Here is a 144,179-nt window from a genome sequence, read left to right as displayed (position 1 = left end):
GAGCATAGTAATGGAAAAAAACAAGTTCGCAGTGGCACAAGTATAAAAAAAAAGTCTTCCGAAAATAATTCACCCTCTATGTGCTTTAATGCCATTCCATTAAATTTTTATACGATGATGACTGATGTACCCATATTTTGACTATTTTATCTTTGTGTCTGTTTAGTGAACGCATCAGTGTAAATATAACGGAATTTGATGAGACTGTCATCAAAGTGAGAGGGTTAGCGCTATAAACCAAGGTTTAATCCACCATTTTCTACATTTGAAAATGCCTGTACCAAGTCAGGAATATGACAGTTCTTGTCCATTCGTTTTTGATGCGTATTGTTAAATGATTTTGCCGTGTGATTATGGACTTTCTGAATTGATTTTCCTCTAAGTTCCGTATTTTTGTGATTTTACTTTTTACATACTCATCGTTACATTAGAACATTTCGTTTTCTTTGACTGTTAATTTTCTTAAATGTTGGCTAGTAAGTGCATGTGACAAGGGATGCATTCATACATTTTCTCAAATATATAAACGGGTCGGTTGAGTTTGTGATGTAGCTCTTACCGTCCTTCTCCACCAGCCAGATAAATACCATTATATGATAAAAATAGGAAATATGTTTTTTTATTAAGGGAATCGATGCTACCGACTTCAGCTACCTTTTCTTTACAAAGAGTTTAAATCTTAACTTTAACTATAATTACATAATCAGTCTGTTTTTATCGTATCCTAAATCAAAACATTAAACCCATTGAACCTTAAGTACTTATCTTTAACACGAAAAAGCATAAAAGACAGGACTTAGATTAAGAACAAGTACCCACTATTTTGTTTTTGACATGCTACAGTGCCAAATCACCTTTATTCACAGCCTTTCTGGTCATGTTATTACTGGAGATCTAAATATATTTCAATATGGAGAACCTCAATTGAAACCATACCTTCAAAATGATTATGGATTCTATTGAAGACCTCACCAGAGCATTGCACTGGACATTTTGTCAGAATAAATTAAAGCAATCCGGTCTATGAATCAAAAAGGTAACGAGAAACAGAAGCTATGAAATGATTATAGTCTGTTCACGATGAGTAGTTTGGAGATCACACATTCAAAATAAAGCGTTTGACAATAATAAGATTTTAGTTTAACATAAACCTCATGGCTTCAATGAACATTTGATTCAACAGCGAATCTTAGAACTTACTTTGTTTGTATTGGATACATAAACTTTACTAAATATCTTACAAACAACTGTACATTTTTGGTTAATCTGCATATTCTACAAAGCAATTAGCAATTGGATTGACAAAAATTCTTTCTGCAGTGACAATTGGTCCTCACAAATACTGTGAAACAGTTAACCTGTGTAGTGGTAATAACCATATACGGATAAACTTCTGGATAATCGCGATCTTTATCTGCATTAAATCCATTTGATTTTTCAACCCTTCATATTACCATTCCAAATATAAAATTGAAAATGCTTTTCATTATTAAAATGGTAGCATACGCTATCTTTTCATAGCTTTAGGATACCATACTGCATATTTTGTTAATAGTGAACCAAAAGGTAAAACAAGCTACATCGAGTAACAAATGATCAGTAATTTTGAGTTCCTTATTAACAACATGTTTGACGAATTAAGAAGTAGACTGTTTAGAAAATCGTCACTCATATAGTACTTTTGACAACTGATTTGACATATAATTATATTAACAACGATGCATAAACAAAACAAACAGGCATATTATGGAAAATGTCAATAATAGGGGTACCGTAGTCAACATTATGTTATCATCTTAATCACTATTAAAACAGTGCTGTAAAATATGAAAACATCACGATTTAAATTCAAGGCGTCCAAACTGCTTTTTATATAGGTGTTTAGAAACAGTGATATAGTCAAATAAAAGTATTTCCGTATCAGCTGTCACATGAAAATGCGTCATAAAATGTTTTGTTCTTCTTAATGCATGCACTAGATACACTGTTAGTATATTGTGATAAATTGCAATGTCAATCACAATATCAATAAACAAATCAACACTTCATGGAAGGAACGGAAAAAATAACTATGACTGTATATCTTTTTATTAGTTACATGACATTTAATGGACTGAAAAATCTTTTAATTTTTCCTAGACATTCTATTTAAAATTATCAAGGATACTGTCAGAATTTTGATAATAATGAATTATTTTCAACACTTCTCTCCCTCTTCCTAATGGCACCTCTTGGGTATCTCTGGAGTTTGTTAGTGGCTTATTTTCATTATTTTCAAGGCGTATATGTCTGAAAACGCTATTTGGAATATTTTTTATGTAAATCCATTTGACGGCAAACTTTCCCTTGAATCCAGAGTATTCCCAGCCACTGATGTATGTGTTTAAATCAACAGGACTCATCATTTGAGCCATTCCACAAAATTGATAACTGCCATTTACACTGAAAAACATATACACGGGACCTTTACCATCTCTCTCCTTGAATGCAGCGTCTACTCTACGGTTCCCTTGTATTGTGCTACACCAGAAACCAAGTTTGATCGAATCATGAAGACTCTCTTCTATCCGGGTCTTCATAACAAAAAATCTTGCACCATAGGGTGAGAGGTCAAACTCGGCTGGATTGTATCGTGGGACTAGCCGATCTGATTGAGTAGCTCTAGCACTTCGTTGTGGACCTTTCTGAAGATGTGAGTCTCTGTCTGTTAAACTGCAGTCAGTCTTAGAAGTTGGTAGGAATTCATAGTCCCTGCTCGAATTTGATTGTATCGGATCAAAAAGCGTATTTCCCTATTAAAACATAATGTATTCAAAATTACATATTATCGCCTGAACTGACATACAATATAAAATATACTGATTAGTTTAGTATATTGTCAATTTTAAAATCAAGAATAAAAGAAAGAACATATAATGATTTTTAGCTGTATAAGACATGAGAGAAGGAGTTTTTGTAGATAGTATCGGTTAATCAAATGGTTAACCCTTGTTTTAATATTCAATGTTGACATGCTTTTCCTTGTACTACCAGAACACGCCTGTGTCATGCGTAACCCAACTGTAGCTAAGAGGTTCATTTGAAGTTCACATCAATTCGGATTAGATGAGGTAAAAATATTCACTCGCTCAGATTGAAATACTTATAAAACCAAACAAGCACAAAGTTGAAGAGCATTGTGGTCCCAAAATTCCAAAACGTTGAGCCATAAACGGCTAAGGTAATCTATTCCTGGCATCAGAAAATCCTTAGTTTTTCAAAAACATTAAAGTTTACCAACAGGAAATTTACTAAAATTAAAACATAATTGATATTCATGACTACTGGGCTGGTGGTACCCTCGGGGACGAAACGTTCATCAGCAGTGGTATCGACCCAGTGGTGTAAAAAGTTACCAAAGGTAGCAGGATTATGATTTAATACACGTGCGTTTCGTCTTCATAAGACTTCTTCAGTGACGCTCAGATCGAAATAGTTATAAAGTGAGTTTATTTAAATATATCTGTTGACTATTTTATATGCATAATATACTTAAACTTTAAAATTTATATTGTTTACGTAATTTCAATGATGGAAAAACGAAATAAGTTCATATTTTTTACCTATTTCAGAAATAGTATATTTTATGACAATTTTCTCATCTGAGTTGTTCTTTATGTGTATGCTCGCGTATTGTGCATTGCTTTGTTTGTTATATTTCAATTATTTCATGATGGCCCCAGGGAAGATAAGTTTTATCACTATCTTTGTAATTTATGCTATTCGAAAGGAGAATTATATAATTAGTTGTATCATTTTATATGACTCGTCTTAAATTTATTCCAACAAGATAGATCTTCATATGTACAAACCTCTTTTTCTGGGATGTCCTTAAACTTTAAATCTGCAATATAAATATATAAAATATAACTGCAGTATCAGATATGTCTATGGTATTTCTTTAAAATAAGAGTAAGCAAATCCCGTTAAAAGCACATATGAAAATTGAAAATGGTTTATATAATGATTGGTTTATTTTAGTAAACATTTACACTGAAATGCAACAAATTCGTTCATATTCAAAACATGAACAAATTAACAGTTAATAAAAAAGTTAATTATACAAGACATGGAAGATAGTTGATGCCATCAGTATGTCACATGTTAAAAAATGCACCGTAGTTAGCCTTTCAGCTTTTTTCCCCCTGTAAACCATTCATTTAATGTACAACTCTTTGAAATTATCCGTACGTCGCTATTGTAAGGTTGAATCAATTACAAATGTGTAAATATTCTGAATAAACTATATCGACATGACCTTAATCGTTATGATATGGAAAGTTAAAATATTTTTTGGATTTGGAATATAGTTTTTAAACAATCTTTTATAGGTATACAAAAAATTGTAACAAACGTATCATTGACTGTCTAGATTAATGTCCTTTGACAAGGTGCGAAACATTTCAAAGTAATAAATCTGCGGTTACCGCTTTGAATATTTTAATCACAATAAGATAACAGGCTTAGTTTTTGAATAAATTAATTGAAATCATCATATATTTGTATTGTAAGTCCATATTACCTCTATTTTGTGTTTGATCATCTGTTGTTGGTACACTTGTCATTTTACATATCTCTTGAATTTCATTCAATGAAATAGACATATTTTCAAGGCCATCTTTAAATAAAACAAATGCCTGTTGAAAAACTTTTTCGCATTGTTTTAGTCGATCCTTGTCTAGATTAGTAACATGTTCAGGACAGGCTTCATTGTAGAGATAATTTGCTTTGTTCTCTATTTCGTTCACAAGGACATCACTGACAATACCTATATTGTCTCTTAGTGTTGTAATTGTTGTCATAAGTATGCGGTGTTTAAGTCGCACGGAATATGAGTCTGCTGACGTGCTGCCAACAGCGCTAGAAGCTGCTGAAACAGTATTCGAATTGTCATCAATAGCTCGCACAACGTTTGAATACATATTATCATATTCTACTTCGTTCTTATTTTAACACATATAGATTGTCATTATCTACATGAACTTTCATATTGTACATTTTAAACAAAGATATCGAATGAGATAACTGTTAAAATATTAAAATTACTTCAATTTATCTAAAATATATTTACATAAACTTAGTAGTATTACAAACATGCATTATCAGCTCTATTTCACGTGTACCTTAAAACAACAAACGACAAATAAGTGTATTAATTGTATCTATAAATATTTTTCCGTTTAACCCAATGAATATAATTACTAAAAACTTGTTCAACCAACTAGTCATCCAAGTAGTGAAGTGATACCATTACTTATTATTGGACAGGTAAAAGTGAAATAAATTGATTTTTTTTAAACGGAATAAAAACAAACATTGTTTTAAACACCAAACATACATCATTGAATTATCCCTTCCGACTTAATTGGTCAACGGTTTATTAACCTTATTCGTATTTCTAATGTCGAGTTGCAACATGTTAGCCATTTTAATTTTCTCTAAGTTCGAAAACATAATATTGATTTTGTCCGTGTTGACTTTTAAAAAGAAATTTCAGGTAGTTTTTTTTACAGTTTACCATGGAACAAATATTATATATGTCTTCACTTATCAAAGAAGCATTGGTTACAATTTTTAAAAAATACGATTCTTTTTTATTTAAGTATTACTTATAACATTTCAAGTAAGTCTTCAGTGCTTTTAATTGGCTGACAGCAGATACGAAGAACGTCTTTATTGAACTTCATGTTTGTGTAAAATACAACAGCTATCCGTGATATGCTTAAGAAGTGTGCCAAAACCGCGGGAAACTCAACTTCTACTGTGAACGTATTTTCTTGGATTGAGAAAAAGCAATATGTTTGTGTAATAAAATTGAGAATGGAAATGGGGAATGTGCCAAAGAGACAACAACCCGACCATAGAACAGACAACAGCAGAAGGTCACCAACAGGTCTTCAATGCAACGAGAAATTCCCGCACCCGGAGGTGTCCTTCAGCTGGCCCCTAAACAAATATATACTAGTTCAGTGATAATGAACGCCATACTAAACTCCAAATTGTACACAAGAAACTAAAAGTTAAAATAGTACAAGACTAACAAAGGCCAGAGGCTCCTGACTTGGGACAGGCGCAAAAATGCGGCGGGGTTAAACATGTTTGTGAGATCTCAACCCTCCCCCTATACCTCTAACCAATGTAGAAAAGTAAACGCATACCAATACGAACATTAAAATTCAGTTCAAGAGAAGTCCGAGTCTGATGTCAGAAGATGTAACCAAAGAAAATAAACAAAATGACAATAATACATAAATAACAACAGACTACTAGCAGTTAACTGACATGCCAGCTCCAGACTTCAATTAAACTGACTGAAAGATTATGATTTCATCATATGAACATCAGGCACAATCCTTCCCGTTAGGGGTTTAGTATCATACCATCATAACATATATGAGAAGAACATAACCCGTGTCATGCCAACAACTGTTTTTAGAATAAATGTGTTTAGTTCCGATGCAAAGACCTTATCAGTGACTCAATATTAACGCCAAAATATGCAATCTTTAATCACTTGACAACATGTTTTCATTTAGATAACAGTTGCACTATTTCATTAGACATTTTAATTCGGATATAAAGTAATCCACGAAAACCACGAAAATAAATACCAACCGAATAAGACTAGGTACAGCACATTTAAAAAAAAAAGTGAGTTGAACCTGGTGGTATCAGTCAGAGCACTGCTATCAAATGCCGTATTTTTTCATCTTAAAATCTTTTATGATCATTTATTGACTATAGTAATCCGACAATCGTCGCTTTTTCCACGTCAAGTTATGAATGCCTACAACATGATTATCTATAAACTGGTACAGAACTTTGTTCAAGAAAGAGAACACGTGTCGCCTTATATGCAATAATTTTGTTAAAATTATTTTCGATCCTTAAACAATGAGTAAATCGTCTTGTAAACTATAGTTGTGTCAGTATCGTTGTAGAAAACAAGTGTGTCAGCTGACCTCATACCTAAGCATTATTAGGGGAATGGAATATCAAAAAGTAGTATCCTCTATGTCTATGCCTCTAGTCTCATGTCATTTTTAGTTGTAGTTCATTTCTACGTTTTGGAGTTCAGTATTATACATCAACTTAATACCTGTTTGGCTTTGTCATTATTTTTATCTTATCGTCTCGGATGGGCCTTATGTAGACGAAACACGCGTCTGGTGTGTCAAATTATAAGCCTGATACCATTAACAATTAGATAAACGTCACAGGCAATATGTGTATTATTATGGTTTGTATACTTATCTGATATTATATAACCAGTTGGTCATAGAAAGGTCAAATATCAATCTTTTTTAAAGTGTTAAAAATGTATTATATACACAACAGTTACAACTAAAGACTGAGAAACACGAACACTATCAAACACTGGAGTAATATCATGTTCTTCGAAAGGGTAAGCAGATAACGCCCCACATATAGCACCCGTCGTGTTGATTTTTGGTCCGTATTTCTATTTGATGCATTAGGACTAATATGTCGAAATATTTCGTTCAAAAACTAACAAGCTAACCGATAGTAAACATAGTCATGTTAAGATATAGAATATGCATACGAAATGTCAATTTATGAAGGCGTAATAACTGTTAACAGTATCCAATCAGTTTTACTATAAGATAACATTTAAAATAAACTGATTTTGAACGACGTACATTCGTGACATTGTACTATACAATTATAACCATTGAAAGAGGTCGAAACAGGGATATGTGACATGAAAGAAGTATGTTGATTGGGGACGAAGTCCGAGGTCGATATACTTCTTTGAGTCGATGTATCCTATAATTAAGGTCTTTCCTTTTTCAAAAGGGAAATACCTTACTGTATTTCTTCTGTTTATTAGGTCTTTCCACTTTTCCGTGGAAAGACCTATTGGTTTTCTTCTGATTATTAGGTCTTTCCACTTTTCCGTGGAAAGACCTATTGGTTTTCTTCTGATTATTAGGTCTTTCCACTTTTCCGTGGAAAGACCTATTGGATTTCTTCTGATTATTAAGTCTTTCCACTTTTCCGTGGAAAGACCTATTGGATTTCTTCTGATTATTAGGTCTTTCCACCTTTCGTGTGGAAAGACCTATTGATTTTGTTCTGATTATTTATTTTTTCTTCCGCCTAATTTTTTTCTTGCGGTGTAAAAATGTTTCAAAAGATGTCGCTTAGTTTTTTTGTATATGAGATCATACAGTCTATACGCTTTTGAAACTCACCCTGTTTAACCGAACACTTTTCTTTGTAAGAGTTATCTCCCCAAACACTGTTTTTCTTGTTATCAGATCTCCTCCGCAACCGTAAAAGAAAGCGACAAATTTATTTTTCCAAATTGCTCGTTATATCCTTAGGATGTTACGTTTTATTTTGACCGAAGCTTTACGAAGACCTCATATGAGAGTAATTTCCCCTTTTGTATTGAAATAAGTGAAATAAATTTGTAACTGGAAAACCATAAGTGATAGAGGCCTAGGGTCTTTTGATTTGAGGCCCTTGCTCAAAAAGTATGAAAACGAGGTCAAGGTCAAAGGTCAAGGTCATGTTCAAATTTTTGATTTTGGCTTGTTATCTCTTATTTTCAGAAATCATACAAGATATCGACAAAATATTTTCACACAATAGTTAGTTGCGACTTGTCGTAACATGTAAATTTTACTTAAAAGGGTACGTAACATTTAATGCGAGATTTGCCCCCTTTTATATCTAATATTAGTTGTATGGTAATATAACTCATTAACAATATAAAGTAGAGGCCTAGAGTCTTTTGATTTGAGGTCCTTGGTTGATGACCTTGAAATTGAGCTCAAGGTCATATGTAAATTTAACGTTCTAAATTTTGACCTTTGCTTTTTCCTCTTATATATACATGATAAAGCCATGGGACTTTTGGCAAAAGGTTGCAAGCAATGTGACCTTGAAAAAGTCAACCGGAAGTGACCTTTTGTAAACCGGAAGTAGCCATTTTTTGTACTAATTCAATGTAAAAGTATATAGAACCATCTATTTTTGGAATCAGTGTCAAGTAAACTATCCAAACATACCGGAAATAACATCTTTTAAACCGGAAGTAAAACGTGATCTCCCTTATGTATATCTTTTTGGATATAAACCATATATTTTTGGAATCAGCGTCCAATAAGGTGTCATTTGACACTAAAATTGACATTTAAAACCAAATTTTAATATTTTCATATAAAAAAGATCCTTACTGGTGGAAAGACCATCAATGGTTCTCTGAACAATTGGATTTTAATTATTTTTTTTTTCTTCCGCCTAATTTTTTTCCTTCACTGTTTTTTTGTTTCGCAAGATGTCGCTTAGATATTTGGAATATGATATCGAACAGTTTATACGCTTTTGAAACCAACTCTGCTTAACCAAATACTTTCCCCTATAAGAGTTATCTCCCCTAACACTGTTTTTCTTGTTATCTCTAAGGCTTCGCAACCGTATAAGAAACCGACAAATTTATTTTTCCAAATTGCTCGTTATATCCTCAGGACGTTCTGTTTTATTTTGACCGAAGCCGTATCGAGATTCCATATGAGAGTTATTTCCCCTTTTGTATTTGAAATTTTGAAATGTATCTTAAACTGGAAAACCATAAGTGATAGAGACCTAGGGTCTTTTGATTTGAGATCCTTAGTCCAAAAAATTGAAAATAAGGTCAAGGTCAAAGGTCAAGGTCATATTCTAAATTTTGATTTTGGCTTATTTTCACTCATTTTCATTAACCTTATAAGATATCGACAAATTATTTTTACCAAATTGTTAGTTTTAACATCAGCGTACAATAAGTTGTCATTTGACGCTGAAATTGACATTTATAACCAAATTTTAATATTTTCATATAAAAAAATCATTACTGGTGGAAAGACCATCAATAGTTCTCTGAACAATTGGTTTTTAATTATTATTATTACTCTTCCGCCAAACTTTGACGAAGTTAGCAGCCTTAACCGTAAAACGTGTCGCTTTCATGTTCACACTTTGTATCGGTGTCATTAATACCTATCCAGAACTCACCCTGTTAGTCGAAATATTTTGTCGGTTAGGAGTAATCCCTCCGAAACCTAAAAACCTTGTAATCGTTCAAACACCGTAACCGTAATAGGTAGAAAAAAAACGAAGGGTGAAATTTGTTCAGGACCAGACCCTGGTTCTTCGTTACATTTGGATCGAAAAGATTCAACGACTCATTGGTAGGGTTATGCACCTATTAAAATTAACCGGTGTCGGTTGGCCACCAAAACTCAGAAACCGTAAGTCGTAGACACCTAGGATCTTCACCATTCATCATCAATTCATGTGACTTTGAAAAATACGACCTTTGACCTAACACCTTGTTATCAGAACATCTCAGCAACCTTTATACTTTCAGAAGTGTTGTATAGTGGAAAATATTTGGGTCATTAATGCGCAACTTTGTTACATTTTGACCGAAGAGATTTGATCTTTCTGTAAGGGGCATAACTCTTGTTTTAGGTTTCTGAAAAGGCAAAATCAGCATTTACTATATGACCAAAGGTCCTAGACTCATGGGGTCTTCAGCAATGACATTGGGGACTAATGACCTTGACAAAGGTCAAAAGGTCAAAGATTAAGGTCCTGTCCCATATAGCGAATTATGTGTTTTTGACCTATTTAAAGGATTTTCAGTGTGTTTTAAAGCTTTTTAAGGTTGACCTTGACCTTTGACCTTACAACTTTTCAGTCGATACATCAAAAACGATTGTACTTACAGAAATAGTAAATAGTGAAAAAAGTTGAGGTGGATGAGGCGCAACTTGTTTACATTTGACCGAAGCGATTGTTCAAGAACAATTGACATTTTAATTGTTATTTCATTTATTTTCTATGGTGTACATCTTATGTATTTTAAGTATTTTTTTCAAACAACTAATCATAGATATACTCTTTCAAAAAACTTGAACAAAACCATGACATTTATTAGATGAGGCCATAAAGTAAATCGCCTTTAGATAACCGTGAAATATCACTTTTTTTCGCCATTTATATTTACCTTAAAATATAGTTTAACATGTGATTATCCGTAAACAAATCATATGACTATTGATGACATTGTAATGATTTTCAAATGTCGTTGTCACTTAACATCGAGATTCAGAATTGGTGTAGTGTGTCATTCGTATTCGTGTTGATTTTGACAACTTGATTTCCACTTAAAATGTCCCGTACCAAGTCAGGTATATGGCCGTTCCATTATGCAATGCACTTGTTGAAGTGTTGTTGTTGTACTATTTATCATGTTTGTTTAGTTCACGCATCATTGTAAATATAACGTAATGTATTGAGACTGTCGTACAAAATGAGATGTTTAGCGCTTTAAAACCAGGTTTAATCCACCATTTTTCTACATTTGAAAATGCCTGTACCAAGTCAGGAATATGACAGTTGTTGTCCATTCGTTTTTGATATGTTTTGTCATTTGATTAAGGACTTTCAGATTTGATTTTCCTCTGAGTTCAGTATTTTTGTGATTTTACTTTCTACTGTTGCCTTTATTTCCCTTTGTTTTAGTTTGTTACCAAATTTTTTTTCTGTCCATCGATGTCTGACTTTGGAACTGCGGTATACTACAGTTTCCCTTATTTAACATATATTGGTATTCAGTTCAATTCCTGGAATAAACTAAAAGATGATTTCATTTGGATATTGATGTTTATTATTAAGTAAGAAGGAAAATGTTATAACATTTGAGTCTGTTCATAGTTTTGTTTTTGATATCATGTTATCCATACATCAGATTACTTTCAGAAAAGAATATTTACACTATTCTTTATATTTCAACGTTTATTGGTGTATGTGGTATATTTCGACCAATCTGTTTTGCTGCTTCATCTATTATGGTATGAACAATTTCTGATTCCTTATGTGTAAAATCAGGGCATTCCAATAAACCTGTAAAAATCATTAAAATCACGAATAATAAAAGCAGTTTGTTGTTTATTTTCAGAGTGCATTACCAATAAAAACATGTACAAATGTAGTTGTCCATTGTTGAATAGATCATTGTCATTTTGTTTATTTTCTTTTGATACATCTTCTGACATCAGACTCGGACTCTCTTAAACTGAATTTTAATGTTCGTATTGTTGTGTGTTTACTTTTCTACATTGGCTAGAGGTATCGGTGGATGGTTGATATCTCATAAACATGTTTAACCCCGCCGCATTTTTGCGCCTGTCCCAAATCAGGAGCCGCTGGCCTTTGTAAGTATTGTATTATATTTAACTTTAGTTTCTTGTGTATAATTTGGAGTTTAGTATGACGTCCATTATCACTAAACTAGATATGGGAAGATGTGGTATGAGTGCCAATGAGACAATTGTCCATCCAAATAACAATTTATGAGAGAAAACCATTATAGGTCAATGTACGGCCTTCGACATATAGCATTGGCTCACACCGAACAACAAGCCCAAAATTACGAGTGTAAAATATTCAAACGGGAAAATCAACGGTATAATCTATATATAAAAACGACAAACGAGAAACACGAACAAATTACATCAACAAACGACAACTAATGTAAATCAGATTCCTGACTTTGGACAGGTGCAAACATTTGTGCAAACGTTTTAATGGTACCAAACCTTCTCCTTTTTTTCTGAAACAATAGTAAAACATCACAACAGAGAAAAACACACGATAAAATATCAATTGGAAGGCTTAACTCATCAAAAAACGTAAATTAACACACTATGAACAAATAAATTTAATCTGCAATACCTGAATGCATATCCTAGTACATAGTTGATAAAATTATTAGGGACAAACATTCATGGCCAAACGCAAACAAACAAGTCCAAACAAAGCCATGGCAAGACACCACCACGAAATATTTAAAAACCCTTGGAATATCATCCCTTTTGAAAAATAACGGTTTCATAATATATAAGGTAAATGAAAAATAACTTTGTCGTTAGCATATATATTTGTTTAGGGGCCAGCTGAAGGACGCCTCCGGTTGCGGAAATTTCTTGCTTCATTGACGACCTATTGGTGACCTACTGCTGTTGTCTGTTCTATGGTCGAATAGTTGTCTCTTTGACACATTCCCCGTTTCCATTCTCAATTTTATTATCACATTGATTTCCCCCATGAGTTTCTACTAGGCATTTTTATCGTGTTACTTAATAGTTATCAAAGTTGCCAGGTTTATAACTTAATACGACAGACCCGTTTCTCGTCTAAATGAGACTCATCAGTGACGCTCAGATATATATAGTTTGAAAGCTAAAGACGTACAAAGTTGAAGAGCATTGAGGACCCTAAATTCCACAAAAATATGCCAAATACGGCTTAGATAGTCTATGCCTGGGATAAAAAGTCCTTAGTATTTCGAAAAATTCATAATTTTGTAGACAGGAAATTTATAGAAATGACCATAGTATTGATATTCAAGTGCTGACTACTGGGCTGATAATACCCTCGGGGAACATTTACGTGTTGTATTTGATATCTTGTTTTTAACCTTTTTGTGTTGCATTTGTGTTTGTTATTTCTATCACTGCTGATGACAGCTGTTATCCATTTGTTTGACGTGTTCAAATTTTCATTCGGTAATTTTGTAATTTCAATTCTTCATACAGAAAAGAGAAAATGAATTTGATAGATATAGTGTGCACCTACCATTTTTGATACAGCGACGAACCTCGTCGGCTTCATATCGTAATCCACTCGCATTTATCCAAATGAATGGACAAAATCCATGGGGTAATTCGTTTCTAAATATCCCAGAAGGTAGAGTAACTTCTTCTGGACAGTAGAAAGGGCTTGCAACCTATAACATAGGGAGATTTATTTTTAGCATTATGTTATCTTTTAGAATTATATATTTTGTAATTTGCGACCAAAATATGAAAATTCTAATTTTTAAATCATGTTAATCTTGTGCTAAAATTCTCTTAAATATTATATATTCAAAATAATAGGAAACAAAATTTTAGACGAATCATAAGAATATTATTCAAACTAATAAAAATTTAAATTTTTCATAAAGTTTTGTCTTGAATCAAATACTAGAATGCTGTAATTCAATATACAAAAGAAGATATGGTATGACTGAAAATGAGACAACTCTCCACAAGTGACAAAATTACACAGATATTAATAACTATAGACCACCGTACGGCCTTCAACAATGAGAAAAACCCATACCACATATAGTAAGTTATACAAGGCCCCGAAATGACAAATGTAAAACTATTCTAAACCAGAACAATAACAAATAGGTACAAATCTGAGAGTACTCGCAGTTACTGACAGCTAATCCAAAGTCATTTACAACTAATTAAAAAACATGCATCTAAGACTAAATTATCAATCAGTACACATCCAACATCCAATGGGATTAGAGCAGAGACGTCATAAACAGTCAGAGAAAATATTATATTGTGCAATACCTAGATACAGGTATCGACAGATTGTAGATTGATGATTATATAACAATAATGTTTAGTTTGCTTTTAATTTTCTAATTTACATGTATGTTTGTGTAAATACAACTTTTTTATATTGTTAAATAACTTATCTGCTATTGAACTTAAAACGACTAAAACTATCTGTCCAATACAAATGTGTGCTCTCGGCAAATACAGAATAATTCGGTGATTTTATATTTCGTATTGATCGAGTTCTCACATGTCAAATACATGGCTTTGGGACATCACTAGTTTTTTAAGATGGAAAGCCAAGACAAATAGTTATCATAGGTACCAGGATTATAATTTAGTACGCCAGACGCGTGTTTCGTCTACACAAGACTCATCAGTGACGCTCATATCAAAATATTTATAAAACCAAACAAGTAAGAAGTTGAAGAGCATTGAGGATTCAAAATTCAAAAAATGTTGTGCCAAATGCGGCTAAGGTAATCTATGCTTAGGATAAGAAAATCCTAAGTTTTTCGAAAAAAATAAAGTTTTCTAAAACAGGAAATTTATAAAAATGACCACATTATTGATATTCATGTCAACACCGAAATGTTGATTACTGGACTGGTGATACCCTCGGGGACGAAACGTCCACCAGCAGTGGCATCGACCCAATGGTGTAAATAGTTATCAAAGATACCCAGACGCGCGTTTCGTGTGCACAAGACTCATCATTGTAAACGTGTAGAATTTTTTGTTAAATGAAGTCATTTAAATTAAAGGTTTTTGTCTTAATTGGAACCAAAATACAGATAAAACAGTATATTACATTTAACCTTGTTAGCTATAAAACCCGATTTAATCCCCTATCTACATAAGAAAATACCTGTACCAAGCAAGAATAAGACAGTTATTGTCCATTCGTTTGTAGTGGGTTATCATTTGATTTGGCCATTAAAAAGTAAAATCACAAAAATACTAAACTCAGAGGAAAATCAAATCACATGGCCAAATCAAATGACAAAACACATTTAAAACGAATGGACAACAACGTTCATATTCCTGACTTGGTACAGGCATTTTCAAATGTAGAAAACGGTGGATTAAACCTGGTTTTATAGCGCTTAACCTCTCACTTTTTACGACAGTTTCATCAAATTCCGTTATATTTACAATGATGCGTGAACTAAACAAACATAATAAATAATAGAATCAAGATATTGGTACAGCAGTCATCATCGTGTTACAATTTCACCCGGGTGGTTACTGACTATCTTTTTAGGTATAGCTGTGCCAACATCACTTGCCAAATCATACCCTATTCTAACCAGAAAACATTGAAAACCATACCCTGTTCTAAACTGAAATATTGAAAAACATACCTTGTTGCATAAGCACTCAGAAAATGTATTCCCTGTTCTAGACCGTATAAAAAAGATACTGTTCTAGACCCGGGTTCTAGTCCGTATCTTAAACAGTTAAATAAGCGATCCTGTTCTGAAAAATAGTTTGTTTTAAAAAAAAAAACCTGTTCGCACCAGCAGGGCATGAACAAGCGACCCTGTTCTAACCAGCAGGACATGAAAAAGGGACCCTGTTCTAACCAGCAGGACATGACAGAGACCCTGTGTTGCGGCACACTCATACCACTAAAAATATAGGATGTAACCCCCCGGGCAATTTTAAAAGAAAGAATTTAACAGAACACAAAAGCATCTATCAAATTGAACATTTTTCTATCATCAAATTAATTCATGTTTACAAAAAATACCTCAATACTTCCTTTAGTTCCGTTTACAATGGCTGTATTCCTTTCATGACAACATTTAGAACTACACATGAGGCATGCCTTCTGGCCTTTGCTGAAGGTCAAGATAATACATTCATCCACGTCATAACCTTAAACACATATAATTTGGGTAAATATTTGGAAGGATGAGCCACAGGGTTTTGATTGGCTCACAGTGGTCTGCCTGATGTTAATCATCAAATGACCCCAAAACAGTATATTTGATTGACAACAACATGAGAGTTATAATAAATTTACAGACATTTTTTCTGAATTGTTTACTGTGAACGACTTTAATTCGAGGGGTAACAATTTTTGTGGTTTTCGTGGATGACTTTATCCACGAATTTAAGTGTCCAACGAAATAAAACAACTAATGTCCAAATCAAGACATGGAAAGATCCCCATGATGGTTTGACTACTGGATATGATCGAGAGAATATATTGGATTACCTCGAATCTGAGATAACTTTAATAGCAGTCACAGAACTACAATTGCATGCAGGATTATACCCATGTAATCTTTAATATCATAAACTGTACCCCTTTTGATCTTTTAATTTTCATAAAAATATTCTTTTTCAATGAAAGTCAGATTTCCGGTATTGTTATGCTAGTATAATAAAGTGTTCATTTTATATCCACAATAGTTCTCGTACATATGGGAAATAATAATTTCATGCTTGGCTTGATTTTGATAAGAATTTTTTGACAAAAAATTCAGGATACGTTTTTAGCATTTGTTTATAATACTGATTTCTTTAGTTGACATGTTTATGGCCTTATTAACACCTTTGACGGTCCTTAATCTGTTGATCACTTTTTCTTGGGTTAATTAGTGTTGTCACTACGATTTACACGGGTCAATTCCTTCTACTATTTGTAACCTTCGTTTCTAAAGGCTTTAATTTTTTAATAATTATTTTGTTTAGAAAACTAAAATTCACGAATTCAAAAACCCACGAACATGTAAATATTGCTCAAACCACGAAAAGTGATACCCACGAATTAAAGTACTTTTACAGTATCTACTCAATCTCAAAACGATTGGAGGGTTGTGTAACAGAAAAACATATGTAACGTCTGCTCTATGAAACAGCTTAGTGTAGATAATTTTAAAGCACAAAACACTTTAAATTCAAATCTACATCACACAGAACAAATACAAACGAAATCAGATTGAAAATCCCATCTTAATTACACTTAAGAAAATATTGAAAACAACACGTTGTTAATTTCTGGCGTCCGAAGCGCTTTTCTGGATTTACCTTCATCAGGAACGCTCAAAGCCAAACATTTGAAATCCGAAGATGTATAAGTACCGAAACCGTTGAAGAGCTGTATGTCAAAAATACCTAAAATAAATAGCCAAATTCATCTAAAGCCAACTTTGCCTGAGGGAGTTGAAACCTTAGTTTCTTAATAATTCATAAATTTATAAACGGACAAATTTTTGTAAAGTTTGTTAAATCATGTCAATACCGAAATACTGACTACTGAGCTGATGATACCCTCGGGGACTGATAGTCCACCAGCAGAGGTATCGACCCAGTGATGTAAAATATTGAAAACAACACGTTGTTAAGAAGACTCTATAAGAAAATGTCTTTTATTAAACAGTATTATATTAGATAACAATAACAATATAGACTGTATATTTAAGATATTAAGATAAATATATGATATATATTTGTTATTATGATAAACTTACTCAATTTATTACCACACATCAACAAATAGATATTTTTCTTTTGTGTAAAGTTATTGGCAAGAAGACGAAATCAATTTTAAGTTTATTTTTGATAGAATATTGTTTTTTAATTAGTATTAACTGAAACAGTAGATATCGTTTGTACACTACTTTTAATTGCTAGTAAATTTGAATGTAAATTCATCGCCAACTGACTTTTCATTGGACAGGAAGTGTTGGTTATTTTCTAATTATTGATCTCGTCTACAACTTTTTCAATACAGACTTGTTCTGAATACTGTATTACATACATCAAATGTGAATACAGGGCCAATATTTCCAATATGGACTCACTGGCAATGATGTGAATATAGGGTCATTATATCCAATACGGACTGGCAATGAATCCTGAATTACATGGACACTATAACTTGTATAAGTGTACATATAATTCAGGATTCATTGCCAGTCCGTATTAGATATATTGGACCGGGCCGATAGGCAATAGAGATCACTTGATTTATATGACCAGGAAGACGTCACCAGTATGACACATGCCGTCTTGGTATTTTAAGGGCGGTTTTTATTGTATTATTTAATCAAATAGAATTTTATGGGACTATCATATGAGTGATTGATATTGCTAGCTATGAAACCAGCTTTAAAATACCATTTCCCACATAAGAAAATATCTGTACCAAGTCAGGAATATTCGTTTGTATCTGGGCTTTTTGGTTACGGATTTTCCGTTTTCAATTTTCCTTAGAGTTGGGTATCTTACTTTTTCCTCTGCCACCCTATAAAGACCATTTGCAATTCTTGAAATATCAGCGTTTGGTGAAGACATTAGTTTTTTAAATAATAAAAAACCATCGTAGTCTGCAGCGCAATTAGTTGAGGAACTACTTTAAATTTTTTCGTAGTTTAGATTTAAAGAAGCATTCTATTTTCCATTAAATCACTTAAAGATTACATTTCACAATTTTGTAAAACTGCTGTATTTTTGGGCCAAAAAGGGTTCTAACTGGACCTACTCCCTGGTTTTTATTCTTAATAAAATTGTAATCCTCATTTTGATGAATAAGCAATATATTGATTGTGGTGTACAATGTGGCATCCTTGTGAATGAAAATATTTCTTATTTCATATGTATGTTCTTAACATAGTGATATACAACATGCCATTTCATGAATTTTTTCCTATAAAAGTAAATGGTATGATTGCCAATTAAAGAAATATCAACAAGAGACCAAATTACATTCAAAGCATCTGTTCATTACCTTTTTGCCTTATGAATTCGCAAAACCCATTTGTGTAGTAAGGCTCCAACATAAAAACATTTGAAACCATTTTAAAGATAGAACCAACAACATATTTAAAATAGTGTAACAATAATTTGACTTACTACTTTAATGTCACTACCCGTTGTGCACTTATATAAGCACGCACTGTAATCTATTTGTGTCAAGTTAACACTCGTTGTTTTTAACGTATATAACAGTGTAAACAATGTGTGGATCGTGAAATACCACAGTTATAACGGTATCTGTCAAATATTGCGTATATTTACAAACTTTTAACACAGCACTCTTGATAATACTAGAACAAGCTTTTTTTTAAATAAAAACATTAATGATATCAATTGTATTGCACCAGATGAACATTTCGACGGTTATTGTCTCTTTGCTAATGAAAATTCAAATGTTAAAATTAAAAGATCAAACAAATCAAACGAATGGATAATAGCTGTCATATTTCTTACTGGGTAAGGGCAAATCATCACGAGTTGGTTGACTGGTATGGGATATCAGTTATATAGATGATATCGGATGTGTTTCTTGTGTCGTAACTGCAGTCCCGTTCCCTTTTCACGAGTGTGACCTTCCGAGTTAGGCATTTAACATTTTATTTGTGACATGTTCACCTATTGTGTCTGTTTTGTTCACGCATCAATATCAATATTATTAAATTTGATTCGACTGTCGTACCAGTAAGAGGTTTAGCGCTATAAAGCCAGGTTCAATCTAACATTTTCTACATTTGAAAATGCCTGTACCAAGTCAGGAATATAATAGTTGTTGTCCATTCGTTTGATGTGTTTTGTCATTTGATCATGTTGATTTTGCCATGTGATTAGGGACTTTCCGATTGAATTTTCCTCGGAGTTCAGTATTTTTATGATTTTACTTTTTTCTTATGTAGAAAATTGAATGATGAGATAATATAACTTAAAGACATAAAAAAAATAAAGACAAACCCGCACAATTAAGGTATCAGATAGTTATCAAATGTACCAGGATTAGATAATTTAGTACGCCAGACGCGCGTTTCGTCTACATAAGACTCATCAGTGACGCTCATATAGAAATATTCATAAAGCCAAACAAGTAAAAAGTTGAAGAGCTTTGGGGATCCAAAATTCCAAAAAGTTGTGCCAAATACAGCTAAGGTAATCTATGCCTGGAATAAGAAAATCCTTAGTTATTCGTGAAATTTAAAGTTTTGTAAACAGGAAATTTATAAAAATGACCACATTATTGATATTCATGTCAACACCGAAATATTGACTACTGGGCTGGTGATACCCTCGGGGACGAAACGTCCACCAGCAGTGGCATCGACCCAGTGGTGTAAATAGTTAAATGTACCAGGCTTATATAATTTACAGAACTATGAATAAGGGGGATTAATCTATCTACATTTTTTTCAAATTGTTTAACAGTAAAGTTGCAGTTATAGACTTACCACCGATTCGTACTAGCATGGGCAATATGACGTCCTGTTGCTCAGTCTTTTGTTTTTATGTTGTATTTTTTGTCATTACGTCTTCATTCGTAGCTTTTTTGTCCAATGCTCTTTGTTTTCTTTCGAAAATCTTTAATCTATAACAGTATCTGTATTTTAAGAAGTACTTAATTGATACTTATAATCATGGGAACTCATATCGTCGAAATCAGACGCGCTGTACAAAATTGATGTTGATAGAAAAAATGTTTTTTTTTTAAAGCACAGGTTTTTGAATCTCGGAATGATAACAGTGAGTCTCAGATAGTCTGAGCATATCGTTTCGAGGCAAATGACCTCTATAAATATACGCTAGTGATGTAAATGTAGTCAAGTGTTCTTCAACAATCAATCAAAATTCCCATTGGTACAAACTGTGATCCTTTTCTTGCCTTCATGTATTGTTTATATTGAACGAAATAAAGGATACGGTTAAGTCTGCCTCCTATTTTGATCTTTATGGACAACATGAAAAATGAGGGTCAATTGAAAACAAAACTTTACGACAAAAAAAAACCAAAACTTTGAATTTTTGAAAAACTAAGGATTTTCTTATCCCAGGCATAGATTACCTTAACCGTATTTGGCACAACTTTTTGGAATTTTGGATCCTCAATGCTCTTTAACTTTGTACTTGTTTGGCTTTATAATTTTTTTGAATTGAGCGTCACTGATGAGTCTTATGTAGACGAAACGCGCGTCTGGCGTACTAAATTATAATCCTGGTACCTTTGATGACTATTTACACCACTGGGTCGATGGCACTGCTAGTGGACGTTTCGTCCTCGAGGGTATCACCAGCCCAGTAGTCAACACTTCGGTGTTGACATGAATATCAATAATGTGGTAATTTTTATAAATTTACTGTAAACAAAACTTTGATTTTTTTTAAAAACTAAGGATTTTCTTATCCCAAGCATAGATTACCTTAGCCGTATTTGGCACAACTTTTTGGAATTTTGGATCCTCAATGCTCTTCAACTTTGTATTTGATTGGCTTTATAAATATTTTGATTTGAGCGTCATTGGTGAGTCTTATGTAGACGAAACGCGCGTCTGGCATACTAAATTATAATCCTAGTACCTTTGATAACTATCAAATGATAAAAATGCATTACTTCTTCTTGATTTTGTTAGTCACAATGATTTAAATTTTTCTATAATTATGTAAAAAAAACAATATTGTGTCTAGTCTTCAATATCATATGGGAGTTAATCTGACGATTTCGTATGATTCCTATCCATTAAAACCATTACTCGCATATATCTCATAATCACTTCAATGAAAATATCTTTTTCACTAATGTGCTAAAAATAACAATTGGTTTAATCCCAAATGAATCGTTTGTTGTTTTAAGCTAGTAAAATATTCTTATTATTAAAAGACCTGTGTGGAAAGAATTTACATTGAATTATCATAAAAGATTAAAAAACAAATGGCAATTATCACATTTATAGTAATAAAGTTCACTACCTCGGAGTCCGTAGAATTCGATGGAAGATGTAAAATCATCTATAAAAGGACGGCTGTTCTCATAAACTATTGTTACATCGGATATTTTTTGAAGAACACTAAGGTAAGGAATAAGTTGTTTACTATCAGAGCATTGCACCATTTTTTTTCTTCTGAAAATCGGCTGTTTCATGAAGAAAAAAATCAACAATTTATAATTTTGCTGCGTCCGACGCTCATTTCTAAATTTATCTGCAATAGGATCGATCAAATTAAATAAAACGTGCTAAAAAAAATAACCTGCAACTTTATCTTATGATTGTGCCCATTTTCATCAACCGATCACGTGTTTTATGTATGCTCCACGTGCAGATGCACTAATTGAAAAAGTTAAATGTAACTTCATGCATATTCCCAAATAGATACTTTGAATAGGTGCAATTGTCAATAAGATTATTTCTGATCATTGATAGTAATTTTGTAGTGACTTTCTTATTTTAAAAGGGGTTACTATAGTTTTCAAAGTTTAATAAAATAAACGGTACCAATTTTACTGCACCAGATGGGTATAAAGAAAGGCAACAGTAGTATTCCGCAGTTCGAAATTCATAAATCGATTGAAAAAAACAATCCGGGTTACAAACCAAAACTGAGGGAAACACATCAAATATAAGAGGAGAACCACGACACAACAGAAACACTAAAATGCAACACATACATGAAAACGAACTGTATGACAATTATCGTTAACGATAATTTCGACAATTAATGTTGCTTATTTCAACAATTAATGATGCGCAATTATTTGACAATTAATGATGCGCAATTATTTGACAATTAATGATGCGCATTTCGACAATTGATAGTGCATATTACGTCTTTCTTTATTGATATTCGAGATAAAAAAAGTTTGAAAATCAAAACCAGTCCTAATAAAACAATGTTATAAGAAAAGATGTCATAAACGACAACAAAAGATCGAAAAGGAAATTATGGTTTCAAAAATAATATCTATGATATCATCATAATGCTTCCGTAAAACTGTTGAGAACATTTTTTTTTACTAATAACCCATTTTTAATTTCTTAGTGTAAAATTTCCAGTGGACCAGCGCTTTAAGGTAAAAAAAAGTTTTGTATAAAAATCATATTCCTAATTTATACATGAATCTCAAAGAAAATGTGTACTTATTTTGGCCCGGATGAGAATTTCGACATTTAAAATATTCAGAGTTATACTGAAGACCACTATAGGTGTAATTCTACCAATGATTTTCCCCTATTAGTCTTTTGTTAAATTTGCACTTTTCAAAAACTTGTGCAGAATTTATCTTTGTTTCAAATAAAGAAATACTTGGCATGAGTAAAGTTTTATCCTGTCCAGTACTATATATAGAAAAATTTAACATAACATTTCATGGAATATTAGAAAAAAAACATCACTGGAAGTTAACCAATCAAATTTCCCCCTTATTCAACCTGTGTCTAAGATTTAGTAACCATGTAAGCTCAAGTTTCCAAAATATTCTATAAAAATCCCATGCAGATAAAAAATAATGGTGCTCTGAAATACCCAAAACATATGTTTATGACACAAAAATCTTTTACTGCAACAAAATGTAGGATTATGGTAATTACCTACAAATGTCAAATTCATGGGAATATTTTTTTTTACCTATTTTCGTATACAACCGGATGTGACGTACCATGATTTAGTTCTATTACATCTATAATATGCTGAACTACAATGGGCACATTGAAAAACTGATAAAAGTCGAGAAGGACCAAAAGCATTGCCAAACCGGGACAAACAATACAAGCTATAAAATGAGATGCGCGTACATCCCTTAATTTCATTTCTCCTATGATCTAAAGCCTATAATACCTTTATTTATCACCCATTTTAAACCTAAAATGAAAATGAAGGGTTTGCAGCGCATATCATAAAACAGTCTTATGGCAACCCTTCTTAAAAAGGAAGTGAAAATTAATAAATTAGTTTGGGAAACAAATGGGACAACAACTAAAAAGATGATACTAAAAATTGTGTATTAATATAAAAAATACTATCCAAAAAAGGGAAAGTTCATAAAGATGAAAATTATAAACCAAACACAAATATCACAATTTAACAAAATGATCCTTAAGTTTACGAAAATTATTTTGATTTTTTTTCTTTTTGGTCCTCAATGCTCTTTAACTTCGTACTCTATTTGGCCTTTTAATTAAACATTTTTTTATTCGAGCGTCACTGATGACTCTTTTGTAGACGAAACACACGTCTGGCGTAAATATAAATTTTTAATCCTGGTATCTATGATGAGTTTATTTACTCTTATGACATATTTTTTTGTGGTATCTTTTTCAGGTCTGCAATGAATTCTTTGAGTTATTCCACTCATCTACTTTTGCTGTCAGTATCTTTATTTTCATACCTCGTTATAGTCTCCTCGACGTTATCTCCAGAAACTTCTGAACTTGTAAATGAAAAGGCTGAAGATGAGGCATGCAAATGTGAGAATGGAGATGTTGGATTGAAGTACCTTTGTGAAACTTTCACGACTGATATTCAAGGATGTATGATGTATGCTACCAACAATGTACGTGCTGCATACAAACTTAATGATGGTTCGTTTAAGCGTGTGAGAAAACAATTGTCGTTCAATGGAGCGATATCATCCATAGTCAGCATGTTGAATGGAGAAAGATCACGAAATAATGGCGATTCTCTCAGATCAAGAATAAAGATGATGGGTTGAAAATTCAAACAAAAACAAATAATACATTTTGCTCATTGACATTTTTATCAATTGTTTCAATATATTTCTTTACATTAAAGATCATAATCTAATAAAAAGCTATTATATAAAAACATGAAGATGTGGTATGATTGCCAGTGAGACAACTGTGTGTTGGCGGTTTTTTTGTTGTTGCACTTCAGTGTTTTAGAGAAAACAAACCAGGCTTACAAATTGAACCCCAGGGAAACACATCAACTATAATAGGAAAACAAAACGAAATTACAGAACACAGAAGTGCAACAAAACACAAAAAAAAACAATGCATCATTCATAGAAACGAGCAATAAGATAACAACTGCCATATTCCCGACTTGGTACAGGACATTTTAAGACAAGAGTGTACATGCTGAAATGTCTCGCCTTCTTTACTAATCATTGCTATTGTGTTTATAGTCCTAAATGTAAAGCTTTATTACAACTGTCAAAGAAATTTAACATAAAGCAAGAAAACTAAAATTTGACCAATGGACCATGAAAATAAGGTCAAGGTTAGAAGAACCATGCCAGGCAAGCATGTACAAGCTAACAATTCTTCCATACAACAAAGATAGTTGACCTATTACTTATAGTTTAGGAAAAACAGACCAAAACACAAAAACTTAACACTGAGCAATGAACCATGAAAATGAGGTCAAGGTCAAATTCAATCTGAGCGAGTAACACATGGATCAAAAAATATTTCCATACACCAAATATAGTTGACCTATTGCATATAGTATTAGAAAAAAAGACAAAAACTTAAAAACTTAACTTTGACCACTGAACCATGGAAATGAGGTCAAGGTCAGATGACACCTGCCAGCTAGACATGTACACCTTACAATCATTCCATACACCAAATATAGTAGACATATTGCATACAGTATAAGAAAAACAGACCAAATCACAAAAACTTAACTATAACACTGAACCATGAAAATTAGGTCAAGGTCAGGTGACACCTGCCAATTGGACATGTACACCTTACAGTCCTTCCATACACTGAATATACTAGACCTATTGCTTATAGTATCTGAGATATGAATTTGACCAACAAAACTTAACCTTGTTCATGGATCCATGAAATGAGGTTGAAGTCAAGTGAAAACAGTCTGACAGGCATGAGGACCTTGCAAGGTACACACATACCAAATATAGTTATCCTATTACTTATAAGAGAGAATTTAACATTACAAAAAACCTTAACTTTTTTTCAAGTAGTCACTGAACCATGAAAATGAGGTCAAGGACATTGGACATGTGACTGACGGAAACTTCGTAACATGAGGCATCCATATACAAAGTATGAAGCATCCAGGTCTTCCACTTTCTAAAATAAAAATCTTTTAAGAAGTTAGCTAACGCCGCTGTAGCCACCGCCACCAGATCACTATCCCTATGTCCAGCTTTCTGCGACAAAAGTCTCAGGCTCGACAAAAAAATGGTGGGTTGAACCTGGCTTTGTGGCTAGCCAAACATTGCACTTTATGGCAATATTAAATATACCACTAATACAGCACAAACTCATATTAAATATCGTTTGCAAAAAAACTATATGTGATGATTATAAATCCAATTGAAAAGCATCATACACGACTCATTTCCAGTGTTCTACAAAGGCATGACAACAAAAGACAATAATTTTTTATTTATTTATTAATTTTCTTTTAGTTTTTCTTTGATTTTCTCATTATAAATGAACAAAACAGAACATCACAGGAACAGATAAGAAAAGTTACAAAATTACATTAACGGGAAAATGTTTTGTAAGAAAAGTATTTTTTAACAATTCTATCAAATACTAGAGTGTCTACAACAACTGTTATCCTTCAATTTTCATTTAAATATCATTTTAGAGTACACGGTCTATTACTACAGAAAATTTCTTTTTTTTAATGGGTTGTTATTTTTGTTTTATAATTATTCTGCATTTCATTTTGTCCAGGGACTAACTTGCACATCAAAAGATAAATTTCCAGTTCTCATCAATATTGATGATTTGTTCAAACTCTCAGTGCAGGTGAAATTTTCAAATATTTTATGTGATTTCAAAAATTTTGAATAATACCAGCATATAAATTCCGACTTAAACAGTATCAAATCATGATACTTAAATTACTTTATACTAATACTATGAATATGATTATCAAATCTAATAACAGATCTTAAAATATCCAAATATTGAAAATCAAGTGACCTCAAGTAGTTCGAAAAATTTGGAGATGAAGGTTACAAATTTCATCAGATATGATTTGAAGAATGTTCACCTGAATGCACTTAAATGTTTGAACTATATTAGGTAAAGATGAAACTTGGGGATATACCAAAAAAATATCAAGTCAGTGAAAAGTAAAATCACAAAATAGGGTTAATTTAAATTTCATGCAACCTTTTTAAATTTGGTGTATTGTTTCAAAAATACCCATTTCCAAGGCATTTTCAAAAAAGGGAAAGTCCATAAAACTAACATAATTAAACAATATCAATCAATTGAGCAAGTTACAATAACTGTAATATTCCTAACTTGGTACAGACATTATCTGAAGAAAGGGTTCAGCATTTAGAAAGAAGTAGATATTACAATTGTTGTCTCTTTTACACATTCCCTGTTTCCATTCTCAATTTTATCTCTTATTAGATGTAAATGTAGATCTGTTCTAAGGAAAAACTTATATACAAAATAATGTCAAAGTAGAAATTTTCATGGAGGATTTTATCTTGTTTATTTCGTGGAAAGAATATATCCACGAAATTAAAATCCCAATGAAAATTTAGCTTTTATATAATATCACTTCTATTTAATGGAAACCACGAAATTAAATCCACATGAAATCTTAAGTAGAGACAACCAAGAAATTTTAACCCAACGAAAAATAATGTTTCTACAGTAGTTATTATCTGTTCCAACCACAGCACAAGACATCAATAATACAGTATATAATGTTAACATATTAGAAAAAACAAGCAATCGGAATAATCATAAAGCACTTTCACCATTTGAATTTAAATCAAAACATGTAATATACATGTTATTTAGTGTGGATTAATTTTTATTTAAGGGGTACCAATTTTCGTTTGTAAACATGAGCCATGAATTTAAATGTTCAAAGAAGTATACATTTTTAGATATGCTTGAATGCTGACTTCAGCAATTCCATGAATGAAATGTCCATGAAAAAAAAATATCCCTCAATCCATTAAAAATTGGTACCCATGAAAACAAATGAATCCACAATACATATTTTAAGTTAATCTTTTTTTAATTTACAACACATAGTCAACTCTTAGAAATTGACAGTAATAAACAAAAATAAACACAATAAATGAAAATGCCTGGTAAATGTTATGATTTATTTTATGATTTTATGTAAAATAAATAAATTTGAAACATGTTTAATCTTACTCCGTTTAAATCAAATTCTTCTGAGATTCTTACACAATTTGGATAAATTCATTTTTTTTAAATTCACTTCTAAATATTGTCTCGAAGTATTGATTTCATTTTAAAATTTTCCTTATTTACTGTCATATAGTACTTTACCAATTCAAAATATATTTTAAAGAGATTCGCCTCATATAGCTATATATAAACAGATATATACACAGAAATATCAACGCAATTATTTCAAAACCATGGACTCAGTACTGAGAACACAATACATGTATTTACAAACAAAATATCAACATAATTCATTAATATTGTGATCTCTGGTGGTCATATTAGTGAATTGATAGAAACTTTCAGCAGGAAAAAATCAGATTATTTACCGCAAAATATTACCTATTTAAGTGAAAAAGAAAACTATATTAGCTGATTTCAGAGAAGGACATTTTTAAGAATGGCCATTAAAATTGTAATTTGAAATTTTTAGAATAAGTCAATCTAGAATTCATGGCAAATGACCTCCTTTCAACCTTATATTTGACAGTTTGTATATGTTGCATTTCAAATGCCAAAGCTTGTCAAGAAGTTTTTATGCTTTTCTAATCCCTTTATATATTTTGATAAAATGTACTTAAGGAAAGTATCAGGTATTTCGTCTTCAATTAGCAAATTGAACATCTGGCAAAAATATCAGAAATTAAAGTATCCTCATTCATGTAGTATGCATAAATAGTTATAGCACAGTTAAAATGTCAAGATCATATCATTTTTTACCTATATATTTACTTATAAACAAAATAGTAACATATATTGATGTCATAGATATTTCATTATTATGCATTCATTTGCAACAACAAAATTAGTAATTAATCTCATAATCAATTCAACATTACAGCTGATTTCATTGAGTGTGAAGCCAAAGCTAATATCTTTGGTTAGCTTGCTTGCTAGCTAGCTAAACCTTGAAGTCATTATTAGGTAAGGTATACTACCCTCCTTTCAAAGCCTAGTCCAACAGACAAAAGATAAATGTTTACCTGTCGGACTAACAAGCAAGCTAACCAAAGATATTACCTTTGGCTACACACTCAATGAAATCGGCTGTAATACAGGTATATTTCAGTTGTATGAGATAATAAATTGGTTTTGTCATGGTTAACAAAACACCATCAGCTTCCCTTATAATGAAACATGCTGAATTTTATATTTTTGTTTAATAGTGTCTTCTTTCAAACTGTGAATTTAGTCTGCATTTAAAAATACCACTGTATGTCCTTTATTCGACTAAAAAATGTGTGTAGTCATGAAATTCCCCATATAACATGATATCGTGATATGATTGAGATGGATTTTACTGAATTTTCCCTTAAATGACTTCACAGGACAACTGTCAATTATAATAATGGTAATTTTAAACTCACTTTACCTCCTAATTATAATGAAAATGAACATGATGAATGACAAATATATGCAATTTTATCTTTCATAAAAAAAGAATGACCACTCAATGGTATTTTTAAACATGTTATAAATGCATTGTTTGAATCCACAAACAAAACATAAAAACATTAATATTACAAAAGACAATCCATCAATGAATTCATACACATCATTAACTTTTCCTATTTTTTCATTCATAAAAATCAACACGACAGTGAATATATCTAGTACAATATTACATTTCAAGAGATCTGTGAAAAATAATACTTCTGAACACAAACTGATACAAAAAAACCTGAACCCAATGAGCAACAAGCTGAGAAAATACAAATGATTTCAATACCGGCACAGTAAAGCATTTAATGTCATATTATCTAGTAATGTTGTTCTTGTGGCTATGCTTAATATTAAACAGATTCAATAATGTTTTAAACAGATATAATAACACTATATCTTATGATGATTAAATGATGAAAAGAGATATGCATGTTACCCAAGGTCATAAACTCCAATGTTACAGGTCAATGATAGCCATGTTGAGGCTACCTAGTTATGTTGATCATTAAATTAAAATTGCAATGGTATTTCTAACCTTGTAAAAAAGAAATATGAAATTTACTAGAACACTGGCGTCCCAAATTAGCTTCCAATGGTATTTGTAAGTGATGTATAAAAACTGACATGATTTGGTTTTTAAAGAGGACATACAATTCAGGATTGTGCACATACACTATATTAATGCATATACAAGCTTTATCCAGATCAACTGCATCATTTATGCATGTAAACTTACATTTTCTAGTAAAATGGTGTTTACAAATGATATTTTTTAGATGAATTCTGTGCCAGACCCTCGTGGGTAGTCATGGTTATTTAACACGTTCTAGTAGGGATGAATGCCCCTAGTTATTTTTTTTAATAGTAAACAATGATCAACTATCTAGTATCTCACCCTAAATATTTTAGATTTGTAATGTATGTATGATGGAGAAAAAAAATTGCAACAACTGTACTGCAATAAATAAGCTAAGCAATATTTTGATCTCAGCCATGAATATGGTGAATGCTGATATCTGCAAATCTTAAGATTGAGAAACTCATACCCAGCATTGAATATGTATGTAAACAAACAGTATATGTTAGCGATAAATGTTCAATTTAAATACATTGGCATCAGCTATGACAATCAATAGTCCCTTTTCTAAGCTTACAACCAAGCATTGTAATATATGCGGGTAAATAATTTTCTGTAGCGATGAAATTCCCAATATGTTTTCTGAGGCGATGAAATTTCCAATATGTTTTCTGAGGCGATGAAATTTCCAATATGTTTTCTGAGGCGATGAAATTCCCAATATGTTTTCTGAGGCGATGAAATTCCCAATATGTTTTCTGAGGCGATGAAATTTCCAATATGTTTTCTGAGGCGATGAAATTTCCAATATGTTTTCTGAGGCGATGAAATTCCCAATATGTTTTTTGAGGCGATGAAATTTCCAATATGTTTTTTGAGGCGATGAAATTCCCAATATGTTTTCTGTGGCCATGAAGGTTGACAAACTGATTATCTCAGCGATCGATGAATAGAAAGCCCTTGGACGACAAAATAATGATATATAATAATCATGTAGTTGACAAATCTTGCATGCTTTCTGTTAGTGTCTCTTCTGATGAGTCCATAAATTTACGTATCATAAACGCCTGCTGCATCTCAGGGGGGAGTTTACATGTTCCCTCCCAATGGGCCTCGTGATATGAATGAGACTGCAAAACAAAAAGATAACAATTAATTAGGCAAAACAAAAAGATAACAATTAATTATGCAAAAAAAAAAGATAACAATTAGTTCTGCAAAACAAAAAGATAACAATTAATTAGGCAAAATAAAAAGATAACAATTAATTAGGCAAAACAAAAAGATTACAATTAATTAGGCAAAACAAAAAGATAACATGTAATTAATTTGTTGTCACTAGCTGGTAGCTGACCTCAGCAGTTATAATTTATAGTGTGGTTCATTTTTACTATTTTTGGTCTTATGTAAGGCAATGCAAAAAGAGATTGTTGGTTTCACTAAACTGCTGGGTCATTTTGTAGGTAGCCTGGGATGCCATATAGGTTTTGTTCATTGTTGAAGTCTTTCAGCAACCTATACTTTATATCTACATCATTTGGTCTCTGGTGGAGAGTTGTCACATTGGCAATCATACAACATCTTCATTGTTATTTTGATTTTGAGCAGATTCAGATAACTGTTTATTTTTATAGACTTGTGTTGTTGCTTTGATGTCTCAATATTGATGTTCATTCAGCATTTCCTTTTACTATGTTTAATGTCATTCCAAAAAAGTGTACATTTGTGTAAAATTGTTCAAATATGTCTTAACTATGAATTCACCACTATTCTGTTGGTAAAAGTTTACTAATTTTTCAAGCAGTATTTTTCAAATCCTCCTTTATTCATGAAATTCAGTTTTGGTAATGTTTTGATCTGATGAATGTATAGTTTTGAATGTTAAAATAAGAAATATCTTTTATAATATTTCTAACTCTTATAACATAAATCATGAATTGATTGTTTTGACAGTATCTATATAAAATAAATAAGTTAGTTTTCTTGTTTGAGTTGTTTTACAATTGTCATTTTTGGGCCTTTTACAGCCAACTATGCGATATAAGCTTTTCTCATCTTTGAATGCCATAAATTGACCTATCCTCTTGTGGAGAGTTGTATAATTGGCAATCATACCACTTCTATTACATGTAAATGTTTGTCAACTTACTAATTTAACATTTCTGGTCCATGTTTCATTGCACTGTCCATTACATACAGGACAAGGTCTAGTCATAGGGAAGCCTTCACATTCTCTACACGCTGCAGAACATTTACTGTCATACCAACACTCCCCACATCTAAAAATATAAAATAGGAAAGCCTTCACATTCTCTACACGCTGCAGAACATTTACTGTCATACCAACACTCCCCACATCTAAAAATATAAAATAGGAAAGCCTTCACATTCTCTACACGCTGCAGAACATTTACTGTCATACCAACACTCCCCACATCTAAAAATATAAAATAGGGAAGCCTTCACATTCTCTACACGCTGCAGAACATTTACTGTCATACCAACACTCGCCACATCTAACAATAAAAGGTCAAAGGTTGTAATTCAATTATAATTCCTAACATTCATTTTACATTCACATTCACAGACACATAATGTATAGAGTATTTTATAACATCTAAAAAATACTGTGGATTAACTCTTTTTTTGTTTAAATTTTCATGGATTTATAGGATAGGGGCAAACCACAAATTGAAATATTCAACAAGTTAGAAACTTCATGCATACTTGAATGAAAACTTTGGCAAAACACACAAAATTAAGCATCCATGTAAATTGGTTTCCCACAAAAATAAATGGCAGTAGTCATAGTTTTAACATTTTTGATCAATGGCAAAATTGAAAACATTTTTCTCAAATTTTTTTAGACGTTGATAGTCTCCTGGTATCCTGCTTCTTTTGCGAGATAAAGCTTGTGTCAAATTACTGTTTACACCACAGTTCAATTTGGGTCCTCATCACGGTCTGTGTTTAAATCATTCATAACAAATTCAAAAATTGGGACGAAAAAAAGATGGGCAAAATTAATTGCAGAATAAAAACAATAACTGTGTATACGTAGTGTCTTGAAATATCAGCTGTATTTGTACTTGGCTTGAAACAGGAGTAATAGCTCGCTGATGCTGGCATTGAACCTGTTTCTTAGCCTCGTACATTGTATCTATATCAACAAACAACTTACAAATGACAAGTATCTATCTTTCTCTGGTATGAGTCAATTTTCATCATTTGTTCGACTTCCTGTTTGCTATAGTTTGTTCCTTCTGTAGTATTCTGTACTGTATAGTATACTGAAGCACTTTTGTCATTTAATACATCATCTGAAAATTAAAAAGAAAAATTACTAATTTACAAAAAAATAAGCGAGTACAAAATCATTAAGTATTCAATTAAATATACATTTATTTATGAATCAATGCATTGTAAGGCCAACTAAAATTAATTAGTAGATTTTCATCCAAATTTTTGAAAAAAATGGGGCGGGTGGGAGGATTTTATTTTTTAAATTTTATTTCATATGAAACCATTTTGTGACGAGTTCTAAATATATTCAAGTGTAATAATAAGCTTATATCATGTATACACAGGTATGAGGAATCTTACATTATTTTTCAAATCCCAAAATAAATGTCTCTAATTGCGGCTTTAGAAACTACTCTTTTGAGAGAAACTAAACAACAAAAACATGTAGAAATACTCTCTTCAGTTGGACTTTCTACACCAAATGTATTTGGGTTCCTAAACTAGAGTTTTTAGTCCCCATAAAATGAAGCAAATGCAACACAATTATTATGAGTACAGAATAAAATGAAAACGCAAACAGTGTTGAAAGTAATAGGGTTGGTACTTATGCATTTATGCAAGATGAAAATATTATTATCATGTAAAACTTAATAAAAAAAAAAGAAGTGTTTAATGACCGTTTTGGGGGTATTGGGACATTTTCTGTTAATCAACAAGAAAAGACTATCATGGGTAAAATCTAAGCGGTACCACGATATCCCGAGAAATACAAGAAAAACGTGATATCCCAAAAACAAACTGATATATCCTGAGAAAAAGATTTTTTATGGTGTTTTGCTAAGATTGAAAGATGACATCTTATTTTATATTTCAAATTTGAGATAATTCCTTTGAAAAATAAAAAAAGTTATTAGAATTTTTATTTGGTCCTGTCATTGTCGATGTTGGTTGTTATTCTCAGCGTTGGTCAAGTCACATTTTCTAAATTTAAAAAAAAAAAAATGTTCATCTCAAATCGATATATAAAATAAAATAATCTTATTATTTTTCAAAGTTAGATAAATCCTTTAAGAAATGAAAAAGTTATTAGCATTTTTCATTTGGTTCTGTCATTCGTTCCAGTCAATAGTGTAACAAAATACAAGATATAAAAATCGATTTTCTTAAGATTGCGTATACTTTTATTAGTTATGAACGCCTTACACCTTATTATTGTATGCTATTACACTAATTTAAGCAGTATAACACCTATAACACCATTAAAAATCTTTTTCTCGGGATATATCAGTTTGTTTTGAGGATATTATGTTTTATTGTATTTCTCGGGAAATTGTGGTACCCAAATCTAAGGGCTTGTGTAAATAAAAAGCGTATGTTAGTCGACTTTTTAAACTTAATATACAAGTTCGTGTTTGTGTTTCAAAACATTTAATTCAGTCATGTTTTCTGTATCAATGGGTTCCACAAGTTTTTCGCGATGGATATTTTTCACATTTAAACTTCCTGACACAAAGTCATTGCATAAAAATCCAGTTTTCAAACCACAGAAATTTGTGACGTACCGCGATTTGTGGTCTAGGACACAGCGTTTTTTCTCGTAACACGAATATTTCACGTCATTATCGTTATCAGTTTTTACTCTCGGAAGAGTCAGATGTTGTCATCATAGTGCAGCAGAATATGTCAACGCTCATTTTGGTTAGATTAACTAGAGGTACAAAACCGAAATTTGAAACAGGAAGTCATAAATTAAACGAAATTTTAACGGTTATCTGTAAAGGAAACGAACAAAATCCGTAAATCGTAAATTTTATAAAATAAAAAAAATTGGGGCGGGACGATTTCAGAGGGGGGGGCGGGGATGAAAATCTATCAATTAATTTCAATTGGCCTAACAAGAAATTAAATTTTAATGCAACTTTTAAAGCTGGCTTTATTTTTATCCTTCCCCTGCATCATCACATGTCATATCCTCCTAATCTAAAACAAAATTAAAAAGGTAATTTTGCAATTTAGCTATTATACAATGGATACCAATATAACAAGTATGAACCTAAGAAGGACAACTCTTACAAAATTTTAAAGAGTTGGGTCATGAGTCATGTGTGTGCCATGATGCACCTGTCACTTTTTCAAGAAATAAAGTTTCATAACTCAGAAAAGTAAAATCTAAAAAATTTAAAATGGAAAGGGGGGATACATCAATAGATATAATTAATTCACCAAAATTTCATGAAAACTGCTCCAAGCATTTTCAAGGTATTGTCAGAAAACTGGGAAATCACCCTTTTTTAATGCATAAAACCTGGCCCATGCACGGAAATAAAAAATCTAAAATTTAAATAATTTTCATTGAGAATGTATTCTATAAGTGTTAAAATACTAAACATTTCTCAATCCACTGAACAGAACATTTCGACTTTGTCATGTTTATTAAGTCTGAAATGATATTTGGTAAAAAAATATGTATGTGGCACATATACCACATCTTCTTATTTTCATATCTATATATAATCAGACTTACACAAGTTTAACTATATATATGTACAAATGTACATCATAAATGATAGGGTACATAAAAAGTGTAAATAGCAGAAGTGTACTTTATGTATGTCAAAATAAAATGTTTTTTCTCATCATTGTAATCAGTCAGGGGACTTACTGAAGTAAGTGATTTTTAAATCACTTAGTTGAGTAGCAAATTCGAAGTTTTGTCACAAATTGTGATTTTGTAGTTTTATCAAAATTTTAAACACATAGGTTTAAATAATATCTTTTCATTGGTAAAATTGAAAAAAAATGAATTTTTTGCTTCTTTTAAGTATCAAGGTTTATGCCTTTGATGCTATCATTTAACTGCAAATTCTATTTTAGTTGAAAAAATGCTATAATAATGGCTTTACATAATGAACTGATACTTTCTTAACAGATTTTTCCCAGCAGTGGGAGTATTTTTCCTGTAAAGTTCAATGTTTCATCTTTCAGATTATGTAATAAAATTCTACTGTTCGCGATAAAAATTCCACTGTTCGGGGGTGTTGAAATTAGTGGGGGTTATTAAAAGAATGATACTTAAAGAAGTGATTTTTGGGAAGGAAATTGAGGTCTGATACTTAAACAAGTGATTTTTATGTCATTATCCTAGATTCAGTACAAGGTCAACACAGATGTTGGTTCTGATAAGTTTAGAAACATAATTAGTCCCTGGATCATTAGTATTCTATATTTAAAGCTACAGTAAAATTAAATCACTTCTTCTAGTGATTATTTTGTAGTTACTTAAATAAGTGATTATTAAAGAAAGACAACTCTTACTTTCAACCTTTATGGAAATAATGTTACTTGAATCAATGATTTAGAAAATCACTCATTTAAGTTAGTCCCCTGACTGGTAACCATAAATGATCATAAATGTATAACTAATTCTTATAATTTTGAATTTATTATCAAACTAACCCTCTGCAGTATCAGGAACATTCTCCATGGGAACATCCTCAGGACTGTCTCCATCTGTAAAACCTTCATCGTCTGTATTGGCACCCTCCATCATTTAACCTAAAAATAACAAATAATTTGAAGTTTCATTGTACATTGAAACATGAAAAAGGACAGACCTGTACCAACATGACTTACATAGGGGGTAATATATCTTATACTATTTTTTTCTAGAAATTAAAAATTTTACAAATATCTGAGTTTTAATCACAACTATCATGACTATACAGTGGTACACAGGGGTGTGGAAATATTTGTTGTGAGCACTTGTCCCTGGGCAAGTAAAACTAAAAATTTTACTTGTCCGGAATCAAATTTACTTGCCCTGATGATCCCAATAAATATTGAAGTATTTCTTGTTAGCTAATATATGATTCTTACTTAGCATCACAAACGAATGAAATCCATCTGTTTATATGTGTAAAAAATTAGGAAAGTAGGAAATGGGTTAACATCAGTGGGACAGAAACCTAACAGCAAACCAACCAATGAAATGACATGTAAAGGACAATTTTGCAGCAGTTTTGGAATAAAAATTGTAGCCAGTAGGTACATAATATACTAAATTTGAGGACAGTGATTCTCGCTTCCGTTTCCTTTTTTTTTAAATACTCTGTGTCCTCCGTTTGCATTTAAGGTAAACTTTCTACTCGACTCACGATTTTTTTTGTCTTGTTTGCCCAGCTTTTTATTAAGTATTTGCCAATCTGAATCTCGATACAAAATTTAAAGAAATGACACAACCGGTACTGAAATGATGGATAAAACTTAGTCGACAATCCAGGGTCAATAGACAAAGCCAATGCAATGTTACGCGACTTTTGTTCGCATACTTATTATTTTATTTATTTTGGTAATCGATCTATTTCCAGTATCATGTTTATCGTCATGAACATTGATGTTTTTAGTTGCTGAAGATTGGTTTCTTTTACATAAATTAAACATCTTTATACGTTTTGAAGTTAATTTTATGTTTTTGTTGGATTTGAACTTTGTCTTATACAAATGTTGTATATTTTTTTACTTGTCCACGGGCAACCAAGACAAAAATAATTACTTGTCCGTTTGTTCAAATGTTCGAGTCGGGCGAGTCGGGCATAGCATTTCCACACCCCTGGTACATGTCATGCATGTAGTAAATAGTGATTGAAAAATAAGGCAATGGACATGATGGAAAACATGGACATGATGGAAAAAGTAATTAACAATTGTAAAATCATTTTAAGATTGATTAATAGATTGAAGCTGTAGTATTCAGGTAAATAAGTAATTAGAGGAATGTAGTACAAATGTAACCTGTTGTATCACATGTTTTCCTTTTTGACTGTCAAGAACTTTGAACTGACAACATTTGGCACAAGATTAAAACATTTGAAACATTTTACAAATGACAGAAAAGAAACCATACGCATGTGTTACTTTGTTTCAATTAAAACTCTGTCCCTTCCTTACTAAAACATGGGTCATTCTAATTCATTTGTAAATAGTGGAATGGTTGTTTCATTAAAATCACCTTCATGACATTAGAGCAGAGATTTTAATTGCACATATAAATATGTTTTACATGAGCACCATATTGAATGACTTATTTGTGTAATGGGTCTTAGATCCTTTGAATTTCAACAATGTAGACAATGGTAGATGTAGATGAAATGGACGCAACAAAACGGACCATATAAATGATATCGGGCAATTTTGTACATGAATATCTGAATGTAAGTTCCTTGCATGTCACGTTTAATATCCAGCCAGTCATCCCCTATTACTCAAATAAACTACAAGACACTTGTATGTACCATAAGTAGATGCTCACAGTACTAATACATGTACATAGATGGTACCAGCTGGATAATTTCCAAACCTCCAGATCTTTAACCTTCTTGCTGCAGGAGTGACAAATGTGTCCACACTGACATGACTGACTATGCCAGAGGGACACATATGTCAATGTTATAATTTATGCAAGCTTCTCCTCATTACTGTACAGTTTTCAAATAAAAGACCAAATATTAAACAGTGTTATATTTTTCTTCAGTAGGTCCCAAATGTAACGGTCATTATGGCGTGATGTCATATATCAAATGTATATTGAGTGACGTCATTGTTGGACATCTGATGTCATAGACGTTGAGCTGTCGTATTTTCTGGCACACAAGGTATGAGGTCCGTTCGCGCCCAATACACTTTCGCACCCTACACGTTCGCACCTTGCACACAAGGTCTGTTGGCACCCAATTAAAAATCAAATTCCAGGTGAATAATCATGATAATTAGAAAATCATGATTGTTGTTTTTACTGATTGCTTTGATGTAAATACTGCATGTATTTAGCTTGGTATGAGTAAAACATTGAAGAATTTAAATGAAAAACACAAAAGATAATTGTTTTTAACAGCTTTGCCCCTTTGATCTGAAATAATGAAACAAAAATTATAGCAATACACTTACCAAAACATGTTTAAGATTTATTCAACAGAGAAAAAAAACGTTGTCTCACTCTATATTTAGACAATGACAACAAATATACTTACATGTATAGGAATACACTTGATTACAAAGTTATCAAACACAAAACCAATAAAAATTGAGGGCGAAAGTGTAGGGTGCGAACGTGTAGCGTACGAAAGTAAACGGGGGTAAACGTGAATGGGTGTGAACATGAATGGGCGCGAACAGACCAGGATTCAGCACACGAAAATGCAATCTTGAAAAACAACTTGCAGCAAGAGGGTTAAATAAACACTCTAACTGATGGAGCTTAAAATTTGGGATTTCATCATATCATCTGCTTGAGATTCTGTGACCTATTGCAAGTATCCCTAAAAAGGCTGACGCATCAACTAGGCCACTTCCCATAAGGTTTACTGTCTTGCATTGCTTGTGTCAAATGATTGGGACACCTGGTATTAGATTCTGATTTAAATTGATGAAATGTGACTGTCAAACGTATGTTTGGACTTTTTCAAAACTATTGTTTACCTGGAGATTTAATTTAATCAAGTTCAATTGTAACAAAGGATGCTACGAGAAGAAAATGCAGCTGAAAAATCTCCAAAATTTGATTAGCATTAGCAACCCGTTCACTTCCGGCAATCTTGCAATTTCTGTTTGTCGTAAATCTGAATGCTACCCTAAAAATTCGTTTAATTTTCAGAATTAAGAAGATATCAGTTCCTTTGAGCTTATATATTTTTAATTATTTGTGCGATATCATAATAATTTGCCAAATATAATATGTTTGCATGGTCGTAAAATATTTACAGAAAGCGTTTCCGGCGCCATTTCCAAAATCTGAAAAATTAAAAAAAAAAAAATGTGAATGAGCAAATATAACAGGGGCATCATTGAAACTGTTACGGTTTCACTTAATTTGTTTACAAAAAATACCAAAGATTTCATTTAACGCGTCAAAGGGCATAATTTTCATACAAATTTTCTGAAGTCTAGGCAAAATTTATTTCATTTCATTTTCACAATATTTTTTGGTATCAGGTTCGTTCGCGCCCAATACACTTTCGCACCCTACACGTTCGCACCTCGCACGTTCGCACCCGAGGTCCATTCGCACCCAGTTTTAAGTAAAATTCCAGTTGAATAATTAGAAAATCAAGATTGTTGTTTTTAATTGATTTGATGTAATTACTGCATGTATACACCTTATCGCTATTCCCGGCTGACCCGTCCGCTTGAACTTTTGACGTCAACAACAATCACTTTTCCATTGTGGCGTCAGACATTTTGTTTTATGACGTCAAAATTTTACGGGAACCTGTGTGATTTCCAGCAATGGCGGACAAATAGCGATAAGGTGTATTTAGCTTGGTATGAGTAAAACATTGAAGATTTTAAATGAAAAACACAAAAGATTTTGACAGCTTGGCCCCTTTGATCTGAAACAATGAAACAAAAAATCATAGCAATGCTCTAACCAAAACATGATTAAAAATTTATTCAACACAAAAAAATACGTTGTCATAGTCTCACTTTATTTTAAAACAATGAAATAAAAGTTAGCAATACACTTTAATAACCAAAACAAGATTAAGATTTATTCAACACAAAAAACATGTTGTCTCACTTTAATTTAGGACAATAACAACAAATATACTTATAGGAATACACTTGCCAAAACTTGATTACAAAGTTATTAAACACAAAAACCAATAAAAATTGGGCGCGAACGTGTAGGGTGCGAAAGTGAAAGGGGACGAACGTGATAGGGTACGAACGTGAATGGGCGCGAACGGACCCGGATTCATATTTTTTTCTCTGACCTAAACGGCTAAAGTATTTTTCTATACAATCCCATTTATTTATTGTTTTTATGCTTTTAGTCTGTTATATTTTATGATCTTCAAGTGATTTGCTGATTCCCCCGTTTCAATGCACATAGAGGCGCTTGCCACATGAACTTTGACTCTGGAGGCTCACAAATCAAATAGATTTGCTTTCATTATATTGCATGTTTTTTCATTTTTATTTGGTAGTATTTGCATGATGCTGCATGATTTGTTATGTGATAGTCGGTTAAAGAGCTCACCAGAGCTCATGTTTTATCTGTTATTTAATATGTATATATATGCCGACTCTAAATAAAATTTACTTACTTACTTACTTACATCTCTTTAGATTACCATTCAAGTATCTGGATAAGAATCTTAAGCCAGTAATCTGGTACAGGGTAAAATGAGCATGCAGGAAGGCCTGACAATAAAAATTTGACAGTGGCTATAATTGCATGTTCAGTATGGGACCCTCACACAGTTGAACAAACCTCCAAAATCAAGATGGTACAAAGGCGAGCTGCCAGATATGTCTGTAACAGATACCATAACATCAGTAGCCTGACAGATATGATAAACACCCTAAACTGGCCAACTCTACAGGAAAGAAGAACACGCACAATTTAATAATGTTCTACAAAATAGTACATCAAATCGTAGCTATATTCTCATACCATCAGACAGTAGAACCTGCAAAAACCATGATTATACTTTTAGACACATTTCAACCAAAAAAGATACATATAAATATTCATTTTTTTCCATATACCATTTTTTACGGACTGCTGCAAAATACTAGCCTTTCTTCATTTACAAGCGCTATTCTGCCGGCTAGGACAAAACAGCTATTTATATTAAGTTTTGCTATTTTGTCGGTCTTAATTAAAAATCTAGAATAGACAAAATTTTGAAGCCTACACTTTCATGACTTTAAAAGAAATCTCAGTCTATTAAAAAACAAAAAGATATGTCTTCTTTTCCTGATCACTTACAATTTTCAAATGGACATTTCATAGGGTGGCAACAATGATTTTTTATTAATACAAATGTTGGTTTATTTTCTGGAATAAAATGATTACAACAACATGAACAAAACATTTCATGTTGTTTTCTTTCTTTTAAAGTGTATTTGATAGCCCTATTAACCTGTATTGTTTTTAGCTTAAAATTGAGTGGCCAGTTATTTAAAAAAAAAGTATAAGTTAGATTTTAGAAGTTTGAAAGCGATAAAATATTTACTGGTACACAACAGCCCGGGTGGATTTTGCTTTTTCCACCAGCCCACCGTGAACTGCCCACCCGTGTCCACTCCACTATAATCTCTGTTTTGTAAAAATATTGATTACAAATGCTTATCTTCTTTTTTCAATTGATTATACTTGCAAGTCTTTTGATTAAACAAAAGAAATTGCATGCCCACTCCTATGGGTGGGCAGAGTGGACAAGGTATAAATCTGCTTTCTGCTGTTCTCTTTGTAGTCTGCAATGATTAATATTCCTTCTGCATTCAAATTGATCATGGAAACACAATGTGTATATTCTATATATATATCGTGCTATCAAAATGTATCAAGTTTCGTAACGATGCAGTGCCCTCATGGGAAAGATCTTTGACTATTATTCAGATGTTTTATATACATTTTGTACATAAATTTTTGAGGAAAAAATAATTATGACTAATTTTTTAAAATCTTAGTTCTATTTATAGGATGGCAGCAGAAGATAAGACATTTAAGGGCATCATTATAGAGGCATTGAATTTTCACAACAGAAAAAGTCGAGGTAAGATTAAAGCTCAATTAATTCAGTGTTCTCCCTAAATATTTCATTTAGCATCCTGGTAAACAGGTGAAATTGAAACATCATCTTGTTTCTAAAAATTATAGCATCACATCCATGAACATAATCTATAAGAAAACCACTTTAGATAGCATCACATTTAGGATTATAGCATCACATTACTATGAATCATGATGCTAAAAGGCCCTGGGGAGAACACTGTACATAGTCAGTGACTGTATATTACATATGAATAAACGGTCAATGCAATTTGACTGCACAAATGGCACAGCTGCACTATATAATGATATATATCTATATTGCTGTAAAATAAGAAGATGTGGTATAATTGCCAATGGGACAACTCTCCACAAGAGACCCAATGACACAAAATTAACAACTGTAGGTCACTGTACACTCTTCAACATAAGCAAACCTATACAAGCAGTCAGGGGTACTACTTGTACAAGTAATCTTAATTATAATTTTTGAATTATCTCCCCTTAATTTTCTAAAAAAATCACTTGTATAAGTGATTTTTTTTTTACAATCCCACAACAATTCACAAGTTTTGAGATGTAAAAACATGCCTTTAACGATTATTTCCCAGGTTAGCTCGTCATTTTTTATTAGAGTTCAATGTTTCATCTCATTAATTCAACAAAGGAACTGATTGTGCAAAGTATTTTCACAAGGCTTTCAAAAAATGCTCCTTGGTGGCTTGTAAATGAGCAGTGTTGTAAAGAAAACAGACAAATGGGATTTTCATTGTCCATGAAATAACACTTAAATGATAAGTAAAGACATCTGCAAGGGGCAGACAATTTAAAATTCTATCAGAGCAAAGAAATCCTAAGAATTCAAGAAAAGCAGATAGGATGACTTTTTTACTTATATACATGTATAATTAAAAAAATCTGAATGTCTAATATAAGGTTAAAGGACATAACTAAGCCAATTCTTTTTTTTTACCTATACAAGTAAATAAAATTCACTTGTATAAGTATCATACAAATTTACTAATAAAGGTATATTAATATTACCGTACTTCTTAAGTAAATGAAAATTACTTGTACAAGTAGTACCCCTGACTGACAATGCTAGTACATTTCAGTTTAACATATACTAGTCTTTTTTTTAAATGTATCAATTGAATTCGTTATAGCCAAACCCTTGTCTCAAACATATATGCCAAGAAATGTATCATTTGATACATGTAAATTAAATGAATAGTTTGGTTTGTTTTAACATGTTTAAGGCCAAATAAAATAATATTTTGCAGGGCCTTTTAGCACCATGGAAATGTAATGATATAATTTTAAATTTGATACTATAAGGCCAATTAAAATTATTTGCTAGATTTTCATCCCCGCCCGCCCCTCTGAAATCGTCCCGCCCCGATTTTTTTTATTTAACAAAAATACGATTTCCGGATTTTGTTCATGTCCGTTACCGGGAACCATCGATAATTTCGTTTCATTCAAAACTTCCTGTTTCAAAATTCGTTTTTGTATTTCTTCGAGTAATCTAACGAAAATGATTAAGTCGACACATTCTGCTCCTCTATGAGGACAATATCATTTATCGAGAGTAGAGATTGATAACGAGAAGGACATGAAATATTCCAGTTACGAGTAAAACGCCTTGTCATTGAACGCAAACTGCGGTAGTCAGAAGTGAATCGAAAACTGTGTTTTCTTCTTTATTTATTATTTACACAATGACTTTGTGTCAGGAAATTTGGACTGTGAATGATACCCAGAGCGCAAGAATCGTAGAACAAATTGGTACAAAACACATGACATGATTAAAGAAATTGACACAAGCACGAACTTGTTTGATTTATGACCTTATATTGAGAAAAAAGTCGACAAACACGCCACTGATTTTAATTATAACAAGCCCTTATATTTACCCATGGCTGTTGCTTTTGTTGACAAACAGCAAACACCCACTGTAACTGTCCTAATACCCTCAATTTAGTCATTAAACAACTACTACTTTTTGAAGGTCATGTTTTGCATCATATTAATTACTTTCAACACTGAGTTTACATTTTATTCTGCACTCATAATACTTGTGTTGCATACAATTGTACCAATACATTTTATTGGTTTTATGGGGACTACAAATCATTGCTTAGAAAGCAAAATAAATTTGGTGTAGGTATAGTCCAACTAAAGAGAGCATTTCTCTTCTTTTTGATGTATACTATAAATAGGTTTCTAAAGCGGCAATTACATGTATAACAGTGGTTGTCAATCAGGGATTTTTATTTTAAAGTTTAAAAAATAGTGTAGGATTCCTTATACAGCCTGTATAAACATTAGACAAGCTGGTTTTGCACTAGCATATACCCCGCGGTATGAAGAACTCGTGACAAGGGTTTCATATGAAATAAAATTTTAAAAATAAAATCCTCCCACCCGCCCCTTTTTTTTTCAAAAATTTACCAACTAAAATTAATTGGTAGATTTTCATCCAAAATCAATTAAAAATTTACTCTTGTTTTCTAATCATACAGTAACAGTGGAAAAATCAATAAAAAAAAAAAAAAAAAATCGGGAAAATTTTGTTCTTATGAACATGACGAACTCAAAATCGTTCAATTTTTTATCGACGGTTACCGGTAATGGAACTGAACAAAATCCGGAAATTCTAATTTTCTATAAATAAATAAAAACAGGGCGGGACGATTTCAGAGGGGCGGGCGGGGATGAAAATCTATCAATTAATTTTAATTGGCCTACAGTATTTTCATTGTAACTTGGTAACTAATATAAAAATAAGGAGACGTGGTATGATTGCCAGTCAGACAACTATCCACCGAAGTTCAAATGAAGTGGAAGAAAGCAATTATAGGCAACCATACAGCCTTCAACCATGAGAAAAATCCATACAGTGTGGTTGGCTATAGAAAATGCATTACAATTTGCTTTATCCAAAGATTTAAAAATGCTCCTTCTGTTTTAAAAACCTTTCATTGTCCTCGTGTTTTGTCAGATCAATATTTTCAATATACCGCTACATGCACCTTTTATTGATTAATAAAACACCTTATCATGATTTACAATAAACGTGTACCTAATCATGATTTACAATAAACATGTAAGTAAATTAATCATGATTTACAATATAAATGTATCTGATCAAGATTACAATATCGGAAGAGCTAATCGTGATTTGCAATATATATACATGTACTTAATCATGATTACAACATGTGTGTACCTTTTCATGATATATGAAATACCTGACAATAGATATATGTGTCAATACTTTCTCATCACAGATTACATAGAACAGATAGCCGAGTGGAAAGAAAGATTTACCACGTTACAATAGATATATGTGTCAATACTTTCTCATTACAGATTATATAGAACAGATAGCCGACTGGAAAGAAAGATTTACTACTTTACAATAGATATATGTGTCAATACTTTCTCATTACAGATTATATAGAACAGATAGCTGAGTGGAAAGAAAGATTTACTACTTTACAATAGATATATGTGTCAATACTTTCTCATTACAGATTATATAGAACAGATAGCTGAGTGGAAAGAAAGATTTACTACTTTACAATAGATATATGTGTCAATACTTTCTCATTACAGATTATATAGAACAGATAGCCGACTGGAAAGAAAGATTTACTACGTTACAATAGATATATGTGTCAATACTTTCTCATTACAGATTATATAGAACAGATAGCTGAGTGGAAAGAAAGATTTACTACTTTACAATAGATATATGTGTCAATACTTTCTCATTACAGATTATATAGAACAGATAGCCGACTGGAAAGAAAGATTTACTACGTTACAATAGATATATGTGTCAATACTTTCTCATTACAGATTATATAGAACAGATAGCTGAGTGGAAAGAAAGATTTACTACGTTACAAAAGCAGAAGCAAAGGCTAGTACCAAGAAGTCATTAATTATTTTCTATAAGCATGATAAACATCTTTAAGTGAATTACCTCAGAAGTGCATTAAAATCTTCTCCATTGTTTTTTTTAGGGGGAACAAAGACATTTTTCAACTTTTATCAGGAACTTTAAGTTTTTATTGGTGTTCAATCATAGCTTTCTTTGCACTTATTCAAGACATTTAACATAGGTTTTTTATGTCTATATTTTATATTATAGATAGGATATGCACGATGCATGTGATGCACACACAGACAAATGGCAAATAGCTCCCAAATGGAGCTTTAGTTAAAATTGACTGAAGCATCCTGACTCCTGAGGATTAAACAAGCCAATTAGAAAAATAAAAATTTCTTTTACAGTTGTGAAGGAAATGTGCACACCAGCAGTGTATGAGGAGATAATTTTTACAAAGAATATTGTTAAGTTAAAAACAGTGAGGATCAAAATTAAACATCTATATCAAATCTCTACTAAAGCAATGCTTCGAAACAAAAATTACACACAAGAACTAAATTTATCGGGGGAAAAACAATCAGAACAAATACAATAGGTCTTTCCACAGAACCAGAAAAGTGCATCTGGAAAGACTTATGAATATTGATTAAATATCATTCTAACATGACGTCCTTCAAACGCTTTGAGTACACACCTGTGGTAAAATATTAATATATTGCCAGGGCTTTTCCGATTGTACTCCAATGTCATATGCTTTTTTATGAAAGAGGTACCCGACGTCATAGAAAGATGACGTAAGAATATAAGCAATTTACGGGAAAATACACACTTGTGAAACCAAAAATCATCACAACAAAGAAACGTTATCAAACGATGCTAAAATCTGGTACAAGCCAATTATTTTTATACATATAATATTTAAGTAATTTATCATTTAAATTCATCCAAAACAAACTAAATACGTTATTTAAAATAGATTAAGCATGTCACTACTTCAGTTTACTCCGTTCTTTTACGTCAATTTAAGTGTGCGTTTATTTATGGGAACAGCAAATATTGTCATCCACCTAGAGTGCTTCAATCCACTATCGCTCAGGGTAAAATATTTGTCATAAAGGGACAACCCGTGGGGCCAAAATAAAAAGATTGTATGTTTGCCCAAACGCGACCGACCCAAAATAAACCCGCCGACTCAAATTCTTTTTTGACGTTTTTTTTTTCGGATTTTTTTGGGGTCCGCTCCGTCATCGTACAAAACTTAATGTTTGTCGTCTTTGCGTTTGAAAGTAACTGTGAATAAGATTAAAAGAAAGCGTATAAGAGACGCAGTTAATCGATATTCGATGTTCTAGCTCTGTTTTTATCTTCTGATTTAAAGAACGTAAAGAAGTAAAACGTGAAGTGGCACAGTTTTTTTTACGCTGTAGTTGTCTGTACTACCAAACCCTTACCTATATGCTCAATGTTAATTTCATCGTGTTATCGAATATCTGATTAGAATATTCAGGTAGATTTGTTCAAAACCATGTGCAATCGAATATTTTCAATGTTATTCTGACAGGAAATGGATCCGGAAGTTGCGAATTTACAATCTTGCAAGAAGATTTTGTTTTTACTGAATAAAAAGGAATTATTTCTTGATAAATTGTTGTCTTTAACTATAATCTTCCTTTATCATGTAAATTAGATGCCCTTTTATTCAAATAGTTCAAATTTACAAGTCTCATTAGACAAGATCAGTACGTTGCTGTTTGGGAGAATTTGATAAAACTATAATTGCTCACAGAATCAGAAATATAATCTTAACTGAATGTAACTCCTTCTGAATAATTTATTGCAATATAAATATAAATCCTTTTTGACAAGAGAAATCTGACTTTTGTCAGAAATATTTTTTTCACATGTGCAAAAGTAAAAACATGTTATTGACGCCATATTGGATTTTTATACAAATTTGTGAGGAAGCCTCTAGAACCATGACCTAAAAATAAATAGTCTTCAGAAAACGTTAACTTTTTGTAATTATATTTTATCAACAATGATTATTTTCAAAAATTAAACTTGATTATTTAAAGAAATAAAATTATAACAAATACGTTTTTAGTTTGGAGATTCTACAGAACATGCTTTGATCTATTTATAGCCAAATTAGTTTACCTGTGTGATAATGTAAAATATTTTTTTTTTCAAAACATAAAAAAGACACTAAGGATGATAGATAAATAAATAAATATTTTAGGACATTTAATCTATTTTAATAGAAATAGGATTTAAAAACTGCAAACAAATTTAATCATTATATATTAAATCAGCTGATATTTTTTTTTACACAAACATCGTGTTGATGGAACTGTTGAAATCACTTCATAAATCCACCAGCCCTTTCACACAGTTAGCAATTGTCAGGATTATAAACATCTCAGGATACAAATCATATTTAGACTAATTTTTTTATAGAGGTTTTAAATTCATGGCCTTTGGTTGTCTCTACAAAGGTTTGACGGGAAAATAAAGATATACTGTTATTTCTTTTGATATTTTCATGCAAATTCCGATAAAAAAAAAAAAAAAAAAAGAATTTGCCTACCTACCTACCCACACCCAGTCATCATGGGTCGGGTTTGGGCAAACTGAAATATTTTTAATTGTGGCCTGGTAAAATCACGATATATTCAAGCCCCCATGAATTATTTCTTAAATAAACAGAAATTTCCCTTTTGTAATGTAGGCATATGATTTTTAATTTAAGTTTCTTGTGTATAATTTGGAGTTAAGTATGATGTCCATTATCACTGAACTAGTATACATACTGTAGATACATTAATTTTCGTGGGGTTAAAATTTTGAGTTTTTTTTTCCTCTATATAAGATTTCATGGGCTGTTTTCTGCTCTATGGTCCGTTTGTTGTCTCTTTGACACATTCCCCATTTCCATTCTCGATTTTATAGCATTAAATATTTATTGATATTAAAAATTCGAACTTTTTATTTTCTAGGTATCAGGAGGAATACAGAAATATTAAAAGAGAAGTTGAGACGTATACACAAGAGAATAATAAATTAAAAGGAGAAGTAGATAGTTTAAGGCAGGTTTTAAACAGGTGATTGTTTTACTTAGAAGTAGATAGTTTAAGGCAGGTTATAAACAGGTGATTGTTTTACTTAGCGCACAACATTGTTTCCTGGGTCACACAAAGAGATTCAGTTAATTTTACTAGATTCCGAACACAAAGCAATTGAGTTAGTTTATATAAGTGCTAAATTTTTTATTATTATTTTCTTCTTCATGGACTGACATACATTTATCTTTATAGTGACACATAGCTGAGCAAGCAAGATCAATTAGATAATCAAGCAAATGAATGAGAGAAAAAAATAAATAATAGTATTATATAACAGAATAAAGTTTCAGTGCTCAAACATGATTAAAGTACACCAGGGATCTCCATGGCCTGTTTAACGATGGCGCCCCTCCATCGTTCAAATGTCTTGCGCCATCGTCAAATAACTCGTGCCATCATTAAATTGTCTTGCGCCATCGTTAAATTGTCTTGCGCCATCGTTAAATTGTCTTCCGCCATCGTTCAAAACTTCATCGTTTTTTGTAGCCCGACGCCATTTTTTTATCAATTATAATCAAATGCATGTAATGGCATAACCCTTAGGCTTTTTATGTTATAATCCAATACAGTTCTAACGCCTGAGGGAGATCTGGATTAAGATCGCTAATCACTTGTACCTGAGCTTGTACAGGTAGATCAACAAACCAGACAGGAGAATACTATCTGAGGATAGACGACCCATTTGTCGAATTAATCAACTAAGTTTCAGCAAATGATTATGATAATTTAGATTAAATAAATAAATTAATAATCCAGTTACAAAGAAAACAGTTTAACAAGTCGAACATGTGCTTTATTTTGACTTACGCATGGCTCATCAGATATTTGGAAATTTTCACATGTATTGCTTATCAACATCCTGTTTACCAAATATTTAGTGGGGTTGTTATTTGAAAGCAATAGCTCAAATTTAACTTGTGTATTTTAGAGACCAGAGGAATGACAGATGTACAGCGTGCAGTAGTTTTCAGCACACCATACAGACACTTAAAGATGTGTATGAGAATACACTAACACAGAAAGATAACCATATAACTTATTTAGGTAAAATCTGATATTGAAATGACATCTGACTATTAAAAAACATAAAAATTACTTGTTTTTAAAAGTGATTACCCACAAGGCCTCTGTTCAACCCCATATGTATTATTTAAGGCAACTTTCTTATGCTTATATAACATTAAAAATAATTAGTAGTAAGACATGTCAAAGGAATTTGAATAAAACATGTATGTAAATGGAGCTCCACTTATATTTTTGATCATTATAAGGTTATTACATAAATGTAGGCAAATATTTTGTACCCACTGAAGCTTGTGTCTCTGATTAAAGAATCTTTGCTCCTCTCGTTATTGAATTTTTGCCAGACATTTGGACTTCTTTGGTTTTATCCATGTAGTGCCATTAAAAAATTTATCGGCAAGCTGCTACTTTTCTTTTCATTATTTTATAACATACAGTATAAAAAGCCATTTCTGAAAATCTTAGAAAATTTTTAGTGGAAGAAGACGTCAAGTCTTCTGAAGACTTAAGGGGCTGACCATTGGCATTGAGTCTCCGTATGCCGCATTCATTTCGTGTATTACAATTTCATAACAACTTAAGATTCCTGAAACCGATTTTTACACATGATTAGGCATCTGAATCATTTAATTTGTAAATTATGATTGTAAAACAATCACTATCGTAAATATGACCCTTTTATTTATGTAAATTATTAGATTTCATCTCATCCACATGAACGTTATTTGTTTATTTGTAACAGGATGTTTTAACTGTAGATATTTGTATTACACATGCGTGAATTTGGTATCGGGACAACTCGCCCTGTTTACAAGTTCGCCCTTGAAGTTACGAATTTGCAATCCTGCAGACAAGAAGATTTTGTTTTTATATAAATAAAAAGGATATATAAAGTGTTGTCTTTATTCATGGTTTTCCTTTGTCATGTGAATTAGATGCCCTTCTTATGATGTTTTGACCATTCAGTACTTAATAGATGCATAGTTCTTGGGGAAAAGTTTCATAAAAAAATATGAATATAAATGACTTTTTTTGTGCTCATTTTTTACAGTGGGTTGTGATGATCTTCCAGTTAGGTTACCCTCATTTGGAGTGTTGTTCCCAACCTGTTAAAGGTCCATCTTTGTGCATAATTCAAAATTGGAAATTTTAACAAGCATCTAATATTCTTAATCTGGAAAATAAACCCTGGACTGCTAGCTTCATGTATATTTTTTCTACCGATTTAATATATAACTAGAATCATGCAAACAAACTTAAGGAAAAGGCATGTAAGTTCATCATACAAATATGACACTTTTTCTAGACAATCCAGATCTTGCAAAATACGTCGCTAAAAATTGTAACCTTTAAAATTGTTGTTGTGCAGTAAAAACCCATATGGGAACTTTCAAAAGTTGGCGGGTATGTAACAAGTCTTACTATTTTTATGCTCCATTTATGGGCAATATGTTTTCTAGTCTGTCCGTCCGTCCTGCTTCTGGTTATAAAGTTTATGGTCGAGGTAGTTTTTGATGAAGTTGAAATCCAATCAACTTGAAACTTAGTACGCATGTGTTCCTCTTGATATGAACTTCTTAATTTTACTGCGAAATTAAAGATTTTACCTAATTTTCATAGTCAACTGAACATAGAAAATGATTGTACGGATGGGAAATCCATGTACTTATGACCTTTTCTTGTTTGAAGAAAAAAATACATTTTAACGATAATGGAACAAAGCAGCCTGGGTAAGTGGGGCTGCTTTTATGGTAATTCAAGTTACCTTTTATTCACCTTCTTCCACCTCAGAGCTATCAGCTCTTTGATTATTATTTTTTTAATGGTTTTTGAAAGAAAAAAGGGGCCATTGTTAAATGTCCATTATTGACACAAAACACACACAGAGCATAAACAAAGTCTGTTGTTTACATGGCAAAACTTTTACAAGTACCACAAATGTCACCAATTTTAAAGCTCTACAAGTGAAAGCATGGGAATGGTTTGTTTTGTTATCACTTTGATAACTTTGCCTTCATTCATTAACAGAAATTGTGATTTATAGCTTGAAAGCTAATTTAAATTTATATGATTATTTCTTTCAGAAAATAGAATAAAAGAACTAGAAAGAAGAAAACAAAGTAATACAAATGGACAGTTGTAAGTTATTTGAAAATGGAAGAAAACAAAACTACAAATGTTTGTAATCAAAATATATCCGACAAAAAGTTAAAGCACGGTATGAAATGTACACTATTTAATTTGATAAGCATATTGATTGATTCTCTTTATAATTTCCTCCATTATACTGAAGATTTACATTTTATAACACAAATATACTAATTACAAGAAATCAACAACATACAATTACGAACTACAATTAAAGCACACATAAGCAAACAAAAAAAACCATTTTACTTATATATATATATATGTGTATATCTATATGCTACATTTGTTTGAATCAGATATTTAAGTGACTAAAATTAAACCTATGCACAGATAATTGGCCTTCAAATTTTCTGTACAGATGAAATATATGATCTGCCAAGCAACACATCATGTTTCTCCAGTTATCAGAGTTCACAGTCTTTGACCAAAGGTATGCTACCCTCCTTTCAAAGTAGTCTAGTCCTACAGACAGATATATTGATTATCTGTGGAACTCGTCTACTCTTAAAGTAGGATAGTTTACCAAACCTAAGAATAATTTCACAGTTCAGCTAGCAAGCTAGCTTTCCAAAGATATTACCTACACACTCAATGCAATCAGCTGTAATCTAATCATCAACATTTAAGGTGGTACCAAACTACTTGACTAAAATTAGTTTGGCTCATTTAACATGTTTAATATTGATAAAATTTTGACAAAATATGTACTTTCTCCCTTTCACAAACATAAAAATTTCAAAAAAATTAGAACATCACACACTTTTTCTAAAAAAAATCATTGGATATATAGCAGTTTGAGAACCACTAATCTGATCATTGAGAAGCTTAATACTTACTTAATGATAGAATGTGATTTAAAAAAAAGTTCAGCTTATTTTTACTGAGTTATCTCTCTATAGTGTTATGTACCACCTTGACATGTTTAAGTCCCTGTTGTTTTGCTTTTCTAAAACTGCTAGAATCCATCAGACTTTTATAAATAAATATTGCATGATGAAAGTTAAATACAAAAATCTTGAACTTTCACCATGGTTTTTATACAGTCAATGTGAATTATCCCCCTTTTACCATTGACCTAATATTTTATTTTTTTAAATGCCCTAGAGTCCTAATATTTTTAATTTTTCACAGTTTTATATTAAATGCCTAAAATATATTGGGTTGATATTGTTATAATGATTAAATTTGATTAAAATAAGTGGTGTGATAACAAAAACAGGATAAATGTGTTTACAGTTGTCCCAATAGGGAATTTATCAGCTTTGTTTCATCTGATATTTATCTTATTGACCTGATAAATTTCGATTTTAGGACAATTACACACTGTGTTACTAATAATATCACTTTGTCAACATTTTCAAACTTCTTTTCCTCATAGAAATGGAAATTTGAACATTGCATTATCAAGCCCAGATTCTACAAGTAAATATACACCACACAAGACTAAACAACAGCCTGGTTCTGACGATGGACATGCAGCTGCAGAATCCAATAGGAAGTCACATGACAAAGTAGAGGAGGATCCAAGTCCTGATAGGATAGATAAAAGTTTGAAACTGAGGTTGCCGAGGAACAAAAAGAGAAGCAGATATTCAGAGGTATTTTACATGTATATAAGTGGAATGACCCATTAAATTAATTTTTCTAACATACTTTTCACATGGTTGAAGTTTGTAGAAATGTATAAAGAAAAATAAATCACTATAGATTGTCTGTTCAGGTGTTATTCCCTTAATAAACATTGAAACCATTAAAATGTATGTGGGAGGGTATGACGGGACTTTCAAAATATCTCTACAATCAAGAACCATTTTTTAGATAATTTTGCATAATGGTAAAAGAGGGACGAAAAATACCAAAGGGACAGTCAAACTCATAAATCGAAAATAAACTGACGACGCCATGGCTAAAAATGAATAAGACAAACAGACAAACAATAGTACACATGACACAACATAAAAAACTAAAGAATAAGCAACACGGACCCCACCAAAAACTAGGGGTGATCTCAGGTGCTCTGGGAGGGTAAACAGATCCTGCTCCATATGTGGCACCTGTCATGTTGCTCATGTTATATCAATCCAGGAAATAGTCTTAATTCGTTAGGTCACATCCAGTAAAGGAAAGAGGATTGTAGTTACGACGTAAGGAGCATATCCGATATCATCTGTCAAATGTATTCCATAAAGGTCAACCAACTCATGATGGCGTCTGTAAAAATTTATTTATCTTGCAAAGCATGTGCTGTTGCAATTTTAGCAAATCATAAAAATCTTGCAATGATTTCTGAATTTACAGTTTGTATTGATCATTATAGGATCCTTCACCAGAACAGAAAAGACCAAGAATGGAAGAAACAATGATTGAAATGCATTCAGATGGTATCGATAATGAAAGAATTACGGGTAAATCATCAAGGAAAGACAACTTGGAAAAGAGGCCCCATATTATTGTCCCAGAAACCTGTTTATTTGATGCTGATTTATTTGAAGAGGAAGAAGATGCAATATGTGGCAAAAATGCTGATGACGACAAAAATACTACACGAACTAAGAAAAATAAATGGACAATTGCTATGGATACTAGTTCTTCATCAGAAAATGAAGACAATGGTACGAAAATTCTAGATCAAGGTCAAAAGGAAAAGCAGGTCAATAGGTCATGGCTACATAGTATGTTAAGCAGTCCAGATTTGGACCAGACAAAATTGAATAAAAGCGAACAGTCTGATGGATTTGAAGGAAGGAAAATTAATTTGAAGAAAAATAAAAGTGATCCTTCTCATATGTTAAAGCAAGTCAATCCTGGAAGAGAACAAACTAAAGCTAAAACATTATCTCAGCATGATAGCCCACTCAAAGTGGTGCCACTGAAAAATTGTAAAATTGTAAAGAAAACATCAAACCTCAATTGTACAAATTTAACAGATGATATAAGTGGAGAAACTGTTCATATTCATTCCAGTCCTGAGTTTTCATCACCATCATTGGTCAGTAATGGTCGAATGGCCAGAAATATTTCAGCAAGATCTTCACAACAACCAATAGACATTCCATCTGACAACGAATCTCCTTTGACTTCTGAAAATGAACAAAGGTATCCTGAAGTGGATGTTCTGTTCGAAGATTCAGAATCATCACAATCAGACAAAATATTGAATTCATCGAAAGACAGAAGTGTTGATAAATTATCGAGGAAGGTCAGAGGGAAAAAGTCAAGGTCACAGGAAAAGTCACCTGACATTAACAGTTCTTGGAAAATGAGGGAAAGGAAATCAAAAGTACAAGAAAAATCACCATTAAAAGATACTTCTAACATGGATGAGGAGTTCAAAAATAAGTTACGACAAAGTACATTGAGTCAAGCTTTCATGAACAGCACGAAACAGGATACAGATTTACAGCAGGCTATAGAACAGTCTTTACAAGAATCTACAGGAAAACTATGTGATAAAGGTCAACCAAACAATGAATTGATAGAGTCAAAAGAAAACAGTCCTCCATTTAAAAAACCAGCAGTTCCAAAACCTAAATTTAAAAGAAGTAAGGTGAGAAAAACAGCAGACCTTGATGAAACTATTGCACCTGTTGGTGATGAAAAACATTTATCTGACATAGACATGGAAGAAACAATGGCTCCATCTAGGATAAATGATAAACCAAAGGGAGGTAATCCTGATCCATTTAGAATAAATGGCAGTTTGGATCCTGCGATTGAGCTTTCACAACTTTGTGCTGAATCACAGGACCTTGGAGATGAACTTGAAATGACCTTACAAAACAGACACAACAATGGAAAAACAGAAAATAGGGTGAAGGAAAATACAGACTGCATTGACGCTTTACAAGATTTCAGATTAGAAGATCTCCATGGTAATGATGATTTCCCTAAAACATCAACTTGTATAGAATTTGGTGAAGATTCTCAAGCTATTCCATGCAGTTCTACAAGTGTTAAGTTTGGAGGTGGACGATTAAAGGGACAAAAGAAAAAACTGAAAACTGGAGGTAAACTCTTGTTTTACTTTATCTGGGGACATTAATATATTATCTTTATCTAAGTAAAGTTTATATGATCTTTGGTGTGTTGCAAAAAATTGGATTTCTAAATAGTGAAAATGCCGCTAATATCAATAGTTGTTGGGTGATACTAATTAACTACATACATTTTTTGCAACACATACAATGTAGCAAGATTTTGTTGTCGCATTATTTTTTAAATCCTTAAATGCTTAAATGCTTGATAAGCATGATGAGACAACTAAGTTTTATTGCAAAAAAAAGGTTGTTGTTCATCATGTTCATATATTTTTTATAGATAGTAAAAAAAGAAATGACAGTGCATGTCGTAATATGTCGGATTATTATTTGCATGATATCTATAAGTAATGATCTTATCCTCTCATTTATTTAAGTTAGCCAGTTTGAATATGTTGAGTAACTCGTGGACTTGGAGAATTCAATATTGGCAAAATTTGTGAATTTGAGCGATTTTGTTTTTTAAGAAAGGGAGATAACCCATCAACTTTACAATTTTATACTTCTGTTTTTAAATAACTATCATGACTAAGTGGGAAGACTTATTTGTGTATTTGATCTAAATTACTAAAAAACAATGTTTTACTGTACTTTTTTATTTGTCACAGATACAGAAGATCTGGAAACAGAAGAACCACAGATAAACAAACAGATGGAAGATAGTTTTGATGTGTATGTATTGTTTTCTGGAACATTTATTTGATATTTTTAAAAGTTTAACTGATGAATTAGATTAAGATATTTTTTTTTTCAAGATATAAGGTTTTTATCACCATGATCACCAATTATTTGTATAAACCAGGAAAAAATATCCTTCAAGTAACATGAGTAACGATATCCCAATCACCCATTAAAGTTGCAGACGGAGGGGTTTTACAAATATGTGAAAAAGGTGTTCATTTGTCTGTTTAGATATTGAATGAATTTTGGATCAAAGCTGATTAGTAAACTACAAGGAATAGAATCGTGTTCATGTTATATAAGGGTGATATTTATCTGTGTGCAAATCTTGAACAGCAGGAATTTCATACAAAATGAAAATAAGGATATGTGGTATGAATGCCAATAAAACAAATTGTCATCAGATTTCAAATGATGTGGAAATAAGGATTTCTGGTCACTATAATGACTTCAACAATGAGAAAACCCATACTTTATAGTCAGCTATAAAAAGGCACAGCATGAAAAGTGTGGTTAATTCAACCTACCGTTTTCAAATACATGGGTTCATTTGTGGAGAGTTTTCTCATTTGCAATCATACCACATCTTCATTTTATATCAGAGAAAGTTGGGGTTCTCATTTGATCTTTTCAAAAATATTTTGTTTACAAGTGGAATGTTTCTATAAGTTGAATGATTTCTTTTTTTCTTATTGCGAAATCTGTTTTGAAAAAAATATTTATAATGTTTTGTCATTATCACAGTCGGCCAAAGACAACTACAGAGCCTGACTATGCCTATGTAGATGTTGTCCGTGGTAAAGATGACAGGAGGAAACTGAAAGCTTTTTGGTGTCAAGAATGTGCTGATGTATGTTATCTTTTGTGTATTATAGATTTTCAGGCAATATTGATATGTAATTCTTAAAAATCAGTATCATTATGATAACGCTCTTTTTATATTTAAAGAAGTTTGATAAAAGGTGGTTCTGTAAAAGGACAGTATCAAAAAATTAATTTGTAAATAAAAATGCAAATTAGTCTGTGAACTGTAAAAGCATAAAAATATAGTATATACCAATACACATAATTAACAGCGCCTGGTGATGTTTGATAGCCTGACCGGTTTCGGTCCATAAAGGACCTTCATCAGAGGCAGAATGGTGGATTTATGTTTGCACCCTATTTATATAGATATGGTAACCGGCGGTTGAGTTAACCGGCGGTTGCGTTAACCGGCGGTTGCGTTGACCGGCGGTTGAGTTAACCGGTGGTTGAGTTAACCGGCGGTTGAGTTAACCGGCGGTTGAGTTTACCGGCGGTTGAGTTAACCGGTGAAAAATCCCAGTGGGATTTTCCATGGTTACAATTATCTATATTTAGCTAATGTTCATGTTACAGTAAACTTTTGACATGTTACGGTAAACATTTTTACACTATATGGTAAACATGTGACCTGATGATATAACCATATTTGGGCTTTAGCATTGGATAAAGGGTGTTTTAATAATTTAAGAAGTACATAGTAATCATTTAGTCTTGATCTTTGGCTTATGATCCACCTAAATATCAAGTCTTGGAATAGTATTTCATGGTAGTTATGTGATCTTAATATTTGGCTTATGATACACCTAAATATCAAGTCTTGAAATAGTACTTCCTAGTAGTCATGCAGTCTTGACCTCAGGCTTATGATACACCTGTATATCAAGTCTTGAAATAGTAATTCATGGTAGTCATGCAGTCTTGATCTTTGGCTTATGATACACCTAAATATCAAGTCTAATAACAGTATTTTATGGTAGTCATGCAGTCTTGACGTTTTAGCTTGTGATACACCAAAACATCAAGTCAAAACTATTACCCCCCCCCCCCTAAACCAAACAAAATTTGGTTTAGGGGGGGGGGGGGTTCTTATTGAGAATGCTTCATTTAAGCCTTTAGTACTCCTTTCAAGATCAAAGGTAGATGAATATTAATCCTCAGTGTTAAAAAGTTTTCAACACCTTAAGTTTGTAATGTAGGTATTACATATATACATCAATTTCAGGTAATCGCTAGGCTTACGCTTAGAGCTCCTATGCCAGTGAAAAATCAATAGGCAATATAGGAAAGGTGTACTGACATAAGTAGTCTCTAAACACATTAGCTCCATGGAGCTTTCGTTAGTAGAAGCCATATTAACTATGTGTATCAGTGAGAAAAATGTAAAAGCATAAAAATATAGTATATACCAATACACATAATTAACAGCGCCTGGTGATGTTTGATAGCCTGACCGGTTTCGGTCCATAAAGGACCTTCATCAGAGGCAGAATGGTGGATTTATGTTTGCACCCTATTTATATAGATATGGTAACCGGCGGTTGAGTTAACCGGCGGTTGCGTTAACCGGCGGTTGAGTTGACCGGCGGTTGAGTTAACCGGTGGTTGAGTTAACCGGCGGTTGAGTTAACCGGCGGTTGAGTTTACCGGCGGTTGAGTTAACCGGTGAAAAATCCCAGTGGGATTTTCCATGGTTACAATTATCTATATTTAGCTAATGTTCATGTTACAGTAAACTTTTGACATGTTACGGTAAACATTTTTACACTATATGGTAAACATGTGACCTGATGATATAACCATATTTGGGCTTTAGCATTGGATAAAGGGTGTTTTAATAATTTAAGAAGTACATTTTTTTGTACATAGTAATCATTTAGTCTTGATCTTTGGCTTATGATCCACCTAAATATCAAGTCTTGGAATAGTATTTCATGGTAGTTATGTGATCTTAATATTTGGCTTATGATACACCTAAATATCAAGTCTTGAAATAGTACTTCCTAGTAGTCATGCAGTCTTGACCTCAGGCTTATGATACACCTGTATATCAAGTCTTGAAATAGTAATTCATGGTAGTCATGCAGTCTTGATCTTTGGCTTATGATACACCTAAATATCAAGGATTTTTCACCGGTTAACTCAACCGCCGGTAAACTCAACCGCCGGTTAACTCAACCGCCGGTTAACTCAACCACCGGTTAACTCAACCGCCGGTCAACTCAACCGCCGGTTAACGCAACCGCCGGTTAACTCAACCGCCGGTTACCATATCTATATAAATAGGGTGCAAACATAAATCCACCATTCTGCCTCTGATGAAGGTCCTTTATGGACCGAAACCGGTCAGGCTATCAAACATCACCAGGCGCTGTTAATTATGTGTATTGGTATATACTATATTTTTATGCTTTTACATTTTTCTCACTGATACACATAGTTAATATGGCTTCTACTAACGAAAGCTCCATGGAGCTAATGTGTTTAGAGACTACTTATGTCAGTACACCTTTCCTATATTGCCTAGTCTGTGAACTGTATAATATATGATAATTCTATGATTTATTTATTTACATCAATGAGACAGCAACACAGTGACATCAACCTTGTAATTTATAATGTAATGAGCCAAAAAGAAGTTATTATTTATACTCATAATAATTAGAACAATCTCTATGTAAAATTTGTGGTATTTCGGCAAAAAAACCCATCAAAATCTTTGTGCCAGTTGAGTTGTACTGGCTCAGAAGGAGCCTCTAGATTTTAATCATGTTCATGTAGAAATAACATACGTAATTATACTTTTGTTTTTAGTTCTATAAAGACACTGGTGAATCTGATGAAGCCATACAAAAGAGGATGCAGGACTGTTCCAGACATAGAGCTAAACATGCCCCTCCTAGTACCCCTGAACATTTCTGGTCTGTTGGGTTCATGGACACACCAGAATGTGAAGAGAGAGGTAAATTCAATTCACGATTTCAGAGTCCAATGCAGTCTGAAAGTGTACAACAATAATTCAATGAGCCAATTACCCATCAAATGTTTTACAATAGAATTTGTTAAGAACAAATGATGTTCCTACACATTTAGCATTGTGGAAAAGAAAGGATAGGATACATATAGTTTTCTTGTTCCTGATTTAAAATCTGATCACAATTTATTCAAAACAAAACCAAAGTAATACTGTAAAAGTACTGTATCACTGTTCTTGATATAAAAAATCACATCATTCCTGGAGTATTTATTATCTTTTTTTTTTTCTCCTTTCAGGGTATATCAACAGAGAGGAATCACCAGAAGAGAAAAAAGAACCAACATTTAACAGAAGAAGTAAATACAGAAAATTGTTCAAATCTAAAAATGAGGAAGACAAATACAGCTGATAAGTCACATGATAATCACATGACATGGATACTTTGTCATAAACCTGACATCAACTGTACTTAGAAATTTTTATGTACATTACATGTGGGCATATGTATATTTAATGGAGATATTGAATATTCAGGGATTTTGTTCTTATTTATATTTTAACCAATGTTTTAGTTAATGCTATTCCATTAAAATGTATGTGGGAGGGTGGGACAAATGTACATGTAGAAAGGGACTTTCAAAATTACTCTACAATCAAGAACCATTTTTAGGTAATTTTGCATAATGGTTATAGATGCATTGCTTACAAAAACCCATGACTCACATTCAATAATTTAACTCCTTCCTGCCCTCCCACATACATTTTAATAGAAGTGCCCTTAATTTCTAACAGAGATCTCAATTAATTTTTTATATTTATTTTTTTCTTGATATTTATAGCACTGATGGGCATGGTTGTAGAAATTATAATTAAAAGATATTTGTTTAATTTTAAATGTTTAAAAAGTGTACTGGTATAAACTAGAGAAAAAGCTTGGGAAATGGGAATATCTCACCAAGTGTCTCGTCATGAAAATGTATTCTTGTGAAAGTATATTCCAGACATTGTAAAAAAACACAGATCATAATTGTATTTGTTTGTCTGTTATAAAATTTAGTGTCGTTTAAGAAATTTGATACCAGAATTTAAGATTGATAAATCTAAAGAACACCAAAAGGCTAATAATTATTTATATGGCCTTATTAAACATGAATTTGAATGAGATAAAATTCAAGTATTTTGATTAAAATGAACTTGGAATATGAATAAACTTATAACTAAAGGGCATTTATGTTATATATCAATCCTTTACATTCCTTATGTTCAATCTGTACAATTTATTTCTTTGCTGAAAGGATTTTTGTTTCTCTTTTGTTTCTTTTGTATTAATTATATTGTTATGATTATATATATATATACATGTATTTGTTTTAATATGATTTTTTTATATAAAATTTATTGGTTGTCAAATATTTGTTTTGCATATAATATATGTATTAATAATTGCTGTTATTTTGGTCCACATACCTCCCCTAATATCAAGATATCTTTGCTACCCATGCCATTATGCTATGTGGAGTATGTTCTGATAAAAATAGATATTTGGTTGATTGTTAATGGGACAAATATCCACCAGATATCAAGTGACAAATATGTAAGCAATAAGCATAAAAGATAAGGCCTTCAAGAATGAGAAAACCGCATAAAGTAAGTTGAACAATAAAAGGCCCTATTGGTCCGAGACCACAATTATTTCGTAGTGCATTTCTTTTAGAAAATAAATGAAAATTAAAATAATCTCACCTGCGCTTTCTGAATGAAACTTTTACAGTGTGCTGTACTACTTTTGGGACAAATTACATCAAAATTATAGTAAACTACATCGGCTCCAACTCAAAATATCAACAATTTTATGTTTATGGCGTCTTGAAATCTTTTGACAGCTTCCGAAGTGCTAATTTTTAACCTTTTTCACCTGGACCAAATCACTACTTTCCTTTAAAATTCTGAACCCAAAAAATTTGAGGCATTACACATGGAGAAATAAATTTGGAAGGGGTATACAAATTAATGGCAAGTAACCCACTGTCAACACTATGGACTATATTTGTCGACAACGAAAATCAAGGGACAACAATTGTGGTATCGGACCTATTGTGCTAAACAAGGCACAAATGGTAATGCATATATACTATGTGCATGGTATTTCTCTCTTAAAATTCGATCTAAAACTGATCACATTAATTGACATGTATGGAGTTTTTACATCTATTGCCACATTAAATATTAATGTTAACACAAAAAATGACAGAAAGTTTACTGGATAGTGTCAGTTAACCTGTACAAAGAAGTTCTATAAAGTCCTGAGTAGCAGCTGCAAGCTCTTGAATATCAAATGGTTAAGAGATTCAGGCTTATTGGAGCCTCTACCTTCAAAAATCTTTTAATGACTCATACTGAACACTAAAGATCAGTGGAGAAACTTAGAATATAAAGAGAATGAGCATCAAAGCAAACAAAAATAGGTCTTTTTATTAGATAAAAATGATTTTCAAATCCTCAAATAGATAATGGAGTTTCTGGATCTTGTCTTCATTCAAATAATATAAATAGCACCAAAATTTAGAGCACCTCCACACAACATTGTTGCATATTGTGATTTTACCCTCCATGAATTCCAGTTTAACTAGGATATCATTGTTATGGTCACTTAACATTTGAAAAAATTGATACCATTGTTATAAGCCTTATATATCCTATTGCTTGTATGTTAGTCTTTGTTCATTCTTCGAGCACATTCCTATAATATTAAAATACATGTAGATTCAAAGATTCTCTGAATGATTTGATCTATTACCTATCAATATACTTGGCAATGATCAAGGTCAACTGTTCACATTTTTGATACAGATACTAGTAGTTATTTGCTGGAAATGTGCATTTCAAGTAAATCCTCTGCTCTTAAAAAAATGTAATGACTGTGCAGACGTATTGACTCTCAAACGGTTGATTACCCATGTAGAATCTGATTGGTTGGTTTTGAACATCCAATCGTCATATTCCAAGTCCATCTTTGAGCTGAGGCGTTGAGTATTGATCAGGATTGACAGTTCAACGTATGTAGATCTCATTTGAATAATCACATGGGTAACAATGAGACCAAAAAATTCTATTGATATATTCACATATAAACACAATTATATCAATAATTTTGCAATAACTACAAAGCAAGATGTAAAAATCCCACCCTTGCAATATCTTGCATGGCTAGCACGCATGATAGATGAGAAATACCCTACCAGAATAGATATTCCAATGTCACAGTGGCAAGAGGCTGATCACGGATGCTCCATCTTAGATTCTCAACAAAAAACAATTTTCAGACAGTATGTTGACAACAGTATTAAACGAATGTAAATTATCAAAATAGTTAAATAAAAATGTATGTTCAGACATGAATATGAGTATATTGCTATTTATAATATCAACGTTCAGCATAATTCTGTGTTGGTGTTACTCTTTAAAGTTGTAAGAATTCTCCACTTTTGTACACATCATCAGGAAAGATAAGATCATCATAACTAACTGTAAAAAAATAATTTTGATGAAATTATAATGGCATTCCGAGAGATAAAAACATGCTTATTTACATATTTTGTTATAAATCATTATTTGTTTAGTGTATGTTCACTAATGTTAATATGTCTTTCGATTGGGTTTTTATCGTCTGTCTTTGTATGTTGTGATGTTATACTATTGTTTCAGATAAGGGTGAAGGTTGGTACCTACTGTAAATTTAGAAATTATTGCGTGCATTTATTATTGCGATTTTCAGAAAAAACCTGTTTAATTCATATAAAATAATTTCAAATGCAAGTTTGAATTATTGCGTTTGCAACTCTGTCGCATTTTTCGCAATAATAAAAACGTTGCAATAATTTCTGAATTTACAGTATTAAAACATTCAAACCTACTGCATGTGTTTGCACCTGTCCTAAGTCAGGTCTCTGGTATTTAACAGTTGTCGTTCATAAGTGTTTCTAAATTCTCGTTTTTTAAATAGATTAGCCCATTGGTTTTCAAGTTTGAAGGTTTTTACACTGTCTAGTCTTTTTGTGACCCTTAATAGCTTGCTGTTTGGTGGGAGCCATTGCTCTGTGTTAAATACCATACTTTGATACGGTGTATTTCCTGGAATGGAGAAGTTCATTGGTTTTTCCGTTTGAAATGTTTTACACTAGTAATTTTAAGGGCCTTTTGTGGCTTGCTGTTTGGTGTGTTCCAAGGCTCCATGTTGAGGATTGACCGTGTTTGACCTATAGAGGTTTACTTTTACAAATTGTACATGAATGGAGAGTTGTCTCATTGGTACTCATACCACATCTTCTTATTTCTAAGTACATATTTATTTTAGTAGTTCATCAGTAGTTCATTAGTAGCTCATTAGTAGTTCATAAGTAGTTCATTTGAAGTTCCTTAGTATTTTCTTATTAGTTTCTTAGTAGTTCATTGGTAGTTCATTAGTAATTCATTAGTAGTTTCTTAAGAGTTCATTAGTAGTTTCTTAAGAGTTCATTAGTAGTTCATTAGTAGTTTGTTATTAGTTTCTTAGTAGTTCATTAGTAGTTTCTTATTAGTTTCTTAGTAGTTCATTGGTAGTTCATTAGTAATTCATTACCTGACAGAAAACAAGTGTAGCAGCCACTCCAATGATTACAGAGAAATATCTTTCAAATAAATCTGCTAACGCCTCTTTACATCCCTGTAAAAAATACAAATATCAATGTTAACTTTACTCATATATTCTAAACAAGAAATTGACTTTTAAAATCATATGCTTTAATCCACCTTGTTTGTATATTAAACAATGACATGCCAATGTCTAGCTGTAGACGTTCTACACTTCTCCAAAACACAAAAGCAAGCTATCGTGGTTCATTACGTCTGCTGCTTCAGAAGTTCAGTTTCCATTTTGCGTATTACTTGCGTATTACTTGTTGGCAGTGTTTTCTTTGCAATTGACTTCTTGGCAGAGTTTACTTTACGATTTATTTTCTGGAAGTGTTTACTTTGCGTTTTACTTGCTTTCTCCAGAGACATTTAGTATATTCTCGATTGAATTGTTTCATATTTAAAATACAGGGGCCTTTAATTGATTGCCAATGATTGTTTATATCCATTTCATTTAAACTTAAAGTGGACTGTTGTCTCAATGGCAATCATATCACATCTCCGTTCTCAATGGCAATCATATCACATCTCCATATTTTTATATTGTTCAGGACAAAAACATTTTTATGGGAAAATGAATATGACATGCGTTGTACTAGACAAACACAATGAACCTAAACTCGTATAGGATAATTAACATCTAGCATAACGAAAAATCAAAGTACCACCAAGATTTTTTTATTTAAAATAAAATTGAGAATGGAAATGGGGAATGTGCCAAAGAGACAACAACCCGACCATAGAAAAAAACAACAGCAGAAGGTCACCAACAGGTCTTTAATGTAGCGAGAAATTCCCGCACCCGGAGGTGTCCTTCAACTGGCCCCTAAACAAATATATACACGAATGATGTCCTTATACCGATGATAAAATATTATTCATAAACTGACCCCTTTTCAGAGCACTTGATATCATATATTACAAAATAATGTTTAAACACCAGTATTAATAATGATATTTTACTTGTCTTCGATATTATCAGTAGGCTACCCCTTTCTTGGAGAAAATCATCATAAATATTACTCCGAGAAAAAAGAGTTCAAATAAATAAGGAGAAACTATATCTCTGAATCATCTAAATAAACTCAACAAAATTAATAGCCTTAATAGGTTTTTTTTTTTTTTTGTATAATCCTTTCAACATTTAACTAGTAATACATTCAGTAGCCTTTTACCCTTTTACAAAAATATCTCTTGTGCTATGAGTCATTAAAAATCGATTTGATGAAATAAGCACCTTTATATATATATTAATTGCAAGCTGTATCGTGTGTTATAATTTAAGAGGGTCTGATTGAGGGATCCTTCATTTTTATTTTATAACATGGACGATTCGGGGGAAAAGGGAGGGGCCCCTTTTTGTGGGGAAAATGTTGTTGATTATATAGGGAATCAATGTAGCGGGTCCTCCTAAGTCAGTCAGCGGGCCTTCCTTACAAAAGGTTCTGGATCTGCCGTGCATAACCCCATTATTCTACATTCTCTATCTTTTTGACCTTTTAAAATCTATTCCTGACTTTTTTACTCTTTATTCTGCGTGCCTATTAATATTCTCTGTTCTGTAGACCCCACCCAGATCCTCTTATAATAATGTTGTGATTATGCACAGGTGTGTGATACACACATAGAACAAAGGGAAATTGATCAATACTTCTTTTAATGATAAATGTACTTTTTCCTTCTGCATGTTCTATGTCAATAACAATGAAAGTTAGATTATAAGTCAACTTTTAAAGCATGCACTGTCTTGAGAAACGTTTATAGTCCGTCGGATCGTCCTGAACATACATGAAATAGTTGCCACTGGACGTCAAGCAACCAACAATTAATCGATAGTCGATCATGGAAGGGCGATAAACGGATGACCCGTGTTAAGAGAGAGAGCAAAATCTCCTGCACGAAAAAGACACTGTTGTAGATTTCGAAAAAGAGCTGGCTAATGCCGCTACAAGGCAGCGCTCGCATCAACAAAGTGAAAAGGGATTTATATAAGTTGCAATAACTTGTTTCCCAATCCACTATACAAAAATAGGTTTAAACTATACGTCAACTAGATAACTTCCAAACAACAACAACATAAATAGATCAAAGACAAAAGTGAATGAAGACTATAGGTCACAATTCAGCCTTAACAATGAGCAAAATCATACCGCATAGCAAATTTAAAAAACGTCCCGAAATGACTAAGTTTACATTAATATTTCAAGTATTATTTAAACCTGTAAATTTCTAAAAACATTCATTAAAATAGAATTATACATGAGATGTCTATCGAAGATTTAAACAATTATAGAGCACTGAATGTTTTGCAAAAAAAACCATATTGTAGAGTCAGTTAGAGCAGTCCCGAAATTACTAAAGTTTACATTGCTCGATTATACTTCACATATCATTTAAACTTGAACATGTCGTACATATTCATTAAAATAGAATTACAATGTATAGATATGAGACGTCGAATGAATGCCAATGAGACAACTAACTATCTATCAGGAATGTAAATAACTATAGAACACTGTACGACAAAAACCACATATTGTAGAGTCGGAAAGGTATGAGAAAATCAACGGCCTAAAACAATAAATGAAGAAGAAATATGACAGACAGCAACCAACTTTTTTTCTATTCAAGCGTCATTAATACATTTGTCTGTCTTTCAAGCATATATATAAAATATAAAGCTTGCGGTAATTTTGTTGGAGGCAGACCAGAAAACATAATGCCCATAAATTTGGCATAAAAATTCTTATTGAAATTATATTTACCATTGTATACGAGTTGACGGGTGTTGGATTTGCCACACATTGATCTGATAACGTCATGTTTTTACAGCATGCCGGAGGGATCTGTTGAATGACGTTGTCTACAGTTGTATTCCATTTAGTAGCCTTAGAGAAATCGGCCGAATTATTAAAACCACAGCACTCCAACTGAAATATTTATCAAGCAAAAACTATGCAATAGAACACTTTTCCGTGAAAATCTGATTCTGATTATTGTTTATTATTCGTTTCGCCCCCGCCTAAATATTGAAGGAGCTTCATATCTTCTACATCGGAACATTTTGATTTAATATTGAAGCCATATTCAAATTGAAAGGGTTTGACCTGGTCCATGGGAGATAACTCTTCACATCATTATCACGTTTTTAATCTGCAGTTTTATTCTTTCATATGAAACATAATTTAAATTCTCTATAACGGAAAAACTTCCAATACATTTATGAACATGGTTGAAGTTTCAGGTTTTCTGTAACCTAGTATATAACTAACTTTGTGTTGTACTGCGTTACAGCCGATTGCATTGAGTGTGTAGGTAAAGGTTATATATTTGGTAAGCCTGATTGCTAGCTGGACCGTGAAAACATCATTAGGTTATGTGAACTATCCTCCTATAAGAATAGACTACACAGGCAAATTTCACTTACATGAATTTCATGTGAATTTAAAGTAATGTGAATCTCATGTGAAATTCACATGAATTTCACCTCAAACGAGCTTATACTCACGTGAAATCAGTTTTTGTGAGTTTCATGTGAATTTCACATGAAAATCACGTATTTTTTATTCATGTGAAAAATCATATGAATTTTTAAAATAGAGTATTTCAAATAATATCTTAATTTTCAAATTTAATTAAAATCATGAAAAATATCATTTTTTTGTGTAAATTTCACCTGAAATTCATGTGAGAAATTTCACATCAGATTCATGTGAATCTCAATTCACGTGAAATTCACATGAAAATTTTCACGTGAGTTTTATGTATAAGCTCGATTGCGGTGAATCTCACGTGAAATTTTTCATGTGAATTTCATGTGAGATTCATGTGAAATTCATGTGAGCAAATTTTGCCTGTGTAGTCCGACAGATAACTGATCTTTTTGTGTGTGGAGGACTAGGCTACTTCGAAAAGAGGGTAGTATACCTTACCTATTAATGACTTCACGGTTCAGCTAGCAAGCAAGCTGACCAAAGATATTACCATTGCCTACACACTCAATGCAATCGGCTGTAAATGTTTTTACCCAATTGTCTTATATCACTGACGTTTTGCTGTACTGCATTAAATGTATTTTTCCCATTTGTCTTATATTACTAACGTTTTACTGTATTGCATTAAAATGTATGGTAAATGTATTTTCACATTTGTCTTATATTACTAACTTTTTGCTGTACTTCATTAAATTGTATGGTAAATGTATTTTCACGTTTGTCTTATATATTACTCACTTTTTGTTGTACTGCATTAAAATGTATGGTAAATGCATTATCGCTATCTGCTACTCCTTCAAATTCTTCTTTTATACTTCTTCCTATTGCCTTCTCCATAGTATTTTCCACCTAAAACATCACGTTATTCAGATCAATTTTTCACGAACAAAAAGAAATTGGAATTGTATTTAAAGAAGACAACAACCCAACAATATAATCATACACAAACGGGATATGGTATTAAAGGGGCAATATAAATTCATAACCTAAATAAACATTTGTTTAGGGGCTAGCTGAAGGACGCTTCCGGGTGCGGGAATTTCTCGCTGCATTGAAGACTCATTGGATGGCCTTCTGCTGTTGTCTGTTCTATGGTTGTGTTGTTGTCTCTTTGACACATTCCCCATTTCCATTCTCAATTTTATGAAATTCATGTTAACATTTTTACGATGTAGGAAATTAAAAAATCACTACAAACAAAGTCTACACCGGATATCTTTATCTCATGTGGAGCAGGTTCGCTTACCCTTCCCGGAGCACCTGAGATCACCCCTAGTTTTTGGTGTGGTTGGTTTGCTTAGTCTTTAGTTTTCTATGTTGTGTCTGCTGTACTATAATTTGTCTGTTTGTCTTTTTATTTTTAGCCATGGCGTTGTCAGTTTATTTTTTAATCAATGAGTTTGACTATCCCTCTGGTATGATGGATTATAGTGAGAAAGATAACAGAACAAGTTAAAAAAAACAATCATTTAAAATAAATGAATTGTATGGTGCATTCAAATTATCTGTTTGTGATGGAATTATAAAATCGAAATGATTTATAGAAAAAGGCGATTACTGCATAACAAATTTAGTATAATAATATTACCGTATGTTTGAAAACCACTCCCAATACTGTTGCCGCTACTTCGACAGCCATTGCTAACGCAATTAACATTGTATACTGAAACAAAAAGTGAAACACCATTTTGATATTACAAACTATCCCAAAATGTAAGACTATTTTAACAAATGGTTTAATAAGGAAGCTTGTTTTATGGAAAATAGGTTTCGAAATAATCGACAAGTAAACCAAACAAAACTTGAAAAATAAAGCTTCCTCTACTATCAGGCGACTTTGGTTACGAAATAAGATCATCTGGATTTGTAGAGTAGACATTCAAATTTCTCTAGATTTCCTTATTAATTATATAGGGATATTAAGGACGACAAAAGTTCAATGTAGGATAACAAACTTAATTCATATAGTTTTTTCACTGACCCCCAAACTATTTGAATTAAGATTTTGTTTTTATCCTTCATTAATTTTTTGATGTCGTCCCTTACACTAGTAAACATTTCGCCAATTTATTCAAGCAATACGTACTGCAGCTAATAGTATCATACTTTCTGTTGCTGCAGCTACGATGCCCAGTATACCGAACAGTGCTACACCAAAACCGCCGGCCACAATGATATAGGAGCCAGTCTTTACATAGGAAGTATCGAACAGTTCTATTTCATCCAGATGTGTAAAATGCATAAAACTAGGGTCATCCATAGCTATCCATATCCCAAGCCCTGCTGCAACAAGGCCAAACAGCTGAAAACGAAAAAAAAAACTGTATTATAAATGTGACATTTGAAATCTGATGGAGAGTTTTCTCATTGTATAACACATCTGCTTATTTTTATATTATTTCATGTTTTCACTAACACCAACATCTCAATTCATAATATCATTTTGCAATAAAAATATGGCTGCAATTTTCTCAACTTTTATGTAGCTTAGCGGTCATTCAATATAATATATGGTTGCTATTTACAACAAAGGGCTGGAACACAGTTTATCTAGGGTTTTGTTGATAGTCTTCGAAAGATAAAAAAAAGATCATAATAAAATATATAAGATACATGTATGTGAAAAATAACCAAAGGCTTTGAGCTACATGTACTTTAGAAAGTCATTCATTTTTCAAGGACAAGAAACTAGGATCTTATAACTAACACATTAAGACAGTCTAGATTACAAATGAATCTCCATTCCTTTACCAGGTAAAGGGAATATTCGTGCAAGGTTATAACTAATTACAAAATTAAATAAATAACGATCTTGGTTTTGATGAGTTTTAAAAGTAGTAACACACATATCTTATCCATCTTTCTTTTCCCTAGTAAAACATTTCTGGTCTCTGGACACAAAAAGAAGGTCGCCTTAAAAAAAATTAACCAGAATATAATATCCATATTAAAACATTACTTTTGTCATTTGATTAGGGACTTTCCGTTTTGAATTTTCCTCGGAATCTAGTATTTTTGTAATTTTACTTTTTATCCAATATGGATGTCGTGCATTTAAGATTTTGATTTATAACATGTAATCTGCAGTTACAAATTACTCTGACAACTGCATCGGTTTGGCTGACGTCCATAACAAAGATGACAGAAAGACAAATTAATAGACATATTTAATCCAAGGTTATGTTTTCTTTCATTGTACATACAAAATACAATATGTTGAACATGGTGAAGGAAATATTCTCTTGTAATAAAAAATATATTGAAAAAGAATGTTTTGGTGATAGACAAATAATATATGAAAAGAAATCAGATTAGGAAAAATTGGAGGACTCCACTCTCGCCTAACTAAATTCTTTCATAAAAAATTATGATCAGCAAAAATTGGATAATATAAGTTATATGGTTTGCTACTGACCCCTTAGGGATCCATAGAGGGTTGGTAAAATCCATAAGGGTGGGGGTCGCAAATAGCATTTCAAACACTATAGTTTAAATAGATATGCGGTATAGTAATATGCCTCTTCAAAGCCAGGATCCTCGACAGTCAAAGATTGTCATATGATTGGAACACGTCAATGATTCAACAAAATACACAAATATTGACCAGTGCGATATGATAATTATTCACTTACCGCTACTTATATGTTGACCCTTATGATTTGATAGTTGATTATTGCTACTGGTATGTTAACCGGGATTGTATTATAATAGCTATAGTTCACTCAACCCAACTGGTAATGTTGACCAGGGTGATATATGATAATCATTCACTTACCGCTACTGGTATGTAGAACGGGATGATATAACAATTGTTCACACACCACTACTGGTATGTTGACCGGGATGATATTATAATTGTTCACTTAACATAATGGTACGTTGACCGGGATGATATGATAATAACAATTACCGTTACTGGTACGTTGACCGGGATGATATGAAAACTATTCATTTATTACTACTGATATATTGACCTGCATGCTATGATAAATGTTTACTTAACATACTGGTATGTTGACCAGGATGATATGATAATTATTCACTCACCGCTACTGGTATGTTGACCAATATAATTGTAACTTTGATGCATGTTCTCCGACCACCTTCTTCTAACGTCATTATGGAATAACTAGACTAGCACACAGAATTTAAATCTACAAAATAAATCGGAATTGCCATAAAAAGACGAGTTGAAATAAGCTTCTTGCAATTAGCCGTTTCAGAATCTAAAGAATCATGGGTAATTTCATTGTTCGCACCCCAAAATGAAAATAACGCCACGTCATTGGTTGAATTTCCATTGTTTATGGCATTGTTAACCAATCAAGACGTTGTGGTGTACACTTTTGAAAATATTACCCAGGATGCAATAGATTCTGAAACGGCGAATTCAGAGTTTAAACTAGATTATAAAGAGGGATAAGACAAGAAGTATACCTTTCTCATTTCTTTCTCTTCTTTTCTATCTTACCCTTTATGAGTCCGACTAACTTGCCAGCTACCTTCATAATAAATGTGTGTAGACCCATTGGTTGCCTTCGGCTGTTGTTTGCTCTATGGTCGGGTGGTTGTCGCTTTGACATATTCACCATTTCCTTTCTCAATTTTATGTTAATGAGTTTTATTGAATTCAAGTTATGTAATAAAACAATACCTTACAACAATAGTTTGATATTAAAGCAACACACAATGTCATATAATTATATACGAAATTTTACGATACATTCTGAGCATCGATAATAAGCACTGTTTAAGAAGGGACTTGTGTCGAAATGTCGTTTTTAGAAATCATATGATTTTGGCGATGCTCTCCATATTTAAATTGAATTAATTAAGTTTATAAAAAGATCTATTTGTATGATTTTAAGGCACGAACGTCAAGTTTCATGAAATTTATTTTTTCCTTTTGTGACTGTCTCAAGTAATGACATTTTGGGATTTAAAGACTAACTTTGTTTCGATTGGTTGATCGAAGACAAGTTTCAAATATGTGTTCATTAATGTGGTAATCACTCCTTTAACTAACGTATTAAATAATTAATTTATCTACTTTGTTTTATATCTAGTGGCAAATAGTTCATTCATATTCAGGACGAGCTTTAATTATAAAAATTAAGAATGAAAATGGGAAATATGTCAAATAGACAATAACCCGACCAAAGACCAGACAACAGCCGAATGCCACCAATGGGCTTCAACACAGAGAGAAAATCCCGCACCCGAAGGTAGGCCTCACCTGGCCCTTTCATAAACATGTGTACTAGTTCAATGAAAATGAACTTCATACTAAACTCCAAAATGAATAAATGAACTAAAATATAAAGCATACAGGACTATCAAAGGTTAGAGACTCCTGACATTGGACAGGCGCAAAAATGAACTGGACTAAACATCTTTTGTAAGATCTCAACCCGACTCCTATATCTCTAGCCAATGTTGAAAAAAGAAACACACAGAAATACGCATAGTGAAACTCAGTTTAAAAGAAGTCGTCCGAGTCCAGGGTTGATCGAAGCGAAGACAAATTTCAGATATATAGATTTTAGCATTCGGTGCTTGATTTATCTAGTTTGCTTTAAGTCCAGTGGCAAATAGTTCATTCATATTCAGAATGAGCTTTATTTTGTTAATAAAGTCTGACATTTATAGACAACAAATAAACCAATAATTTTTTAATACTTCTAAAACAACTGTATTATTAGAATTATGGTTCAATATGTCAAACTTGAACAATTAACAACTTGGTAATATTGTATTATCCAAAGGAATAGTAATAATTTTACTTATTTGCATTTTTTCTCAGGGGGGGGGGGGGGGACTAGGATGATATTCATCATTAAGTTTTTGTAATTCTTGTCATCGTCGAATCGATTCTAGACTAAAACATATATACATTTTACACATATCAATATGCCATCCGATGCATAAGATGATAAGAGAGACGCCATCTTTGTGATTAGTCGATGTTTATATGTCTCCGAAGAATTTCGACTTTTATCTGCGATTTATAAAGTGTTCATATATCTTGGACTAGCAGGATTACTTTTGGAGTATTCTTTGCAGTGAGTGTAACTTTTATATGTCTTAAGCTCTGTTTTAAAAAGTGTTTTCATAGCTTTTATTGAACAAAACTAAAAATAGAACTTTCATTGACACAACAGAAAACTACTCATCACAATACCGTGTTTAATAGCCAGAGACATACCGCTCTAGGGCTTGAGGTCACTGATTTGGACTTTGGACCATAGATTTAATTATGGGGAAGAAAAATAACGGTAACGGTCGGAGTAATAAAACAACTCAGGAAAAACAACAAACGAAAGAGTTAGAAACAAATAAAAGTAACAGTACACAACAACCTAATGATACATGTATTAGTGTTAGTGATGTTATATCCGAAGCTCATAATATTATATACCAAACAGATGACTCTTTATTTGGGAACCTATTTTCCAATAGTAGTTCACAACAGAATAACTTAAAAAGAAAGCTTAATACGGAAGATAGTGACAGCGAGACGATTTGTACAAAAAACACCGAAAATAAACAAAAACGTCCAAAACATGTACCGAAAAGTCCCAATAGTGGAATGCAAACTATCGAAACTAATACTGAACAAATCTTAAATAAAACGACAGAAGCTGAGATCCACGTGGATTCAACCGTATCTCCAGAGATGCTTATGGTCACCAAAATGATCAGTAATTTGTCAGTTGATATGCGGAGTATGTTTGGTGAGATGAATAATCGTATAAACGATCTTGAGGCTAACCTTGAACGTAAAATTACACAAAAAATTAACCAAATTATTGATAAACGAATTTCAACGGAAGTATCCAAAGTGAAAAAAGATGTAAATTTGGCTGTCGATACTTTGCGTCAGGATTTTGACCAAGACTTGAAAAGTGTAGAGGACAAATTGAATGAGATATCTAAATCTGTAAAGCACACAGGAGAAAGAGACATATCCTATAATTTAGTTATCAGAAATTTACCCGAAAGTGCGAATGAAAATCTGAATTCAAAAATTTCAGCTTTGATGAGGGAAGGTCTAAAAATACAAACAATTTCGTTTTCCAATGTCGAGCGTAAACGTAGCCGAAATGAACACAAAAGTGGAGTAGTGATTATTACATGTAAGTCAAAAGATGATCTCAACCAAATCATGTCTTCAAAATGTAATTTAAAGTTCAGTCGACAATATAGCGATGTTTACATCCACAAAGATCAAAGCGTTCAACAGCGTATTGAGCGAAAAAACTTTCAAACGATTGTTGACGTTTTAAAATCATTTGATTCCGAAATTGACATGAGAGGAGCTGAAATTATAGCGAAGCGTTATGTTAACCACCAACAGTCAAGACGAGAAGGTCATTTTAATAGAGACATGCAAAGTTCACGTAATGAACAAAGTAACAGCCGCCATCATCGCGCTGGAAATAGGAGTCAGCGTGACATGCACAATAACACTCATACTGGAAGACGTAACGACTACAACAGCGACTCCAGACGAGAACAAAGAGACAGAAATGGTGAACAACAAAGGCACACGACACAGGGTAGATGGTAGATTGCAGCCGGGTTTTGGAATGTGAATAATTGGAATAAAAACACTTTTTCTGAAAATAATAAACTTAGAACTGATTGTATAAACATGTTGAATTTAGATATTGTAGGTGTATGTGAAACACATTTAAAGTATGATGACGTTTTACATGTAAATAGTTATAACTGGATTGGTCAAAATAGAAAACATCTACATAAAAAAGCCAAGACTGGTTCTGGTGGGGTAGGACTGTTTATTAAAAAATCTTATTACGAAATGTTTGATATTGGAGTGTTAGACACATCATTTGAGGGTATTTTGTGGGTCTCTTTCAAACATAAAAATTCAGACTTTAGATTTAATATATGTGTAGCATATTTGCCCCCGGAAAACTCAACCAGGCAGGTTGATAAAGATGTATTTTTTGACACACTAATTACACAGGTGTATGAGCATCAAAATTCTGGTCCATTTTTGATTTGTGGAGATTTTAATAGTAGATGTGGAGATGAAAACGATTATATTGTTGGTGTCGATGATCTATGTCCAAGAGATGTAGTTGATTTTAAATGTAATTCTTATAGTAACACATTTATTGATTTTTTAATTAGCGTGAACTGTTGTATACTTAACGGTAGAAACTTTGTTAACAATGATTATACATGTGTATCAACAAAAGGCTGTTCAGTGGTAGACTATTGTATTGTACCATATGATTATTTACATTTATTTAGCAATTTTGCAGTGATAAGAGCCAATGACCTGGTGACCTTGGCGGGCTATGATTTATCAGGGGTGGATTTAAAGTTGATTTCTGATCATTCATTGATTAAATGGAATTTTGATCTGAGCTCATTTATTTCAGTAGAATTGCTAAAAAAAGAAGAATTAGAACTGTCTAGTTTTAATAAATATGATTGTAAGAACATACCAACAGATTTTATGAATACTGATTATATATATTTAGAAATTAATTCTTTTATAGAAAAGTTTGATATGATTAAACAAGAACAAAGTTGTGTAAATGATATATTTTCATCGTTTTGTAAAACTGTAGAAGGTGAAATGAATGACAAACTAACATGTAAAACTGTATGTATAGGTGGTAGTAGTCTTACAAACAAGAAACATAGAATCAAGAAACCTTGGTGGAATGATGATTTAAACAAGTTATGGGTTGATATGTGCAAGGCCGAAAAAACGTGGAATAAATTTAATAATAGTTCACGTGCTTCTGAATTGAAGTCGGTTTATGTACAGAAGAGAAAATATTTTGACAGGGAGGTTCAAAAATGTAAGCGAAAGTATTGGTTTAGTATGCAGCAGGACTTGTTGTTGGAATCAAAAAGAAACCAACAGCAGTTCTGGAAAAAAATTGGTAAAATTGGGGTAGCGGAAACCCGGAAGTCAGTAATTCCCATGGAGGTCATAGATCAAGATGGGAATGTTAATTCAAATCTGACAGCTGTTTTAGATAAATGGAAGTCGGAATATAGTAATTTGTTGAATCAAAAGATTTCAACCAAGGTTTCTGAAACGCAAAATCATGCATATACGAAAAATACTTTTAATGACTTTTTATTGACGGAACCCATTTCGTTTGCTGAAACAGCTAGTGTCATTGACAAAGCAAAGAAAGGCAAATCTGCTGGTTTTGATAATTTACCAGTTGAAGTTTTGCAAAATAATTGCTCAACTTTGTTTTTGTACCATTTATTTGATTTTTGCTTTAGGTTCCAAAAAACGCCAGAATTATGGAACAAAATTATTATCAATCCTATACCTAAAGCAAACATGACAGATCCGCGCGACCCTTTGTCTTACAGAGGAATTGCATTAGCTTGTGTTTCCTATAAGCTTTATTGTAATATTTTAAACGAAAGGCTTGTGCAATGGATAGATGACAATAACATATTAGTCGACGAACAAAATGGTTTCCGTCAAAATCGAAGCACTATAGACCAATTGTCTTCTCTTACAAACATAATTGAAGTCAGAAAGAAGCTTCGTAAATCTACTTTTTGTGCGTTTATTGATTTTAAAAAGGCATATGATACCATCAATAGAAATATACTATGGTCCAAGTTAAATGTATTGGGGGTGGCTGAAAATTTTTGTGCTGCTATACAGTCTATTTATTCAAATATATTATGTTCAGTACGATTAAACGGCCATTTATCAGAATGGTTTAATGTTAACAGTGGTCTTAAACAAGGGTGCCCATTATCTCCCTTGTTATTTAATTTATATATTAATGACCTAGTTTCATTCTTGAAATCATATGAGTGTGGTATTGATATTGATGATGAAAAAGTTTGTATTTTGCTTTATGCTGATGATGTGGTTTTACTTGCAAACGATGAAAAAGAATTACAAATTCTGTTAAATGCATTAGATATATGGTGTGGAGATAATTGTATGACCATTAATTCCAAAAAGTGTAATATTGTGCATTTTAGAACACCTTCTGTTGATAAGTCACATGTTGAATTTAAATGTGGGAATGATATCATTGAATATTCTACTACTTATACATATTTAGGTTTAGTTTTAAGTGAATTTTTAGATTATAATGTAACTGCTAAAGCTGTTGCAGCTTCTGCAAATAGAGCACTTGGCCTTGTTATAGCCAAGTGCAAAATCTTAGGTGGTGTTACTCATAATGTCTTTTCAAAATTATATGAGAGTTTGGTGCTTCCAATTGTTGAATATGGTGCTGGTATTTGGGGTTGCAAAAATTTTTCTTTTATAAATGCCATCCATAATAGAGCTTGCAGATTTTTTCTTGGAGTGGGTAAATATACTCCAAATGCTGCAGTTGCAGGGGATATGGGGTGGATACCTATCTTTCAAAAACAATGGCAATGCTTAATTCGACTATGGTGCCGTTTGAACAATATGAGTTCTGATCGTTTAAACAGAAAAATTTTCATATGGGCAGACATTATGAGTAAAAAACATAAGTGTATAAAAAATTGGAATTTTTATGTAAGGAAAACGTTTTCTGAGTATAATGCAGAACATTTGTGTATCATTACAGATTATGTTGATAGTACCTCAGTTGTCAATACTGTTATGTCTAAAATGTTTAGTAAATATGTCGAACAGTGGCAAGGCAATTTACAATCAGAGAAAGCTTTATCTGGTAAAGGTGGTAACAAACTTCGTACATATAATTTATTTAAGAACAGTTTTGAAACGGAAACTTATTGTAAAATTCCAATGCCATTTTCGCAAAGGAGTTCTTTTGCCAAATTTCGATGTGGTGTAGCACCACTAAGAATAGAAACGGGGAGATTTGAAAAATTAATTTTAAAAGATCGAGTCTGTGATAATTGTATGAATATTTTAGAAGATGAAGCCCATGTTATTTTATCGTGTCCTTTGTATGATGATTTTAGAAAAAAATTATTTGATGAAGCAACACATTTTAATAGTGATTTTATGTCTTATGATGATAAACAGAAATTAGTGTTTTTATTTACAGATAATAATATGATTCGTAGCTGTGCCAAAGCCTGTAATCTTATTTTAAATAGACGTAGAAATGTTTTATACTGTAAATAATGTTAATGTCAATATGTTTTATAATAGATGCATTCTTTATATAATTTTTAATGTTACAGTCTCTTGTAATTCTGTACAGAATGGCTCTCCTTTTATATTTATATATTTTTTACATTTAATGTAATGTTATATTATATATTATTGAGAGATGAGACTTAAATAAAATATTGAATTGAATTGAATTGCATGTAATTAACATTTAGCCACAAGCTGATACATACATGTAACACACAAACTCATTACAAGTCACAGTCGGATGAGGTGTTACAACATTGAAATTCTTACATTGTAATCCAACAACGTTTATAATAGATCTTTTATTTCTCATTGATTTCAAAGGGGCGTATGAATAATTGCGTGGTTACTTTGAACAATAATGAGGGGCATAAAGGGGTATCTGCACGGAAGAATGCGAAATAAAATTGCAATTTCACTACGAACGAACAATTAAAAATTTCGTGCGTAATAATCTTTAAATTTTACCGATTTCACGAAACACTGTGAATAACGAACCTATTTCACGGCTGCATGTTAAATAAAAATGGCAAAACACTTTGCACGAAAATAACCCTTTACCACCCTCAATAATGTTTATATTGATTCCTAACAAGCGAATTACAGCCATCTGTCTCAAATTTATTATAAAAATATTTTGAATGAATGACATGTTTTGAAAATCTTTATTTTGTTATTAAAGTTTGGTTGTTATGACATTTATAGACAACAAAACATGCACGTAAACAAAGTAAACGAATACTCTGTTGCTAAAGGAATCTATTGTTATCTTCTTATCAATTCAATTTAAATTCAAGTTATTATAGATAACTTTCATACTATCTTTTTGGTGAAAAGATTAATGTTAGTCTGTATGGGGTTTATAGAATAAATACTACAAAGAGGCAAACATGAACATGATGAAAGAAAAGAGAAAAATGAGGTGCTAAAAAATAAAGAAAAGAGAATCATATATCAATCAAACGAAACGAATGATCACGAATGAATGCATCTTCTCAAAAATAATTTACTGTCTTTGTTAAATTAATTTACTGTCTTTGTTAAATTAATTTTATTTCGTAATGAATTTACTATATATATGCGGAACATCTTCTGTCAACATTAATTTAAAATGAAAGAGTGCGTTAACTTGTGTGATTATAACATTCGTATGAGTCTGTTTACTACAAGTTAATACACATGCACAAACAATCCGACCTGTAACCAGGGTTTGTACCGGAAGAATTTAAATGAAACTATTCGAGGCATTTTCGTTAAGTAAACATGCGGTCAACAAGCTGATGTGCTTTATCCTTTTTTGTTTTTAAGCTCTTATCATCCAGTTTTAAGCATTCAAAACTATTGGTCTCAAATGAATGTGGCTCCACTTTTGATGATTCCATGTGGAAAGATTGATTGGTTTATTGCTGTTTTATAACTTTCAGTTGCAAAAAGTTCATGCATGTTCAGGACGAAAACCTTTATTTATATTTGAGTATTCGTAATGAATATGATTATCAAAATAGAATTAAATATATTTCCCCCATTTTTTCCAATGGTGAATTTAATATTCTTCAGGGCGTGGTTACGTATTTTTACATCCCGAACAGGCAAACAGTTTCCCTACATGGGCAATGATTTTAATGCCGGTCGTAAGAAGGACAAAGCAATCATATGTCTCTTTCCCTTTCATTTTTGCAGCTCCAAGTGGAGAAATGGCATACTTTGTACATAAAGATTACATATAAAAAAAATCTCTCTGACTTGAGACAGTCATTTTAAATAATTCATAGATAGTACTATTAGACCGTTAATTTGTGTTTTTTTTTTTTGGTTATATTGTGGAGTTTTTTTTAGGAGTGGGTATTAAACAAAAATATTCGACCCCGCCGCCACATTCTCTATGTGCCTGTCCTAAGTAAGGGTTTTGCTAATTGATGAAGGTCGTACTGTGACAACATTGCTAACATCTACGTCCTTTTGTCTCCTGGTGTTACTTTTCTAATTGGCAACCATACCACATATTATTATTTTAATTTTTAAATACTACCACATTAATGATCATATTAATGGTCGAATTCCTGATCACTTTTAATCCAACTTAATGTCAATGAACTCCCTATGATGCTTAGTAATTACTATTAACCTCCATGAAGTCACGATTTATTGATAAAATCTTATTTTATTTCACTATTAAGGTGTGATCGTGAAATAGCAATGAACAATTTATTTCTAATCAATAATAATAGACTTTTGTATTCACATGTATTCTGTAGTAATTTTGACCTCAGTCATTTGAACACCCCTTGTACCCTGTTTTATCTATCTGACTTTTGACATAGTTATGTGTATGATACCTCTTAAATCCTTTGATGCATACTCTTCAACCATACCAACCATATATAAATGCATTTGTGACCACATCTTGGTTTAATATTCTCTTGTTTTTGTGGCCTTGTTGGATGGGGTGTAGGAGCTAGTGTTCCTTGAGTAAAAACATCCTTTTCTTCGATTTGTTCTTAACCTTTTTATGTTTATTTCTTTTAAATTACACGAATGTTTCATGGCGTACTAAGGGTTTGAACACCATACCCTGTTTTGATTTATTTTTGACTTTTTTTTATGTTGATTTTTTTTTAATTACACGAAAGTTTTATGGTGTTTCAGGGGATGGAAACCCGACCATGATATTCAAAATGGCTGGATCCGTGCCTGGTTGTGCTCCCAATAGTCCTCGTTTGTAACAGCGTGGATTTAAAAATGTGTTGCATATACTAGGAATTATACATTTGCTGTACATACATTTATCTTTTATCCGAGTAGTTAATTTCATATTTCTCTTTTCTCATCCTGGGGGTCCTTTGTAATTGCAGTTGTTACATGATCTTAACCTTAAACTTTCATGATGTGTTAGCATGCTTTTACACACTATACCCGCCACATTATTTATGTATGTGCCTGTCCCAAGTCAGGAGCCTGTAATTCAGTGGTTGTCGTTTGTTTATATGTTACATATTTGTTTTTCTTTCATTATTTTATATAAATAAGGCCGTTAGTTTTCTCGTTTGAATTGTTTTACATTGTCTTATCGGGGCCTATTATAGCTGACTATGCGGTATGGGCTTTGCTCATTGTTGAAGGCCGTACGGTGACCTATAGTTGTTAATGTCTGTATCATTTTGGTCTTTTGTTGATAGTTTTCTCATTGGCAATCATACCACATCTTCTTTTTTATATTTTAGACTTTGTCAAATATCTTCTTTTACTTATTACGATTTAGATTTTAGCTCACCTGGCCTAATAGGCTAAGTGAGCTTTTCTCATCTCTTGACGTTCGGTGTTCGTCGTTGTCGTCGTACGTTAACGTTTACAACAATCTACTCCGTTGAAACTACTAATTCAAAATAAACCAAACTTCAACATTTGGGTATCTACTTAACAAAATTTGTCTGGTGATTACGCCTCTCAACCAAGATGGCTTACATGGCTAAAGTTTTACAAAGGGTGTAAATTGTGGTTTTGTCTTTTTCTTTCAAATCAAAATATCACACCGGGCAGAAATGCTCAGAATATTAAATGGTCTACATTCTGTTCATCTTTGTTTTAAAACTCAGAAGACTTGTTATAGAAGTTATTGCCCTTTGTATGACAATTTCACAATTGTTTTTACAATGTTTGCCTTTTAACGTGATATCTATATAAAAAAAAACCCGGAAAGAAACTTCAAAAGCAAGAATGATCAGCAAGACAATATATATACAAATATGTCACCGTTGTCGAAATTGTCGGATACACCTTATTAAGGGTATAGCACTTAAAAGGTTAGTTTTAACTTTTTTGTTTTTGTTTTTGCATATTTCAAAAGTCTTCTCCTCTAAAGCTACTGGGCCAAATTTAATTTAACTAGGACACAATCATAATATCAAGTTTACTGTGACAAATGTGTCGTCCGATGACCCGCCGTGAAAACCAACATGGCCGACATGGCTAAAATTTTAACGTATGGGTAAAACACAAGTTTTGTCTATTATCTTGAAACCCGCTATCAATCGAGAAACTCTGATGCGGAAAATGTTCAGAATGTTCAAGGTCTTCCTACTGTCCATTTACGTCAGTACTGTCATACGTTTTCATAAGAGTTATTGCCCTTAAATGTTAAAAAGATGTCTTTAATTTAGCTTTGTTTAATTTGACTATACTACCCAACCCCTCCCTTGGAAGCACATGCAATACAACTCCTGGTTTGTGCTTACATGAACAGCACGATGGGTGCCACATGTGGAACATGGTCTGCTTACCCTTTCGGAACACATGACATCACCCCCAGATTTTGGTGGGGTTTGTGTTGCTTAGTCTTTAGTTTTCGATGTTGTGTTTTGTGTACTATTGTTTGTCTGTTTGTCGTTTTTTCTCAATAAAATAATACGCGTTTTAGAATAGTTTAATATACCTATCTGCCTCTTATAGAATCATTCTATAAAAAAAAGTATTAATTTATAACTTATTATTAAAATGCATGAAATAATTGTTTTTCTTCCAAAAAAATAAAGAAAAAGGATACCGTAGGTTATGTATCAAATTCTGTATTTTATTTTACACCACGCCCTAAATGATATTAATTACACCATGCGAAGAAGCCCTTGGTAGTATATATATAAATTCGGTGAAAATATAGAATTTCTAATTTATCAATTATGTTTAAAAAAAACTACTATACCATTAGAAAACCTCAATTAATTTAAACACTTACCTAAATTAAATGAAATGTTAAATTATCCTTTATTTACAAGAATACGAAGAAAATTATTAAGCCAGTAAAAGAGATGACTAAAAATCAATGCCTCGCAGATGTTACCTGAATATTAATCCTTTACAAGTGTAAAAAACCTATTTCATCATTATATTACTTGTCTAAATCAACATGTAAACATACATACAATATATTGTGTTGCTATTCAACTTCACTTTTTGATATGTACATGCTTTTATTAAAGGCTTGTTTATTGTCTGTTGTTTTCTATGATTTATATGGATGGTATATAGATCTCAGTGATATAGATATCATACGTCATTTTGTTGAGGGGGAGTGTGGAACATTATTGTCATTATACAATTTAATTACGTTAGAGGTGTCACATGTGTGTACTCTTGATATAATGGAAAAGATGACACATTGTGTATAAACCTGTGACTAAAGTGTGTATTCAAATTACTTAATTATATTGTATTCCGGGTATGCGGTCCGATTTATAATATTGATACAATTTAAGTACAATTACTGTCTTTTGATGAGGTAAAAAATAAAATCACAAAAATACTGAACTCGGAGAAAATTAAAAATGGAAAGTCCCTCATCAAATGACAAAATCAAATGATACAACACAGCAAACGAATGGACAATAAATGTCCGACTCGTATTTTTGACTTGGTACAGGCATTTTCTAATGTAGAAAATGGTGGATTGAACCTTGCGTCACTGATGAGTCTTATGTAGACGAAACGCGCGTCTGGCGTATTGAATTATAATCCTGGCACCTTTGATAACTTTTAATAGAGCCAAACCTCTCACTAATGTATGACAGTCGCATCAAATTCCATTATATGCACAACGTTGCGCCAACAAAACAGACATAATAGGTAAAATATATCAAATTTAAAAACCACATGCATTGCTTCGCGTGTTTGACCTCATACAATGTAAACGTTACATATGAAGAAATATAAAATAATTTAGCCGTTCAATGGTTTTTAATTTTTTTTTTAATTATTTCACATAGGGAATTGTGTGGTTTTCTTGACTGTTGAAAAGCTGCAGTGATATCAATTTTCAAAATTGAATTAAACCACATATTGAGACATAATATACTTATATTATTATATTTGAAACTTAATCTTTAAATCGTACGTCCTGTACATAATTTATACTTAAAACGAAATACATTGTGATAATGATTTTTGGTAGAGGCGGATTTAGGGTGGGGACAGGGGTCCTGGTCCCCTGCTTATGGAAAACATTTGGTTGATTATATAGGGAATCATTGAATCATGACTGGAGTGGCCGCCTCTTAGCAATCAGTGGGTCCACTTATAAAACTTCGAGATATCGAAAACCCCGGTGTAATAATTTGTCAGTTATAGCTAACTGCTGTATCACTAGCCTTTAAACACAGACGCTGTGAATTTGAATCCCTCACGTGACAGGAAATATATTTTTTATTATGCTTGAAGATATGGATTTGATACCAAGTTACAGATAAAAAATGATTTTGTTTTCCGTTCTAATAATTATTTTAGCAAATAAAGGTAACAGTAGTATACCGCTGTTTAAAAGACATTAAATGATCGAGAGACAACAAATCAGGGTTACAAACTTTACCGAGGGGAATACACCAGCTATAAGAGGAAAACAACGAAACGAACGACAATACAACATACACCAAAACGAACTATTAGATAGCAACTGCCATATTCCTGACTTGGTACAGGACATTTAAAACAAATAATGATTTGAACCTGGTTTTTGGCTAGAAAAACCTCGCGCTTTATGGCAATGGTAAATCTTCCGCTAAACTGACAACATTACATGACAGGAATACAGTATAATTAAATGCAGGAACACCCATGATAGAGAAATACAAAGATAAATAATATATAGTACATTTCGACATGTTAACCTCAGAATTACAACGAATACTTAGTAACTAAAATCAATCTTGCACCGTACACATAAACAGCTTAATTTACGAACGTATATCATACTTTTCTTTTCAAATTCTCCGTTGATAGATTAAACAAGTGATTGAAAAAGTAAAGATTGAACTCCCTAGGATGTGTTTGGTTATTATTTATCTGTTTAATTAGGGATCACTATTTAACTTCAAAGAGGGGAGGGGGTTAAGTTTTTTGTCTGAATATTTTTTTCGCGCAAAGTTTGTTAGTTTGTCAACTCTATCAATCAAATTTTATTTTCTCTTCAAAATTTAAATTTTTAAAGTATGGGTATCTGGATTCAGAACATTTTTTTTTGTTATCTGCTGGACCATACTATTTTTTCTTCATTACATTAGGGCTTAGAATATTTTTTGGAAAAACCATAACTCTCCATTGAAGTTAGATGGTCGTTCCCTTATATACATGTAGCTTTTACGAGTTAAGACACTTGTATATAAGTTGCTTTCAAAGATTTCGGTTCAAGAAATCCTGTTAAAAATAAATTTATAAAACGCTTCAGACACATAAAATCTATAAAAGATCATTTTCACTTTGTAACACAGATACTAAATTGGTAGGTATTGTAACATGTATTGCACCAAGTCATCAACAGGCCACCCTAAGAATCGTCGAGAAGATCGTTAACGGCAGAAACAGACCTTTAAGCTAGTAACTGAGTCCAAAAGTCCAAAGTATTATCAAAAACATCAAATATTTATGAAACCAAAAAATATTACTTTTCAATAAATAAGTAAAAGTTAATTATTTAATAACTTTGTAAAAAACCTATATTTTGGGTCCAAAAAGGGGTCTTACCGGGTTTACTCCTTTCAAATGAAGTGGTTGTACACATTGTCCGCTCATGGTTACATTTGAATTGAGGTTTTCTTTTTCTCACTCATAATCTTTCCTCATATATACTATAATCTTTATTCAGTTAAATTGAGGACAGGAGCTAGAATTTCAGTAACTGCTAGTAGTTCTTTGTTAATTTATGTATCAATATCATTTGTCTAGTTTCTTTTAATACATATTCTAACACCAGACTCGGACTTCTTTTTACATTCCGTTTTTGTGTGTTTGTTTATTATACATATGCTCGAGGTATAGGGGAAGGGTTGAAATCTCACAAAACACTTCTAACTGCGACGCATGTGTGTGACTGTCCAAATCAGTTTCAAGTGTGACGTCCATTTTCACTCAAATAGTTCATATTTTGTTAAGGAGGCAGCTGAACCCCATCCCCGGGTCCGATATTTTTTCTCGCGGTGTTGAAGAACCATTGGTTGACGTTGTTTGCCAACTTCGTACTTTATTTGGCCTTTTTAACATTTTTGGATTCGAGCGTCACTGATGAGTCTTTTGTAAACGAAACGCGCGTCTGGCGTATATACAAATTTTAGTCCTGGTATCTATGATGAGTTTATTTATCGGGTTGTTATCTCATTTACATTTCCCCCATTTTCATTCTAAATTTTATAGTATATCTATATATATTCGAATTACTTTTCAACTGATTTTGTGATCAATTCTAAGGCCTTATCAATATAACTGTTGATGTAAATATCCTTTGGTTTTTTTAGTCTTTGTTTACTCCTTGGTTTTGATTGTTATTGTCTTAATCTAAATTTCATCAGTTCAAAGATAAATTTAAGGTGTTATTATACAACCTACAATTTGATGAAAAGTACTCGTTTACACTTTTCTAGTGAAACAGAGCTCAGTTGTCTTTTGGTAGATAGCTAGTCTCGAATCAGGAGGTGGTGGATTCATCCGTGCCCGGATCAAATCTAGGACTTACAAATTTTTTCTTCATTTTTCCTAATTGTCCTCTATGTATCCGGCATTAAAGAGCTAGGTCAAAACTCTGGTGGTTCGGGGTCAGAATAATATGAAATGTCTTATTTCAAACCCCTATTTTTGACATTTTTACCTATTATGTCTGTTTGTTTTGTTCACGCATCGGTGACAATATAATGGAATTTGCGACTGTCATACAAGTGAGAGGTTTAGCTAGCTATAAAACCAGGTTCAATCCACCATGTTCTACATTTGAAAATGCCTGTACCAAGTCAGGAATATGACAGTTCTTGTCCATTCGTTTTTGATGCGTTTTGTTATTTGATTTTGCCATGTGATTATGGACTTTCCGAATTGATTTTCCTCTGAGTTCAGTATTTTTGTGATTTTACTTTTTCCTTTCTGCTTCTCCCTTGTGAACATATAAATTAGCACGATGAGGTACCGGTAAGGGGACGACACTTTGATACTCTTTGTATACTTGTAAAGTCAAGTCATTATGTATCATTTTATCAGAATTGATCATCATCCTCTGCAGAAATGAATTTTCTATATTCCCAACTGCATATACTTGTATTGCCTACAAACACAGTATTAAAGTTTGATTGTAACTTGGCTCTTTTAAAAGTATTGACAAACCTGTTTCGTCGAGCGGAGCGAGGGAAATTTTATTTTGAAGGGTTTTGGAACCGCTCAAGGCCTAAGAAGCTATAGAACAAATGATGCAAAATCATGCTTTCTGGGTGTTCCCTAGACCCTTTCTTAATCTGCAAATTGAAGTTCTGTTTTAATAATTTTTTGACAGTATTTTGGTCTCAAAGCAAAATGTATAGATTCAATGTAAGACTTCAGTTTCTAGGGACAAGATCAAAAGACCAATATGTATGATAAAGCAAAAATGTAATTCACATAGTTTAGTTTGTGGCTGCTGTTTTTTTAAACTCAGGATCAAGTTAATTACCAAATTACTAAATTACAAAATGAATGCAACACTAACAGAATACAGGAGGGCAATCAATGAACAAAAGACAAATAAATAAGAAACATTGATCTCGAAAAATAAAGGACTACGTCTGAGGGAGAAAAGAACTTGCTTCTTGCAAGGCACTCACGGTGAACATAATTTGATATGGAGACAAGCGTTTAGTTTTGAAATTTCCTGCATTAGGCATTTGCCTCAATGTAGTTACGGCCCTGTAATCATGGTAATAAAAGTGAGGTAAATGTTCCTGTGACAATATACCTCAAGTTAAAGGAAACACATTTCAGACATTTCGAGTATATTCAATTACATTCATACTTTTATTATTAAAAGATTTGGGAAGTGTTTACCGATTTAAAAAAAAAAAGATAAATTTATGAAGAATATGATACCATCTCATACTTTTGATTAGACCTGCTGAGTTATTTAATTTCTATACATTGCAAGTAGGTGATATTTTTTAAACTACCAAAGAACAAACCAGTTATTTGTTTGATTATTAAGCCTATCCATTCATCGCCGAGTGTACGAATTCAAAGTGAGCTTGCGTTAGAACAGATCTCCCTAATCAATATAAAACGCATTTAAAAAAACCCATAAAACTTAATTATAATGTGATAAAAAACTAACATTTGTGTTTTTCTTTCTCTAATTTCGGTATATTATCCCTAATTGTTTTTCTCTCACAGTCGATTTCAAATACCCATTCCAACATATATTACAAACCACGTGACCGGCATTGCTGTATATATTCTTCCCAAAATCGATAATATGACATCACTGGCCCTTTGAAACTGCAAAAAAGCAAACTAGTGATTACTTTTTTGGAGCCAAAAGTCCGCCGATTTGGCATGTGATCGATCACAATTTAGTTGTTCCTTTTACGTGATAACAAATATGCCTACTGGACCGTCTACGCCGCATATAAGCAAACGAGTCCTTGTCTTATCAAAGCTGAGTGTCCTTGGCCTAGGAATCATATCGATCTTTATAACACTGTGTTTACTTCCATCAGGGGAGATGATAAGCACATTTCCGCCTCCCTGATCACCCACATAAACCATTCCATTTTTGTCAACAGCTATACCTCGTGGTGCGATCAACGATGTGTCCTTGAATTCCCAGGAAAGTGATTTATCGACATTGTAGCACTGTATGGAATGACATACCGGATTAGTAAAGTATATTTTACCATCATGCACAGCGACATAAGCATCACACACCTTATTTCCAATACCAAGTACAGTTACTATACCACTCTCTATATTTAGTGAGATCAGTCCTACATCAGACGAATGGACTATCAAGTTCCCGTCCGAAAAAGATATTCCATAGCATCTGTATTCAGTGTTGATGGTTTTCTCGACCTTTTTTGTCTTCAGGTTGACGATAAATATTGTGCTGCTATATTTTGATGTCGTAACTGCTAATGTTTGTTCGTTTATATAGGTAATGTCATACGGCTTATCAGGTAGAGTAATTTTGTGCATCAAAGATTCATTTGTATTTTTCAAAAGCAATGTTTTTGTATTCGGTCCAGCAATACATAAAGCATCATCATCCAAAATTGCACATCCACATACATAGCTTCCCGCAAATTTAACTTCTTTCAACAAATTCAGATTGATGTCATCAATCTTTTTTCTCTCAACTGTAGTCTGTGCTTGTTGCTCTTTTGGCTTTGTGTAAATGGTTGTTGATGGAGTAATCTGTATTCCAATATCACCGAAAGAACTAACGTCACAAGTAAAAGAGGCAAGTTCTATATTTTCTTGGAACACAATGCATTTTATTTCTAACGAATCATCTTTTGCCAATTCGTCAATTTCATTCTCCCGCCTTCTTACTTCTAATTCGAATTCCTTGGTTCCGAGAAATATCTGAAGTTCTGACGCATGATTTTGCATTTTTATGAAGCCTTTGTATAACTCATCTATTCTGTCCTCCTTCCCTTTTAAGTCCCTCGAAATTGTTCCCATCTTTTGTAGTGCATTATTTTCTAGCTCAGATACCTTCTTTAGAACATCCCTCTCTAAACAATCTAAATGCTGATTCAGCTTAAGTCGGGTGAACATGACATGAGCAATGATAGCTTTCGACTGGGTTTTTATTTCTTTTGCATTTTCCTCTTTTTCTTGACAGAGACGCTCATAGTACTCTTTAAGGTTCTGTAGACGTTTTTTGAATGTCTTCTACAGCTGCTGACTTGCTAACATCTTTGATGACCTCATCTAGAGGTGGCATATCTATACAGTTCTTATGGGTGGAGTTGATACATTTCCTACAACATGGTCGTGCATGACTTAAACAATAGTTCTGGAATAGAGCTCCATGTTCACCACAATGCTGCTTTATTTTCAGTACGAAATCAGGGAGCTCTTTCTGATCACTTACATCAATGACGGCATGACTTTTTGTTGACTTGGCGTTGCTATGGTACTTTAGGCAGTCGAAACAAAAGGTTTCCTCACATTCTGAACACCACTTCACAGCTGCTTTCATATCGGACTGTGCCTCACAAACAGTACAGTTTGTAGTTGTTGCATCTGCCATGTCTAGAATCAAAATAAAATTAGTATTTATATATGTTTAACTATCACTTTGGTCTCTATGACTCACGTGAACATAATCTCCGCTTAAAAAAATTGTATGGATATTAAAGCAGTCTATTTGATGTCATGTTTAATTTGTTGTCATCCTAAAATCAGGGACTTAGATATAGGATTCGATGCTTTTGTTTTCTACCAATTGTTTTTGCATTGAACATGTTGAACAACGTTTGTCTGTTCTTATACCACTTACTTCAGTATAATTTATTTTACATCAGACTATGCTTATGAAACGAAGTCTTTGTATATAAAACGTATAATAACAAAAACACCGAACGAAGAAAATTCAAATCAGAAAGTCCTTTATAAAATAAGAAAACCAAAGACTCATACACAACAAGTTAATGACATTGTCATATTCTAGACTTGGACCTTGCATTTACTTATGATAAAATGGTGAATCACACCTTGTTTAATAGCTGACTTAACCTGTCATTTCTATAACAAAAGTTCATAAATGTTTGTTATTGTATAGTTTCATCGTTATCAAAGTTACCAGGATTATAATTTAGTACGGCGTTCGTCTACATAAGACTCATCAGTGACGCTCATATCAAAATAGTTGTAAAACCAGAAAAAACAAAGTTGAAGAGCATTTATGCATGCGTAAAAAGTACAAATAAGTAGTGATGGTGCCACTACCACGTTACCTTAGTACTAAGATGTATTTTTGTTATACTTACTCATAAACCGCTCACAATTTGAAAACAAAATTATCATTTATTATTCTCTTATGTTTTTAAAGTTGAGAAGACAAGTATCCATAATGATTTGTTAAATCGCATTTGTTGTCCTTAAGTGGATTTGTTTCTTTGTTCTAATCTTGTGAAAGAAAACAATTCCTGTACTTGTCTTATTAGACAAAAAAAAAGTCTCATAAAAATATATTAACAAAAATACCAAATTATATAACTGCATCATTTCGAGATATTGATATTAATGTAATTACATATGTTTATTCATAAATTTACAAACGAATACGGTACTTCAGATATACTTACAAGACACCTCAAACAATACTAATATTTCTATGTGCTACTTTTTACTAATACAGGTACTTATTATGTCTTTGTTTTTTAAATTACACTAAACATTATTATGAGAAATGATATATAAAAGATTCAGATTTCAATCGTAAAATTTAAACATCCTCATCAGACTGTTCCATATCTGTAAAATATTTTTTTGAAATGTAATTAAAAAAAGTGACCAATCTTTTGCTTATTCTATTTTATACACTAAAGGGTGTTTATGTTAAGATTTTATTACAGTTTGTTTAAAACTTGTTACATATTTTCATATTTTTAAAATTAATCAATTAAAATATGTAGCTATCATTATTTGTGAATAAAACCTATTTCCTAAGACTCATTTTCTAAAATTCTAATTTTCTTCTTAATTTCCTGTTGATACACCTCACAAGTACTTGTGACAAAAATTTACATTTAAATGCTATTTTCTATTCTCTTTTAATTATGCATTTCCTTTACACATCGTTTATTATAAATGAGGTTCAAGTATGCTTTGCTTTAAATATAGATCTACCACAAAAATACTTGAAACACTTAGGAGCAAAAGTGATTTTTTCCTATCATTCAATGTTCTTTTTTTTTGAAGACACATCTCACTTGTTCTTTTATCATTAGGTGTAACTTCACACGACCTAAGAACGAGCACGATTTTCATTAAAAATACACATTGTAGAACTATTGAAATGAATCTTGAGAAAAAAGCTCCAAATCGGATTTGAAAAAAACATCTTAGGAAATAAATAAAACTTAACATAGTGATGACATGTATTAAAACGGACAATTAAAAAACTAAACTTCTTGTCATCGAAATCCTTTACACTTCATAATTGTAGCCTGGACATGATTTGTAGAAATGCGCATCTGGTGCAGTAAAATTGTAACCGTTTCTGTTCTTGCTATCCTCCGGGTCAATGATAAAATATATCATGTATATTGTAGATTTTCAGTTTAATATGTAACAAAAATATACCTAAGATATAGATTTTATCTTGTTATAAGTTGAACTTACCAGTAATGATAACCGACCTCGTCGATACAGATAAGATAATGTTGTGTAATTCAACTTCCTCAATTGTATGTGTTCATCCAGGTCATCATGGTCATAATGATCATGTGACTTTTGCTATTTTGGCGTAAAAACTCATTACAAAAATAAAGAGATGTGGTATGATTATCAATGATATTACTATCCACCGAATCTAAATAAAGTAGATGCTATAGGCAAGCGAATGGCATTCACCAATGCGAGAAAAACCCATACCGTGTGGTCGGCTATAAAAAATCATGAATAATATAATACAAATCAAATGAAAAAAACTTAAAAGGCCTAATTTATAACAAAACAACTAACGACCAACAAAAATGACAAACATAAACCAATGACAACCATTGAACTAAAGGCGCCTGACGTGGGAAAGACACATAAATAATGTGGCGGCGTTAAACATGTCCGTGAGAGCTCAACCATCCCTTAACCTTGTAGAGTGACGTAAAAACAAAACATTAGAACAAACTATGCAAATCATTTGAAAGACGTTAATCATTAGATTGTCAAAAAGAAAAGCATGAACACAACACAAAAACACAGACAGGACGGGACAGGGTGTATCAAAGTCTCGTCCATATCAACAACAAAAAAATACAGTAAGTTTCTGACAGATAGTTCAAAACCAATAACAACTAATAAACAGCATCATGTATTCATCCAGCTTCCAAAGCGATTAGCGTGAAGACGTCATTACATGTAGGAGAAAAACATAACCTTGTACACTACCAAAATATAGGTCATCAATTGTTGTACCGTGAAAATACATTTAACTGTAAATATCGTCAAATCCTCATTGGAGAAAACGTTACTAAGTTGTGTCTGATCCATTTGTCATTTTCAACAATAAAATTTCCCCATACAACGCTACAGAGTTGGTTAATCGTACTTCACAGAGTAGTGTAAGTTAACGAAAATCATTGAATAAAGATGACATAGCTGTTAAAGCAAAATATAATTTCGGGGATAAAAAATACATTTCAAAAAGTTTATCGTTTATTGGCAATGACATGGATAGCATATTATTTTCATTTAAAATTGCAACTTATATAAAATTGATCTGGATGCGATCAAAAATAAGCAAGTCCTGTCATGTCTGAATCTTTTCATCTATATTGACATAGATGGACTACTTCAAGATGTTAAAACTAGAATCTATGATAACGTGATGATTTCTCGGTTCACTTGTTTTCGCAAAATCCAAATTTGGTATCAAATGAATAATTTGTATGCTGATCCATTCGTCTTCAATCCCTAACAAAATTTCTATCGACATTGAGGTATCCTTTAATTAAAATCATCTTATAGAAATTCGACAAATCTTACAAAAAGATAGCAAAGAGTTAAATATTGTTACGTTAATCTTTATTCAATAATATTTCAATGGTATTTGTTAATTTTCCGTGTTGTGTATTACGTAACTAAAAGTAATATCGATGAAATACTATTTATAATAATTCAAACACACACAAAATTCTAACGAAGCATGATATTTCAATATTTGACAGTTTAGAAAATCACATTTCTACATGATAATGTACCATCTGAACAGCACTGATGAAGATATTTTTTTCAAAAAACCGATCACGTAAAGTCAAAAATACCCGCTTCACCTTTGAAACTGCAAATAAGCAAACGTGTCCTTGCTTTGTTGAAACTAAGTGTCCTCGGATTTGGAATGCTATCAATCTTTATTGCTTTGTGATTTCCTCCATCAGGGGAGATCACAATTATGTTTCCACCGCCCTCGTTCCCGACATAAACGACTCCAGTTTTATCAACAGCTATACCGCGTGGTCGAATCAACGATTTGTCCATGAATTCCCAAGCAAGTGTTTTATCAACATTGTAGCATTGAATGGAAGGACGTGCAGTATTGGTGCAGTAAACTTTTCCATCATGCATTGCAACATATGAATCAGTTGTTTTACTTCCAATATCAAGCTTAGTTAAAATGTCATTATCAAGATTAATTGAGAGCAGTCCTTCTTTCGCTGAATTGCAAATCAAATTCTTATCGGAAATGGATATTCCATGACAATCAAGCGAAGCCTCAATAGTTTTCGCAACTGATCTTGTTTTTAGGCTGACGATTAGGATTTTACCTTCAGCTGTTACAGCTAATGCTTGGTCGTTTACAAACACGACGTCGTATGGGTATTCAGGGAGAACAATCGAGTGTAACAAAACTCCATTGGTATTTTTCACATACACGGTTTTTGTGTTATAAGCAGTATAACATACAATATCATTTTTCAAAGTTGCACATCCATACATAGCTACCCTGAAGTTAAATTCATTAATCAATTTGAGTCTGATATCATCAAACTTTCTTCCCTCGATTGACATCTGTGCCTGTTTTTCTTTAGGCATCGTGTAACTGTTTTTTGATGGTTTCATCTCCATTGCAGTATCACCGAATGAAAAAACATCAGTAGTGAAAGCTGAAAGTTTAATATTTTCTTTAAAATCAATGCTTCTCACGTTAAGCGAATTATCTTTTGTCAAGCCTTCAATTTCTTTTTCCCGTGTACTTATTTCAAATTCGAGTGCCTTCGTTCCGAGAAGAATCTGTAGTTCTGATGCATGATTTTGCATTTTTATGATGCTTTTGTTTAAATCATCTAATATGTCCTCCTTATCTTTTAAATCTCTAGAAATTCTCTCCAAATCTTGTAGTGCATTTGTTTCCAGATCGGATACCTTCTTAAGAACTTCTCTTTCTAAACGATCTAAATGCTGATTCAATTTAAGTCGGGTGGACTTCACATGCTCAATAATGGTTATCGACTGAGCCTGTATTTCTTTGGCATTTGACTGTTTTTCCAGACAAAGACACTCGTAATACTTTTTCAGATTTAGCAGACGCTCTTTAATGTCTTCTAATGCTATTGAATTACGAGCATTTTTGGTTACATCTTCTAGAGTTGGCAAATCTGTACAGTTTTTATGAGTCGAGTTAATGCATATCCGACAACATGGTCGTTCATGACTTAAGCAATAGTTCTGGAAAAGCGCTCCATGATCTTCGCAATGCTGTTTTATTTTCAGTACGAATTCAGGCAACTCTTTTAAATCACTTACATCAACAACAGCATGACTTTTTGTTAACTTAACGTTGCTATGGTACTTAAGGCAGTCGGGACAAAATGCTTCATCACATTCGAAACACCACTTCACAGCTGTGTTTATAATGGACTGTGACTCACACACAGTACAGTTTGTACTTGTTACGGTAGCCATGTCTGAAAATAACATCAATTGATAATGATAACATATAGCTTGAATACTATACAAGTATAAAGATATATAACCTGTACATATAAATCTATTACAGTTAGTATTGTGCCTCATAACATTAATTTTTTGACCATGCATGTTTATGGATTAGAAATCATTTCGTAACTGTATCGAATATACTGTCATTTCTACATCAGAAAATGTCTGTGCCTAGTCACGAGAAGGACAGCTTTAATCCATTTGTTTGATATGTTTGAGCTTTTGATTTTGGCATTTGATTCCGTTTTGAAGTTTCCTCGGATTTCGGTATTTTTTAAGTGATTTTGTGTTCGATTCATAATGCATTTCAGCAAATGTTCGAATCTTCGAGAAATCACTTAAGCCCTTCAAATTATTTTTTGGTAAAAAAATCTTTACTTCAAATTTTCTATTTATTTAGGAAAAACTAATTTACTTTCTCTTTACTTATAACCGTATAGTGCTGTTGTATGGGCTGATTGTACTTCCATATACTAGTATATCAGTATAGAATTTTAACATTTGAGAAAGTGAATGCTAAAAATCTGTTAAAATTACCACATGTTCACGTTTATTTTTATCTTTTTGAATTTCGTAGTAGCTGTTTCAAATTGTAGCTAATGTAATTTGAATTGCATCAATTTAAGGAATTTAAGCGTTGAAGGCTTATCTCTGAAAAAATGATTTAAAATCAGAACTACACGTATAGCAACAGCACCACATATATAACATCTAGGTATGAAATGGGAGACGAAGGGCAGTTGATTCTTGTAGTACACAGTTTGGCTGATGATTTTGAATGATATGAAAAAAAAAATGTTTCAAGGAATTCTCAATTGCATATATTTCCTGATTCTCAGATATCAAATACCTGGTTTAAAGTGTCCAACGTTTTGGTAACCATTACAGTTGTCTTTATGCAATTGATTTTTACTCTTAGATACAATTATAAAGTATATGTTAGATTTTCTTTTTAGTAAGCTTTTGGTAAATGATACACATTTTAGGGAATGAAAAATATTCAGCCAACGGTGACCAATAAACGTATCTAAGATTTATTTGACGAACTTACCAGTTATAATACATGAATTTGCGATTACAAGTTGGACAATGTCATACAATTTACCTTCCGTGATTGCATGTGTACCTACAGGTAATAATGATCATGTGATCGTTGTTTTGTGCATGTCGACTATAGATAACATTTAGGCCTACCTGTGTGTGTGTGTATTTTAAATTTGTATTCGTTGAAAACAAACATCAAACAAATGTAAATGCACTAAATATTTATTATGAGAACAGAATATTCATTATGAAACCGCATCGGCGAGTGACATTTTTGAATAGATTTCTTCTCTAATGATTTAAAAGCACCCAACATACTGCTTTTACTAACGCTTCTTAAAAATATAAAAATAAAATATTTCTTGAGGAAAAGGGGTGGGGGGGGGGGGGGGGTGGGGGGGGGGGGCTCCAAATTATATAACAAAATAATTTTTCGATTGTAAGTCAAGGAAAATGTTGCACTTATTATGCATGTTATGAACAATAACTCTTAAAACAGTCTTTTTCTTTTCTCCGTTGATACCACCGACACCGAAGTTCTGTTTCATTTCTTGATTGTTTCCTCAATATTGACACAGATGCTGATGGATTATAGGTACCCGTTGTGTTACTCTCAAAAGGTCGATCAGCTTTATTAGTCCATTGATTAGGCATCTACGCAACACGACGGTTGCAACATCTATAGCACACAATATCACTCCCAGTTTTTGGTGTAGTTCGTTTGGCTCATTCATAAGTTTTCTTTGTTGTGTTTTGTAGACTGTTCTTTGTCTTTTGTTTCGATGGTATTGTCATTTCTGTTTTGACTTAGGAGTTTTTATCCAATTAATCTTTTGCCTCTCTTAGAATATAATAAACATGTTAAATGAACGGTTTTTATGTCAATGTTTCCCTGATATTCTCACTAGATATAGGAAGATGTGGTATGAGTGCCAATGAGACAACTCTACATCCAAGTAACAATTTATAAAAGTAAACCATTATAGCTGAGGTCAAGGTACGGCATTTAACACGGAGACTTGGCTCACCAAACAGCAAGCTATAAAGGGCCCCAAAAATAACTAACACAGATAGACGACTTTAAACTAGAATCGATGACAAACAGTATTATTTCATAAACTTACTATCGAAATATTTACGCGGTCATATACTTGCGATACAAGTAAAGTCGCCGAATCTTCAATGTCACCAGTTGTGTTCTCGATTGTTACATTCAGACAGATTGTTGATTAGATGAAACATGCATATATTAGTCATTAAGAATTGACCTTCCGCTTATGAGTTTATAGTTCTATCTCTAGTGAATACAGAAATATATATCTTTCATCGGTGATGCTACTAACTATAGTCAGTTGAGCTTCTTGTTTGCAATGTTGGACGGGTTTCGGCGAACCAGTATGCAAAAAACTTCTGAAGTACTTTCAATGATAAGCCTTCATCAGAATGCTCATCCTGAACAATTGAAAGGTAACTGTATTAAAATTAAAATACCTGAATATATGAAAACTTGATGAACAAAAGGAACCTTAGCTCCTTTTTACCCAAGTGAGTCGTAGTTTCTGTGACCTACCGAATTAGACTGTTTACCGGATTTGTTATCACATAAGCAACACGACGGGTGCTACATGTGGTGCAGGATCTGCCTACCCGTCCGGAGCATCTGAGATCACCCTTAGTTTTTGGTGGGGTTCGTGTTGCTTATTCTCCAATTTTTTATGTTGTGTCATGGGTACTATTGTTTGTCTGTCGTTTTTGTTTTAAGCCATGGCGTTGTCAGTTTATTTTCGATTAATGAGTTTTACTGTCCCTCTTTTCAAACTCAATTCGTAACTGCTTACTCCAAATTAACAGAGTTGCATAAAATGTTTTTTTATATGTTTTACTTATCGAAGTGGTATCGTCTATTAAAGATTTGCTGGTCGGTCGATTTTGTAGATCATTGGTGATTGGTCTTATTATAACCATTGGCTAACCTAAAAGCAACTTTGATTTTATCATCTTTGTTTGATTTTTTTGTCAGGTGTGTAGTTTGTCTGTGATGCATCATTACACAGTTTTTGTGGCTGAATCTTAATTATTATCACATTTCTCTATTATGTTTCTTGGGTTTCTTATCCCATTTTGTGAATACAACGGAAATATAAACAACAGTCATACAAGTGGTAGGAGTAGCTAGTTTTATTTTTTTTAAATGCCCGTAACAAGTCAGGACTAAAACAGTTGTTGTCAATTCGTTCAGATTTTTATGGTTGATAACGTTTAATTTTAAAAGTTTTTATGGGCTTTCCCTATTGAAATTTATCTTGAAATTTTTGTTATTTTGTTGATGACATCATACTGTAAAAATAGTTAAATTAATTTTATGGAATGTTGTAAACTTTAAAGATTAAACTGTCACATGACGAAATAATCACGTGAAAGAGGTCGATACTTCATCTAATCAATAAATGTTTATCATGTGAACTTTTATAAAAGCTAAACTAATTAAAAATGTTAAATAAAATATAAGATAAAATTGAGAATTGAAAGATCAATGCAAAACATTTTGTATTTAAATCCCTTGTCATTTGGTTTTTCATCCGATGATGTTTATTAAAGATATCGACAGTAACACATATCCCGTTGCATTTTGTTACCAAAAAAATAATTTTTACCCACTTTACAATTATATTTATAATTCACCTTTTTTCTATATATATGCATGATATGTTTCAGATAGAAAGTTTAAGGTCTAGTGCACATTATTTTCTTGCATCAACAACAACAATTATAGTTTACGATCAAAACATAAACTAAAGTAAAATGAAAAAAAACCCAGGCATTTAATACATATTAGTACAATGATCTCAAAACTAAATGATTGATATCAAATGTGATAAACGGCTGTCCGTTTATCTATTATACACAATAACAATCATTGAACTTGATTGATTTGAAAATTTTCAACAAGAAGTAAATAGGTAAATCCCTAGGTTATTTTTAGATACTTTACTATTGAATGAATGTAGAGTTAAAATAATCTAAATAATGTCTTTTTTTAAATGTAGTATTGGAAATTTCCAGATTGTATCTACTTATGCATGTGATATACAGACAACAACCTAATAAAAGATGTGGATAGTGGTTGAACGTGAATCTTAAAAGCATTTGCTAGCATGTTAAGATTAATGCGCGCTTTCGATATATCGTAATGGTTTTTAATTTCGATGGCGTATTATCAGTGTTGCGGATATCTTTGCATACTGTGCCAATGGATTATTTTCTTAATTTGGGAAATGCGTGTGTGGGATATATCCAGGTAATTTTTACCTTATAACAATAAGTTTGTTCCTTTGGATACACTTATTCATAAATGTTATTTGTATTTCAGATATTTTTCGTCTCTTTTGCACACCCTTTAATCTTAAAAATTTTCTTTTTCTATAGTATGATTTATGTTGTATCTAATCAGATAAATCATAAACAAACATGTGTTACTGTAAAGTGATGCACACTTAAGAGATAAACTGTATTATATTTGAAACTTTGTAAACGTCCATCGGTAGTTTAAATGTTGCACATTGAGTTTACTTGGCGAGAAAGGTTAACGGATATACACGACAGTTAGTCTAGTGATGGATGTCCACAGACCTTCATATACAAAACAATAATCTCATACATAACTGCATTGGAAAATTTTCATTAAACAAAAATTCAGTGAAATGATTTTATCATATTTTGCGCCTACACTAAGTGACACCAAGGGTATGTTTCCGGCGGCAAACGTAAACACAAGGCATTTTCTGGCTTCTTCTTCGCCTCAAAATGTAGTAAAATTTTATAAAAGTAGATTTCTAGATGCAGAATTCATGAAGTCGGCTTCCTTAGTTACAGACAGGGTGATTGTTAACTATACGCTCAAAACATTCAAAACCATTGATTCACCAAAGATACATTAGAATCACAGTTTAAAATCCTGTAGAAACTTAAATTTTGTATTTGACAAGGTCCTGCTTTTAAAAACTGTTGATGCAATATCTTTTTATAGTCCTAATGATTTTTAAAACAGATTAATTAATTAGGTTGAATAAACATGGTTATTACAGTTTTTGTCCATTCGTTTTTGATGCGTTTTGTTATTTGATTTTGCCATGTGATTATGGACTTTCCCAATTGATCTTCCTCTAAGTTCAGTATTTTTGTGATTTTACTTTTTGTTAGTTATTTATCAGTGACTTTAAACTAAGATTAATTATTCACTAATCGCCAGACCTCTTGTCTTCTTAAATGTGTTTTTTAATGCTACGAAATCATGTTGGCCTTCATATTGCTTTTATTTGAGAGTCACTGACATATCTTTTGTATAATAAACACTTATTTGCTATACGAATTCAAATTCCATCTAACTTTAATGACGACTTTTATTTAGAGTGAGGGAATATAAATCTTGTTCATTACAGTCGTTAACTCCACAATTACATTAAAAAAAAATATATATAGATAGAGGAAGATGTGGTATGAATGCCAATTACAAAAATCTCCATCCAAGTCATGATTGATAAAATTAAACCATTATAGGTCGAGGTACGGTCTTCAACACGAATCATTGGCTCACATATGTTCTGATTATATTTCAAATAATTTCAGTCTTTTTCTTTACAGCAATCATCGAAGCCGTCATGGAAGGCTGCTGCAGGTATAGCGTTTACAGACATTGTTATAGTAAATCTTCTGCGCAGTGTTTATCAAAGAGATTAACAGTGTAGACATGTAAATTATCTTAAAATACACACAATAAAAAACCTCGTCACAGGACTTTGACTGAGTTTTGTGCTATAAACAAAGAAATATAAATTTACAAACATGAACCGAGTAGATAGCCAGAAGTTTCTGTTTTTAAACAGATAATTTAAAAAAAAAAGATAGCTCTTGTACGATTTGTAATCAATGCTTGTACTTCTGTTTTTATGTTAGAATTATTATCATATCAACTGAAGAGAGACATCAAAGCATTTGGACAAACAAAACATTACAGGGAAAACTGATGCGTTTGGTGATCTTTTGAGATTCTGTACCTCTCTATTGATAAGGCTTAATAACATGGATACGTACTTTGATTGCATTGCAAACGGTAGAAGAACTAATGACTCGATGTCAACTGAAATGCTACGACTATTTTCACTACGTAATTTTCCGCGAAATATAAACATAAGTATGGTTCGTCTTGCCGGAGCTGGATTTTATTCTACGGGGAATTCTACTGAGACTAAATGTTTTGTATGTGAAGTTATGTACCGTGATTGGATTTCCGGTGATGATCCTATGCATATTCATAGACAAATATCTCCTTCATGTGACCTCGTTGTGAATAGTAACAGGCAGGACACTATTGGTGAGAAATTGCAAAATGTAAGAAGACGGGAGCGATTGGAAGTACAACCATTTAATCTCAATGTTCTATCATCAGTCCATGATACGTTGCACTCAAATGAAAATAATTGTTTATCAAACGTTTTAACCAGCGAACAGAAACATACTGATATAGGTGATATTACGTCCTCCGATAGACATTTTCACCATCATGATATTGTGGAAGATCAACCTACTATCGTTTCGCCTCAATGGTCCCAAAGCAATACTAGTAATGCTTATAGTGATAAAAATCCCACCAGTAACTGTAAAAACAATTCACATAATATTGGTAAAACGAATAATTCTACAGCGTGCAATTATGAAAAAGGTTCTAGTAATAATCAGCGGGATATTGGTATTCAAAACCAAATTCCAAGATACGTAAGCTATGCTCCCCTTCAAGTGCGAATAAGTTCATTTGAAGGATGGCCGAGATATTTAAACCAAACACCACGTGAGATGGCATTAGCTGGTTTTCTGTTTGCTGGGTACCATGACTACACTAGATGCTTCCACTGTGGCGGAGGACTCAGAAACTGGGATGCAGGTGATGACCCATTAGTTGAGCATGCTCGCTGGTTCCCGCAATGTGGCTTCCTGAAACAAAACAAGGGAGAGAACTTCATACAAGCTGTTTTGAAAAAGCATTACATGGTATTCTTATTTTGAAATGTTATATTTAATGTGCACACAAAGACAATGTCTGTTTCAAATGAAAAGAAGTCTTTTATAAATTGTGCATATGAATAATTGAGTGATTTTGTGAGGGTTTTCACATTGAGCGCATATTGTTTTATATCTTTCAAAAAGTTTTTCAAACTGACCCAACTTCATGATTTTTATAAAATAACATATTGTTTTAACAAAAATATGATTTGCTTAATCCACCTGTTCTGTGCAACAGGTTTTGCTACCGTTTAATTTTAAGATTTTTAACATATTTTTTGGTACTGTTATGATAGTTATCCCAATACCTTGTCGCTTTCTGACTGTATATTTAAAATATACTAGCCAAGTTTTTAATACGTTTCCTTTGCTAATATTTTCTGTATTGGTAAAAAGGGCATTTTTTCAACTGATTTGTATAACACAGTCTATTTAATTTCATGTAATGGACCCCTCATTTTAAATGACATTAGGTTTGATAAAAGAGGGACGAAAGATACCAGAGAGACATTCAAACTCATAAATCGAAAATAAACTGACAACATCATGGCTAAAAAATTTAAAGACAAACAGACAAACAATAGTACACAAGACACATCATCGAAAACTAAAGAATAAGCAACACGAACCCATCAAAAACTAGGGGTGATCTCAGGTAACGTTTGAAGATAATTTGTACCATTTTTTTTTAATTAGATAAATTACATTACAGCAGAAAATGACAATATTTTTCTAACATCACGAAGCTTTTATGAAATACAACTATTTTTAAAGAATTGTTATACATATTTAGAGCATACTTAAATTTGAAAAATTTCCAAAATGTTTTTACAAAAAAAAACGACTTGTTTTTATAATTACATGTAGGTGTATCCATCCAAAGGGTAGAAAAGGAAAAAATTTAAATAAAACAAATTTTGAATAAATGTCTCAAAATCGACAAAATTTATTTCTTAAAGTAGCACATGTATTTTCATTTTTTATTACATATTTGAATTGACTAAATAAACAAGCTTGTTTGCAAATTTGCGTAAATGAATTACCTTCTGCCCTAAACAGTCATATTAATCACTATATTTATTAATGTTATTAGGCTAGTGACATTCAGACCTTAAACATAATTGTAATGCACCTATCTAACACACAGCTATATTATATATCATTTGAAAGGAAAACATGTATAGATTCCATTTTTCCCGGTCGTAAAGGTGAAATATGATGCATTTTTAAAAATTGGGATCAAAGGCCATTCGTAAAAAATGAAAGAATAACACTTTTGTAGTATCATTGTCTTCATTAAAGCAGCTTGAAATATAGTTAATTCAAATTTTACTTCACACGATACTATGCTATCGTATCTCTGAATCTTTCATGATTTGGCGAAAATTGAAGACATTTTGACGTTTTCAATCTGCTATAGATAAAACAATACTTTCTACAAAAATGACGTGTAATAACAAATATTTGACCTTTAATGTGTTAACTATAATTGATCGTGTGCCATGCAAAATAAAATAATAAAAAAAGTAAAAAATAGTAAAAGGGAGAGAAAACAACGCAATAAAAAGAGTAAAAAATATACGTCTTTGTCACATCAACAGTGACAATAGTCTCCGGTTTGTAAACAGCCTACAAGCCGTGTCAAGATCGGAAATCACTATCTAAGATGTTTAATACAACCACAAGTAAAGTTAAAGAGAATATATGAATCACATTTTAAGTCTGTCCGTCTGTCAGTCCTTACTTGTTTGCGGCCCGTGTCGATTTAAATCAGGTAACTTATAAAATTGAGAATGGAAGTGGGGATGTATCAAAAAGACCACATAAAAAAAACCAGCAGAAGGTCACCAACAAGTCTACAATGTAACGAGAAATTCCCGCACCATGAGGCGTCCTTCAGATGGCCTCTAAACAAATATACACTAGTTCAGTGATAATGAAAACCATACTAATTTCCGAATTGTACACAAAAACTAAAATTAAAATTAAAATAATACAAGACTAACAAAGACCAGAGGCTCCTGACTTTGGACAGGCGCAAAAATGCGGCGGGGTTAAACATGTTTATGAGATCTTAACCCTCCCTATACCTCTAGGCAATGTAGAAAAGTAAACGCATAACAATACGTACATTTAAAATTCAACTCAAGAGAAGTCCGAGTCTGATGTCAGAAGATGTAACCAAAGGAAATAAAAATGAACAAAATGAAATGTTATACATGTATACAGATATACAGTTCATCCAAAAACCAATAATTTCGAGTATAACATGCATTGCTTTTAACTATAGAACTGCTGTAAAACACACTTAGTTCAGAGATATATTATGGGATGGCACGTGGCTCTTCATAAATTAAATCAGTTCATTTTGACATTGACATTGACATTTGAGTCGTCAACTTTTTAAACATCGTTTGCTTCGTGCTTGTCTGGTTGGTGTCCGGTCGATATCTCTTGAACCGTTGAACCTGGGTTTTCCAAACTAAGTACATGTATGCATATGCATCATATAATAGACGTTGGCCATAAACTAAAATTAGGTCACTGTGATATTGTGATATTCAATCATAATGGAATCCTGCCCGCGACATATATAGCTGCAAAATGAGGTTAATCAAACTTCTGATACAGAAGTCGGTTTCACAAAAAAACTTTAAGACAAGATTAATTGTTAGTAATCTGAACTATTCATGACTTCTGACCAGCTTAAGTCGTAAGATTTGTTGTGAAACTGACCCAAATTCAAAATTAGAATGCCGTGATTACAAGCTAAAGTTAGGTGATATAATAATGATGATAGTGATATCTTATTTGACATTTGGGATTTTATACTTTACAAACACTTTAATTTCATAACGTATTTTTTTTTATATCGACTGCATCTATTTTCACTCACATTTGTGCAGTCGAAAGGTTTGCAGTTAAAAATGCAAGGATTAATTTCCTACCAGTTTTCAAAGTTTAGATATATATAGATATTTATCAACTAATATCAATTTGCGGGTTTAGTTGACCTAAACTTAAATATAGTTTTTTTTGTCATTCTGGAGGAGTTATTTTGAATAATCTATTTCTTGAAAAGAAACGAAAGAAATCTAATTCATAATAAATATTAAATTTTCAATTTTGTGATTTTTAACAATATAAGAGAGCCGCAATTTATATTTAAAAACTGAGCCTGTGAAATTTTTGCTTTACTGGAACAATACCTGATATTTCGCTGTTACTGACATAATTCTGTGTAACATATAGGGTTACAATGATATCAGTACATGCACAAGTTCCCTAATGCATATATTTTTCCTTCGCAAAAACAAATTTATTAAATCCTGACGCAGTGACCCCCTATGAGACCGTAGGGGGTTAGTAAATTTCATAGGGGGTTCATGACGCGTTAATGGTGACGTCACCTATTGATTTTGTTGTGTTTCATTGTTTAGTTTTTATCAAAACGAAGCAGAAAAAGTCCAGCGTGCTATAAATTTGTTGTACGAATAACAACTGACACCCGATGGATCCATAGAGGGTGAAGAAAATCCGGCTTCCTACCCTATGAATTTTACTAACCCTCTATGGATCCGTAGGGGATCAGTAGCGATAACTTGAGGGAAATTAACATAAAAAGCGATTTTGGAAATTTGATTGAAAAGAAGGAGTGTGTAAAATTGTAAAAAATCAAAATAATACAGTGATAAAGATATATATTAAACAAGTAATGAACTTTTGAATAATACGAACATCCTTAATTTGGGTTTTAAACCAAAATTATCTTAGAGATGAAAAAAATATGAAAATTGGCATCATTTTTATAAAAAAAAAGATCCAAAAATGTTACAAGAATAATTTTTTTTTCGCAAAAATTACTTCTGATATTTTTAAAAAGTATTTTTTATATAGTGACATGTTTAACGAACAGTATTTTTGCATTGTGACAACAGAAAATGAAGCTACATGTTAATTTTTCACACTTCAAAACTGTTGGTCATTTTCAATTTGGAATTATTTTTCGATTTTAATTTAATTTTTACAAAAAATGCACCGTACAATTTTTTTACGACAAACCAAACAATGAAGTTCAGGTATATACTATAACATAAACAAAATTCAGCTGTGTGTTAGGTGGGTGCATTAAAGTCACTAACTAAGCGTTTTTTATGAAAATGTTACTTGCCTATATCTTCATGCATATTTTCATATAGTTCAATTTTCATTTTTAGCGCATTAATTCAAATCATTTTATAAACTGTATATATCTTATACAAAACTGGTTTTATTGGTTTTGTTATTCCCAGACATAGATTACCTAGACGGTATTTGGCACAACGTTTTGGAAATTTGGGACCCGCAATGCTCTTCAACTTTGATCTTACAAAATATTTTGATGTGAGCGTCACTGATTAGTCCTATGTAGACGAAACGCGCGCCTGGCGTACACTTTTTGTACATTTTATAACTATTTTATGGCTTTTTAGGATCAAAAAGATAACGAAAACAGCACCTACAGTCCTAAAAACCACAAAGAAGATCGAACTGTCACATCTAATAGGAATACAATCATGGCTTCCACTTCTGTGGCCGGTTTGGACAAGAGTAATATGTGCACACCAAATTACCAAGTACTAGAACAATCAAATTCATCATTGGGCATACAAGCAGTTACTGATGATAGTACCACTGTCACATCTAGGGTGAATATTACTTGTAATTCTGTTTCCACAACAAACATGGAACACACAGAGCGAAGAATATTGCAAACTATAGCAGCTAGAACTGTTATAGAGATGGGATTTACCAGCCAACAAGTAATGGATGCTGTAAATAAAATTCAGAGACTCAACTCAGGTAAATGATGATTGAAATGTAAGGAATCAAAGTATTTGAATAACTATGAAAATTTCAAATTTACTGTTTACAAATTTTAGAAATTTTTGAAATACTAAGGCGTTTCTACTTCAGGTTACCTTAGCTGTATTTGGCAAAACTTTTAGGAATTATGGTCCTCAATGCTCTTCAACTTCGTACTTTATTTGGCCTTTTTAACGTTTTAGAATTCGAGCTTCACTGACGAGTCTGTTGTAGACGAACTGGCGTATATACTAAATTTAGTCCTGGTATCTATGATGAGTTTATTGAATGGTATGATTAAATGCCATGTATTAGTGTTTTGTTTTCCAGAAGAACAATTACTAACATCACAAATTCCGCCTTGTTACTCTGACTCGAGTTAAAGATCACCAATAATGGTTTATCATATATTTTGCGGACTTGAATGGGCATTGTTTGTGTTTTGATTCATTAAAATAAATGAACTTAATTTTTTTAATCAAAAACATAATTTAATTAAATGTATTTGATATTAAGGTTATTGATAAAAAAAATCAGTTTGTTAAAGTTCTTTTATCAAATGTTCAATATCATTTTCCAGTTGAAGGATTCTCAGATATTTCAGCAACAGATATAATGAATGTTCTCCTCAGAGAGGACAACAACCAAACAACAGAAGTTTTGAATGTGTCAGAAACTATCACAACAGAAGGCATAGGTGGCGATTCTTTTGATGGTAAGAGTGTAAAAATATTCAAGCAATAAACGTAGTACAACCATCAACAACAAGTGATTATTGCTAATAACCCATGATAAACTTTATGCTTGATTGCTTTACTGAAATAATATTTTATTACATTTTTAACACATTTATCACCTCATAATCAGAATTCCTTTGACAAACAACTGTGCTCTTTTGTATTGATAATTATCATTCCTTGAGCCCTCTTATGGGTGTAATTTGTACTTTAATACAGAATTAATTATCATCATTAGACAAACAGAATTTTTCCGATGTAAAAAAATTAACGGAACCAATTTTCTTGCACCAGATGCGCATTTCGACAATACATGTCTCTTCAGTGATGCTCGTGGCAAATATATTTGAAATCCAAAGCTTAAATAAAAGATGAAGAGCTATAATTCAAAAGGTCCAAAAAGTATAGCCAAATCCGTGAAAGGAATCAGAGCTTTGCATGAGGGAGATACATTCCTTAATTTATAATTATTTCTAATATTTTGTAACAGCAAATTTTAATAACATAAAATATCCGTATTTTCATGCCAGTATCGAAGTATTGGCTATTGGGCTGGTGATACCCTCGGGGACTAATTGTCCACCAGCAGAGGCATCGACCCAGTGGTAGTAATAAAATTAACGGTAACAATTTTCTTGCAGCAGATGCGCATCTCGACAATACATGTCTCTTCAGTGATGCTCGCGGCCAAAAATATTTGAAATCCAAAGCTTAAATAAAAGATGAAGAGCTATAATAAAAAAAGGTCCAAAAAGAGGGACGAATGATAAGAAAGTGACAGTCAAACTCACAAATCTAAAACAAACTGACAACTCCATGGCTAAAAATGAAAAAGACAAACAGACAAACAATAGTACACATGACACAACATAGAAAACCAAAGAATACAAATCACGAATATCAAGGTAAAAAACCAAATCCGGAAATTGCATGAACCTAAAAAAGAAGCGACACATGTTGCGTCGACAGGATTTACATTATCTGCTCTGCATACACCACCCGGTATCATAGTTCACAGTAAGATAAATAGCATAATCAGAGAATATTAGGCACGGTATCGGTACAGATTAGGACTACTTTTGTTATCTAAAGACTAAACACTGCAAATATCGAACGTTGCTATCCATTTCAAACACAGACAATAATCGAAAACAACATTTCCCATGTGCATACTACCGAAAGAATTTTAAAAAAACTATAAATTAGTAGTTTAATTTGATTTCACACTTGGTTATATAAATGATTTAATTTCACTGATAACGCAAAAATTTGTATCAAATATAATCGCAACTAACCAGATATGGTTCTTTCAAATCGTGACATAATTCAGAAAATGAAAATGAGTATGAAGATTGATGGACATTTTGAATTTTGGAACTTTATTTTATATTCTCACTACTTAATTGATTCTATTCCTATTGATTTTTTCAGACACTCATTTGATTTTGGAAGAAAATAGGCAGCTACAAGAACAAAGACAGTGTAAAGTTTGTAGAGAGTTTGACTCTACTGTCGCTTTCTTACCATGCGGACATATCGTATGTTGCAAAGATTGTGCTCCGGCAATGCGTAAATGTCCTGTATGTAAAATGTATGTTAAAGGTACAGTGAAGACATTCCTAGCATGAGGCGATATGAAAGATTTTTACAATTAAAGTTATCGTTAGATTGAAAACGTATCGAATATCACGTCGAAAGTTTCAATTAGTCGATGTAATTGCACAATGAACTTGGACAGATATTTGCACCCGTTTATACGTACAATGTATAGTCATCGCTTCCACCCTATTTTAGGGGGGATACTCACCGTATGAATTATTCAACGATGAAATGAACAAGAAGAAGGAAATAGTCATTAGATGATCAGCTTACGGTAACATAGAACATATCTTTTAAAAAAGACTTTCGCTCAGACAATTTGCATTTATCTAAATCTAGGAAAGACTAGTATTTTGTTACAGCGACTGAGGACTAATAGTCATTCTGCTTCCACCGTCGCAATGACTGCTCTGATTGTACATAATTGGGTTTGCCTTGTTTCTTTTATTTCATTAAAGGGTTTTGTTAGTAAACCATAATTTAAATGTTTTCGTTTGTTAAAGAGATTTAAGATGTAAATATTTGACTTATTTACACCTATTACACCTGGTTCCTCAAACAAAAAAAAGTGCTCCATTGTGCTGTCATCAGTCTGGTAGATAGTGCCTAGATGCCTTGACATTTCACCACTAAAAATAAACACAAAACATTTGATATATGTATGTCTCTCTCATGCACGAATCTATTAGCAGATTGTTATTTTTTTTTACTTCTGTTGTTTTTATATATTCACCCCTTATTTTATTTTATTGATTTTGTATTTTGTATTTTTTATTAGAGATACATTTTTTCATTCAGTGTATGTTCACTTGTGACAATATGTTCTTTTATTGAGTTAATCTATTTCAATTGATAGTTTATGGTGTGTCTTTCTATATACGTTTGTTTCGGGTAAGGGCGAGGGTTTGTACCTATTAAAATGTTTAATATCACAGTATTTGTTTGCACTTGTTCTAAGCCAAGAAGCTCATGTTCAGTAGTTTGTCGTTTGTTGATGTGGTCATTAAGTGTTTCTTGTTTCTCCTTTTTTTCTTTTTTATATATATAGATTAGACCGTTGATTTTCCCGTTTGAATGGTTTTATACTTTTTTGCCCTTTACAAATTGCTGTTTGGTGTAAGCCAGTGCTTCGTGTTGAAGACTATGGTATATAATGGTTTTTCTTCTACAAAATGTAACTTGGATGGAGAGTTGTCTAACTGGCAGTCATACCACATATTCGTATATTTATACATGTCATACAGATTTTCAGGAAGAATGAAAAGCAAGCAATATCTACTGATTTAAGGTTCCGTCATTTAAATGATGTTCTCTCAATGAATAATTCCAGTTTGGAAAATAGGCACGAGAGTTATCAGAGGGTTAGTCAAACTCATAGATCGACAATAATCTGACAAAGCTATGGCTAACAGGGAAACAAACAAACAGAAAAATAATAGTACACAAAATACAACATAGAATAATAAAGGCTAAGCAACACGAACCCATCCAAAAAACAGGTGGCGATCTCAGAATCTCGTCTAATATCGGTAAGTTCAATTCATGAAATGGAAGGGGATTGTAGTTACAAACTAATGAAACAAATCCGATTACGTCTGTGAAATGGTTATTCCATAACGGTCAACCAATTAGTGATGGCGTCTGTAAAAGGTACAAAGGAATGATTTCAACTTCACCATTTGGAACTCAGGATTTAAAAGGTTCCTTGTGAGCAGCAATCCTCTATGAAAGAAATCATGATAGGAAATACAAATCCGGGAATATAGTTGCATTTAGGAGATAAATACTCCGTATGCAGGCGCCGCTGGATTGTTGCTACATAGAAAAGTTAAGAATTAGGAAGCTGAAATCATCTCTTTGGTCGTAAATTTTTGTTTTAAACCAATCTTCCATTTCTAATAGAACACACCCGTGATATCGCGGATTCGTGACTGAATTAAAGTATATAACTACGTGTAAGCCTTATTTTAGTATTTTTCAGTATTGGTATTGTCATCTGATAAAGCCATGCCGATTATAAGATGTACAGTTTTCTCTGCTTTCAAAATCTTTCTGTTTGAACCCGTCGACTGGAACTTATCAATTATTGGAAATATTAATTATTTGAAAAACAAAAGGCCTGGTATGAAGTATTTTTTAATCAACAGCATTTTCCTATATGAGTTATAAATAAAGTTGAATTATTTGATTCCTTGTTTTACGTCATTCACTTAAAAACAAATTGAAAAACTGTACATATACGTCTTATTTTAAGTCCACACTTTTAGTATTCGTATTGTCATCTTAGACTGTCATACTGATTAAAATACTACAAAAGGGAACAATGTGACAATGATTGAATTGAGCAGTGTCAACCCTGTGATTATGACCCGTGTATATAGCAAAATCCAAAATACACCGTTTGGAAGTGCGCCTAAAAGATGCGGAACGTATGCGGGAATATGTAACAGGTGAATATACGTTTGGTACCGGTATCGGATTCGACCCGGAACGTGTTAATTATAGGCAATATTAGTTATGTTGAAAAAAAAAGGGTTTGGAGTAGTGTTATCTTTAATCAACACCATTGTCCTATATTAGCTATATATAAAGTTGAATTCTTTGATTAGCCGTTTTTACCCCATGACGGCAGACAGATTTGACCACGTTATTTTAGTATTATAGATGCAGTATTGATTATATATTCCCAATTAATACGATTTTTCCAGCGAATAAAAAAACCGTCATAATTTCCTTAATAAATGTAGATTAATTGATATATATGTACCAAATATATCTTTCAGATCAGAGGGTCATTGAGATCCTTTTGCGGTTGGAATAGCAACTGAGACACCCAGTACCGAATCCTTTCAATTTTGTAAATATTAGTTAACGCATACACACATTTTGGGCAAAAATCTTTGTCAATGTAAGCAATGAATGAGGTTGTAAAATTTGATGAAGGCCTTTTTGTGCTTCATTGTTACATTTGTTTTTTTAAAAGTGATTATGATTATAACACAATGTTGACTCTGTACCCCTATGTTTACATATTGTGTCTGTTTGTTTCGTGGTCAATACAATGGATTCACCTGTCATGCAAGTGAGAGGTTTACCTAGCTATAAAACCAGCTTCAATCCACGGTTTTCTACATAAAAGAGGGAAGAAAATTACCAGAGGGAGAGTCAAACTCATAGATTGAAAATAAACTGACAACGCCATGGCAAAAAATTACAAAAAAACAGGCAAAACATAGCAAAATTCAAGACTTACATGTAGCAACACGAATCCACCTGGGGTGATCTTAAGTGCTCCAGAAGGGTAAGCAGATCCTGCTCCGCATGTAGCACCCGTCGTGGTGCTTATGTTGTTACAAATCTGGTAAATAGTCTAATTCTGTAGGTCACATTCGTCGATAAATGAAGGGTATTATTGTTACGACATAAGGAACATATTCGTTAACTTCTATGAAACATATGAAAATGCATGAACCTAGTGAGGCTTATGACAGCTTTTATATATCATTTAATTTGATGATGTGTTTGAGATGCTTGTTTTGTCATTTTATTATGGACTTTAATATCCTTTTAGAATTTTCCTCCGGGGTCAGTATTTTTGTGATTTTACATATTGTAGGTTTATTTAAATACGAAAAAGCGTCATGCGAAACGTATTCGGTCCCAATAGCGGCGTGTTTACATTTGAAAACGAAATTTGCAAAAAAGAAATCAACCAATAAAATACAACAAAAATAAAAAGTTATATTTAATACTTTGTTAACTTAGTACTCTATTTGGCCTTTTTTACATATTTTATTCGAGCGTCACTAATGAGTCTTTGTGCGTCTGACATTTATTTCAATAAATTTCAATCCTGGTATTTATGATAATTTTTTTCAAGTGCCCTTTGCGCTTGATTACATTTAATATATATACGTCATTCCATCAAATAAAAGCCAAAATTATGACTTTATATTTTGTTTGTGATGTCCTAGGTTGAGCAAGTTTTATTAAACTAGATTACAGAATATCACACAAATGTAAGAATTTATATCATAATACCTACAAAATGTCGCCTAAATCGGATTCATATCATGACAAATATCTTAAATGACTAAACACTACACTATTACTTTAATAAAAAGTTTCTGCTTCAATGAAGTCCTTATAAATTGATTATCTATTTGCAGTTTCTATTGTTTTTAAAGATATAGGTTATTGATTCATTATCGTTCGGTTAACGTCCCTGCCATTGTGAATTGTGGCTAGCTTCACCACTTCTTTGTCCGTTTGAGTACATGAGTTTTGTTCAGCTGAAACTTGCAAACGGGCAGCCTCCCTTTTAAGCATAATAATACGAAAACCAAATGGCACTAAAAGTGCAAGAAAGATACCAAAACAGTATATCTATGCAGCCAAGTACAGTTGTAGCGGTTGTAAACTCTGGTATCTTCCAGTAAGATAAAGAAAGACTGAATATAAATACTAAGATATCAAATTATATTTCATAAAGTCTGTAAAATATCATGTGGTGTAACAACGAATCGTCGCGATAAATAATCCCAGAGCAGCATTCCCTTTTATGAATATTTCCTTGTTGACTACATAGACAGTTATAAAAGCAGCAAAATTAAATAGTAATCCGAATGTTATACGAATCAATAAAACCCGTCTTTTTCTTCTTGTATCCTTTGGGCTCTGACTTTTTGAAACTTTATCATTCCCACAACATGACACATTTTCAAAGACAGGTCTTCTCTATACCTTATGTTCTTAACATAGCAACACTTCTACCAATAGACAAATAAAACACAAACGTATGTTTGTCGACTAGCTTGCTGCTTGTGTATATTCTGAGCTGCCGATTTTATTAAACAAATATGTTCAAATGTGTCACATCAATACACATAAAAAATCATAATGACTTCTAATATCTACTACTAATAGCTAAATGTTTCGTGGCCGTCTAGGACAAACTACTTTTAGAAGCCTGTGTTCGTTTGCCAGATGCCTGGCGTACAAGTCAAAACATTTGATGTTCACTAAAGTAAAGCTGGGTTAGAAATTACCATATATACACCTATCATTTAACGCAATAATTATTCCCGCCAAAAACGTTCATACGCCTTCGACTTACTACGTGAGAAGACAATCAATTCCCGTTACACTACGTGTCACGGAAATAAGAATTAATAAAAATGAACACCCACTGTCTAAGTAAAAGTCAATCATTCCTAGATTGCTTAACACTCTTATTTACTTAAAGGTTTCAGAAGTATATAACGACTGGCAAATAAAGATCCACCAATATAATGATGTAAAGTATACTTGGTATTACTATCAACATATCAACGTAGAGGAATAAAGAACATTTTGTTCAGTTAATACAATTCACACGATAACGTTATTACTAATTCTATGATTAAATAGAAGAAGAATAAACCTTTTGTTTTGTCTATACAATACATATTAGAGGTTTCTCAACATCTTACGAACGAACGAAAATCGCCCTAACTTGACGTAACTTGCCGTAACGAGAAAAGAGGGAGCAGTAATTTATCTTATAATATTGGATTATCGGCTATGCTATTCTTCCCTTTGAAATATCTTTTATTTGTAAAATATGCATGCTTGATTTTTTAAAAACATTTTGAATCAAATACATACTACATTTATTTGTTATTATATTTATATATAATATACAATTTACTGTTCAATCAACACAGTTAAAAGTTTAACTGATCTATACATTTAAGCGAAGAATATATAATATTTAATCAAAGGACAGTAATCGTACAAGAAATTTTAATAAACATGATGACAACATCACTATTTGGTACATGTGAAAAAGGTAAATATAGATATATGGATGGAAAGGGATAGGAATCTTTTTGAATCTTAGCTAGAAGTTGATTAACGGTAAAAATTCTTTCGTGGACATGAGGAAAAATAAATCTTGGAGTGAACGCCTCTCGATTTAAATTTGAAAAGAAAACATCCCAATAAGTTCCGGGATAACTTCTTTGCCCCAACTACTAAATTCCAAATGATCTCTTATTATTTATGTGTTATAAATTGGTAGTCTTAACAAGAAAAATAAAGGAATATATTGAAATATATATTTAAACTTATATATTGTGTTTTTTTTTTGGTTATCATACCCTTTCTTATTATATGTGTGTATGTTTCCTTTATAGTATAATTATAAGTATATACATACTTTTTTTTCTTGTTTATTGTTTCCGTTAAGCTTCCATGGCATACTGTGCATATTTCCTCTGTTTTTCATATTTCTCATTTTTCAACAAAAACACACAAAACTCTATTTCTAACGATAGATAGAGTGCATCTTTTAAATTTCTTAAACTGATTCCCAATAAATATTAGAAATAAAAAAGCTATGTTACGACGTATCTATCCAAGATACTCTCCGACACGAAAAAATGAAACTCATAGTAACTGAAACCAATTGGACCTATAGAAGGGGCGTGTGGATATATGAAATATAAAATATAAAAAATGAAAATATCAGAATAAAACGTTAAAAATTGAATAAGAATGCGAAGTCATATGTTATAGGACTAGGTAATTTCGCAATGAAATGAATGGAATATTAGCAAATGAACGTTAAACACCAAACAATCAATCAACCAATTGCAAGCTAGATGTGTTGATTTTTTTAATCAAGGACATTATAAAAAAATGTTCTTTTTGAAAACATAAGGGAGATAAATCGAATGCATATATACGACATGTCAACAAACGGAACTCAACGTAAGAAAACGAAACAGTCAACAACAGAAAATAAATTGGAACACGGATGTTTCATGACAACAATGTAATGCAAGGTTGCAAAAAAGGATATTAAGTTGATACTGTTGTCTTTTAAACACACTACAGTATCGGAAGACATTTATTATGGATTTTATCATAACAAAATTACTGCTCCATAATGATACGTTCGTAGAGTTTCGTCCGTTCGTAAGATGTTGAGAAACCTCTATTAGAGATTTCCAATAAAATGACTTTACTCGACATAACCGACCTAACTCAGCGTATTTCGTCCTACTGCATTGAAGCGTGACGGAGGGTAGCATACACTGCATGCATTTTTTGCTAATTGAACACGCATTGTTGTTGGAATATGCCTTTAGTAAAAATCAACCACAACTGGTTTTTTTTACTCTTTAAATATTTTGTCATTAAACTTTGAATAATTTTATCGACATAAATACTATAATAGAAAAAGTAAATAAGCAACTTGTAATCAAACACACCCATCATTTTTTGTCATTTCACTTGACCCATATTTTAGTTCTTCTCACATTATGAATTTTAAAAACTACCGAGACGACATTTAGCATACAAATATTAAAATAACGAATTCCGAAGCAAGAAGGTTGCCTGTTTATTGTTTTAAAAAGATTTAACGTTAAAAGTAAATTCCAACACACCCGAATGTAAAAGGTGTACTCGACTTTTAAAAAAAAATAATATTTTTCTATAATTTATTTGAAGATAATTTGATGCGGGCAGAAATTCGTATCAATGATCTATTTTTCAAAAGTAATTTCTCGTCTTTACCTATTAGTGGGGCGGCTTAGTACCGAAATTTGACACAATCATGCAAATTGTGATACAAGCATAGGATTTGGCACAGACGTTCTTTAGAGTGTACTTTATCATATTAGAGGGGTAGCCAACATGTTTTTGATTTTTTTCACGGCGGCCATCTTGAATTAAAAATTGACATCAATTTGCTCAAAAGTGGAGATTGAAAAAGCTATTCTAACCGTTTTCAACGTGATATAGGTCATCACAACTATTTGAAATACAATAAAATGACATGAAAATATGTCAAGCAGACAGCAATTGTAAAAATAAATCACCACTTCCGGTAAGGGTCATAAAAATTCATACACTCGAGTGAAATAATAGTGGTACTGATATGCAATGAAAATGTCTGTTTGATATAGCGGTAATTATGTAAGACATGCTGGAGGATTGAACAATGTAATAATTTACCGTATTTTTCGATGTATTCCGTTTTAACAGCTACAGGAACACAATGTCGTACAGGCCAGCTTTGTAACACCGATTTTTTCCCCTTTCCATGAAAGCCGGCGACCGTGTCACATCCAGTGAAAGCATGAAAAAAGGACAAAGCTTTTGATTTAGAACCAAGAGCATGTTTAATTTATTCAATCTGAAGCCATTGCAGGTCTTTTCCTTTTCCAAAGGCAACCCAAATATTTTTTTACCTTTTGAAAAGAGGCACCGCAAAACCTACTACATCAGTGTATGAGCTGATTATTAGTGAAGACTTACACCCCTTTTCAGCTCCACTCTTGATATGAACAAATATCCTTGAGTCTGCTTCCTCGAGATAACACGGTCAACATGGTCATCGTCAGAATTTGTCATAACATTTTCGCCTTTTGTCACAAAAATCATTTTGTCAGATTGAATCGAGCAAATTTTGTTGGCAAGGAAATGAAACAATTCCGTCTTGTTTTCGTCCACTCGAAAGAAGCTTGACCAAGCTTTCTGAGTCTTACTGGTGCCGAAAACTTTTCGCCTGGATCCAGCACCCCTCGCTTTACGTATTTGTGCTTTTAGACTGTTTTTCTATGTAAATATCATAGATAACGTCTACTCTTGAATGTTTTGAAGTAAGGTGGATAATGTATATCAAAATCACATATTTTGCGTATTCATCAATAGTGTATGTTCCAAGCGGTGAATTGACCATAACCGCACCATCAACTACTATTATGTCTGTCTTAGATTCTTCTCTTGGCAAATCTCCCGTAGCTTCTAGATCTAGAACTTCATTAAGCTGTGACTTAACGTCACTTTTAATTTTTACACTTTGAGACTAAGAAGTCTAAATGAAAAACTCTTCCAAGTCGCATTGTCTGCTTTGACAGGATATGAAAAGCCTTGAAAACAAACTGCAATCTTCTCAGGTGAGGTTAAGCTTGCTTTTTGTTTCACATGCCTTTTAAAATGTACTTTGGTTGGCGACTGAACAACAGAAAATATTTTTTCTTAATAGGGTTCATAAATGCTGGCCTTGTTCTGCATTCGGATTCTGTAGTCAGTATACTGATTTCATCCAGTTTGTTTAACTTGTGACAGTTTCTCTGTGCCTGCTTGTACAATATCGTTACTGTCTATCTTGTAGATATCTTTAGAAGCCTCAAGAAATGGATTTCCATAATCATTCATGACAGTCTTTTAAAAAGACTTCTCACTTTGTCAATGAAATCTTGGTGCATAGACATAGAATTGTCATGATGCCTGTCATCTGCGTTCATTCTTCTAGACGAACTTTCTTCAAACTGGCTTGTCCTTCAAGCGAGTAGAATGTACCTGTGCAGAAGAAGAACCAAGCTGTGTCAATCTTTTTCTTATAGGTTTACCAGGTCTTCTAATCGAAACACCGCCGACTCTTCAGAGTTTCTTTGAGTTTCAAAGATGTATGTAACCAGCTCAGCTAATGCAGTTTCTTTCATTATATTTTCCTCCTGTGTACAACTGTTTTCGATATCTGTTTGTCTCTTCTTTGATCTCTCCCTGTTGTATACCACTGTAAGACGGATGATACTTCATCTCTTGTGCTATAACATCACCACTACTCAGCTTTGCCAACAATTGTTTATCCTGAAGAACTGTTGCACAATCCACTAGTTGTTGGTTTAAGCTCATTGTCATTGCCTCTCTTAAGACAGATGAATGCGACTATTTGTCACAAATGAAACATTTGGCACATTTTCAACTGGATCCAGTTGTTGGTCTTTAGAACTAGGAGAGCACCTAAAAGGTTTAGAAGACTTACATTCACTCGAATACTTGGATGGCATCAGTGACATATGGCGTTTATGGACTCTCTCAAGTTTTGTTCTATTGAACTTTATCCTGCACAAATTATGGTACCTGGTATTTTCCTATTCCATTGTGCTTTCAATACCATATCCGTGGTTTAATCGCCGAATATCTAGAGGGATAGGGAGGGCATTTAATTCATGAAAAAGAGGGATAGTTTTGCGCCAACATTGTATCCTTCATCTGACGATTTTAGTAGGTCTGTTGTGACCTCCTGACACAAACCACATTGTGTCCATATAGTTTCCCAACTATCTGCTGAGGAAGCTGATAAGCGAATTCTTTTTGCCATTTCAAAATTAAATAACTAAATATAAATAAACAAAAGTAATCAACAATTGAATAATAGAGCAATAACGCAAATATTATCTGGGTAATAGATAACTGCAACAGTAGTAGTCCGCGGGTTACAAACTAAAACAGAGTGAAACATATCAACTATAAGAGAAGTGCACAAAGTGTGTTTCTGTAACATTAATGGATTAACGCAACAAAAAGTAACGTCACAGGTAAATTTCTAGAAATTCAAGGTTGGTTTTCTTATTATATTATTGGATGTATTTAACAACAATATTATCATAGAATTGTGTAAGTAATAGGGATATAATTCCTTCAAATCAATATCCGATCAGAATTAGAAATAAAACTTCGTAACTAAATACATGAACGTTGGATAGACAAATACCGAGACGCGTCTTAAAACAATGCGAATTCACACTCAGTAAAACAGTTAACTCAGATAGCTCTGCGACCTCTAGTGGCCTATAGCCTATCGAACCTAATGTAGCAATCGAAGATTAGTCGGCGCTCGACGGAATATAACGACTGACATTATTAGGGTTATAAAACAGTCATATTCAGGATATTCATAACAACCAGGAGTGAGTTATCGACCGATATTTGACCGGAAGTGATGTTTATCTTTATTTACAATGATTTACTCCATCTTGTAACATTTTGGATACAATACAAGCAAAAGGGATCATACATTTGATGTTTTTTCCCTGAAAAGACGTCATTTTGAAAATCCAAGATGGCCGCCATGATCGGATGACTTTTTTTCGTGGCTACCCCACTAATATGATTACATACACCTAAAGGCATGTTCTGACAAAGTTTCATGCTTGTATCCCAATTTGCATGATTTGTGTGGTAAGCTGCTTAACTATATACCAAATTATGGGGCGAGGTTTTTGTTTAAGTATACCTTAACTCATTGTCATTGTCAAAACCATGAAATGCAACTCCTATGAATCGTATGATAGGTAAAGATACGTATATATATGTGGTCTAATGACAGTGAATTTAAGGCAGGAATCTCAATAATCACGTGATATATACAAATCATGATTTCTTTCGTTTTTCATCATCTTAGGAATATTTGATATTGATAAAATTTATCATAATTGAGTTTCATAGTTTAGGAATACTAAGTTAAAACTTGAGTAACGCATTTAACAAAATTAATTGGTTAGCAATAACCGGTCCCGTTACGTGCGTACGTCGAGTTAGGTACGTATGTCATTTTATTGGAAATCTCTAATAGAGGTTTCTCAACATCTTACGAACGAACGAAAATCGCCCTAACTTGACGTAACTTGCCGTAACGAGAAAAGAGGGAGCAGTAATTTATCTTATAATTTTGGATTATCGGCTGTGCTCTTCTTCCCTTTGAAATGTCTTTTACGTGTAAAATATGCATGCTTGATTTTTTTAAACCATTTTGAATCAAATACATATTATATTTATTTGATATTATATAATATATAATATACAATTTACTGTTCAATCAACACAGTTGAAAGTCTTATTGATCTATTAATTTAAATGAAGAATATTTAATCAAAGGACAGTAATCGTACAAGAATTTTTAATAAACATGATGACAACAACACTATTTAGTATAATATGTGAAAAAGGTCAATATAGATTCATGTTTATGGATCAAAAGGGATAGGATTTTTTTTTATCTTAGCTAGAGTCTGATTAACGGTAGAAATTCTTTCGTGGACACGAGGTAAAATAAATCTAGGAGTGAACGCCTTTCGATTTAAATTTGAAAAGAAAACATCCCAATAAGTTCCGGGATAACTTCTTTGCCCCAACCACTAAAATCCAAATGATCTCTTCTTATGGATATATTGTTATAAATTGGTAGACTTAACAAGAAAAATAAAGGAAAATATTGAAATACATATTTTAAGTTATATATTGTGGTTTTTTTTGTTATCATGGCCTTTCTTATTCTATGTGTGTATGTTTCCTCTATTATAGTATAATTATGAGTATATACATATTTTTTCTTCTTGTTTATTGTTTCCGTTAAGCTTCTATGGCATACTGTGCATATTTCCTCTATTTTTCATATTTCTAATTTTTCTTTTTAGCTAGGGGTGTAATATATAAAAATATATGTGATTACCAGTTGTGTTAGGGCTGTAGCACTCATACTTTTAACAAGAACACACAAAACTCTATTTCTAACGATAGATCGAGTGCATCTTTGAAATTCCTTAACTGATTCCCAATAAATATTAGAAATAAAAAGCTATGTTACGACTTATCTATTTAAGATACTCTCCGATACGAAATACTGAAACTCATAGTAACTCAAACCGATTGGACCCATAGAAGGGACGTGTGGATATATGAAATATATCTCGATCACTTATCAATCCTTTACCAAACGCTAATTTCGCAATGAAATGAATGGAATATTTGTCACTGAACGTTAAACACCAAACAATCTATCAACAAATTGCAAAATAGATGTGTTGAATTTTTTAATCAAGGACATTTAATTATATAAAAAAAAATCTTTTTGAATGGATAAGGAAGATAAATCGAACGCATATATACGACATGTCAACAAACGGACTCAACGTAAGAACACGAAACAGTCAACAACAGAAAATAAATTGGAACACGGATGTTTAATGACAACAATAAAATGCAAGGTTGCAAAAAAGTATATTAAGTTGTTAACTGTTGTCTTTTAAACACACTGCAGTATCGGTAGACATTTATCATGGATTTTATTATAAAAAAATTACTGCTCCATAACGATACGTTCGTAGAGTTTCGTCCGTTCGTAAGATGTTGAGAAACCTCTAATATAACGTTATTTGTAAGTGTTATTGTCAAATTATCAAATGATCTTGAAAGAATGAAGTCAACAATTAAACTTATGACATCTTGTATTGTAAACTTTATAATATTCAATAAGATTCCAAGAAAAAAGTTAACCCTAATCTGAATAAAAGACAGCTAATACTATCAGTGTTTTATATCCTATCATTTACAAGTATGGTTATATAACAAACCAAAACTATAAAATATGGATACAAACAAATATTTTGAATGATTATTTGGTTTAATTACCTCAGCTGTATTTGGCAAATCTTTTAGGAATTTTTGGTCATTAATGCTCTTCAACTTTGAACTCTATTTGGCCTTTTAATTTTTTTTTGGATTAGAGCGTCACTGATGAGTCTTTTTTTGACGAAACGCGCGTCTGGCGTAAATATAAAATTTTGATCTTGGTATCTGTGATGAGTGTATGTATTACCATTATGTTCTACTACATATGTATTAAGTTCTAAACTTCAAATATTCAGCTTGGTCACGATGACTATCTCCAGTGGGATTTAGTGGGAGAATTCCCTTGGTTATTGGTAAATAGCATACATTGATTTCATTCATTTTCAGTTAAAGATACACCATAGCCGTATTGTTTATTGGTTATGATTTTTCACAACTAAAATTATTGTTCGGACTGATTGTAGATTTGAGTATCGTAAAAACATTTCGATACATCATGTATGTTGCTCTTGACACGTACGTAAGGTCAGAGGTTATTTAGATAGGAAAACATACATAATCATATTTCAAAATACAGTTTCCTTTGAAGTTTGAGTGATTTGCAATGTTAAGATTGATGTTATCATGTTTAACTTTCAATTGTGATATGAGCCTTTTTTTTATATTTTCTACTATGCTGGAAAGCAGTACGTCTGGTGATGTTCGTTCAACTTTTTATCTTCTGCATCCTGTATGTTTACTGATTTCTAGTTTCGATCCGAGGAAGACCTGAACTCAGATGTTTTCATGAGTTAGATGCCATCGTTTATGCTATTCTCCTTATTATAACGTATTTTATTGTTTTCATATTAACATTATGGTCTGCAATGCGTTATTTTGAATATAAAAAAATACATGCGGTATGATTTCCAATGAGACAACTCTACACAAGAGACAAAATGACACAGAAATTAACAAGTATCGGTCACCATACGGCCTTGAACAATAAGTAAATCCCATACAACATAGTTAGCTATAAAAAAAGACCCTGAAATGAAGTTTAGAAACTATTGGCGGAATTTTACTCCAGGTGATATAAATGATGGTCGAGTTTGAATCGGATAGATCTTATTTGCACAACAAAATATCCGAATGAGATATGCGCTCATAGTACTTAAAAAATCTCCAGACGATTAAGTATGCCTTTCTTTTGCTGTTCAAATACGTGAAACTTTGATGACATCATTGAGGTGAAAAAAATTGGCCATCTCTTTCTACAACGTGGCTTATGGTAAATTGTTCAATTATTCTGAAAAAGCGCGTATTGCTGATCGCAATAGTTTATTAATTTTCAGTTCGAATGCGAGCAGCTTTCGCCGTGACATCTTGTTGACTTCGCGCTACTATGCACCTATGCTACTTTACACATTCATTTGAAAAGTTTTCGTCATATTCTAAAATTCATTTATAGGAATTTTATTAAATGAATGTGGAGCGCCGTTGTCTCACAAGAGACAAAAAATTGTATAACAAAAATCACATATGGCAATAGTTAGAATTCAAAATGAAACCATTAGATAGATATGTCGTATTTCTTTATGTATCTTGTCTACTGTTTAGTTTAATTTACATCCTTGACTTTAAAATATTCGGCTAAGAGCGGTCGTCATAAAGGTAAATCCAGATAAGTGTTTCGGAAGCATAAATTTATGACGTGTTGTTTCCTTTTTTATCTAATCATGGTTGCATGTTTTGAAAAAAGATTTGTTTCAACATTTGTTTGGTCAATATACAGTATCTTTAGATATACATGTAGATCATAAGGAATCTCATATATCCACATGAATTACCTGGCATTATACCATGACGCTGAATGAGGGATTTGTTATTTGCTTGTCTTCAGATAGGTCGAGTACGTTTTCTCTTGAATTCCACATGTGATTTTATTGTACCGTAGCTCGATTTTAAATGCTTTGTCGGTTTTAAAACATCTTTGTACATATCAGAAGATTTGCATTTTGGTGGTGATAATCAAATTAAAGACTAACATGTATTCAAAGAACTCGGAAATCACTTTTTGTTTGTTATTTATAATACTTTAATTAATGTTTTTTTTATCAACAACACTAATTTAGTAGTGCTTATTATTTCCAGCATCATGTCTTAGCCTCTACAAAACTATTTGTAAGTTAGTTCTACCTAAATACTATTAAGATCATTGTAAAAAATTTCTCTTAATCGTGTTACCCTTTTTATTATAAAAATGGTTATTTTGACAACTGTATGATGTAATTTGACGAAATCATGGACATAATGCACGTCATTGATAGTAGCATGTTTTTACATTATTTTTCAAATATGATCATCACTGGTTTGTTGGCAGTGTTAACTAAATATTACAAATACTGGGATTATGTCTTAAGTTAAATCATTATAAACAACTATCATGACTATATTTAGATCCCACGTCACAGATATTTTCCAAAAGTTTTATATCAAGGTTGTCTAAACATTACATTAATTTCAAATTAGTTGCCAAATAACACTTCAGTGAAAAAAATACTGTTAGTTCTCATTGAGAACAGTTATATTTTGAGGGAAAACAATACGTTTTTAACATGTTTAAATTAAGAAGTTAGATGTAAAACGGTTTAAACAAAAGGGATGGCTTGGTTTCATTCACTCTCATCTGGTAGTAAAAACTTTACTAAATATGAGCACCTCATTCACTGTGCTAGATTTGTTGAGATTCAGTGTAGTTTCATAAATAAAGTAGTATACCGCTGTTCAAACTCATAAATTCATGGACAAAAAACAAAATCGGGGTAACAAACTAAAACTGAGGGAAACGCATAAATAAAAGAGGAGAACAACGACACAACACTACAATGTAACTAACACACACAGAAACGGACCAAGCACCAGACAAAATCCCACGAGAATAACAAATATAACATCAAAACCAAATACATGAATTTGGGATAGACAAGTACCGTGACACGTCTTATCGCAATGTCAATTTACACTAAAAAAATAAGAGAAAACAAACGACGTAAAACTGTAAATTATCAGTTTTGACTTGATAATTTTGAGGTTCAAATTGAAGACATTTCTAGAATCAACAGTCTTTCTTCTTAATTAAAAAATCACGCATTAATTTGCAAAATTATCAAACTATTGCACAACCGTACAAATTAATTTATTACAAGGACGGATGTTTGAATCAGCTTATTTCCAAAAGCAATTAATTATGTTATCAAACAGATAAGGATTTTTTTTAATAATGAAAGATGAACAAGTTATTAGAAAGTGGAAAATCTCTTATGTTCAATGGTGACCGTAACGTACTTTTATAGGACAATCACGAACAGGGCAATCATTTTGTGGCAGTACAAATAAATCTTTGTAAGTAATTAGGGGTTTCTCATTTGAATAAGAACAAACATTTGAATTGCGAAATGACCACAAAGGACACAAAAAAAACCCCAAATATATCTAAAGTTGATATTATATGAGGGGATTGCAGCCTAAGTGTCTTAAAATGATTTAGAAAGTAATAAACTGAAAATTTAAAAAAGAAAAAGGTTTGTTATAAATGAGTTACCATGCACTCCTTCTTACACAAATGGAACGTGCTTATTTCGACGATGCATTTTGATTTACCTTAGTTGACTTTTACTTCGAAACGTGGTTTAAACCATGCGCTGATCATTATAACAAAACGTGTTATAACTAGGCAAAACAGTTTGAGATCTATAATAAATTCCTCTTACAAAAGATGTATAAATATTAAAATGGATATGCTAAACACTAGGAATGTGAACTACTTCAAGCTCTGATTCGACCCGAGACAACCGACATACGTGCGTGCTCTCTTCATTTGCATTTAAAAAAAATATTTTTTTTAATCATTTGTATATTGTATTCTTATCTTTGATTGCAGGATTCCATCAAACTAATATGGAGACTCAATGCAGATATCGCACCCACAGACATTGTTACAGTGATACTTCTGTTTTGTATTTATCAAAGAGAACATGGCAGATATGTAAACGATCAAATAGTGATAGTGGACAACTAGAAATATATAGTAATGACCTTTATTTTAACAGAAATGTTCAAACAGTAAAGACAAGTCAAATGACGAAACAGACTGAAAATATAGCAAGATGTTGCAAGTTATTCCAATTTTATAGCTGTTGTCCTGAAGTACATAACAGTTTTCGTAAGAAGTGGAAGCTAATTCTTGCATTACTGTACTTATATCTTATAGTCGGGCAGAATGTTTACAATGTGAAATTCGCAAAGGATCGGAAACATTTTGAACCAGACAAGATTGGTACAATTTTTGTGTTGGCCGATCTCTTGAGGTTCCATACGTTTTCATTGTCTGTGGAGACTGTGATGCCTTTTAATATGGATAAGTACTTCAATAACATGGCAAACGGCCAAAGTCAAACACATAATGACTCGATGTCAGTTGAAATGTTACGTATATATTCACTACGTAATTTTCCGCGAAACATAAACATAAGTATGATTCGTCTTGCACGAGCTGGATTTTATTCCGCGGGAAATTTCACCGAAACTAGATGTTTTCGATGTGGATTAATTTACCGCGACTGGATTTCTGGAGATGATCCTATGCATATTCATAGACAGCTCTCTCCTACCTGTGAACTCGTTTCAAAAAGTGATGGGCAGGACACTTTTGGAGAGGAATTGCAAAATACTAGAAGACAGGAGCGAAGAGAAGGACTATCATCTAATCTGAATGATATATCAATAGGGAATGTAACGTTGCCTTCAAATGAAAACATTGGTTCTTTAAATAATGTTACCAGCAGACAGCATCATTATGATGTAAGTCATATTAATTCATCTGCAAGAAATTTTGACCTTCATAATACTGTGAGAGATGAACCCACTGAAATTTCAATTCCAAGGATACAAAACCATGATAGTAACAATAATACTAACGGTAATAAAAACAGTTCACAGAATATTGCTTTAAGTAATAATTCGCCAGAGTTTGATTATGAAAGGAATTGCAGTAATAATCCGGAAGGTATCGATACTCAAAATCAAATTCCAAGATACGTAAACTATTCTCCTCTTCAAATACGAATAAGTTCATTTGAAGGATAGCCAGGTTATTTGAATCAAACACCGCGTGCGATGGCGTTAGCTGGATTCCTGTTTGCAGGGTACCATGATTACACAAGATGTTTCCACTGTGGTGGAGGACTGAGGAACTGGGAAGCAGGGGATGACTCATGGGTGGAACATGCACGCTGGTTCCCACAATGTGGCTTCCTAAAACAAAACAAGGGAGAGAAATTCATACAAGCTGTTTTGAAAAAGCATAGCATGGTATTCTAAGTTTGAAATGTTAGATTCAATGTGCACATAATGACAATGTCTGTTTCAACTGAAAAAAAGGCTTTTATAAAATTTAGTTGATCACTCAGACTGATTTCAATCGAAACAAGTTTATGGCGTCTTTTTTAAAAAAAAAAACATTTTGTTTTATTTCGTAGATTACATGTATTTGTACCAAATTGTATGATAAAGTCACGGTTGAATCTTTTTTTTAGGCAACAAATACCGTTATTCTTTCTAAGTCATGAAACTTTCATAAAAATAATAAATTATTTCCTAAGAAATTTGTTACAAATTTACAGTACATCAATGTTAGGAAGATTTTCCAAGGTTACCAAGGTTACCTGTATGGATAGTTTCCTGTGGTGCAACTTTAATTGTTTCAGAACATATACCTTCTATCCATTCTTTCCTATTCAAGCGATTTTTTTTTATTGTCAAAAAACAGATATCAAATATCAGTTTGTTGCTATTGCTTACTAGTATTGTTGCCAAAAATTGTCTTAAAAAGGGCACAAAATATACAATTTGCACTAATTGAAATAATTTTGATTTATTTTTCATGGTGATACAATCAGTTATGGTTTTTTGTCGGTACATCTGGCTGCAGTAACCATGACTTGATTTGTGTATGCAGATTTAATTTGCATAAAATTGAGAATGGAAATAGGGAATGTGTCAAAGAGACAACAACCCGACCATAGAACAGACAACAGCAGAAGGTTACCAACAGGTCTTCAATGCAGCGAGAAATTGCATAGCTATTGTATTCGATGCGAAATGGTTTGCCAGTAATATATGTATCTTCATCATTATGTTACAAAAGAGGAACGAAAAATACCAGAGGGACAGTCAAACTCATCAATCGAAAATAAACTGACAACACCATGGCTAAAAATGAAAAAAGACAAACAGACAAACAATAGTACACATGACACAACATCATAACTAAACGATTGTGAATTGAAGCTTTGCGATTTATAGCAAGAGTTAATAAACTTCTGTATTAGAGTTAATTGTCATAATAACAATTTGGGAATACGATGTGTGCTTAAGGTTTGTCATTCTAGAAAAAAAAATGTTATTTGAATATAGCTTAATGTACATTGAATTGACCAGTATTTTTCAAGAGCGGCTTCTGTAATCGACAAAAAGATTTCCTAAAATACATATGCGAATCAATCTTTCATTGTTTAAGCAGTAGTTCAAATTGTTTTATAAACTAAATGTATTTCATACGAAGACTTGTTTTATTGCTTTGTATGCAATCAGCACTCACGACTTTGTATTTTGATATATGCAGACCTTTATTTGTCGATGTTTTATGTCATTTTAGGATCAACGAGCCAAAGGAAACAGCACCTTCAGTCCTAACTTAGATCGAACTGTAACAACTTATAAGAATGCAACCATAGCTTCCCCTTCTGCGTCCGGTTTGGACCAGAGTAGTATGTGCACACCAAGTATCCGTGTACCAGAACAAGCAAAATTCATAAATACCTCATCGGGCATACAAACAGTTACTAATAATGATAAAACCACTTCTGCTTCTAGGGTGATTAATACTTTTAATTCTGATTCTACAACAAATATAGAACATACAGAGAGGATATTACAAACTATTGCAGCTAGAACTGTTTTAGAGATGGGATTTACCAGCCATCAAGTAGTCGATGCTGTACGTGAAATTCAGAGACTCAACTCAGGTACATGATAATTAAAATGTCGTCATTCACCTCATAAGATCATATTTCAGAAGTGACATAGTAACGATACTGATAAAGTTGTAAGGCCATTAATGATGTCTTATTTTAAAATTAATATTTATTTACTCGGAACCAGTTATTGGGTTATGTTCTTCTCATATATTTTATGATGGTATGATACTTAAGACCTAACATGAGGGAATATGCATGATTTTCATATGATGGAAACATAATCATGTTGATTTGTGTTGTTCTATTCTACATAAGCAAGAGGTATATGGGGAGGGTTGAGATCTCACAATTAAATTGAGAATGGAAACGGGGAATGTGTCAAAGCGACAAAAACACAACCATAGAGCAGACAACAACCGATATGTTTAGCTCCGCCGCACTTAAGCGTCTGTATGAAGTCAGGAGCCTCTGGCCTATGGACTATGGTCTTGTGTGTTTATTAAATTTGAGTTCAATTTTATGTTTTGGCGTTGAGTGTAACGTCCATTTTCACTGAACTAGTACACATTTTTTGTTTATGGGGAAGCTGTAGCCCGCCTCCGGATGCAGGATTACTTGCTCTGTTCAATCCCATAGTCGGTTTTGGACTTTTTGCTGCTCTTTGTTCGAGTTGTTGTTTCTATGAAACATTATTTATGTCCATTCTCAATTTTGATTAAAATGTTCGGCTACAGTGATGAGTAAAGGAAGTTCAATTGATAGATGTAATTTAGTGAGTTGTATTAATGTTATGTAAAAAGTCGCTTGTGTGTATGTAAACAACATGTAAATAAAAGAATAACAACGGTCACCTTCCATTACTTTACGACAGTACACCTCAATATAATTATGATAAGTAATGTGACATGATCAAGTAGCAACTCTATGAGATAGGTCAATGCCACTCAACTAGCACTAACAGAAAAGCATCTTTGAACAAATAACAAGAAAACTCGTTTTCCAGGTGAAGGAGGTACACATGTTTCAGCAACAGATATCATGAATGTTCTCCTCAGAGAGGACCACCAGCAAACAACAGAAGTTTTAAATGTACCAGAAACTAGCGCAGCAGAAGGAATGGTTGGCGCTCCTTTTGATGGTAAGGTTGTGACATTATTGCAAGCAGTAAACGTAAAACAAGTATCGACCACACAGTGATAACTATTATGTTCAGCTCACAATCGGAATTCATTTGAAAAACAAATATGCTTTTCGACATTACTATTTATTTAGTTTTTTTTAACAATTAAATTTCCTTAATTGATGAAGAACACAAATCAATGTAATAAAAAACACACCAGGGAACCACATGAAATCAGAAAGAGCGAGACCCGTCGCGCCGACAGAATATGCATCACCTGTTATGTATACATTACACTGTTTGTGACTCTTTGTTCACGCATCGATGTCAATATAATGTAATTTGATGTGACTGTCGTACAAGTGAGAGGTCTAGTGCTATAAAATCAGGTTCAATCCACTATTCTCTACATTTGTAAATGTCTGTACCAAATCAGGAATATGACAGTTGTTGTCAATTCGTTTGATGTGTTTTATCATTGATTTTGCTATTTGTTTGGGACTTTCCGTTTTGAATTTTCCTCGGAGTTCAGTATTTTTGTGAGTTTACTTTTTCCTGGGATCCGAGTCCCTACTAAGATAAAATTTCACAAACGAAAATATGTATCAATCGGTACAGAATGGATGACATATATGATCTTAAGGGCTTAGACTTCAAAATCGAAACGTCGTTAGTTAGTTGTGAAACAGACATATAATATCGTGATGTTATCCGTAAAATATATTAATTGTCTATTTCATTTGTTCTTTGTTATAGTTATGTTAGATCAGTTCTAAGTGTAAGGAACACATCCCTACTAATCTAGTATATATAAATAGGACGATGAGGTATGATTGTCAATGAAGCAACTCTCCATCCAAGTCTCAATGTGTAACAGTAACCCATTTTATGTATGTTAAGGATAAGCATGTACGATCATAACCTATATATCATTTTGTATATATAAAGCTGAAAGTTCCTTATCCTGAGTGGAAGAGGGTATGCTACTGCCAAGAGATGAGAAGTGTATTGATAGTTTTTTGAGATGCAAACATGTCTTTCCTTTTTTTGTAGACACTGATTTGATTTTAGAAGAAAACAGACAGCTTCAAGAACAAAGACAGTGTAAAGTTTGTAGAGAGTTTGACTCTACTGTTGCTTTCTTACCATGCGGACATATCGTATGTTGTACAGATTGTGCTCCAGCAATGCGTAAATGTCCCGTATGTAAAACGTATGTTAAAGGTACTGTAAAGACTTTCTTTGCATGAGTCGAATTAAAGGATTTCCACCAGTAAAATGATTGTTGATTAAAAACGCACTAAATATCTCGTCGATGTATTTGCAACATGAACTTGAAAAGACGTTTGCATTCGTTTATACGTACATGTACAAATTGTCCATCTATTCCACCCTTTCATCCATCATATGAAATTGTAACGATGAAATAAACAAGAAGAAGGAAATAGTCATCAGATGATCAGATTATAATAACTGGGAATATTTCACTCAGACTAAATTACAGTTGCCTTACGGTCTATATTGTCCATCTTTCCACCCTTTCAGCCATCATACGAAACATGTAACGATGAAATGAACTTGAAGAAGGGAATAGTCATCAGAATATAGTAACTGTGAACAATTCTTTTTATAATGAATTTCACTCCGACAAAATCGCAGTAATCTTGTGGTCTATTTAAAGGAAAGACAATTGTTTTGATTTTACAGCGACTAATTTAGTCAGTAGCCAGTACTTCGGTACTGGGATGAAAATACGGATTTTTTGTGTTATTAAAATTTGCTGTTACAAAATAGGAGAAATCATTATAAATTAAGGAATGTATCTCCCTCATGCAAAGCTCTGATTCCTTTCACGGATTTGGCTATACTTTTTGGACCTTTTGGATTAAAGCTCTTCATCTTTTATATAAGCTTTAGATTTTAAATATTTTGGCCACGAGCATCACTGAAGAGACATGTGTTGTCGAAATGCGCATCTGGTGCAAGAAAATTGGTACCGTTAATTTTATTACTACCACTGAGTCGATGCCTCTGCTGGTGGACTATTAGTCCCGAGGGTATCACCAGCCCAGTAACCAATACTTCGGTACTGGCATGAAAATACGGATTTTTTGTGTTATTGAAATTTGCTGTTACAAAATAGGAGAAATTATTATAAATTAAGGAATGTATCTCCCACATGCAAAGCTCTGATTCCTTTCACGGATTTGGCTATACTTTTTGGACCTTTTGGATTAAAGCTCTTCGTCTTTTATATAAGCTTTGGATTTTGAATATTTTGGCCACGAGCATCACTGAAGAGACATGTGTTGTCGAAATGCGCATCTGGTGCAAGAAAATTGGTACCGTTAATTTTATTACTACCACTGGGTCGATGCCTCTGCTGGTGGACTATTAGTCCCCGAGGGTATCACCAGCCCAGTAGCCAGTACTTCGGTACTGGCATGAAAATACGGATTTTTTGTGTTATTAAAATTTGATTTACAAAATAGGAGAAATTATTATAAATTAAGGAATGTATCTCCCTCATGCAAAGCTCTGATTCCTTTCACGGATTTGGCTATACTTTTTGGACCTTTTGGATTAAAGCTCTTCATCTTTTATATAAGCTTTGGATTTTAAATATTTTGACCACGAGCATCACTGAAGAGACATGTGTTGTCGAAATGCGCATCTGGTGCAAGAAAATTGGTACCGTTAATTTTATTAGTTATTGAGAACTCATAGTTTTTCTACAGTAACCGTCGAAATGACTGATCTGATTGTACATAATAAGGTTGTCCTTGCTTCTTTTACTTAATGAAAGGTGTTTTTGATAAACCCTAATTTAAATGTTTTCGTTTGATAAAGCGATTTTAAAAGATGTAAACATTTGAATTAAAGCGATTTAAACAAAAACGTAGGATTGTTTTAATTGTAGGTAAGACATTGCCATTAACAGTCCTATTAAACCTGGTACGTCTTCAAACACAAATAGTGCTCCATTGTGTTGTTATCAGTCTGGTAGATATAGTGTCTATATGTCTCCGCATTTCATCACCAAAAATAAACACGAACCATTTGTTATATTTATGACTCTCTCATGTACGAATCTTTAAGCTGATTGAGGTTTCTTTTTAAATACATTTTTGGTATGTTTCCTTTCGATTTTCGATACTGATTGTTTGCATTTAAGCAATACACTACGTTGGAACCTTTTACTTTTGATCACAAAACAAACGTAAAAACAGGATTGTGATTGAAAACAGATGGTTCTTAATCCAGTCATGACTAATTATATATAAGTGTTACTTATATTATTAAGTCCAATAGATTAACACATTTATAAGTACCGTATTCCTGTCACGTAACGTGGTTATTTTAGTTGTAATTTCAATGTTACCATATAAGTGGGAGCGTCGGCTAAAAAACAGTTTCAACCACTATTGTTTTAAATGTCAGTTTCTATGTATGTTGTCTTCTTTTATTTGCATATGAATGTTTCTGTTGTTTAGTCATTTTTCCTCTTAAGTTTCTCTCAGGGTTTTATTGTGACCGGGATTTGTTTTCGCTTTATCTATTTCTGACTATAGAACGCCGGTATACTACTGTTGCCTTTTTTGCTTAATAGTTACTTAATCCATTGGTTACTGTGTTTTATCACATTAAGTGTTGATTTTATTTTTCAAACATTCGGTCAATACCGCTGCTGGTGGACAAAACGTACACTAGGGTACCGTCAAGTCATTATTCGACACTTACAGGATATATGTCTACCCTTCCTTTCTGAGATTGTCTAATTAGAAATCTAGAAATAACAAGGAATCTTGTTTCAATTCCTTCATTTTAAGTTTACCTAAAATTAATTTGACTATTATATTTTTTAGTTTATTTTTTGTCATACAGCTCATCAACTGTTTCGGATTTTGAATAGATGGTTTTGACCTTTGGGTACCATATGTTCTCCTCTTTGTGTTGACATGTTTCTGTTTCTTTATTCCTATGGAGTATTCTTGTCGTTTACCTATGTTTATTATTCTATTTTCCGGCATTTTTTTCGAGATTATGGTTGACTTTCCGAAATTATTGAACTTCGCACTGCGGAGTACTACTGTTGCCATTATTTATTCACCCCTTATCTTATTGATTTTGTATTTATATTGAATCATAGATCAAATTTATACGTTCAGTGTTTGTCCACTTGTTCACATCTGATAATATGCATTTTTATTGAGTCGTCAAATTATTTTAATTGATATTTTATGGTGTGTCTTTTTATACACGTTTGTTTCGGGTAAGAGCGAAGATTTGTATCTATTAAAACATTTAAACCCGCAGTATTTGTTTGCACCCCTAAGTCAGGAGCATGCAGGTCAATAGTTGTCGTTTGTTGATGTAGTTCTAAAGTGTTTCTTGTTTCTCCTTTTTTTACATAGATTAGACCGTTGATTTTCCCGTTTGAATAGTTTTACACTTTACAGCTTGCTGTTCGGCATGATCCAAGGCTCCGTGTTGGAGATTATGACCTATAATGGTTTTCTTTTACAAAGTGTAACTTGGATAGAGAGTTGTCTCATTGACAGTCATACCACCTGTTTTTATATCTATAGATTTCATACAAATTTTCAGGAATAATAAAAAGCAAGCAATATCTATTGATTTTACGTTCCGTCATTTAAATGACGTTCTCTTCCTGAATAATAAAATCAAATGTGGCATATCGTTTGTACCTTTTCGCCATCGTTTGTGACGTCACATTTTTGTAATTACGTTAACGCCTGGACTGATTCGGGTGTGTCTATTCTGTGTTAAACTTTAATAGCATTATGTATTCGGGTTTAGTTTTCTGTAATTAGTTAATACTTCAGTTTCATTATGTATATCTCTTTCATATTCATTTGTTAAAATTTACTGTTTGCACAATAGCATGAATTGTTCTATATAATAAGGATGTTCTTATCCCAGGCATAAAAACAATGCCGTATTTGGCAAAACCTTTTCAACTTTTGATCTTCAGTGCTGTACAACTTTGTACCTTTTTCACTTTCGATCTTTTATATCTGGGCGTTATGTATTCGGGTTTAGTTTTCTGTAATTAGTTAATACTTCAGTTTCTTCATGTATATCTCTTTCATATTCATTTGATAAAATTTACTGTTTGCAATAGCATGAATTGTTCTAAACCTGATGCTTTTTGTTATCTATTAATCATGTTTTTCTTTGTCTAATATGTTCTCCTATTTATTTGTATTGTAGTCCTGTAATATTATGTTGTCATTTCAATGTTATATTTAACTTTGCCATTAAAGTGCGAGGTTTGGCATGCCTCAAAACCAGGTTCAACCCACCACTTTTATTCCCCTTTAAAAGTGTCCTGTACCAAGTCAGGAAGATGGCCATTGTTATATTATTGTTCGTTTCTGTGTGGGTTGCATTTTAACGTTGAGTCGTTTGTGTTTTCTCTTATTTTTGAGATATTGAGATCAGACGTGGCACGGTACTTGTCTATCCCAAATTCATGTATTTGGTTTTCATGTTATATTTGTTATTCTCGTGGTGTTTTGTCTGATGCTTGGTCCGTTTCTGTGTGTGTTACGTTTCGGTGTTATGTCGTTGTTCTCCTCTTATATTTAATGCGTTTCCCTCGGTTTTAGTTTGTTACCCCGATTTTGTTTTTTGTCCTTGGATTTATGAGTTTTGAACAGCGGTATACTACTGTTGCCTTTATTTAGCTTTTTTATATGATTTATTCGTGCAGTATAATTTACACATCACCCGTTTCGTTTCTTAATTCTAAATTATTCTTTTGGCAAGACTTTAGTTGAACACTAATTATAATATTAATCAAATATTTCAATTTGTTTATGAAGTCATAATGGTATCAGAAATAACCTTGGTGCACTTAAGTGTTATATCATAACAACAGGTTCATTTATCAATTAAATTAACATAGTTTTAGAATGCATAAGAGAAAAGTAGACCCAAATACCGCCTCCCAAAACCTGATCTTCAATCAAACCCCTGATTATACAAAATCAGTACAATCTCATTGCTCAATCTCATTGTTCAATCTCATTGTTCAATCTCATTGTTCAATCTCGTTGTTCAATCTCTTTGTTCAATCTCGTTTGTCAATCTCGTTGTTCAATCTCGTTGTTCAATATCATTGTTCAATATCATTGTTCAATCTCATTGTTCAATCTCGTTGTTCAATCTCGTTGTGCAACCTCGTTGTTCAATCTCGTTGTTCAATCTCATTGTTCAATCTCATTGTTCAATCTCGTTGTTCAATTTCATCATTCAATCTCATTGTTCAATCTCATTGTTCAATCTCGTTGTTCAGTCTCATTGTTCAATCTTGTTGTTCAGTCTCGTTGTTCAATCTCATTGTTCAATCTCGTTGTTCAATCTAGTTGTTCAATCTCATTGTTCAATCTCATTGTTCAATCTCGTTGTTCAATCTCATTGTTCAATCCCATTTTTCAATCTCAATGTTCAATCTCGTTGTTCAATCTCGTTGTTCAATCTCATTGTTCAATCTCAATATCATTGTTCAATCTCATTGTTCAATCTCGTTGTTCAATCTCATTGTTTAATTTGATTTGAATGGTCCCTGAATTTTTTTTGACCAAGTCCATATTCTAAGTTTATTTTGATAAAACAATGGGTCATGCAAAACGTGTGTTCACAATGGCGGTGTGTTTACGTTTGAAACGAAAGTTGCAAAATATAAATCAACTAATGATATACAACAAACATATATACGGTGCAGGAAATGCTTACCCATCCGGAGCACCGGACTTAACTCCCGGTTTTTAGTGGAGATCGTGTTGTTTCTTATCTATTATTTGTAACTAACTGTTGATGTAAATGTTTTTCGGTTTTATGCGTCTTTGTTTACTCCTTGGTTTTGATTGTTATTGTCACTTCCCTTTACTATTTTGTTAACTGTATTTTGAGCTTGATTACATTTGATATACGCCATTTCAGCAATTACAACCAAGAATCATGACTTTATACATTGTATTTTGTTTGTGATCCGCGGTAAAACGAGTTTTATTAAACTTGATTATAGAATAACATCAAAATATAAGAATTTATATCATAATACCCACAAAATGTCGCAATCGGATTCATATCATACAAAATATCTTAAATGACTTTACATTACACTATTACATCAATAAAAAGTTTCTGCTTCAAAGTAGTCCTCATAAACTGATTATCTTTTTGCAATTTCTATTGTATTGAAATAGATAGATTATTGTTTCATTATCGTTCGGTTAACATCCCTGCCATTGTGAATTGTGACTAGCTACACCACTTCTTTGTCCGTTTGAGTACATGAATTCTGATCAGCTGAAACTTGCAAACGGGCAGCCTCCCTTTAAAGCATAATAATAAGAAAAACAAATGGTACTAAAGGTGCAAGAAAGATACCAAAACAGATATACAAGAGAGCATTAGTTTTTTCTTTAGAGTCATACACATTCCTTCCCAGTATAATTATATCAACAAGTATATCTACGCAGCCAAGTACAGTTGTAGCGGTTGTAAACTCTGCAATCTCCCAGTATGATAAATAAAGACTGTAGATAAACACTAAGATATCAAATTCTATTTCATAAAGTCTGTAAAATATCATGTGGTCTAACAACGAATCATCGCGATCAACATGAGCAATCCAAACTGATACTGTTATAACAAGATATGCTATCATAGTAAACACCACAATAGTAATAAACAATCCCAGAGCAGTCTTCCCTTCTATGAATATTTCTTCGTTCACTACACATACCGTTATAAAAGCAGCAATATTAAATATTAATCCAAATGTTATACGAGTCAATAAAACTCGTCTTTTTCTTCTTATATCCTTTGGGCTCTGACTATTTGAAACTTTATCATTCCCACAACATGACACGTTTTCAAAGACGGTTAATAAAAAGGAACACCCAATGTCTAAATAAAAGTCAATCATTTCTAGATTGATTAGCACTCTTATTTACCTGAATGTTTCAGAAGTATATAACGACTGGCAAATAAAGATCCACCAATATAAAGATTTAAAGTATACTTGGTATTACTATCAATATCTCAAAGTGGAGGAATAATGAGCCTTATGTTCAGTTAATACAATACACATGATAATGTAAATAATAATTCTATAATTAAATAGAAGAAGACTGAACCTTTTGTTTTGTTTAACAAAACAAATTACAACGTTATTTGTAATTATAATTGTCACACTTATCAAATGATTTTGAAAGAATGAAGTCAAAAATTAAACTCATGACTTTAAACATCTTGCATTGTACACTTTACCATATTGGATAAGATTCCAAGAAAAACCTAACCATTATATTAGGAAAAGGCAGCTTACCATGTCAGTGTTCTGTATCCTACCCTTTAACTAGTATAGTGATAGAACAAATACAAACAATTAAGTATAGATATATAAAAAAAATATTTATGCGTTTATTAAAGGACAACAAGAATAGACACCAATGGACTTCTTATAAAGGGATAGTCTATTATCACAACAGATGTGTAATTATTACAAATGATGTAAATATGACAGTTGTTGTCCATTCGTTTTTTTGTGTGTTTTATCCTTTGATTTTACCATGTGATTAGGGACTATTGATTTGAATTTCCTCTGAGTTAAGTATTTCAGTATATCAATGACATGTTTTTCGTACAAACCAAAAATTGAAAAAAGAAGATTATAAATGTTATTTCATATCATTTCATTCATATTACTTTACTTTTTCTTAGATGTTTAAGTCGAATAAGAAATCATCAACTCCTTTTATGTATCAGTGTGAATTTTATTAGTACTAACTATGCTAGATAAAAAAATGATTTCAAAGACTGATTAGTGTCACCATCATTTTACTTCGTAGCAGAAAACCTCCTTCCTTAAGATCACTTAATGCATACATTTACAATAATTCGTTTTGACTAATTATTTTGCATGTTTATTATTATTTAACTCTTATAAAAAAAATAACGGTGATAGTCAATTAGGTGCATAGTAGTGTGACTTTAAAACATATATGACATTAATTCACGTCTTGAATTTCATGCATGATCACTTATATGTATAAATATACCATTACAAAGATAATTTACTAATGTTCGACTTATCTGAGCTGTTATCCGCTAAAGGGCATGTTAGAAGGTGTTATTAAGTATTGTAATTTGCATTGTTATCAAATACATGTAGTATCAGTATTTCAATTCTATCTTGATTTGTATCCTATTTTTGGAATTTATTTTAGATATTTACCTGTGACATCGGCTAACAAACAAAATATTGATCGGCTGTGCTGGTTTTATGTGATGAGTAAGGTTGTTTTACGTATTTGTTTTTATTCTATAATTGGTCATCACTTCGGTGTTAACAGGTTTATCACTTATATGGTCATTTCACTTATACTTTTATTACAGGCAGATAGTCTAAGCCGTAATTGGTACTACATTTTGGAATTCTGGAATCTTATTTAGACGAAACACACGTCTGGCGTATTAAATGAAATGTCTTGTAACTCTTAGCTTATCGTAATGTTCTAAAGTTTTGTTTATTTGTGTGTTTCTCTGTCTTTTATGTTCTTCCATTTAATTGTATTGTAGTCCTGTCATGTTATGTTGTGATTTTTGTGTAAAATTTCACATTGCCATTAACGCTGGAGGTTTGGCTAGCTACAAGTCAAGGTTCAACCCGCCATTTTTTTCTTAAAATGTCCTGTACAAAGTCAGGAAAATGGCTATTGTTATCTTGTAGTTCGTTTCTGTGTGTTTTGCATATAAGTGTTTCTGTTGTGTCGTTGTTCTCATCTTATTTATGATGTGTTTCCCTCAGTATCAGTTTGTAACCCGGATTTGTTGTTTCTCAATAGATGTATCAATTTCGAACAGTGGTTTATTAATGTTGCCTTTAATTATACCGGAAAAAATCATTAGTGACCTCCAGCG

General features: G+C 32.4%; 11 protein-coding genes across 13 annotated transcripts; 4 read left to right on the top strand and 7 right to left on the bottom strand.

The window, feature by feature from the left end:
* Nucleotides 1–2,090: 2,090 nt before the first annotated feature.
* LOC139498073 (uncharacterized) lies at nucleotides 2,091–5,079 on the bottom strand. Its single transcript, XM_071286393.1, has 3 exons — nucleotides 4,562–5,079; nucleotides 3,852–3,883; nucleotides 2,091–2,792 (listed from the first exon to the last, which is right to left on the bottom strand). The coding sequence occupies exons 1-3, from the start codon at nucleotides 4,959–4,961 to the stop codon at nucleotides 2,145–2,147; spliced, it is 1,080 nt and encodes a 359-aa protein (XP_071142494.1). The 5' UTR covers nucleotides 4,962–5,079; the 3' UTR covers nucleotides 2,091–2,144.
* A 6,620-nt stretch (nucleotides 5,080–11,699) lies between these two features.
* On the bottom strand, nucleotides 11,700–16,368 carry LOC139499148 (trans-1,2-dihydrobenzene-1,2-diol dehydrogenase-like). Its single transcript, XM_071287828.1, has 3 exons — nucleotides 16,207–16,368; nucleotides 13,693–13,843; nucleotides 11,700–11,958 (listed from the first exon to the last, which is right to left on the bottom strand). The coding sequence occupies exons 1-3, from the start codon at nucleotides 16,273–16,275 to the stop codon at nucleotides 11,837–11,839; spliced, it is 342 nt and encodes a 113-aa protein (XP_071143929.1). The 5' UTR covers nucleotides 16,276–16,368; the 3' UTR covers nucleotides 11,700–11,836.
* Nucleotides 16,369–26,568: 10,200 nt separating this feature from the next.
* LOC139499147 (uncharacterized) lies at nucleotides 26,569–40,246 on the bottom strand. The gene is made up of 5 exons (XM_071287827.1): nucleotides 40,107–40,246; nucleotides 37,089–37,187; nucleotides 33,571–33,709; nucleotides 32,539–32,668; nucleotides 26,569–31,519 (listed from the first exon to the last, which is right to left on the bottom strand). Exons 2-5 carry the CDS (start codon nucleotides 37,180–37,182, stop codon nucleotides 31,379–31,381), a joined length of 504 nt encoding a protein of 167 aa, XP_071143928.1. The 5' UTR covers nucleotides 37,183–37,187; nucleotides 40,107–40,246; the 3' UTR covers nucleotides 26,569–31,378.
* A 155-nt stretch (nucleotides 40,247–40,401) lies between these two features.
* On the top strand, nucleotides 40,402–63,111 carry LOC139499143 (DNA endonuclease RBBP8-like). The gene is made up of 13 exons (XM_071287822.1): nucleotides 40,402–40,426; nucleotides 43,119–43,192; nucleotides 47,056–47,119; nucleotides 50,086–50,179; nucleotides 50,228–50,238; nucleotides 51,140–51,255; nucleotides 53,319–53,373; nucleotides 54,764–54,983; nucleotides 55,703–57,392; nucleotides 58,031–58,094; nucleotides 58,848–58,953; nucleotides 61,722–61,869; nucleotides 62,181–63,111. The coding sequence occupies exons 2-13, from the start codon at nucleotides 43,120–43,122 to the stop codon at nucleotides 62,291–62,293; spliced, it is 2,754 nt and encodes a 917-aa protein (XP_071143923.1). The 5' UTR covers nucleotides 40,402–40,426; nucleotide 43,119; the 3' UTR covers nucleotides 62,294–63,111.
* Nucleotides 63,112–64,335: 1,224 nt separating this feature from the next.
* LOC139499145 (tetraspanin-1-like) lies at nucleotides 64,336–86,232 on the bottom strand. 3 transcript variants are annotated; one of them, XM_071287825.1, is made up of 8 exons: nucleotides 86,094–86,232; nucleotides 74,097–74,203; nucleotides 72,136–72,351; nucleotides 71,638–71,712; nucleotides 70,788–70,898; nucleotides 69,321–69,485; nucleotides 66,503–66,586; nucleotides 64,336–65,409 (listed from the first exon to the last, which is right to left on the bottom strand). In XM_071287825.1, exons 2-8 carry the CDS (start codon nucleotides 74,166–74,168, stop codon nucleotides 65,338–65,340), a joined length of 795 nt encoding a protein of 264 aa, XP_071143926.1. In that variant the 5' UTR covers nucleotides 74,169–74,203; nucleotides 86,094–86,232; the 3' UTR covers nucleotides 64,336–65,337. The 3 variants fall into 3 exon arrangements, with proteins under 3 accessions (XP_071143926.1, XP_071143927.1, XP_071143925.1); XM_071287826.1 differs by having other exon boundaries at nucleotides 86,090–86,170; XM_071287824.1 differs by having other exon boundaries at nucleotides 85,907–86,163.
* Nucleotides 76,306–77,619, top strand: LOC139497828 (putative leucine-rich repeat-containing protein DDB_G0290503). Its single transcript, XM_071286065.1, has one exon. The coding sequence runs from the start codon at nucleotides 76,306–76,308 to the stop codon at nucleotides 77,617–77,619; it is 1,314 nt and encodes a 437-aa protein (XP_071142166.1).
* Nucleotides 86,233–91,262: 5,030 nt separating the features above from the next.
* LOC139499144 (uncharacterized) lies at nucleotides 91,263–95,519 on the bottom strand. The gene is made up of 2 exons (XM_071287823.1): nucleotides 95,299–95,519; nucleotides 91,263–93,204 (listed from the first exon to the last, which is right to left on the bottom strand). The coding sequence occupies exon 2, from the start codon at nucleotides 92,722–92,724 to the stop codon at nucleotides 91,531–91,533; it is 1,194 nt and encodes a 397-aa protein (XP_071143924.1). The 5' UTR covers nucleotides 92,725–93,204; nucleotides 95,299–95,519; the 3' UTR covers nucleotides 91,263–91,530.
* LOC139497827 (E3 ubiquitin-protein ligase TRIM9-like) lies at nucleotides 92,810–93,202 on the bottom strand. Its single transcript, XM_071286064.1, has one exon. The coding sequence runs from the start codon at nucleotides 93,200–93,202 to the stop codon at nucleotides 92,810–92,812; it is 393 nt and encodes a 130-aa protein (XP_071142165.1).
* Nucleotides 95,520–96,775: 1,256 nt separating the features above from the next.
* LOC139498072 (uncharacterized) lies at nucleotides 96,776–99,727 on the bottom strand. The gene is made up of 2 exons (XM_071286392.1): nucleotides 99,665–99,727; nucleotides 96,776–98,579 (listed from the first exon to the last, which is right to left on the bottom strand). The coding sequence occupies exon 2, from the start codon at nucleotides 98,575–98,577 to the stop codon at nucleotides 96,919–96,921; it is 1,659 nt and encodes a 552-aa protein (XP_071142493.1). The 5' UTR covers nucleotides 98,578–98,579; nucleotides 99,665–99,727; the 3' UTR covers nucleotides 96,776–96,918.
* A 2,905-nt stretch (nucleotides 99,728–102,632) lies between these two features.
* LOC139499101 (baculoviral IAP repeat-containing protein 3-like) lies at nucleotides 102,633–113,829 on the top strand. The gene is made up of 5 exons (XM_071287788.1): nucleotides 102,633–102,955; nucleotides 104,299–105,702; nucleotides 110,187–110,556; nucleotides 111,140–111,274; nucleotides 112,728–113,829. Exons 2-5 carry the CDS (start codon nucleotides 104,737–104,739, stop codon nucleotides 112,922–112,924), a joined length of 1,668 nt encoding a protein of 555 aa, XP_071143889.1. The 5' UTR covers nucleotides 102,633–102,955; nucleotides 104,299–104,736; the 3' UTR covers nucleotides 112,925–113,829.
* Nucleotides 113,830–130,011: 16,182 nt separating this feature from the next.
* Nucleotides 130,012–136,252, top strand: LOC139499103 (baculoviral IAP repeat-containing protein 7-like). The gene is made up of 4 exons (XM_071287790.1): nucleotides 130,012–131,435; nucleotides 132,781–133,150; nucleotides 134,106–134,240; nucleotides 135,276–136,252. Exons 1-4 carry the CDS (start codon nucleotides 131,241–131,243, stop codon nucleotides 135,470–135,472), a joined length of 897 nt encoding a protein of 298 aa, XP_071143891.1. The 5' UTR covers nucleotides 130,012–131,240; the 3' UTR covers nucleotides 135,473–136,252.
* Nucleotides 136,253–144,179: the final 7,927 nt, after the last annotated feature.

This window comes from Mytilus edulis, chromosome 12 (genome assembly GCF_963676685.1).
Source record: "Mytilus edulis chromosome 12, xbMytEdul2.2, whole genome shotgun sequence".
Lineage (NCBI taxonomy): Eukaryota > Metazoa > Mollusca > Bivalvia > Mytilida > Mytilidae > Mytilus > Mytilus edulis.
Note: the sequence above shows the minus strand (reverse complement) of the source record. Positions and strands in the feature narration are given on the sequence as shown.

Coding starts and splice junctions, on each gene's coding strand:
- LOC139498073 (XM_071286393.1), bottom strand. CDS start 4,961: ATGTATTCAAACGTTGTGCGAGCTATTGATGACAATTCGAATACTGTT. Junction 3,884..4,561: donor TGATCAAACACAAAATAGAG/GTAATATGGACT, acceptor TTTATATTGCAG/ATTTAAAGTTTAAGGACATC. Junction 2,793..3,851: donor AGGACATCCCAGAAAAAGAG/GTTTGTACATAT, acceptor ATGTTTTAATAG/GGAAATACGCTTTTTGATCC.
- LOC139499148 (XM_071287828.1), bottom strand. CDS start 16,275: ATGTGTAGTTCTAAATGTTGTCATGAAAGGAATACAGCCATTGTAAAC. Junction 13,844..16,206: donor GAACTAAAGGAAGTATTGAG/GTATTTTTTGTA, acceptor CCTATGTTATAG/GTTGCAAGCCCTTTCTACTG. Junction 11,959..13,692: donor TCGTCGCTGTATCAAAAATG/GTAGGTGCACAC, acceptor TGATTTTTACAG/GTTTATTGGAATGCCCTGAT.
- LOC139499147 (XM_071287827.1), bottom strand. CDS start 37,182: ATGATGGAGGGTGCCAATACAGACGATGAAGGTTTTACAGATGGAGAC. Junction 33,710..37,088: donor TGTTCCTGATACTGCAGAGG/GTTAGTTTGATA, acceptor TTTAATTTTCAG/ATGATGTATTAAATGACAAA. Junction 31,520..32,538: donor GGACCAGAAATGTTAAATTA/GTAAGTTGACAA, acceptor TTTGTTTTGCAG/TCTCATTCATATCACGAGGC.
- LOC139499143 (XM_071287822.1), top strand. CDS start 43,120: ATGGCAGCAGAAGATAAGACATTTAAGGGCATCATTATAGAGGCATTG. Junction 51,256..53,318: donor TAACCATATAACTTATTTAG/GTAAAATCTGAT, acceptor TATTTCTTTCAG/AAAATAGAATAAAAGAACTA. Junction 53,374..54,763: donor AGTAATACAAATGGACAGTT/GTAAGTTATTTG, acceptor TTTTCCTCATAG/AAATGGAAATTTGAACATTG.
- LOC139499145 (XM_071287825.1), bottom strand. CDS start 74,168: ATGACGTTAGAAGAAGGTGGTCGGAGAACATGCATCAAAGTTACAATT. Junction 71,713..72,135: donor GTATGATACTATTAGCTGCA/GTACGTATTGCT, acceptor TTTTTGTTTCAG/TATACAATGTTAATTGCGTT. Junction 66,587..69,320: donor CCGTCAACTCGTATACAATG/GTAAATATAATT, acceptor TATTTTTTACAG/GGATGTAAAGAGGCGTTAGC.
- LOC139497828 (XM_071286065.1), top strand. CDS start 76,306: ATGGGGAAGAAAAATAACGGTAACGGTCGGAGTAATAAAACAACTCAG.
- LOC139499144 (XM_071287823.1), bottom strand. CDS start 92,724: ATGTTCACCCGACTTAAGCTGAATCAGCATTTAGATTGTTTAGAGAGG.
- LOC139497827 (XM_071286064.1), bottom strand. CDS start 93,202: ATGGCAGATGCAACAACTACAAACTGTACTGTTTGTGAGGCACAGTCC.
- LOC139498072 (XM_071286392.1), bottom strand. CDS start 98,577: ATGGCTACCGTAACAAGTACAAACTGTACTGTGTGTGAGTCACAGTCC.
- LOC139499101 (XM_071287788.1), top strand. CDS start 104,737: ATGGATACGTACTTTGATTGCATTGCAAACGGTAGAAGAACTAATGAC. Junction 105,703..110,186: donor TTTTGAAAAAGCATTACATG/GTATTCTTATTT, acceptor ATGGCTTTTTAG/GATCAAAAAGATAACGAAAA. Junction 110,557..111,139: donor AATTCAGAGACTCAACTCAG/GTAAATGATGAT, acceptor ATCATTTTCCAG/TTGAAGGATTCTCAGATATT.
- LOC139499103 (XM_071287790.1), top strand. CDS start 131,241: ATGGCGTTAGCTGGATTCCTGTTTGCAGGGTACCATGATTACACAAGA. Junction 131,436..132,780: donor TTTTGAAAAAGCATAGCATG/GTATTCTAAGTT, acceptor ATGTCATTTTAG/GATCAACGAGCCAAAGGAAA. Junction 133,151..134,105: donor AATTCAGAGACTCAACTCAG/GTACATGATAAT, acceptor CTCGTTTTCCAG/GTGAAGGAGGTACACATGTT.